Genomic DNA, 142,963 nt, shown 5'->3' on the forward strand with positions numbered 1-142,963 from the left:
TGAGTTCAGAAGCCCCTTTCCCTCCCATGCCTGGAACTCGGGAGCCCCAATTCTCTCTATATGTATACATGTCTGAGAAGCAACATCCGAATGGGGCCCAGGGGAAAGAGGCAGGACTTGAGGTGGCCTGAGTGCCGCAAGGTGATGGGGTGGGGAGGTTTACCCCCCAGAGGCCGCTCCCCACCCAAGCCCTCACTTGGAGCCCAGCTCTCCCCAACCCGGGGATCATGAAGCCTGCCTCACTCTGTCTGCCCCATCCTGGGACAGACCCTGGACCGCAACCTGGGGCTTCTGGGGACCTCCCCACGGAGTTCCCACCCCAAGCCTCTCCCTGCCCAGGTCCGCCCCCCAGATCTTGACCCACGGGCTTCAGCCCCACTTGCCACATGCACCTTCTTTCTGGTCACCCCCTCTACCTCCAGCTGTCGGTGGGCACCCCCTCTCGCCAACATTCCACAGAGCTGCCCCGACCCTGCGCAAGGTGCTGCCCTGAGGTGGAAACCATGGTGTCATGCTGTGGCCTTTGTGTGCAGCCGCCGCCACCGGGCGACCTCCCGGAGATAGGGCCCCCTTCCCAGAAACGTCTGGGCTGCGAGACCACAGGGCCCAGTACTCTCCCCGTGGGCTGCAGGCGAGAGGGGCTCCTGCCTCAGCGTCAAGGCGTCCCTCCTCTCCCTGACCCCTGCGGGTAACAGCACCCCCCAGCAGCATCCCCCCTCCTTTCCTCTGTGCAGGAGCCTGGGCCTCTGGTCTCCAGCCCCTTCCGTCTAAGAGGGTGCAGTGAGGACCTGCTGGTACAAGAAAATGCTTAGAACAACGCCAGCCCTTAGGGAGAGCTCAAAAGACGCGTATTACCATCATCTCCTTTAATTGTCACAACAATCCCGTAAGTGAGCATTATGCTCCTATTTAACAAGTGAGAAAACTGAGGCAGAGAGATGGGCAGCCGCCGGCAGCACGAAGGGGCTGATGAGGGATTTGAATCTAGGTCTTTTGGAAGCTGTGCTCTCAGACCATGCGGAGGGCTTGCCCACCTCTCCTGGTTTAGGGCCAGACTTGGATGCACACATATGCACGCGCGCACACACACACACACACACACACCCCTCAGCTTTGGATGTACATACACTGCACACACATACACACACAGCAGCACACACTGCACACACACAAGCTTTGGATGTACACACATTGCACACGCACGCACGCACACACCTAGTGCCTCTCCCACCCCCACAGAAGGGCTCGATGGGATGCGAGGCTGCACCTCTCTCTACAAAGAAGTTGAAGTGGAGCCGGGGGCGGAGCCTTCCGGCCGCTGGGCCACCTTCTCCCACGCAGGCCTCTCGTTTGAACTCCAAGAGATCACGGCCGCCACCTGGTGGCAATGTGAGGTAAAGGCATAGCTGTCCCAGCCGTGTTCCACTGCGCTCACCGCGCTCCCTGCCGCCTGAAGGAAGCAGGCCAAGCCAGCGGATTACAGGACTGGGCATTCACTCTCCTTTCTGCCTAGTGTTCCTCCAGTACTCTTGCCTGGAAAATCCCATGGATGGAGGAGCCTGGTAGGCTGCAGTCCATGGGGTCGCTAGGAGTAGGACACGACTGAGCGACTTCACTTTGACTTTTCACTTTCATGCATTGGAGAAGGAAATGGCAACCCACTCCAGTATTCTTGCCTGGAGAATCCCAGGGATGGGGGAGCCTGGTGGGCTGCCATCTATGGGGTCGCACAGAGTCGGATACGACTGAAGCGACTTAGCAGCAGCAGCAGCAGCAGCAGTGTTGCTGTGTTTGGGCCACTGGTGGTTTGGGGTAGATATTGTGTCGAGAAGTTTATTTTGCTGAAAATACTTTGTATATTGCAACAAGCTTCCTGTTCTTTTCTTAATTCCTGTATGCAGGTGGCAGGTTATTCCAGAGGTGCTTTTCCTGTTTAGCTTGGCGCTGGCAGCTCAGCTCTTCCCTCCTCCCACCACCTTCTCCCAGAGGCTCAGCTCCTGGGCCTGAGGGTGCTGGCTGCACCTTGTTCCTGGACTTTGCTCCCAGGCTCCTGGCTGGGTCCCCAGCAGCCTGGTGGCCTCTCCACTTGGGCTTGTGGCATTCCCCTCCAAGGAATCTGACCCCAACCCGACTTCCCATCAACCTGCCCTCATCTTGCATTTCTTGTCTGCTTCAGTGAAAGTTGCTCCCTCTCCCCCGCACCCCCAGTGGCCTAAGCCAAAACCTGCCTCACTGTTTATTTCTCTTTCTTTTGTGCCTCATTCAGGTGTTACCAAACCTCACCATCCATGTGACTGTCGAGGGATGGGGGCTACAGGTTTCACTCATTCATTAACACACGTTGTCAAATGCCACCAAACATGGCCCGGAGAAGGCAGGGTGGCCTATGTCCCTGACCTTGAGGACTTTCTAAAGTGGGGTGGGGGAGTGGTTTGGAGGGGATGGGAGGCAGACAATACAGGAAAAAGCAAGAAGCAAACAGGCGCATTCATAATACATCGCAGGCAGTGTGCGCCGTGCAGAAGAAAGCAGACAGGGGCCACCACGGCCAGAACCCCCAGGTGCCCTCCTCGCCCCGCTTGGTCTCCACACCCCACATCAGGAGGCTGCTGCCCTCTCCCCACGAGCTGCCTTCCTCACTGTCCGGGCTACTGGCCCCAGGCAAAGACCTGCCCCCTCTCCCCTTCCCCCGTGCCTCACCCTCAGGCTCTGATACCCCCACCAGGCCACCCTCCTCACCCGGCTGGGACTCCAACATCCACACCTGGCCACCCAGGACAGCTGCTGTGTGGCCTGTTTCCCCCTTCCCGGTGCCTTTTGGACAGAATTCATTAAGAAGAAAGGGAAGGAATGGAAGGAGAGGAGGGAGAGAAAGCCGCCTCTCAACCTGATATTTTGAAAAATTTCAAACTCTCCAAAAGCCTGAAAGAGTAGTACAGCGAGTGCCATACGCCCTAAAGATGCCTAAGATGGGAAGAAAACCAGCCTGGGGGGAAGCAGGTGGAGGGAACGGTCCAGAAGGAAGGACGGCAGTGATGAGGCAGAAGTGGGAGGGGCCGGGCTGGATGGGAGCATGGATGGTCCCGGTGACAGGCAGGTGGGAAGAAGACAGGGGATAGCTGTCCATGGACTGGCAGAGAGGTTGTGGGAATGTAGGGACTTCTGTGTTTTTGTTTTTTTTTTCCTGTTAATTAGGAAGCAAGCTCATCAGCTGAGAGAGAGGAGAGGGGAAGAGGTGCTGAGAATGGAGGTGAGAAGCGAGGGTGTGAAAGTCTGCCTGGGATCCTGTGAAGAGGAGCTCTGGGAGAGGGGTGGCTGTGTGTTCTCCAGATGCTTTGGGCTTTCGTCTGAGTGAATCTGCACCTCTGTCTTCCCTCCCCAGCCCCTGCCCAGCATTGCTCCCTGCCTCACCGTGGAGTTCCCCATCTCTAGGGTTGGGGAGGGGCGGAGAGTGAAGCTCCTGCCTCCCCCTGGCTCGGGTCTCTCTGTTAAAGTTGGTTTGAGCCAGTTTCTCTCACTATATCTCCTTGAACACTTTACTTGAAACTTCTAACTTCAATTTCTCTCCTCTTATCCATCTGCCCTCCTGTCCCAGCCAGACCCTATTTCCAGAAGAGATCGTTGCTCTATAGGCATTAGCTAGGCAAAGACAAAGTTCTGGAACGTTCCAAGGTCCTGAGTGGGAGTGATCACAACCAGTGCTTACCAAGCATCAGGCATTGTTGTAAGCAGTCTTCACCCAGTTAACTCACCCACGTCTCACAGTGGTCCTCCACTCAGCCTCTACTATGATTTCCACAGCACCCAGGAAAGATGGGGGAGCGGGGGTGGGGCTGAGCTGGAATCCATGCCCCTGGGGCCTGCCTTGGTCCGGAAGCTGCCAGGGCCCGTGCAGCTGGATGGTGCAGGAGGTTCTGGTTCAGGGTTCTGGTGGGATCGGTGTGTTGTTGTTGTTGTTCAGTCTCTTAGTCGTGTCTGACCCCATGGACTGCAGCCCACCAGGCTTCCCTGTCCTTCACCATCTCCTGGAGCTTGCTCAAACTGATGTCCATTGAGTCAATGATGCCATCCAACCATCTCATCCTCTGTTGCCCCCTCCTCCTCTTGCCCTCAATCTTTCCCAGCAGCAGGGTCTTTCCCAGTGAGTTGGCCCTTTGCATCAGGTGCGAAAGTATTGGAGAATTGGTATATAACGAGCAAAGGGTAGTTAAAATTTTCCAGATGAAGATTTCCCTGGTGGTCTATGTGATTAAGAATCTACCTTCCAATTAAGGGGACATGGGTTTGATCCCTGGTGGGGAACTAAGATCCCACAAGCTGTGGGGCAAGTAAGCTTGCCTGTGGCAACGAAGATCCAGCACAGCCAAACAAAGAAAAAGAATTTCCAGATGGCTTTTCAAGCAGGTTATTAAACCGAGTGACAGGCCTCTTTGATCACATGGCTCAGACACCCAGAAACTGGGTATGTGGTGGAAAGAGACAGGAGGACAGTGGCTCAGGGCCTCTTAAGGGAGGTCCAGGATGAGTTGTCACATACAAACGTGAGAGTTGGACCATAAAGAAGGCTGAGCGCCAAAGAACTGATGCTTTCGAACTGTGGTGCTTAAGAAGACTCTTGAGATTCCCTCCTAAAAGAAAGTCCATCCTAAAGGAAATCAACCCTGGATACTCATTGGAAAGACTGATGCTGAAGCTGAAGCTCCAATACTTTGGCCACTTGATGTGAAGAGCCGACTCACTGGAAAAGACCCTGACGCTGGGAAAGATTAAAGACAGAAGGAGAAGAGGGGGACAGAGGCTGAGATGGTTGGATGGCATCACCGACTCAGTGGATATGAACTTGGAAAACTCTGGGAGATGGTGAGGGACAGGGAGGCCTGGCGTGCTGCAGCGCATGGGGTTGCAAAGGGTCTGACACAACTTGGCAACTGAACAGCAACAACAGGGTGGGTTGTAGTAGGTGATGCTGGTGCTGCTTTTGCCTTCCCACAAGGGGCCCCCTTCCCAACCTTCCAGGGACCCCTTGTTAACAGTAAAAAGTTCCTCAGGTCCTGAGACCCAGGAAGCAAGGGCAGGGGAACAACCCACATCAGAGGGGGGTGTTAGGTCTTTCCTGCCAAGTTTGACGTGATCCTTCCTCCCTGTCCAGATTCCCTTCTCTGAACTCAGAATCCCCAGAACCCAAAGGGATTCTGCCCTCAGTACTAGCAGCTGCTTCCCATCCCCTTCTTCTCCCCACCTTCTCCCGAGGTCATTGGGGCAGGAACATTTTAAAATGTGTGGGAGATATGTTCTGAGCATTGCTCACATAGAACTCATTCTAACTCATCTTCCATCCAGGGAGCCCAGCACTGCTCACTCTAATGAAACCTGATTCTCAACAGCAGGGTGTTGCTTAGAAAAACTTGTGGCACCAAAGATAAAAAAATGTGCCATCATCAGGATCATGTAGAAGAATATTTAATGAAAAGGGAAAATGCTCAAAAGATGAGACATTTTTTTAGAAAGCTGCCTTAAAGAAACAAAACCAGCATGCCCCAACATCCTCCCAATTTTGCTAAACAAATATGCACATTTTCACTCATTTATTCCTTCAACTGACATCTATCAAAAGAGGAGCCTCCTCAGAGTCAAGCCTCACCCTGCAGGCAGCGGGATAGGAGCCGGGGCTGAGGGGGATGGCTGTGAGGAAGCCCACCTGCTCCAGCCTCTCAGGTGAGCCCAGGCAGTCTAGGCCACGGAGGAAAGTGCCAGGGGCTATGGGAAGCTTTGGAGTCTTCCTGGAGGAAGTGGCACTGGAAAGAAAAATTGCAGGAGTGAGCTACTTGGGCAGAGAGTGAGGGAGACCCAGAGACTTTGGAGACCTCACCAGTTTGGATACTGGCCTGATAAAGCTCAGGCAATGCTCAGGCTGAACTGGAGGAGGGGTGAGGGGCTCCTGACTAAGCCAGATGGGGCCCCGTGAGCCACCAGAACGGGAGCCGCCCAAGAGTCTGAGTTCATCCATCTCCTGTCCCTCACATACAGTCTTACAAAGGAAATAAAAATGGGTGGGAAAAATGGGGGTGGGCAGGGAAGGCTCCTCAGAGGAGATGAGATCTAAGCAGAGACTCTTGGGAAGAGTGTGGAGGGGTCATCCAGGTAGGAAGTGTCACATGTCTGCGGGTGCCAAGGCTTGGAAGTGGGAGGGGGCCTGAGATATTCCAGGAGCTGCAGAAAGATAACTGCTTTGGAGGAGGCTGCTCCGCCACGTGCAGGGATCCTGGAGGGTGTCTGCAGGGCTTATGTGGTGTCTTAGACAATAAAGAATCTGCCAGCAATGCTGGAGACCTGGGTTTGATCCCTGGGTAGGGAAGATCCCCTGGAGAAGGGAATGGCTATCTACTCCTGTATTCTTGCCTGGAGAATGCCATGGACAGAGGAGCCTGGCGAGCTGCAGTCCATGGAGTCACAAAGAGTCAGACACGACTGGATGGCTAACACTTTCACGTTTGTCTGTATAAACAATTCTGAAGAATGCAGAATCAGCTTGGCATCACTGTCTGTGCAGCCCAATCTCATGTGATTCCCCGAAGTAATGCCCTTCTGGCCAGTGGGAGGCACCCCAGGCTCCCTCCTGGGCTGGCTGCATAGGTGTGAGGACTTGAACTTCTCAAAGCATCTGAGTGGTTAAGTGCCCCAGCTAAAAGACAATTCTAGTCTCTGTTGGTCCCAGGCATTGAGAAAGTTGCTCTTTGAGAAAGGTGATCCAAAATGTAGGGGACCCTGAGGTGTGGGGCCTGCAGTTCCTGTACTGTCTTGTCTGGGTCTAAGGGTGGTACTGGGTTGGAGGGTGGGTGGTGAGCCAGGGAGCCAGGGATGAGGGAGGGAGGGGAAGGCAGGGTTGAAGGCGGCGGGGCCCCCAGGGACTTGGCTGGATGCTCAGAACCCAGGGAAGCCAGCACTAAGTGTTGGCAGCACTGGTCTCCTTTGGGTCCCAGGCATTGGGAAGCCATGAACAAGCCCCCTGCCTCCCAGAGCCAGAGGCAAGCCCCTAGTTGCACAGGCAGGACTGGTGAGGGCAATGAAGCTCTGCCTCTAGATTGCTGGGATCCCCAGCACAGCTGTGACCAGCTTGAGGCATGTGGGGTTTTCTCAGTGCAGGGCAGGAGTGGGGAGCCCCTCCCCACCTCTTCCTTCCGTGTACTCCGGGAATTAGATGAGCTGGTCTTTTCCCAAACCTCTCCCTGGTGTGGGCCCTGCTTAAGACAGAGGGCCCAGGTGCCCTCTCTGCAGCCTGGCCTTCCAGTGCGCTCAGCACTCAATTAACAGGTGAGCAAATGTGACCACCATGACCGAGCAACTGCTCTTCCTTCTCGCCCTGGGGTCTTCACAAGCCTGGTAAAATACCATGATGTGGCATCAATGCCCACAGTTTAGGAGACCCAGAGACCTTGTGCACGTTGCCCAAGCCCACCCTGATAATGAGGGACAGAAAGGAGATTTAAGCCCAAGTTTATCAGGTGACACCAAGTAGCAACATCCTCGTGGGTCAGTCCCATGGACCAAGCACTGACTGGTGTCTTACTGGCTGCAAGGCATCTAACCCTCACCACGGCTCTGGAGAATCAGATCCACCGTATCGCAGCCGCAGGGGCATCCAGAGAGCCCCTCATTGTGAAACCCATGAGTCATTCTGCAGCAAAATGTATGGCTTGCATGCAAAGCGTGAGGGGGAAGGGACTGGGTAGATAATTAAGATTGTAGTCTCACCTCAGTGGTCAGAGATTTAGCCAAGCGAGTTTGTGCTAAATTCAAACACATTCTGTTTTCAGAGCTTTGGGGGCTTAGGGATTGACAATAATGGATTGTGAGTCTAGATCGCTCCCATTTTATAGATTACAAAACTGAGGCACAGAAAGGATCCAACTTTACATGGGAATTGGTTGAGTTTGGGATTTACATACTTTTTTTGTTTGATTTTTTTGGCCATGTTGCATGTCCTACAGGATCTTAATTCCCTGATCAGGGATTGAACCTGGGCCCTGGCAGTGAAAGCACCAAATCCTAACCACTGGACTGCCAGAGAATTCCTTGAGTTGAGATTTAAATCAGACCATGTTGTCAGCTTCTGTGCTCCCCTGCCGGCTGTATCCCCAGCCCAGTAACTATGTAATAAGCACCTTTATACTACAGACTCAGTCTTACACCAGCCTCAAGAGATAGAAAACAAGCCCCTAGTTTTTTTCCAGGAGGAAACTGAGTCTCAGGAGGGTAATTTACCGAAGATGAGCAAGCCGGTAACTGACTGGTAGAGGCAGAGTTTCACCCGGTTCTGCCCGCTCCAAGCCCACGTTCTTTCCACTGGACAGCTAGATTGTGTCCTGGGTATACATGTAAAAGTTATAAAAGAAAATACATACAGTGTACAGAAGGGTACCAGAAATCCTGGTGTTTTCACGCCCTCCAGTCCCATTCCGCACCCCACTCCAGTACTCTTGCCTGGAAAATTCCATGGATGGAGAAGCCTGGTGGGCTGCAGTCCATGGGGTCGAAAAGAGTCAGACACGACTGAGCGACTTCACTTTCACTTTTCACTTTCATGCATTGGAGAAGGAAATGGCAATCCACTCCAGTGTTCTTACCTGGAGAATCCTAGGGTCGGGGGAGCCTGGTGGGCTGCTGTCTGTGGAGTTGCACAGAGTTGGACACGACTGAAGCCACCTAGCAGCAGCAGCAGCAGCAGCAGTCCTATTCCGCAGAGGTTATCAGGGCTGACAGTCGGATATGAGTTCCTTCCTGGCAGGAGGGGCTACATAATCACAGGGCCCAGTGCAAAATAAAAATATGGGGCCCTTTGTTCAAAAAAGATGAGGAATTTCAAGATGATGGTAGTAAACCAAGTGGGTCACAGAGACTTTCTGGATGCGGGGGCGGGGTTTGTCTGTGTGCCACTGTCTGGTTCTTACACCCATGAACCCAGCTCTGCTCGCTGACCAGGGATCGAACCCAGGCCCCCTTGCATCGGGAGGGTGGAGTCTTAGCCACTGGACCACCAGGGAAGTCCCCTCTCTCTCTTTTTAAAAGGACCCTAGTCTTGTTGGGCTCAGGACTCCACTTTTACGACCTCATTTAATCCTTTTTTTAAAAAGTTTTAATTTGTTTTAACTGGAGGCTAATTACTTTACAATATTGTAGTGGTTTTTGCCATACATTGACATGAATCAGTCGCGGGTGTACATGTGTCCCCCATCCTGAACCCCCCTCCACCTCCCTCCCCATCCCATCCCTCTGGGTTGTCCTAGCGCACCAGCTTTGAGTGCGCTGATTCATGCATTGGACTTGGACTGGTGATCTATTTCACATATGTAATGTACACGTTTCCGTGTTATTCTCTCAAATCTTCCCACCCTCGCCTTTTCCCACGTAGTCCAAAAGTCTGTTCTTTACATCTGTGTCTCTTTTGCTGTCTTGCATTTAGAGTCATTGTTACCATCTTTTAAATTCCATATATGTATTTATTAATATATAGTATTGGTGTTTTTCTTCCTGACTTACTTCACTCTGAATAACAGGCTCCAGTTTCATCCACTTCATTAGAACTGACCCAAATGCATTCTTTTTGATAGCTGAGTAATATTCTATTGTGTACATGTACCACAAATTTCTTATCCATCTGTCTGCTGATGGATACGTAGGTTGCTTCCATGTCCTATCTGTTGTAAACAGCGCTGCAGTGAACATTGGGATACACGTGTCTCTTTCAATTCTGGTTTCCTCAGTGTGTATGCCCAGCAGTGGGATTGCTGGGTCGTATGGCAATTCTATTCCCAGTTTTTTAAGGAATCTCCATATTGTTCTCCATAGTGGCTGTACTAGTTTGCATTCCCACCAACAGTGTAGGAGTGTTCCCTTTTCTCCACATCCTCTCCAGCATTTATTGCTTGTAGACTTTTGACGGCTGCCATTCTGACTGGCGTGAAATTGTACCTCATTGTGGTTTTGGTTTGCATTTCTCTGATAATGAGTGATGTTGAGCATTTTTTCATGTGTCTGTTAGCCACCTGTATGTCTTCTTAGGAGAAATGTCTGTTTAGTTCTTTGGCCCATTTTTTGATGGATGACCTCATTTAATCGTAATGACCTTAAAGAGTCTGTTTCCAAATACAGTCACATTGAGGGTTAGAGCTCAACATATGAATTTTAGGGGAGTACAGTTCAATCTGTAACATCACCCAGACAGGAAGGCACACGAATCCTAAGTGTACAGCTTGATGAGTTTTCACAAACCATTACCAGCTGCATCTAGCTCAGGACAGAGAACACGATAAGTGCCTAGAAAACCATCTCTCCAGGTTCCCTTCTAGGCACTTTCCATCCCCCCAAAGACTAACTGACACAAATCAGACTTGGCTGTGCTCACCCAACAATGCATAGGAAGCCAGTCTACCTACACTGGGCTGTGGTGAAGGAAAGGACAGTGTTTAGAGCAGGTGCCCAGTATGGGCCAAGCACGGAGAATGCGCAGCTTGTGCTCAGAAGACCTGAACTCCCCAGTGGCTTTCGGGGAAGGCGCCTTGTATTTTTGGCTGCATCGGCTCTTAGCTGCAGCACACAGGATCTTTGTTTCGGCACACCGACTCCCTAGTTGTGGTTCATGGGCTCCAGAATTCAAGGACTCAGTAGTTTGTGGCATGTGGGCTTAGCTGCTTTGCAGTGTGTGGGGTCCTCAGTCCCTGACCAGGAATTGAACCTGTGTCCCCCACATTGCACGGTGGATTCTTAACCACTGGATCACCAGGGAAGCCCCTGGGGAAGAATTTTTAAAGGCAAGGTAAGGGAGAAGGTCTCAGGGTGCCTGATCAGCTTGTGGACAGTCTTCTGATTGGTTGGGAGGTGAGGCAACTGGGTGGTATTTCAGGAGTCAGCATCATCAACCTTCAGGCTCCAGCTGGTCTGGGGTCTAGGTACTGTTGGTCAGCAAGCAGTTAACTTCTTCCACCTGGTGGGGGGTTTAGCATCTGCAAAACAGCTCAAAGATATGGCTCAGTATATTATCTACAGTCCTTTAGGAGGAACTAAAGGTTCTTGACTTTGTTTTATGACTAAACAGTATTTTGTCTTGCTTGACTGTTTTCCTTTGTTTCTGCATTTTCTCACTTCTCTGGTTATGTTTGCTCTTTGAAACTCAGAGAAGACCTAAGAGGTTAAAACTTTGGTACACCTGGAGAAGGCAATGGCAACCCACTCCAGTATTCTTGCCTAGGGAGTCCCATGGATGGAGGAGCCTGGGCTACAGTCTATGGGGTCTCAAAGAGTCGGACACGACTGAGCGACTTCGTTTTCACTTTCACTTTCCTTTCTCTGTAAGTACAGGGAACTACACTCCGTGCTCTGTGGTGACCTGAATGGGAAGGAAATCCAAAAAAGAGGGGAGATATATATATATATATATATGTGTGTGTGTATATATATATATATATATATATATATATAACTGATTCAGCAACTATACTCCAATTAAAAAAAAAAAAAAACTTTGGTACAAATAAGAGGTAGGAGGGGGACACTGGAATCTGTTCCCAGGAAGGCCCCATGAGATCCTTCTTGATTTTACAACCGCTATTATGATTCTAACCTTATAGATTATTGTCTGATTTTAAACTTTTGTTTTAGCAAATGTATTTATTTTTAATTATTATTCTTAAAAACAATTTTTTTTGGTTGTGGTGGGCCTTTGTTGCTGCATGTGGGCTTTATTTATTGCAGTGAGCAGGGGCTACCCTCCTGTTGTGGGGTGCGGGCTTCTCATCACTGTGGCTTCTCCTGTTCAGAGCACAGGTTCTAGGCGCGAGGGCTTCAGTAGCTGTAGTTCCCAGGCTCTAAAGCTCAGGTTCAGTAGTCGTGGCGCACAGGCTTGGAGGCCCATGGGGTCTTCCCGGATCAGGATCAAACCCGTGTCCCCTGCATTTTAAGGAGGACTCTCAACCACTGGACTGCCAGGGAAGCTCTGTTTTAAATTATTTTTTAATGTTTCTTTTTATTTATTCAATGTTTTGGATGCTACTTCCAGCATGTGGGATCTTAGTTTCCTGGACTAGTGACTGAACCCGAGACCCCTGCATTGGCAGGGTGGAGTCTTAACCACGGGACTATTAGAGGAGTCCCTGATTTTGAAATTTTTATATATTCATGTGTTCAGTGCTGTGTTATGAGTTCATCCATTTTTTAAAACATCATTTTATTTATTCAGTTAGTTTTGGGTCGTGCTGGGTCTTTGTTGCTTGTGGGCTTTCTCTACTTGCGGTGAGCGGGGGCTTCTCATTGTGGGGGCTGCTGTTGTTGTGGAGCACAGGCTCGAAAGCGCAGGCGCTTCAGTGGTCGCAGTTCCTGGGCTCTAGGACACAGGCTCAATAGTTGTGGCACAAGGGTTTTGTTGCTCCGAGGTTTGTGGGGTCTTCCAGGATCAGAGATTGAACCCATGTCTCCTGCACTGGCAGGTGGACTCTTTGCCACTGAGTCACCAGGGAAGCCCATGAGTTCATCCATTTTGTTGCACATAGAAAAAATCTGCTCGTTTCATCTCTGCGTCAGTGTCTACATGTGTAAAAGTCCACTTTAACTGTAATTTTTTACCCATTCCATTGTAGATGGACATTTAGTTCGTTTCCTGTTCTGGGTCCTGCAGCAACTGCAGAGAGCAAATAGGGACTGTGAAATGAAGGTCAGTCTCTGAGAATCTAACAGGTGAAGGAATCGGATTCTTTAAAAAAAATATTTATTTCTTTGGCTGCATTGGGTCTTAGTTGTGGCACGTGGGATCTTTCGTTGGCAGCACACAGACTCTCCAGTTCCAGCGTTCAGGCTTACTTGCTCCGCAGTGTGTGGGGGTCTTAGTTCCCCAACTAGGGATCAAACCCAAGTCCCCTGCACTGCAAGGCAGATTCTCAACCACTGGGCCAAAAAGTGCTTTTGTTTGATCTCTTGTGTTTATCTGCATCCATATTTTCCCCCTTCCCCAGCTCATTTAGTTCATCAGGAGCTCTGAGGGTGGGAAGCAGCAACAGTGGTTTTTAAAGTTCCCCCATGCTTCCTGGATGGCTCAGTGGTAAAGAATCTGCCTGCCAGTGCAGGAGATGAGGGTTTGATCCCTGGGTTGGGAAAATCCCCTGGAGGAGGAAATGGCAACCCACTCCAGTATTCTTGTCTGGGAAATCTCATGGACAGAGAAGCCGGGTGGGCTACAGTCCATGGGGTCCCAAAAGAGTTGGGCATGACTTAGTGACTAAATAATACTAGGTGATTCCAGTACCCTGCCAAGGCTGAGAATCAGTGATTCAGGCTTGGAATTTTAGAGCTGTGTGTTAGTGAGACAGGGAGTTCCAGCCAGCCTGTGAGCGTTGCTTGGGTAATCTTGGTGGGCCCTGCATCAGGAACTGGGTTCTAAATGCCAGCCTCGGATCAGAAGGAAGATTGGAGGTGGTGGGGAGCAGGTGCTGCCTCCTGGAAACACCTTCAGGGTCCCTTCATCTGGCAACAGACTGTGAGCACTGTTTCTGTTGCTTGTTAGAAATGCAGATACCTGGGTTCTTCCTCAGATCGACGGTTCAGACTTTTAAGGAGTCCTGTGCACACACAAGTTTGAAAACCACTGATTTTAAAAGTCAGCAAGTTCAGGATCTGGAATCCAGAGCATGCATGAGATTCCTGCTGATGTTGTGTATCATCATGGGGAGAGGCAGTGCCTCAGTTTCCTCATCTGTAAAATATGTCCCGTGGTCTCTCCTGCTGTTTCCAACAAGAGGTTCTGGTCCAGTTTGAACTAAAGTCTGAATTAGTTGCAAGTTGAAAGCTTTTAACTTGCCATCACATACAATGTTCAGTTCAGTTCAGTTCAGTCGCTCAGTCGTGTCCGACTCTTTGCGACTCCATGAATCGCAGCACGCCAGGCCTCCCTGTCCATCACCATCTCCCAGAGTTCACTCAGACTCACGTCCATTGAGTCTGTGATGCCATCCAGCCATCTCATCCTCGGTCGTCCCCTTCTCCTCCTGCCTCCAATCCCTCCCAGCATCAGAGTCTTTTCCAATGAAGTCCATTTTAGCTCTCTGATTCCTAGAATGTCGACGTTCACCCTTGCCATCTCTTGTTTGACCACTTCCAATTTGCCTTGATTCATGGTCCTGACATTCCAGGTTCCTATGCAGTATTGCTCTTTACAGCATTGGATCTTGCTTCTATCACCAGTCACATCCACAACTGGGTATTGTTTTTGCTTTGGCTCCATCCCTTCGTTCTTTCTGGAGTTATTTCTCCACTGATCTGCAGTAGCATATTGGGCACCTAATGACCTGGGGAGTTCCTCTTTTGGTATCCTATCATTTTGCCTTTTCATACTGTTCATGGGGTTCTCAAGGCAAGAATACTGAAGTGGCTTGCCATTCCCTTCTCCAGTGGACCACATTCTGTCAGACCTCTCCACCATGACCCGCCCATCTTGTGTTGCCCTGTAGGCATGGCTTGGTTTCATTGAGTTAGACAAGGCTGTGGTCCTAGTGTGATTAGATTGACTAGTTTTCTGTGAGTATGGCTTCAGTGTGTCTGCCCTCTGATGACCTCTTGCAACACCTACCATCTTACTTGGGTTTCTCTTACCTTGGGCGTGGGGTATCTCTTCACGGCTGCTCCAGCAAAGCACAGCCACTGCTCCTTACCTTGGACGAGGCGGGTATCTCCTTACCGCCACCATTCCTGACCTTCAACGTGGGATAGCTCAAGACACTACAAAAATTTAGCTGGTGTGTTTCTTTATGGTTTCTTTCCTTTTCTTTTTTTTTTTTGGCTTTTACATATTTAATCTTATTTAAAGGTGCAAAAATTCTGACATCTAACAGACACAATGAATGAATGGATAAATGAACAAATAAATATAGTTAACCTCTCCCTTGTTTGAGGATACCTCAGAACATATACTACATGGCTTAGACACTGTGGCAAATGTTACTTGTTGATACTCAGTGTTGTTCTCACCCTTCTGAGCTCTCCCTTGTCTCAGACATTTCTCAGAGCCTGTTGCCAGCAGCACTGCAACCTAAGTTCTACCAATGAGAGGCATTGGTGTAAAACTGAAGGGAAAGGAAGGGGAGAAACCATAGTCTCAGCAGTAGTAACCTCTTCATTCAATTAATGTATCGACTGGTTTTTGGCTGTGCTGAGTCTTTGTTGTAGTGGGTGGGCTTCTCATTGTGATGGCTTCTCTTGTTGCTGAGCACAGGCTCTAGGCTCACAGACTTCAGTAATTGCAGCATCCAGGCTCAGGAATTGTGGCGCTTGGGCTTAGTTGCTTCGGCATGTGGAATTTTCCCAGACCAGGGACTGAATTCATGTCACCTGCATTGGCAGGCAGACTTTTATCCACAAGCCACCCGGGAAGTCCCTGATGTGTTTCTAATAATGAGTTAGGGATCAAGTAGAAGATTAGGGATATTTATTAGGAGGAAAATGCATAAGAAAAATAATTAAAGCAACCGTCCCATTAAGCAGTATTATTGTAATGACCAAGGATCCCCCAAGTTCTGGAAATAAATTTTTTAAAATAAACATTTTACTTTGAAACAATTTTAGATTTACAGAAAATAAGGCACAGAGAATTCCTGTTTACCCTACATCTAGTGTCCACTATTGCTAGCATCTGGTACCGTCTTCGTAATGAATAAACTGATATTACTACTAGAAAAAACTCTCTATATTTTATTTTTAAATAGATTAATATTTTGGAAATCCATAGCAATTCCATGTGTTCTAGTGATTTTTGTGGGGGAAATATACAAGGTCAACAAAATGTGTTGAGAAGGAACTTTAGGCTGGTTACTGCTTGCTCAGCACGGAAGCAGAAAAAGAGACCTGCTGATGTGGCCTCTTCCTATACAGCGTGGCTGTGACAGGGGTCACTTGGGGCCATTTATACCAGCTCTTCTATAAAGTCATCAGCTAATGCAGTTGGTAATTTGGCAGATTGGAGTGAAGGGGCCAAATAAAAATGAAATATTGAACCAACTCTCCTGCCCACTTTGCTGTTTTTAAGGTCAAACTAGAGATCCATGTTCCTTGGGCTCCACTGCAGTGAATTTGGAAGCTGCAAGTTCATGATAAGCTGTTGATGTCTCTGCAAACAGAAAATTGAATCTCCAGACACAATCCCAGCTCAGCAAACTTTTCAGCAGCTGCAGGCAGGCCTCAAGGTCATAAAAGACCCTAACTGGTGATGGATGGCTGCCTGGGACTAGATCTAGTCATCAAGTCAACCCCAGAAAACCACGAGTTTTCCTTTAACCCCCTTATTCTTCCAGCATCATGTCTAAGCAAGTTGAAAGGAGGCAATCACACATCCCCTGGTGGCATCTGGCAATTCTCAGGGAATGTTTTGGCAACTTGGTGGGCAAGCGAGGGCTATGCTACGTGGATTTATGCTGAGACGTGTGATTTAGATGGGTGAACTTGGAAAGGTCCACTGGTGTTAGAGTGGAAGAGCTCAAGTTGCTTAAAGAAATTCTTCCTACAGAAGGCACCGAGCAGCCACAGCAGCGCGCCCTGACGCACAGGCTGCTGACTCTGGCTTAGGTGCCGCAAGCCGTGAAGCCCCTATATATATATTATGAATTGCCGCATTCGATTCAAGCTTGTTGCTGTTGCTGTTCAGTCATTAAGTTGTGTCTGACTCTTTGTGACCTGATAGACTGCAGCAAGCCGGGCCTCCCTGTCCCTCACTGTCTCCAGGAGTGTGCCCAAGTTCATGTCCATTGAGTTGGTGATGTTATTCAAAGCTATGTAGCGAATAATTCAGTGAAGTCAAGGAAAAGACAAAACACAGAAATGCTGCTATGCTCATAAATTTTGGGCTCAGATCTTACTTGGTTCTCCAAAAATTGAACAATTTTTATTTTTTAGAATTTTATTTACTTATTGATTTTTGGCCGTGTTGGATCTTTGTTGCTGCTTCGGCTTTTTCCCCCGTCTAGTTGTGAAGAGCAGGAGGCTACTCTGTAGTTGAGGCGCAAGGGCTTTGAATGGTGGTGGCTTCTCTTGTTGCAGAGCACGGTTTCTAGGGAGCCAGGGCATCCATAGTTGTGGCTCATGGGCTAAACTGCCCCGTGGCATGTGGAGTCTTCACCGACCATGGGGTCGAACCCATGTCCGCTGCTTTGGCAGGCAGATTCTTAGCCACTGGACCATCAGGGAAGTCCAATAAGCCATCTTTTAAAAATGCTCGTTTGCTTCTGTCCCTTCCTTGCTTGCGCTCAACACTGGCTTTCCCTTTGCTCTTAGGATGAAGTCTAAAATTCCTAATGTGCCCTTTGTGGGTGACAAATGACATCCTTTGTGGGTGGCTTCTGCTCTCCTGGGCTCAGCTGGAGCTACTCACACCCTCCATCCCAGGGTTTTTGTCACAGTAACTTTCCAATTCCTTAGGCCACCCTAGGGCCTTTGCATAAGCACTTACTCCTACTTTACAGTGACCCGTCTCATCTTGCCTTAAAGTTTTGTCTCCAACCTCAAGGGACTGTGACCCATGACTTCGAAGCCCTTTCAGGTGTGGTCACTGTGTACTCACTGGGTGCTTACTTAAGCCTGCCCTCCTGCTCTATGTAGCCCCCGGGGAGCAGGGACATCTCTGTTCTGTCCAACATTGTAGCCCCAGTGCCTGGCACAGCCTGGTGCACTCTAGGGACACCACAATGCTTATTGTGAAAATCTAGTTATGGATGAAGAAGACGCACAGGAATCCTGTTTCTCGCCCCTCTTTCACCGTGATCTAGCCCACTCGCTATCACCTGCCAGATGCTTTGAGGGCTGAGAGCAGCTTCCCCCACTTTTACCCTCTGTAACAAAATGCCCTCAGAGCTGCTACCACAAAAAGCATTTTTGCAGGACTTTCCTGGTGGTCCAGTGGTTAAGAATCCGACTGCCAATGCAGGGGACGTGGGTTTGATCCCTGGGAAGATTCCCCATGGCTCCAGGTAACTAAGCCTTCAAGCCCCAACTACTGAGCCTGCACTCTAAAGCCTGTGTTCTGCAAGAGAAACCACCACCATGAGAAGCCCCCACATTGAAACTAGAGAATAGCCCCTGCTCACAACAAGAAAGACCCAGTGCAGCCCCCCTCCCCCGCCAAAAAAAGCATTTTGCAGCAGTGGAGCCACTCCAGACCCCCCAAACATCCTCTGTCGGGGGGCTTCTGTCTCTGATTGCCCCTCAGGAGGGACAGGAGGTCCACTAGGTTCTTCCACTTATGTTGCATGGAGTGGTCCAAGTGTCACACAGCTAGCAGGCAAGGTGGCTGGTATGCTGTCGGTGATTTTTCTTTCTAATCAGCACACCTTTTTTCTGACATACGACCTTATGTGCAGCCCAGACTATGAAAACTGAGCTTTTCTGCTGGACTTGGTGCTGAGCACCTGCTCACCTCCCTTTTCCCTCCACGCACCCCCAAGTCCTCCCTGGGGGCCGAATTGGGGTGGGGACCATCTCTTTACCAACATGACCAGGGAACTTGGATCCTCTGACCATCTTTCTATCCCCCCACATAAGCTGTCTGGGAACCAGGTGCAGGTATCCAAAGCTAAAGTCGGATCAAGGATTTTTGAAGGGAAAAAAACTCCCAAGACAAAAAACCAAACCCTAGATCACCTTCTTCTCCTTTCTAGAATGCAACCAGGCAATGCATATAAGATGCTCTGGGTTCCTGATAAACCTGTGATAGAACAAACCCCAAAACCTATCCTAAGAACAGTCTTTAGGTACAGAAGACACAGGTTCCCACAAGATGCTTACCCCTGTCCCGATGCTAAAAAGCAGGAATCTAGATGCTTGGGAGTAAGGGAAGATCAGATTGCCTGCTTGTGCTCTCCGGGAAGGCACGCTGTAAGAGGGATGAGCAAGCATACTTGATACGGAATAGGCCCGTGATAGTGCAGAGTGAGAAATAAAGTGACAGAATGCAGCAGGCAGAAAGATGCCATTTTCATAAAAGAAAATATGAAGATACGTATGTAGATAAAAAAAGAGTAGACACCAACATTTTAATTGTGAGATTATGGGCCATTTTCTTTTTTGCTCACTTGTATTTGTAGATTTTCTACAATAAACTTATTTCCCTTTCATAAGGAGACAACAGAAGATGACATTAGTGAGGTGATAATAGATACATCTAAATCTTTTTCAGAAACCAGGGTGGTGTCTCCCCACAGCCCTCTCAGCTGGGTCTCCTTGTCCCAGCGCAAGGCTGGGTGGGAGCTCTGAGCAGGGGGGGCGGGTGTGACTTTTGAGGGAGCCTGGGGTTCTTCCTGGGCGTGCACTCGCAGGCTCCCTGGAGGAGAGGGCTGCTAAGAACTGGGCCCTTTGGCCTCCTGAAGTCACAGCCTCAGAGGACATCACAAGACCTCTGAGATCAGTGAACTCGGATGTGTCTGTGGCTCCATCTTCAGGGCTTCCCAGATGGCGCTAGTGGTAAAGAGCCCGCCTGCCAATGCAGGAGATCCCGTGGAGAAGGGCACGGCAACCCGCTGCAGTCTTCTTGCCTGGAGAGTCCTATGGACAGAGGAGCCTGGAGGGCTACGTCCTTAGGGTCACAGTCAGGCACAACTGAAGTGACATTGCACACACACTTGGAGCAGCTTGGCCCTGCTGCCACACACGGTCGGCTGTGATCTGTGCGTGGTCAGAGCGAGTGGCTCGGGCCCATCCCTTCCCATCTGCCCTCAGGGCTGGTGAGACAGCCTGCCCTGCCATCCTCAGGGAGACAAGGACCCACCGACCACCCTCCCTACAGGTGCTAGGCCTGAATGAGTCCTTTGCCATAGTGTGGTGCTTCAGTCATCTCCAGATCAGCCCTGGATGGTGGCCCTGCTTCAGAGTCAAATTGAAGCCCACAGAAATGCAGACTCTGGTCACTGGGTAGCCTGGGCTCAGAACCTGTGCTGGGACACTCAGGAGGCCAGGCCCTGGGGTTCCCACCCAGGCTCCCAGCTCACTGGGGCATCTCCCATTGCTACGTCAGGGCCCAACGGGGCCAGCATGTGGGCTGGGGGTCCACTGGTACACCTGGGGAGGCTGGTGCCAAGTCCACTTGCTGGGAGGATGGCTGGGCCAGTCTAAGTGGGCTTGGGGGGAAAACAAGGTCTCAGTCATGTGGGTGATCCAGGGCCAGATCAGGGGCCACTGGCTGGGAGGGGCAAAGAGCCGGTTGAACCCCTGCTCTCGCTGCTTACCCAGGGCCTCCTATCTCTGCTCCAGTTCACCCTCCTGCCCAGGCCCACCCTCCTGCCCAGGCCCACCCAGGTAGCTGATTGTTGTTCAGTTTCTCAGTTGTGTTCAACTCTTTGCAACCCCATGGACTGCAGCACACCACACTTCCCTGTCCTTTACCATCTGTTTGCTCAAACTCATGTCCATTGTCGATGATACCATCCAGCCATCTCATCCTCTTGTCTACCCCTTCTCCCGCAGACATCTGCCCTCAATCTTCCCCAGCATCAGGGTCTTTCCCAGAGTCAGCTCTTCACATCAAATTGCCAAAGTATTGGAGTTCAGCTTCAGTCCTTCCAATGAATGTTCAGGGTTGATTTCCTTTAGGATTGGCTGGTTTGATCTTCTTACAGTCCAAGGGAGTCTCAAGCCTTCTCTTTCCAACCACAGTTAGAAAGCATCAATCCTTTGGTGCTCAGCCTTCCTAATGGTCCAACTCTCACGTCCATACATGACTACATACTGGAAAGACCACAGCTTTGACTAGATGGACCTTTGTCGGCAAAGTATGTCTCTGCTGATGTCCTGTTCAAATCCCTGAGCCCTTCTGGGAACACAGCCATTGGTACCCACCACTCAACACCAGGAGCCCTGGGCCGCTCACCCTGGGCTCTGTATAGAGTGGATATGCCTCCACCCACCCTCCCCCAACACATACACATAACCCTGTCTGGCGCATGAGCAAAGCAAATGAAGACAAGACAGACTGGGGTGTAGTTCAAAGGTTGGTATCTTTTTTGGTTTCCTTTTCTGCTTTTGTAAAGAAAAATAAGGTTGTGTTTTTATTTGAAAGAAAACATAAGTCAGCCCCCTCCTGGCCCAGCCTCTCCCCTGCCCCTGGGGGGCACTGGGACCACAGGCCCTGGGCAGGAGGGGCCTGGCTGGCCAGGGTGAAAGAGGGCTGGGCACTCGGTTGGAGCTTCCTCAGAGCCAAAGAAGGGCATTCGGGAATGGAGTTTGGTTTGGTTAGGCAAAAAGTAAAATTAAAAAACTCGACACACATGCCCACTGTACAGATGGGGGCCAAGAGGCATCACCTCCGAGTTGGAACCATCTCTGGCAGTTGGAGTCAGGGGCCTGGCGTGGCCCCTGGCCCCCAATTCCCCGTGTTCCGGGGTGGGGGGCAGGGCAGGAAACAGTAGCTCTCAGGAGTGGGGGAAGTCAGAGCAAGCTCCTTCCCCACATGGTAAAAAAAAAAAAAAGATTACTAAAAAAGCACCCGAAGCTTAAAAAAACTAAACCTCCCTGGCAGGGAGGATTGGGGGCATCCTGCTTAGGAGCGGAATGCCTGACCTGGCAAAAATGTGTAGAAAAATAAAATTAAACTTTATCCCTGAATGACAGAGTGAAGACCCTTCCTCTGCCCTCACGACCCTCCCCCTAAGGAGACTCAGAGTTCACCGAGTGGCACAAACGTGCACGGACACACGGAGTGTGCACGCATGCACGCCGCCCCACACCTGCGTCCAGAGCCTGGGGCAGTGGCGTGGGGATCCTGACTCCTGCAGGCAGTCTTCTCATTCCTCACAGCACCGTGAGGGTCCCTGTGCCTGACTTTCCAGGGCAGGATGGGACTCCAGCCCAAGGTCAGGGCGCTGTGTGGGGGACAAACCCACAGTATCAGTTGGAAGGGCAGTGGCAGGACCGAGGGGTTTGGGGTAGGAAGCAGGCAAGCCACGGTGGCCTGGAGACAGAAGTCACACTGAGCCCACTGCGACCGCAGGACGCCTAGGGGAGCCGAATTCACGGCAGGATGGGGGCAGGGGTCCAGGGTCCTCAGAGACCTGCGGGCAGAGGGGCCCAGCAAAGCCCCTGAGGGCAGTGCATGAGGGAGGGGCCTGGAGACGGGGTGGCCCTGGGTAGTGTTCTCAGGGTGGCCGGGCTGCTGCCTGGGAAGGTCACCAGAGGTAATAAAATGGGGGTGCAGCAGGGAGAACAGAGCTTGCAGGGGTGCTTACACTAGTCTAGCTGGGCCCCAGAGACCCAGGAACTCTGAGGAGCCCCGGGCAGGAAACTCACTGCCCACCCGGGAGAGCCAGAGGGCAGGCCTAGCCCACGGCATGGTGCAGGACAAGGGCAGATGGCGCTGGTCCTCATGTGGGTGTCCACGGGGGCTTTACCTTCCACCTGACCAGGTCAGGGAGTACAGTACAAAGAGGTGATCACAACCAGGGGACGCGGGGGTGGGGGGCAGCCCAGCTCCTGCTCCCCTCACAGTAGTAGTGGCATTTCTGCCAGGCAGGGCTGGACGGTAGGGAGGGGACCCCAGAGTCACGCAGCCCCTCCGGGATCTCTGGCTTGGAGATCAGAGTGTCAGCACCAAACGCACAACTGATACCAGCCAAGGAAGAGGGCGGGGAGAAGTGAGCCCCCGAGACCACGCCCAGGCTTGCAGTCTTTTAGGTGGGGGAAGGCGGCGGGGGACAGGACTCTCTTCGGAGGCGAGGTCAAGGGCCCTGGAGAAGAGGGCGGAGGCGGCGGGCCCTCTGGAAGGGCCAAGGCCGGCAGTGGTGGAAGCGGCATGCACCTGGGCGCACCCTCCGAGGTTCTCCGGGTGCCAGGAGGCTGCGGACCACGGGTCAGCGCAGGCTCTGGTACAGGTAGGCCGAGGTGAAGAGTGCGTTGGCGGTCAAGCTCACGGCGAGGAGGCCCCGGATCACGGAGGGGCCAAAACGACCTTCCAAGAGAAAAACCGAGACCAGTGAGCTGAGCGCTGCGGGGTTGAGGCCCCGCCCCCAAAGGGGTGGGCTCCCCTGGGCTAAGGCCCCACCCCCAAGAAACCTTCCTATCTGAAAAGACCCCAGGAATCTGCTGTCATTCTAAGTCTTCACTTTTTTTTTTTTTTTTGCACCCTGCAGCTTGTGGGATCTTCCCTGACCAGGAACCTGGCCCTTGGTAATGAGAGCGCAGAGTCCTAACCACTGGACTGCAGGGGAATTCCCAAGTCCTGACTCCCTGAAGGTGCCTCCCTTCCTGACCCTGCTCCACCAGGCAGGTACCTGGCTAGGGCAGTAACACCTGTACCTTGCCATGGGGACACCAGCTTTACAGTCAGGACAGGAGGAGGCCCCTGCCCAGGCCTCAAGGTAATAAGCTGCTGACTCGGCCCCCCCACCCCAAGTTGATGCTGCTGGGTCATGTCCCAGACTCCACATGATCTGGGGGCAGCCCCCATTTCCGGTCACCCCAAAATGATTGTTTCAGGAAAATCCTTGCTCAATACACAAGGCTTCCACATGCCCCGGGGGAGTGTCAGGACCTGATCACTGGGCTTTACCCAGAACCCCGATTCAGGCTCACAGCCCACCCCGAGCTCGCAAGCTGAGAAGCCTGGATTTGAACCCAGGCAAAATGCTGCCCAGCACGGCCTGCAGCCTCCGCACTGGCCGCCAGCGTGCGCAGGCCAACACCCCCCCGGGGAAGTTTATGGAACGGTGACAGTGTTCTGTACCCGCTGTCCTCCTGAGCAGCTGCGGGCCACACGTGGCCTTGGGACACCTGCTATGTGGCTGGTACAGCTGGGCAGTCAGATTCTTACTCTGATTACACCGTAACTGTTAGACTTAAGCAGCCACCTGAGGCCAGAGGCCCCTGTGACAGCGCAGGTGCAGACCCTTCGTAACTGAGCCATGGGGGGCACAGCAGGTGCGAGGGGCATCAAACCACCCTCTGCCACTCAAGGGCCCTTGAGGGGCTGTTCTCTGACAGACAGGAGGGGACAGTGGCTGCAGACCCATGGCCCTGCCCTCTTCCTGCACACTCCACAGGGCGCAGACCTCGCCAACTGGTGGGCTCCTCGGCGCACCCTCGGGTGGTGGTGTCCACCACACAGGAGGACTGGGATGAGTCGTCCTCTTTCTTGATGGAGCGGCTGCTGCAGCTGCTGCCCCCTTCCGGCACTGACTTCGTGTCTGCAGGGAGAAGGGGCGTTTCAGTGGGAGCTCAGGGCATACCCCCAGGGACAGATGTGGGCAGCTCCACCTCCAATCCCAGGATGGTCCATGAATGCGGCCGGTGGCCATCAGCTTTGCTGGTCCCAACTTGCTTGGCCTGCCCTGGACAGTGGGTGGCCAGCTCCTCATTCAGGTCCTGTCTGCGTAGCTGCCGGGAAGGGAGCTGGCTTTGGGTCAGGAGCTGCAAACTCAAATGCCACTAGGTGTGGAAGACGATGCCACAAGCAGGGCTGTGGAGGGGCAGAGGCTGGGGCGAGGGACCTCAGCCTGCCCTTCTACCTATCCAGCCTGGTATGGCCAGATCTTCTGATGTCATGACAGACACAGGAAATCCACAGGTTCATGGGAAACGTCTAGATGTTAAATGTTGAGGCCTAAGTTAAAACGTTCTAGAATGCTTTGTAGAAAAATAGCATTTGAACAAAATAAAAAACATCTGCAGCCTGATGCACGGGACAGAGGATCCTCCAAGTCAACTGCAAAAGAAGGAAATAAAAGCAGCCAACTAAGGGCAAGGTCCTGAAGGGTTCAAGGTCACCAGAAGCCAGGCCGGAGGGTGTCTGGACTTGGGAGAGCAGCCACAGTCAGGTAAGAGCCAGGACAGGCCCTGAGCAACCTCTTGATGGTGTCCCCACCACTGCACACTGACTGGAGGCCTCCCATGGCCTGCGGGGCTCTCCCACCTCCAGGGTGAGTTCAGAGGGCCGTACCCGCCATGTGCTTTGTGTCCCACGTGGGCTGCTTCTGTGGGGCTGGGGATGACTCGACGGTGTAGAGGCTGCCGTTGTGGGGCGAGTGTTCGTCAGAGCTGCTGGGGGTATGTGGGGTGTCCCCAGGGGGCGACGGGAACAGCAGCAGCTTCTGCCCCTTCAGGTTGAGCCGGGCCGGGCTGATGAGGGGCCGGCGGTGGCGCAGGGAGCCGGCACTGGAGGCCACCGAGCCGGCCACAGAGGGCGCCGGGGAAGGGACCGGGGAGGAGGGGCAGCTGCCTGACAGCAGAGAGAAGTAATCTGGAGGTGGGAGGAAGGCAGAGATGACAACATTGTGAGTGCTCGCTCTGCTTACAGGAGCGCCTATTCTGATCTGTTGCTTTCTCGTCTACCAACTGAGCGAGAAAGGCAAGGCTGGGCCTAGACTGCTGGGCACAGGGGGGCCTGCTGGGAACTGTGGGAGGAGGCACCCAGGGAGGGAAAAAGGATCGCAGAGCCTCAGCGATGCCCCTTCTGCCTCTCTCCAATTTCTGTCCAAATCTCTGCTACCTCCCTCAGCTGAGAACAAGGCCTGGGGAGAAAGAAACCCTGGAGACCCAGGCTCAGCTAACCTGGGCCCTGCTCATTTCCAAGTGCCATCTCCACGTGTCACCACTGTAAGGACGATGGCACCATAGCTAGTCCCAGAAACTGGTGCCCATTTCACAGAAGAGAAAAATGAGGCACGGGGTGTCAGGCACTTGCCCAGGACTGCACGGCTGGGAGGACGGGGGCTGGGATTTGAACAGAATCCCCTCCAGGGGCCTGTCCGCCGCCCCGCCCTGCACACGTGCTCTGGAAACCCCGGCTTGCACACTGCCCGCCTGAGCCACCTTCCCATCACTCCCCTTGGTGCTCGGTCCTTCTTACCTGAAACTGAGGCCTCCCCGGGTCGGGACACCTGAGACGGAGGGCGGCTCCCGCTGAACAGGTACCCTGAGTCTGCAGACAGGAAGGCAACACAGGTCCCTGGGGAGATGGCCCATCTCCAACCCCCTCCCCGAGGCATGGCTCCTCTGCGTCACCCCACATCCTGTGTCCTCAAGGGCAGGTCCCCGCTTCGCAAATAAGGAAACTGGAACCCACGCAGGCCACACGGGAGGCTGGGCCTGGCGCCTGCCCTGTGCCCTTTTCTCCAGCCATCTTGAGTCCCGCCTCCTCCACTAACCTGGCGGGTGCAGGGGAGGGGCCTTCCCGCCTGGCGTGAGCTGCAGGGAGCCGGGGTGAGGCCTGCAGCAGGAGCTGCAGAGGCAGGCAGAGGTGGGCAAGATGGATCCTAGGCTGCCAGGCCGCCTGACATCTGAGCCAAGGGCTGGCCCCAGCGATGGTGACTGGTTCCCAGCCCTCACACGTCATTCTGAGACCAACCTGTGTCCCACAGCACCGCCCTGGGCCCTTGGGGCAGGAGGCCTCCTGAGCCCTCACCTCAGGCCTCCCACGGCAGCAAAGAGACAGCCTGTGGACACAGCAGGCAGGGGCCAGACCCGTGCCGTCCAGCAGCGGCTCCAGAGCGTGGGTCCCTGCCCTGACCCTGGAGGCTCTGCAGAGAACACCGTCTGCGGATGGGCCCAGAGGCTGGGTCCCCAGGTTCCCAGGTCCAGGGTCTTCCTGTCCACTCCACTCCCCTCTGTCCCAGCTCCAGGGACTGTTCACAGAGGGCCCCCAGGGCCCCATCCATCAGCCCCAGGTCTGAGCAGGGCCTGAGCTGCGACTCACCTGCTCAGGGAACTCTGCTGAATAACCATTACCAGATGAAGCCCTTCTCCCAGCAACATGGCTCATGTCAGGTGACATGGAAATGCCTGGAGTCCAGATCTCAGAACTACTCACGGCTCACTCTGACCCCGTCAATCCCACCCTGCAGGCCTCAAGCACTACCCACCGCTTGGCTCACGGTGTGTCCAGCAGGGTGACCCACCCGCTACCTAGGAGGACGCTGGACTGCACACAGGGTGAGAAGACGCCTGGGCTCAAACCCCAGGTCTTGGCAGCTGCAGCTGCTGGACAAGTTATGGGAAGAACAGGCCCAGGGGATGTCGGGCTGGGCAGGGGGAGCCCCCACGTTGGGGAACTGCTGAAGGGCTTCAGAGAGACACTACATGTCCGAAAGCCCAGCTTAACCAAGATGCTGCCCACGTTCCTGGAAGCTGGATCCTGCCACACCGCCCTGCCTGTCAGGTCATCCCCCATAGGATAAAGCAAACCCCGTGGGCACCAGGCAGCCTCCCTAAATGAGGGTCATTAAAGAAGACCCAGCAGGGCCCCTGGAAAGATCCTGCTGGCGAAGAGGGATGAGACAAAGCTTCTTTCGGTGGGGACCACATACTGGTCCCACCAGGGCTCCATGAACACGACAGGCTTGAACCAAATCCCTGGGCACTGGACCACAGAGGCTGGGGGGCAAATTTTCCAGCCCCCAGGGTCTCAGGGGCTTCCCAGGTGGCTCAGTGGTAAACAATTTGTCTGCAAATTGCAGGAGACGCAGGAGACCCTGGGTTCTATTCCTGGATGGGGAAGATCCCCGGGAGGAGGAAGTGGCAACCCAGTACAATATTCCTGCCTGAAAAATTCCATGGACAGAAAAATCTGGCAGGTTACAGTCTACGGGGTCACAAAAGAGTCAGATGTGACAGAGCACACACATACACAGGATCACAAAACAGCAGTAATAGTAAGAGCTGTGACACCTAAGCGCTTTAAATCCGTCACCTGGCTTACCCCTCACACGGGGTCGGTTCCACAACTGGCCTCATTTGCTTTTTGTGGGAAACTGAGGCTCAGAATGGTTAAGCCCCTCGGCTCAGGCAGTTACTGAGTAGACACACCAGGGTTTGAACCCAGTTCCACCAACTCTACAGTAGGACCACCACCCCCACCTCGAGCTCAGCTAGGTGCCCCGAGCCCCGCACTGCCCACCAATGCCTTTTAGTGCCACTTACCTGTTCGTGTCAGAGAGGGGATGGTTCCCAGCGAGAGGGCCCGGCTGAGGCGGCCAGGCAACGAGGAGGGCGAGGCCCGGCGGGGGGACCGGAGCAGCTGTTGGTTGGTGATCGGCAGGAAGCCCGGCGGGGAGGGGATGAACAAAGACGGCGAGGGGCCCGTGATGCTCAGGCTTGGGCAGGGGGCGGTCAGGCTGGGGCCGGTCAGGCTGGGGCCAGTAGGGAAGAGGCCGACGGAGTCTCCTGGGAAGCACCTATGAGAGAGCCCGGGGGGGCGTGGGAGAGAGGAGCAGGTCAGCCCCGGGGGGCTCTGGAGCAGGGCCTCCACCTTGGTTGGCCCCTCCCTTCCCCCACGGTGCAAGGTGGGGCCCGAGTTGGGGTCCCAGAGGAGGCGTGTGTTAGTTGCAGCAGAAAAGCGGTCCGACCACATTCACGCCATTAGGAGCGAGTGGCTGGGAGGTGCTGGCGTGACCCACCCCTCCCTGCATGCCCCCTCCGATCCCCCTCAGCCTCACAGCAAACTAGGTCTACTACGAGTCTCGGTATTAAAGTGACACTGTCGCCCTCGCCAACCTCACGCCAACCCTTCACCTCGAAGCAGAAACGCCCAGTCCTGCGCTGGGCGCTCAACTGGGCCGCTTCCTGCTTGGTGCCCAGAGCCTCCTCGCAGTGGCCGAGCTCGGGGAGCCCCTACTCCCCTGGGCCGGACCCTGGGAGTCCCACTGCTGCTGCTCTCTCGTCTCAGACACCAGACACTCCGCTAAAGCCCCTGGCAGAGCAGAGGGGGAGGCAGCCAGGCTTGGGGATCTCCGGGAAGAGGCTCTGGCAGGACACTTAGAAAGAGCCGTGAGCGATCGCGAGGCTGTCCGCAGTCGGAAGGTGACAGTGTCTCTTTAACTTGAGCGCGGTACAGATCACACCACACGACCCAGTGGCCCCAAGCCAGAATGTCAACCATGCTTCTGATTAAGGCAACTGATTACAGAGGGGGAGGGGGCAGAGGCAGTTAATAAGGGATTAGTCCGCCGTGTGGACGGAGCTGCAGAGGTCCAGCCTTACCTCAGTCCCAAGGGACAACTGAGCCCAAGGACAATGTGCCGACGGACGGGCAGGTTGGCTCAGGCCCTGCAGCAGAGCCGGGGGCTGGCTAAGGCGCCCACCCCAGCTGCACACCTGGGGTGCTGCTGGCCAAGCTTCAGTCTACTGATCTCCCTGGTTTTCTCCCCTTCCCCTCATTTTAAATAACTTCTAAGAGGGTGGGTCAGCTGATGCTGGCCCGGAGAATCACGTGACCTTTTTATTGCCTTTCTAAGTGCCAGGAGGCCACCTGGACTTTGGAACCAAAGGTGGGCCCAGTGTTTGCGGGACATGGGGAAATCAAGGCTGTGGAACCTATCAAGCAAATCTATAAAGGACTCTGGGCACCTGGCTGGCTGGCCCCAGGCTGGATGCACCTACATTCCACCCAAGGACCCGTTCTGCCCAGAGTGACCCCTACCTCCTTTCCCTCAAAATGCCTGGGGAAGGTTCTGACTCTAAACACAAGACACAGGTTGGTACTGTCATTTTAGAACTATGATGCCATGCAGCAGGACAGTGACGACCTTGGGGAGTGGTCGGAGGTGGGGGGGGATGCTCGGCACCGAGGGGCAGCGTGGGTGCACTGGGACCCTTGGCTAACTTGCTCCAGTCCCCTGCACCTATACCCCCAAGACCCCTGGCTGTTGTGTGCAGCGGCAGCCTGAGGGCAGGGTGTGTGGGCCATAGTGGGGGGTGGGGCAGGGGGGAGGGGGAGATGACCACACACACACACACACACACACACACACACACACACACACACACGCCTGAGCCTTTCCGGGGGCGGCAGCATGTCTGCCTGCCCTGGGCTTCCTGTGCTACCTCACTGGGCAGCCCATGGGCTGGGCCAGGCCAGGCACTGGCCAAAGTACACTGCAAGTAATTGGCAAGCTAAAGCCCAGTCAGGCCATGGGTCTTGGAGGTGGCCAGCAGGGCCTGACCAGCTCCTCCCTCCCAGGTCCTGCTCACACCCGGGGCTGCCCATCTGGCACAGGTGCTCTCCCAATCTCTGATGCAAGTGAGCAACGTGGCACTGAGGGGTTGGGGGGGAGGAGGGGACGGTTCTTCAGTCTGACCCTCTTGTTGGGACATGTGATGGCATCACTCAGCTAGCAGATCGTGTGAAGTGTCAGGCATGAGCCCTTGTCCTGGCTCCACAGAAGACAGTCCTCGGGAGCCTGTCAAAGGAGCCCCACCTCCGCCAGGCTCCAGAGCGCTGCACTCAGACCGATGCTTCCTCTTAACAGCCCCCCACCCAGAGACCACCTGCGCCCTCAAACCACATCTCAGAGAGGCGTCCGGCCCCGGAACCCAATCCTGTGTGCCCGCCATGATGGAGGGGGTCTGGGGAAGTGGCGGGCTGCTGGCTGCACTGCACCCCATCTGACACTGAGGGGGGCCTCTTGTTCTCCAACCCCATCCTGGCCCAGGCCGGGAGCAGGAGAGAGAGGACGACACTTAAGGAGCAGCTTAGGGAGACAAGGAAATAAACGCGCCACCCGAGGATGGTGGGCCCTGAGCTGCTCGGGGCCCATGTTGCCAGCTCCCAATCTTGACTCTGGTGGGCGCTCCCGTCCCTCGAAGCCCCCGCCCCTGGCAAAAAAGCCTCTGAAGGAACGAGAAAGAAAAAACAGAAAAGACGTGGTGCCTGATGCCCCCCGGTCAGAGCAGGGCCCCGGAGGCATTTATTGAAAATACAGCATCAAACACACTACATCTAAGGCCAGGAGTTGTGGTTACAGCAATTACAGGGTCACTAGACAGTCATCCACGTCTACACAACAGAAAGGACGGGACTCGGTGACAGTCACAGGCAGAGGGGACACTGGCCTCTCCCGGGGCTCCTGGGTAAGCATTATGAGGGAGCCTACTTGGCCTGGGGTCGGGGGAGAAGACGGTCCCACGCCCCCACCCCTCATTCTGCAGGGTCTGGAGGTGGTCCCCAGTGGAGGGGAGAGGAGGCCAATACACTCCCAGGGAATGAGCCATGGTCCCAGTGGTGCCCGCACTTCCTCAGCTGTCGCCAGTAATGTCGGAAGGTGCTGAAATATGCTCCACATAATGGAATTTGAAGGGATAGATGCGTGGTTTTAAAAATCACACAAACTAAAAATGCCAGGAAGCCTTCCTTCGATGAGGTCCATCTCGCGACACGTGGGTGTCTTTCCGTCCCCGCCCACTAGAGGGCAGGAGAGATGTCTGCTCAGCAGGCTCCTGGCCAGCGTGAGCTGGTTACGGTTATTATAAATAATTTAACTTAAATACACGCGTACACACAGATGTCCTGCTTCTACTCAATGCCAAGAAAAGCGGTAATTAGCACCATGCTGCCAGTTTCCTTGAGAACAGGGGATTCCAGAAACCAGGGGACACACAGCCAACAGACACGGGTTCCCCGCCTGGCTCCCACTGCCCCTCTCCGGGAGACTGGCTCACAGAGGCGAGGGACAGGCCGGCCACCCCACTCCTCCACCTTGTCAGTGCTCTTCCACCTCACCCTCCACCCAGGGCAAGCTGGGCCCAGCTCCTGACTCACCCAGCTCTCCGCCCATGTATCAGGGTGCAGTGCCACCCAATACACAGGTGGGTGGGTGGGCTGGCTTCTCAGGACCCCGAGAACGGAAGGATGGTGGGGATCGGGCCTGAGCTGGGCACTCTTCACTCACCCTGTAGGCTCAGTGAGGTGACAGCCCTTTTCCGAGTGTCACCCTCGCACATGTGGCTGGCACGTGCAGTTCCCCAGGTCCATACCTGGAGCGGGGTTCGTGCTTACCACGATTAGAGTAGGACACGAGGCCCTGCAGGGGTGCGCAGCCTTGCTCTACCCTCTGCCACGGCCCTGGAAGGCAGCCCCCAGGCTGAGAACAGCCTCCAGAGCACGTCCACTCCCATGCCAGCACCCCAGGGCCCTGGAGGGGTCCAGCTCTCATTGTACAGATGGCGCACAGGAAGGGGTGGTGGGGTCTGGCAGGCCAAGGCCCTGTGGACTCTGCAGCTGCCCCACGGGGAGGTGGAAAGCAGGAGCCTCCCCATGGGGCTCCAGAGGCCAGGAGGAAAGTGGTGACAAGCCAAAGAGAGACAAGGGACAAGGACCCAGTGTCACGGGCCTGCGTGTCCCTTGGGCCCCTTACCCAGTGCTAACTTTGGGCAGCTGGAACTTTTTCTGGGCATAATAATGGAGGTGGGGTTTGGGGAGGAAACTGGGGACATCCTGGCACGGAGGGAGGGGGGCAGGGCCCCGCTACCTGCCAATCAGAGCCACCTTGGCCCGGGAAGCCTGAACCCCAGCCCTGCAGGGAGCGAGTGGAGGGCTGGGCTGTAAGGGTTGGGTTCCTGCCTTTCCAGGGCAGAGCCAGGGGCTTCCCAGGAGAGTGGGCAAAGTGTGTGTGCCCCAGTTACACTGTCTGGCTCACAGCGGTGCTGAAAAGATAGGGAAGTAAAGAACGTGTAGCCCTCTCCCCCCACCATCCTGGGCGATCTCCCACCATGGCCTGGCTATTAGGAGAAACCTGCTGGCCACGGGGAGCAGCATGATTTTCTACCCTCCACCTCCACACGGGCCTCGCCCCAAACTCATGGTCAAGGCCAGTCTGGGTCTGAGAACTGCATTCTCCATCCCTGGGGAAGGAGGCTGAGGGATAACGGGCTCTCAGAGCAGGGAACCCAAGGGGTCAGCCCTGCCTCCTCCTGGTTTCATGAGCTCTGGGGGGGCTGTCTGGACAACAGGTAGGACCAAAAAGACAGACCAGAGAAATGAGGGTGGGACGAGGTAGGGGGCTCTGCTTGGCCCTGACTCAGCAGCACCTGCCTACACCTAGCAGCCCGAGTGGCCAGGCCATGCGGCGAGGGCCCAGCCTGTAGCCACCATCGCCAGCCCATGTTGGGGGCTCAGAGACGGGGCAAGGTGAGAGAAGAAGCAGAGAGCAGGCCCGTACCCCTCTTCCGATGGTGTCATCGCCAGGAAAGGGGCCATGGCCAGTGTTGGGGGTGCCTGAGCTGCCGGTGGAAGCCACGGGGCAGAGGCAGGCAGTATGGGTGCTGCCCTGTTCTGGTCTCAGAGCAGTGGCGGTGGGGTCTTTGGCCAGAAAGGTGGCGGCAGTGGTGACCAGCTAGAAAGCACTTGGGGGTGCTGGGTGGGGGGTGGCTTGGTGGAGCCAGAAAGGAATGGGGGGCCTGACTCCTAGGGGAAGTGGAGGGGCTGGGCCAGGACCCTAAGGTGGGGGGTGGGGGGTGGAGAGGGAGTGAGGCAGGTAAGAAAGAAGCAAGACAGAGGTGCCCTGTCCGGGCTGCGGGCAAAGCCCGGGGCCTGTTGGTCCGTCTGTCCTCCCCCCGCAGTCACTGCTGCTTCTCTGACCTTCGGGGCCGGAACCTCCGTGGGCCTGTCGCCTTCCTTGTGGCCACGGCTGCCGTGAAGCCCACCAGGCAGCACAGGGACGTGGTGCTGAACTTGAGCGTGTCCAGCCAGCTGGGTGAGGCGGCCTGCAGGTACTGCTCAGCCAGGTGCAGCCCCAGCAGCAGGGCCCACAGGCCGGTGGAGAAGGCGTCGATCCTCCGGAGCCTGTGGGGAGAGTGGGAGTGAGGGCCCATGATGGGGGTGAGGCCCCTCCTGGCCCCCACCTCCTGCCTCCGCCATTCACCCCGGCCCTGCTCAGAGGAGAGCATTGAGGGCCTGAGCAGAGCGTGGGGCTCTGAATGCCGCTTCCAACACTTCCTCACCCCCTGGCTCTGAGTCAGTGTTTCTGAGCCTCGGTGTTCTAGTCTGTACAATGGGGCAAGGAAACCTCCCTCAGAGCTGCGGTGAGAGGGAGGGGATGCCGTTCGGTACAGGGTCTGCATCTGCACAGGCAAGCATTACACCCTGTGAGCTAGGTCACCATTGCCCAACTGAGGTGAGGAGCCTGGGGTGGGGAGAGGACGAAGTGTGGCCCCCAGGGCCCCTGCCTCCGCTGAGCTTCCTCCCACTGCGTCCCTGCCCCTCACGCACCTGAGGCGGCCGGCCAGCAGCATGGCCAGCAGGCAGGTGAGCAGACCCAGTGCCACGACGCCCATCTGGTGGCTCTGCCCGAAGGCCCAGGCCTCACGCAGCTTCTCGGCCACGTGCTCGGGCAGCAGGCCCAGCAGCTGCCGCCAGCCCTCAGCCCCGGTGGCTGTTCCGTTGTCTGGTGGGGCCGAGCCATTACTACCAGGTGGCAGGGTCGGGGGCAGCGGGGCTCCCGGGGCAAAGGGGTTGCTGGTGCCGTAAAGCGCAGTGGTCAGCAGGAAGGCACAGGCCAGGAAGGCGAGGGCCCGGAGCACAATGACCTGCGCTGGGGCCTTCACCGCAGACGCGCAGAAGCTCTGAGAGAGGGAGAGGCAGGTCAGCGAAGGGGCCAGAGCCACCAACAGCCCTCTGGGTGCCCGCTCTGTGCACGGGGGTCTGGCCAGGGGCCCCCAGCACTCACAGAAGAACCACCAGTGATCAGAGGTGCCCTAAATTCTCACGCACTCTTGGCTTCGTTTCTGGCTCACCCCTGGGTCCCATTAACCTGTCTCGTTTCTGGGCCTTCACTCCACTGCGAGCTACTGTGGGCGGCAGGACTGTGCTGCCACATTCTCTACAGTAATCCTTCTGATCCGATGGTGACCTCTTCTTTCAAACACATTTCCCAATCATTTTCAAGTTATCATAAGAAACTCCTACTGTGTGGTTTAAACTAGAATTTTAATGAATACACACACAACTCTGGTCAAAGTTAGAAAATACCCGTTATTAACTTTGGTAACTTAGGCCCATAACTGTTCCTCTGAAACTATCACTATGTTGTTAATTGGCTATGCTCCAACATAAAATACAAAGTTAAAAAGAAAGAAAAAACAGCAAGTTGTTCAGTCTGAAAAACAGCGGAGGGGAGGAAAGCAAGGGTCAGCACAGCTCTCTGTGCAAACAGGTGTGCAGGCCAGTGGTCAGGGGCCTGGCTGCAGACCGGAAATCTCACACCAGCTGGTTGGCCAGACGGCCACCACCAGCTAGGCACCTCTGGGGACCCTGGGCTTGGGGAGAATGGTTTCTACTTCTAAATCCATCTGCTCCTATATCACATTTTTTTATGCCAGGACACTCTAGCACCTGAGCACAGTGACAGAAACTAATGATGGTTTTAGCCAGCTGGTCCAAGGTTCAAACCCCAGGGATGCTGCACACTAGGCCCTCTCCCTGAGACTCAACCTCCCTGCCTAGTTTCCAGGGTACCTCGGAGAGCACCCACTACAAAGGTGCTAGAGGAATCCCCAGAGGTGCTGGGAGGTGCCCAGGCTCTGGAGGGCAGCCCAGAAATCCTGGCCACGCATGCAAATGACACACATTCTCCTTGGGACCCCCCAACTCTACTCTGGGTTGGGGCACAGGTTGGGAGGCGGCCCTACAGGAAGGTGGCTGCCCCAGGGGAAGGGCCTGGCTCTGAAGAGCTGCCCCCAGTCACTGGCCCGCCCTCTGGGAAGGGGTCTCCGGCACAGACTCGGGGGCTGGGAGGCCCCTCGCACCTGCATGTAGGTCTGGTCTGCCTCCCGGCGCTTGAACTGGTGGCTGAGCAGCAGGGCGCGGAGCTGGCGGTTCTGGTGCTTGATGTAGTGCTCCACGGCCGCCTGGCACGGCCGGCACAGCTTGTACATCTGCTCCAGGTGGTGCCGGTACACCTCGATCTCCTCATCGTACCTGCCCTGTGGAGGGGGCACAGGCTCAGGGCCCCGGGGGCGACCGTGTGCAAGTCATCCCTGTTCTGCGCCTGCTTCCTCGGGGGCTCGACAGGACCAATGGCCTGGGAAGAGGGACCGCCCACAGCCCTGGACACAGCAGGGCCCCTGGGGGACGTTCCAGCTGGCTCTGCGGCTGCCAAGGACACACCTCGAGGCCAGAGCCTGGCATGTGGCCTTGCTCAGGCCCTGCTCCCGGACTCCGGACACCACCTGGGCTTGGACAGATGGGCCACCTGGAGGTAGACCTGCCTCCTCACTGAAGCCCAGCGGCCCAGGAAACACGAGAAAGCCCCTGGCCGGGTCAGGGCCTCGGCAGGAACTGAAGGGCCTCTGCACTTCAGGAACAGCCCAGGAAACGCGAGGCCCACCCTTCCTTCCCCATGAGATGCAGCACACCCCTCCCTGTTTGCAGGGGAGCCAGACATCTCAGTCTGCAGGGGCAGGAGGGTCCTGGTTTGGTTTCTTGCTAGGAGCAAACGTGCCAGAAACCTGCCCTGGATGCCCCGTCACACGTGCCTGCCCTCCTCTTGGCAGCCTTCCCAGCTTTCTCCGCCCAGCCCCAGCTCACCTCTATTTTCTCCCTCCCCACCTCCCTCCCAGACTGGGCCTTGGGGAAAGTCAGGGTCTCTGGGCTTCAGCAAGCATTGTCTCTTGACGTCACAGAACCCCCAGACTAGGAGAGGAGAGATGGGCTAGACGACAAGGCTGCTGGCCTCCATGTGGACCCAGGAGGCAAAGGGCTGACATTCAGCCTCTGGGCAGTACCCGCCTCCCCTCGCCCTCCACGAGCCAGCTGCCCACCAGGCGGTGGGCTAGACGGACTCAGAGGGACACAGACAGGATGGACCCAACAGGGCCCCGAACTGGAGCCCAAGGACCCTGCCTCCCCTTGCCCAGGGACAAATCCCTCTGGACTGGCAGGTACGCCTAGGCCTGGGGCCCCCACAGCAGTGACAACGAGACAGGAAGTGTGAGAAGCGCCTGGCTGAGATCACACACCTGGAATGCAGGCCAGCACAGGGCTCCGGGTGAGGAGGGGGCGCCCCTCAGCGGCTCTACTGCCTCCAGCACCCCCCCCACTCACCTCGTCACGTGGTGAGAAGGCGGCCAGCTGCTTGACCTTGGTGGTCTGGTGGTGGCTGCACCTCCGGCACAGCAGCACCTGGCTGCTCACCCACTGCGGGGGGGCGGGGGCGCGGGGGCCAGGCGAGCCGCTCACCACGTGGTTGAGATGCTCCAGGTACTGTGCGGGGATCGGCTTGTTGTAGTCACCATTCTGAGGGAGGAGGACCTGAGTCAGGGGGAGGCCTCCCCACGGGCAGGAGCCTCCTGCCCCCGCTCAGGCCGGGCGACGGACAGAGGCCCCACATGCAGATACTCCCCCAAGGTGGATCAACACTCCCTCTCTTTACATGCAACACAGAAGCTCTTCTTTCAAAGAACTTCACGGGGAACCCCAGCTCAGGCGAGACGCAGAGTCTGAAAAGGCCTGGGTCTGAACATAAACCCGCCTATGTCAGTGCCGTGACTCTGCCCACGTCACCCTGGCTCCCTGAGCCTGTGCGCTGGTCCTCGGAGGGGCCCTGGATGGTGGCCGGGGCGGGCGGGGGCACACCTCCTGGAAGCCGTTGTACTGCTCACAGTGGGGGCAGTCCCAGCAGTTGCGGTTCCCGTAGGGCACCACCGTGTCTTGGTTGCAGAACCAACAGTTAACGACGGTGTGTGTCGGCTTCATCCTGCGGACGAGCACAGAGTGGAGTCTGCAGGAGGACGAGAGACCAGGGAGGGTGGGCGGCAAGCAGGGCGGGGGACGCCATGAACCCGTCCATGGGACCTGGGCTTATCCTCAGCCAACCAGGCCAAGCCTCCTTGACCCTGGGGTCACCTGGAGAAGCACCAGGAACCCGGGGCCAGCCAGGCTACAGGCCGACAGGGACCTGGCTCCAGGACGGACCTCCCTCCCTCCCTGCAAGGCCCGCAGACCTGGGCCCATTCCCAGGCTGCGGAAACGGTGCTCCCTGGGGAATTTCCAGATGGAAGGGGCCTCGGTGCTCACAGAAGCCCCAGGAGAGCCAGGGCCAAGGAGACCAAGGGTGGAGACTGCAGACAGCTGCTCATCCCGGGGCCGGCCCTCCCTGGCTTGGGGACAGGACAGGCTGGCCACAGTGGCCCTCGCCAGGCACACGCACGGTGACAGGTGGGTGTGCAGGATAATCCCGGCCCAGACACTGAGGGATCTGTGCTCGAGTCCCTTCCATTCATCTCCCTGGCTGTTTGGTGGGTGTGTGTTGGGGGTGGGGGTGGGGGAGGTAAGGACGTGGCAACTGCCAGGGAAACCTCTCCAGTCCCAGAAATCTATGATAACAGGTGGTGGCAGCTCAAGCCTGGGGTCCTGGCCTTGCCACTCCTGTCCCCCTGCTTGCTACTAGAATCCACCTCCAGCTGTGGGGTTGCCGTCTGGGTCTCTGCTGGGATGGGCAGTCATATCACACGTGGATACCCCTGTTGTTCAGAGGATGGCACAGCCCCAAGCTTCTGGGAGCCAGAGTTCCAGCTCTGCCAATCCCTCCTCTCCCAGCCTTGGCAATCACATGTTATCAGGGCCCAAAGACACAAGACACGTAAAGGCGCTCTGTAACATAGGGCGCTGGCTCTGGGGTTGTTGGGGGGCCTGGCCCCCTGGAAAGAGAGCTCCTGATTCTGACACTGAGCTGCCTCTTGGCCTTGCCTGTCCATGGACCATCAGGTCACAAGAGTTCTCCAAGCCTCAGTCTTATTACCTATCATCTGCAGACAAGACAAGTGTGGGAAGTGCTTCCAGAGTCTGGCTGACTGCTCAATAAACTGCAGTTTACATGGGGAGGGCAGGGGAGGGGAGGGGCAGGGGAAGAGAGGCGCAAGCCCAGACAGAGGACATGGAAACAGACCCTGCAGGGGAGGGTCCCAGGGTCCACAGCAGGCACCCTGGCTTGCCCCAGCATCATCGAGCTGGAGGGCAAGATTCAGAAATAGCAGTGCTGGGCAACCTGGCCCCGTGGTCACGGTGTGACCTTCAGGGAAAGTCATTTTTTTATCTGGCTGATGGGGACAGCAACAATCCCTGCTCCAAAAAGGGTGCTGAGGGATCGAGTGAGAGAACTGAGGGAAGCGCTGGGCTGGGCAAGTGGTCAGCAGAGGCATTCTGACAGCCTCACTGGCCTTCAGGCCAAGAGCAGTGGAAGGAGGTGCCTAGTGGTATGGGAATCCTCTCTGCAGAGAAGCCGCACTTGGGCACTTAAGCACTTGGCCTTCTCTCTGTTAATTTGTAACCGCTTTACAGGCTTCTCTGTAATAGTGCACCAAGGGGAGGCGTGTCCAAAGGGGCGATGAGGCAGGCCCAAACACCTCTCTCCCCTGCTCCCCCAGGTCCTGCTGGCCTCATGATGGGCCCCTCTGCCCCCTCCACTCCAGATGCCCACCATACCACACCTGCTACTGGAGAAGCCAGCGGAAGAGCTGGCAGCCCACGAATAAAGACAAACAGGAAGTGAATAAAGATGACCCGTGGTGGGCGACCAGGAACTGAGGCTTTGGGTTTGGGGGGCCAGGCATGAAGCCCCTCCTGCCCAGGAAGTCATCGTTTTTACCCTCAATCACCAGCTTCGTTGGTGGGGAAGTGAGCCCGGACTGGAAAGGGGTGACCGGGAGGGGAGGGGGGATTAGGCCTGGGCCAGCCCTGGTGGTGCTAGTGGTAAAGAACCTGTCAGCCAACGCAGGAGACGTACGAGACGGGGTTCCATCCCTGGGTCGGACGAGGGGCCTGGAGGAGGGCATGATAACCCACTCCATATTCTTGCCTGGAGAATCCCATGGAGAGAGGAGCCTGGTGGGCTACAGTCCCTAGAGACACAGAGTCAGACACGAGTGAAGTGACTCAGCACGCACATGCTGAGCCAGCAGCTCTGGCTTGGTAATCCCTGCTCAGGGTTGTGGGGGTGAGGGTCTTCTCTCATAGAGAAGCTGCCGGCCACCCCGGCCAGATGGGTTCCACCTGGTGGGGTGTCATCCCTCACAGCTCCCCTGGGGAGCGCCCTGAAAGCATGCTAAGGCCTGTGAGCAGCAGATGGACCAGCGATGCCAGGTGGGGATGTCAGTTCTCCAAGGACCAACGACGCTCCCACCTGCCCGGAGCTTCACATGCCAGACACATGGGCGCATGTGACTCACATTCGCGGGCTGCACTTGATGGCTGACCTTGCAGCTCACAGTCTCCACAGCGGCTGGGCGGCCTTGGCCTGTGGGCCTGAACCCACCTCTACCGGGCCTGACGCGGGAGCCAGCTCAGCCCCATCCTGCTCAGGCTAACGCCCCCACCCTGTGCCCCTCCTAACCCCTTGACCTACTTCTCTCCCAAGCCAACCACCTCCGTCCCCAGCGAAGCTCTGGTCAAACCCCTTGTGGTGGACAAGGTTGGAGGGGCCAAGAGAGAGTGACCTCGTGACACAGGCAGGAGCAACTTAGATGGGTCAAGGCCTGGCCACCTCCAGTAGAAGACCAGGCTCCAGAGGATGGGCGGTTGGCTTGGAGGCTCTGGAAGGTGCTTGCCCAGCTCCTGCTGCCTGTGTGCTGAGCTTCTGGGCTCTGCTTGGGTCAGGGGAGGCCTGAGGCAGCCAAGGGTAGGACGGGCCCTGTGGGAGGAACCAGGGGGCAGCTGTGTGTTCCGGAACCATCCCTCCACAGCCCCAAACACACAACGGGAAAAAGATGAACACAGGCCCTAATGATGGTATTGCCTCGTGAGCCCCAAACGTGCACGCTTAGTGATAGCAAAGCGCGTGCCCTGACATCCCACTATGTCCTAAGAGGTCAGGCGGGGGCAGGGGGTCAGTTCCAGCTCACCACTCTGAGGGCTGCAGCTCCATGCCCCTTGGCCCTGGCCCCTGCCGGGGGTGGGCATCAGCGGTGAGCCCAGTGCCGTGTGAGGCGGAGGAGACACTGTGGGCTCAGTCCCTCTTAAGGGTTGGGGGCGGGGATAGGGGGCTCAGAGTCTGGGGGAGGCCGATGTGTCAAGCAGTCTCCACCACATCAGGCTCTGTGAAGTCCCCCAAGGGGAACCGGGCACACAGCCTGTGACCCGTGTGCTGGTCCAGCGGGTCTGGAAGATGGTCTCTGACAGCCAGGCTGGTTCCCTCAGGACTCGGGAGGTCAGCCTCCCAGGTGAGGGGTCCCTGAGGGATCCCACGCACTGCCTTACTTGCTACTCTGTGCCTTGAGTATTGTGCAATCCACCTGCAAGAATCCAAGGGCCTCCTGCAGGGCAGAGGACCAGCACCAACGGGCCTCCGGACTGCCCACTCCAACCTCTAGGCAAAGCACACTTTGGTCCACAGCGGTCCAGCCTACACCAGACAGAAGGCCTGGGTCTGCTCTCAGTGGACAGCCTCCTCAGCATGGCCCGGCTGGAGAGGCACAGGCTGGGCTAGCAAGGCGGCAGAGATGCACGAGGCTCCCCACTCCTGAGCCGGACGCAAGGACAGAACGACGACTGCACAGGGCAGCTGAGACAGACGCCACAGCAGAGAGCCAACGGGCAGAGCGTCAGCCGTCACCCTCAAGGACAGGCCTGCCGGCCAGTAGGGCCCACAGGCAGATGGCCCTCAAATGGCTGGGACTGCCAGGCAAGGGGGCAGGGACCACCCAGTGTAGGTGTGGGGAGCCAGACTGCATGGCTGCAGGAGAGCATGGTGAGAGGTGTGCAGGAGTGTGGCCAAGGCTCCACTCCTTTACCCGGGAGGCTGTGCCCTCTCGTCTCCAAACACCAGACAGTGGACAATCCAATAACCACGTCTGGGGGCTCCAGTAGCCGTGAGCAGGCTGTGCTGGCAGAAGACGAACACGATGCCCAGCAGCAGAGTCTGGGGGTGGGAGTCTGGGTGAAGTGGGCATAGGAAGCCACCAGGACTGCCCGGGTCCAGGGCGAGCAAGCCCAGTGAAGTATAATCTGGGCTTCCACCTAGCCTCCTGGGTGCAGAGCGGCAGCCAAGGTGCTCAGTGAGGACCGAGGGCATGAGGCTTGGTTAGGAGCTGAAGGGTCGTGGTGTCGCTGGGCAGGAAGCCCGAACTCCTCGGCCTCCATTTTCTCACCTGCTGAGTGGGGCCACCAGCAGCACGCACTGCCACCCAGGTCCCAGGCAGTCCAGTCAAGAGGACTCCATGGGCAGGAAGCCAGGCTGGCCCTGCCCGAGGCTCTGGGGACCACAGCACTTCAGAGAAGAAGGCTGCTGCCCCTGCTCCCTGGCCAGTCCTCCGTCCCTGTCCCTCTCTGCTGAGCCTGCAAACACCCACCCGGCCAAGTTCACTTCCAAAAACAACTCTCCTCACATGCCCTTTCCAGGGTCATTTAAAACCCGCACTATGGCCAAAGCCATTCCTCACTGTCACTGACCTCCTCCAGGAGGGAGAGGGGCTCAGTCTGGGGGCTCGTCTTGCTTCTGAATCGTGACCGTGGCCAATTTATGACCCCAGACAAAAGCCAGCACTCAAGGAGAATCCCAGAGTGTCCCGGGAAAGGGCTGTCTTCTCGGCCGATGGGTCCCAGGGCCACATCACGACTCAGGTGTATCACTGGTACCCCCGTGGCTCCCCTCAGAGCAGCTCACAGGACACTGCACGCAGGTCTCAGGCTCTTGCCTCCGGGAAAGGGAAGGCTGTGGCTGGCAGCCCAGGAGGGGAAGAAATAGGCTCCCCACCCCCCCACCCCCGGCACCTCCCCCCTCCACCCTCAGAACAGCTGTAGCGCAAGAGGGAGGCACAGTGGGCATATCCAGCTCAAATCCAGCCACACAATACGGGTGGGGGCCACAAAGCCTGGTGGCAGTGCCTGGCCCAGGCTGTGATCTCTGGGCTGACACTTCTTCATTCCATTTCCTGGGAAGCTAACTGGGCTCTGGACACACCTCTGCTGTGAACATTGCTCTGGGAATCTGAGCAAGTGGCAGGCACCTCTGCACCTCAGTACCTTCGTGTATAAAATGACTGATGTGAACCAGCTGATCCTGCGAGCCCCTCCAGCTTCCAAAAACTGGGCAGAAGCCTGGACACGTTGAGATGTGGGCTGTCAGGGGTCCCTCGAGGCCACCCCCTCCGCAGCCTGCCGTTCTGGCTCATCCTGCAGACACAGCTGATGTCCCTCCCACCCCTTCCTCCCCCGGGGAAGACTGTGACTCAGTCGCTCTCACGTCTTTTCCCCTTGGGTAAGAAGCGGTACATGGTGGTGGCTAAGGAAGAACAGACAAGCCCTCCAGGTTCAAGTCTCAGCTCCCCCGCCTGCTGCTGACTAGCCGTGGGCAAGTTCCTTCGCTTCTCCCACCTAAGAGCTGTGCTTCCAACATCTGCTGCTGAAGCTACAAACCCACCCACCTAGAATGTTCTCACAACCCCACCTTTTTTCCTGTCCCCTGCGAAGGTGGATCAAGTGGGGAGACAGTGGAGATGCCCCTGAGGTCCTCCTGAAGTAAGAGGGCCAGTAAGCTTTTATCCCTGACCACGGAAGCCCATGATAGGCCAGCTCTGCATAGGGGTCAGCAAGGTCTGTGAACCTGGGCCAGGGCAGGGGGCCGCCAATGAACCCACCCAGCAGGAGCCCAGCGCAGTATTTAAACACCCCTAAAGTATGTCATGTCAGGCTTTCCTGCTCTTGGAGCCTCCAGAGTCCAAAGGTTAGGGACGCAGGCTCCACGGTCGGGATGCTTCAGTTCACATCCTGACTCGTCTAATTGATAACAATTTTTGCAGCTCTTTTGTCCCTCCGCTTCTCTAGACATAGCGCGGTTGTGACTGAAATGGGCTTATGTGAGATTACAACAACGCCTGAGGCACCCTATGCCGCCTCAGGAATCACCGGCTAGTACTCAACCTACCCCAACGTGCTCCTGAGGACCAGGGATCAGGGCTCCTGGCGGAAGAGAGCGCGGCCCGACCCCCGCTCGACTCTGCCGCAGGGGTGGGGGGCCCTGCAGATCCTGCGGTTCGGTCTGCACGGGTCTCCGCGGGGGAGGAAGTTCGTACCCCCGACGCGCCCCACATTCCTGGGCTCCCCCAACCCGCTTCTCCGCCGCTTCCCGACAGAGGAGCCCCAGCCCGGTTTTCTTTCCGGGGGCGGGGCGTGCACGGCGGGTCTCGGCGCGGGGGCTAGCGGGCCGGGCCCCACCGCCACGCCGCGGCCTCGAGGCTGACGGACAAGAAGATGCCGGGCGGCCAGGGGGCAGGCGCGGGTGGGGGCAGCCGCGGGCGGAGGGCGGGGGCGCGATACTCGCCGGCTGCGTGGGCCGCGCGCACTCACCTCCGCGCGATCCGGTAGAGCAGCACGCCGGCGGCGGCGCACGCCGTAACCCCCAGGCCGCCGGCCAGGCCGGCCGTGGGGCAGCGGGCCAGCAGCGCGCTCACTCCCTCCATGGTTCCCGGCGCGAGCGGTGGGCGGTGGCAGGCGGCGGCGGCAGCAGGGCCGAGGGCCTCTGGTAGGACTCGGAGCGGCGGCGCGCGCCTCCTCCCGCCGTGACCTTCGTCGCTTTGTAGCCGGCGCGGGCCCGCCCCCTGACTCGGCGCGCTCCCGGCGCGCAGCCAATCGGAGCGCGGGGCGAGCCCGGTGGGCGGGGCGCCGGCGGAAGTCGCGGTATTGGCCCCAGTGCGCCCTCCCGTGGCCGGAGGTGGGAGGTGACGCGGAGCCCGGCCCAGCCCTCTTCTGCTCCCGCCTCTCTCACTGGCGCCTTCCACAAAAGTCCGCCAACTTCAGCATCTCAAACTAGTGTCTTCCCCTGCTTGTCCTCTTTTCCCAATGCCTTGCCAAACCCGGCCCGTGCGCGCGATGCTGTTTTGCGGCAACTTGGAACTTCTTAAGCTGCTTCCACTGAAGCCACTCCAATGGTCAAAAAATTAGTTTGTAGAAACATGACCCCTGCTCCTTGGATCATGGGACAGGCAACGCTTCGGAACGTAATCCAACTATTAGAATGTCAGAGCTATAGGTATTGTCTTAGAGGGATGAAACACTTAAAAAAAAAGCAACATGCACATTAACTTTAATAATTTATGTTTGAATAAACTATCATGTGTTGTTGTTCAGCTGCTCAGTCATGTCTGCCCCTGCGACCCCCTGGACTGCAGCACACCAGGCTTCCCTGTCCATCACCATCTCCTGGAGTTTGCTCAAAATCATGTCCATCGAGTTGGTGGTGCCACACAATCATCTTATCCTGTCGTCCCCTTCTCCTTCTGCCTTCAATCTTTCCCAGCATCAGGGTCTTTTCCAATGAGTCAGTTCTTTGCATCAGGTGGCCAAAGTATTGGAGCTTCAGCTTCAGCATCAGTCCTTCCAATGAATATTCAGGACTGATTTCCTTTAGGATCGACTGGTTTGATCTCCTTGCAGTCCAAGGGACTCTCAAGAGTCTTCACCAACACCACAGTTCAAAAGCATCAGTTCTTCAGTGCTCAGCCTTCTTGATGGTCCAACCCTCACATCCATACCTGACTACTGGAAAAACCATAGCTTTGACTATATAGACCTTTGTTGGCAAAGTAATGTTTCTGCTTTTTAATATGCTGTCTAGGTTTGTCATAGCTTTTCTTCCAAGGAGCAAGCATCTTTTAATTTCATGGCTACAGTCTCCATTTGCAGTGATTTTGGAGCCCAAGAAAATAGTCTCTCACGGTTTCCATTCTTTCCCCATCTATTTGCCATGAAGTGATGCCATGATCTTAGTTTTTTGAATGTTTTGAGTTTTAAGCCAGCTTTTCCCCTCTCCTCTTTTGCCTTCAAGAGGTTCTTCAGTTCCTTTTCAGTTTCTGCCATAAGGGTGGTGTCATCTGCGTATCTGAGATTATTGATATTTCTCCCGGCAATCTTGATTCCAGCTTGTGCTTCATCCTGCCCAGCATTTCAAATGAAGTACTCTGTATACAGGTTAAATAAGCAGGGTGACAGTGTACAGCCTTGACATACTCCTTTCCCAATTTGGAACCAGGCCATTGCTCCATGTCTGGTTCTATATGTTTATAGAAACAGATGATTGTTAATACTGAACTGCAGTTACCTGGGAAGGGCGTGGTAAAGACGATTCACTTCATGCAAGTGTTTTAGTATTGGTTTGCGCTAAATTACTTCTATAACTAAAAAAAAGGAATGCTTGTATTTAATGATGCAATATCTCAGTATCACCACAACTATTTATGTTTTGAGGTTAACATTAGAGTCCTTACTGTCCTGGGCTGTACTGGGTGATTTAGCAGCAGTTACCCTTGACTCCTGTTGCAGGTCAATCTGTCCCACATCCTAGATCTGAGCCTTCACCAGGAGTTGCAAAGAGGCAGGGCAGTGAGGAGTCTGGTGGATGCTCCACTGTCTTGAAAGTCTTTCCCACATTTTTGCTTTCACCATAAATCAGTATCAGTGAAACTTCCCTTCAAAATGTGAGATGCTGCATTTAAGCACCATTCTCTTTCCAAGGAAGACTGCTGGCATGACATTCCCCTCAAAGGAAGGGCTATGTGATGTATGTGGACAGAAAATGCACCCCATTGCTCTGCACTGGGCATGACTAGTACAAGCTCATCTTGAACATCATAATCTTTAAGTGAATGGAATGGAACTATCTGCTGGACCTTGGCCTCAGAGCCAGATCATCGCCCAGGCTCTGCGGCCCCTTCCACCTGACATGCATCTACTCAACAGGCAGCACAAACCACGAGTGGTCGGTTTACTACTTACCTTGGCAAGCCTCAGTGCCTCTCACATCTGTAAGGTGTCAACAGAACTACACGCCTCACAAGGTTGTCAGAATTAAATTAGAAATTAAGTAGCACCTACTGCTTGGCACAAAAACAGGTAAATGATGGGTAAGCCACGGGACTACTGAAAAATGGTGAAATCTCCATGATTAAGCTTGTGGAGAAGAAAGCAATCAATCATGGGATTTCTCCATTAGCAGCTCAGTGATATTTCCCACTTTAAAATCCAATAACCCCTTTATAGAGAAAGCATTGCTTTTTTCCTGCTTCTTCTCTCCCTGCTTGTACTCCTGGTATTCAACATTTCTTTCATTTCAATGCCCTGGTGCAGAAACAAGCAGAGAACTAAAGGATGTCAGCTCAACATCAAATTTACCACTTCAAGAATGTGTAAGAATTACCTCCAAAAATTCTCATACCCATCTAGTGGATATTAAGCAAACTTTTTTCTAAAAAAAACTAATTTTGGCTGTGCTAGCTCTTTGTTGCTGCACGGGCTTTGTCTAATTAGGGTGAGTGGGTGGTGCTCTCTGGTTGAGGTGTTCGGGCTTCTCTTCTTGCAGAACAGGGGCTCCAGAGCGCAGGCTCAGTAGGTGTGGCACCCAGACTTAGTTGACCTAAGGCATGTGGAATCCTCCCGGATTAGGGATCAAACCCTATCTCCTGCATTGGCAGGTAGATTCTTAATCACTGGACCACCAGGGAAGTCTGAAACCTAACTTTTAACCTATTAAACTCTTGAGGAAAAACTCACTTTCATGCATGCAAAGGGTTTCATTCAAGCTGGTTTGGTCATGTCCAACTCTTCTGCAACTTTGCAGACTGTAGCCTGCCAGGTTCCTCTGTCTGTGGGATTCTCCAGGCAAGAATATTGGAGTGGGCTGCCATTTCCTCCTCCAGGGGGTCTTCCCGACCCAAGGATCGAACCTGCGTCTCCTGCATTGTAGGTGGGTTATTTACTACTGAGCCACCAGGGAAGCCCCCTCAGATTTTTCCTATGAATATTAAAATAGGAAGATGTTGCTCAGTTAAAATGAGCTTCTGGAATAGAAATCTCTTTGCTGTCAAGCACTACAGAGCTTGACTAAAGTCATTTATTTTGATTTCCATTTAGTGTTGACAGTTGGAGCAAATTATACTAGAGGGCTCAGAAACACCAACTAACCTACTTTATGACCAAAAGTGAACAAAAGTTAACTCAACTGTATTTCAATTTGAAAATATCCTCCTCTCATCCCTACCAGAACATCTGCCTGAAACTGAAATTACAAGGTATCCATGATTAGAATCAATTATCTTTCTAAATATTCAGGCTGAAAAATAACCTTAATGTATAATAGATACAGACTGCAGTGAACGGGCTAATGGGAAGATTGTACATAGATCTTACCTGCCTTCTATCTTACCTTTTGTTGTTTATTAAAGTTCCTTTATAAATGGGGGTGGAGCGGGGAGTGGTTTAAAACTCTGGTAATTTCTCATTTCCAGGACTTTTAACCTTGTACTAGGGTATTTCAGTATTACCTGTGCCTCCTACCAGGATAAAAGGGGACTCTCTTGGAGGAGCAGGCAGTCAATCCTGCACCCTGCCCCTCTTCTCCAGTGGTGGAGCCCCCACAACAGGGCTGAAGACCCCAGAGGGCAGGTCTGCCGCTTGCTAGCCATGTTCCACACTCACAGCCAACTCGGGAGGTGCCGAAGGCTCTCACAGGGTCCCTGGGCTTGACTAGGCTGAACCTGGGGAAATACACCCAGGGGCAAGGAAGTTGGTAAACTGTTCTTTAAAACTCTTGCCTTTGGCACTTCCCTGGTGGTCCACTGGTTAAGACTCCGAGCTTCCAATGCAAGGGGAATGGGTTTGTTCTCTGGTCAGGGAACTAAGATCCCACATGTTGTGCGGTGTGGCCAAAATAATATAAACTCTTGCCTTTGGTTCAAACGGGATAGTCGTGTCCGACTCTGTGTGATCCTATGGACTGAAGCCCTCCATGCTCCTCTGTCCATGGGATTCTCCCAGTCAAGAATACTGGAGTGGGTTGCCATTTCCTCCTCCAGGGGATCTTCCCGACACAGGGATCAGACCTGAGTCTTCTGTGTCTCCTGCACTGGCAGGTGGATTCTTTACCACTAAGCTACCTGGGAAAAGGTTTATAGTTTAAAATATTTAGTGTCAGGAAGTTGTATTTATTTTTTTTTAACTTGGCAGCTGGAGAGCTCAGATGATCTAGAAATGAAGGGAGACCAGCTGGGAGGTCTGTCCTGGTCTGCCCGATGCCATCAAGCTGTGACACTTATCTTTCCATCAGAGCAGGATATAACATATTAGAAAACAACTGTTCTTTTAGTTTATCTCTGCGTTTCTAAGCTTATGCTTAACTGAAGTCGTTAGCTACAGTTTACCATACGGTGGACAAAAAAGAGGACACAAACCAAATTTATACTTAAATTAAATACCATGATTTAATTTACTGGCTGCTTAATCCTGTATTCTCTTAAGTTAAAAAAACAAACAAACACAAACACCAACCAAAAGTAGTTATAATTAACTGTTAACGTTAATGAATTTACACCTTCCAGAAAGCATGAATCCAAAAGGAAATGTCCAACAGATGATGTGAGCCAAGTATTCTATGGCTTTCCTGTTTCGGTCTCAAACATTCTACATGTCAATGGAAAAAAAAAATTCTTTAGGGTTTCTCAGTTTTATTCTTCTAGAGCACAGTTTTCTGGCCTGTTACTGAGCACGGTCTTCTAACAGATACACAATTAACTCGTAGGTAGACAACACAATGGCAGTGTTTGGTATCTGCCGGATGAGCTGGGCAAAGAGTCCTCTATAAAAGGCCAGGTAGCCTTCTTCCCGGAAGACCAGCCGAGCAGTCTGGACGAAAGACTTGTACTTGCTGCCCTCCTCCCGGAGCCGCGTCCTGATGACTTCTGCAGGAAGAGACATGCATTTCAGGCTATGGGTGAACTGAACTTCCGAAGGTGCATGGAGAGAATGCAAAGCACACAGCTTTACACACATTAATGTGCAACTGTGGCTCTTTGCCACCTCAGCTCCGTTAAGATGGGGCAGCCACACAGACCATGAAGAGTTCTTTTTAGAACATTTTCTAACTCTAGGAATTGGTCAATTGTCCCAAGACTTATTATGTATACTTCTAAGGGGTAAGAGTGCCAAATGACTTCTAAAGGATTAGAAAAATAATAAGTTTCATTTGAATGAGACAATTTTAAGACAGTTTATCATTTTCTACTCTTAAGTAAATGCTGTCACTTCCCTAGAGGCCTAATTTATATTAAATATAGTGAGTGGTATCTCCAACAAGGCTTTCTTCCCATGTACTCCTCAACTTTCCCATCCTACTAGGATCCCTCTCCTCTCCATCCAGCTTAAAAAACCACCTCCTCCTTTCTCAGAGTCTTGCCCACCTGGCCCGGCCTCACCCTGGCCCCTGCGGCATGACACCTGGCACTGCCCGTCAAGTGGACGTCAGGGCATGTGACGTGACACGTGGCAGAGCCCCTCCCTGAGAGCCCGTGGGGCTGCGCAGTGCCCTGGCACATGACGAGGCCTCAATGGCCTGTTGCAAGTTGGCCGTGTGCAATGCCACAGCTGACCGTGCAGCAGGCGTTGGAAAACAAAACCTGTTTTTCATGGCACAATAAACTGAGCTATTTTTTTTTTTTAAAGTAGTTCAGCAGAACATGAGGTCTATTATGAATTCCTTACAAAATAAACTTACCCAACAAAGTAGCTTTCCTCAGCACTCCATTCAAGGTGGAAGCTGAGATAATTTTTTTTTTTTTTAAAAGCTTGGCTCCCGTATCATTTTTTTTTTAATTGAGGAATTTTAAATAAAATCCAGATTTTTTTGTTTCTTTGAAAACATCAGATGTTCCACAACACAGGGCTCACATTCTGCCGAGTGCTGGCCACAATCAGATGGAGCCAAGGAAAGCAGAGCTCCCACCACCCGCGTGACCTGCATGCACGAGATGAAGCCGGCTGTACTGGGACTCAGCTACCTTGCACCACCCACAGGTACCTGTATCTCCATTTGAACCCCAGAGACCTGGAAGTACTGACACACACCAATGGCCACTGCACCGCGCCGGAAGGCCAGGCAGGACCTACCGTGGGGGTACGCGACACAGGAGGCACATCCCTTAGAAAGAGCAGCAGCTGCCATAAGTCCAAAAAAATTTGTGGAATTTTTCTCAGTCCCATTTGTAGAAGAGGCTAACGGAGCTTCTTTCAGATACTTCTTTAAACTTTCATAAATAGCAAAACAGATGATGGTTTCCGAAATCCCAGCATACGAGGCAGTTAATCCCCTGTAGAAGCCGCGGATGCCTTCCGTCTGGTAAACATAGCGGGCACACTGGAGCGTGTTCATCTGCTTGGAGCCTCGCACTCTGCACAAAGGGGACCAATAACAGGTCGTTACGACACATGCTGAGGAGCCTGCCTGCTGCCCCCGAGTCACAAGGATGATAAAGAGAAAGTACATGGGGAGGCACCATAGTCCTCCTTGGTCTGGGGTTGGCTGAGTCCTGTCCACTGTGAGGCCAGGCCCATCAGCTACTTGGGGCCACAGGCGTATAGGATGGCATACGCACCTGTCCCAACTCGCAGACAAGTGCTCAGAGTCTTCGATCTACCTTTGGGAAGAGCTAGATGGAGGGTGTTTACCAAAGAGGAAAATATGACTGTAATAGAATCAAAACCATCCATGTGTCTACACATCTGGATGGATGGTACAAAGACTAGACTGAAAGAGTCGTGAAGGCAGTAAGACATGGGGAAGCGCTTACAGTGGAGAGCAAGACAAAATTCCATGAAAAGTACAATTATAACACAAACACGCTTTAAGGAAACACTGAAGGAAAACCCGCCGAGAATCTCACAGGGTGGTGAGTTTAAGTGCTCTCTGTTACCAATGTAGTCTCCAAATGCTGTTATTTTGACTCTTTCTTTTTCGAGTTTACTTATCTGGCCGCGCCAGGTCTTAGTTGTGGCGTGCAGGATCTTTGGTTGTGGCATGTGGGATCTCAGTTCTGGACCACAGATTGAAACCAGAGCCCCTGCATCAGGATCTTGGAGTCTTAGCCACTGGACCACCAGGGAAGTCCCTCCCACATCTGTAAGATTATAAACATGGGAGAAACTATACAATAACTAAAAGGCCTTCAGCTTGGATGCTCCTGCCCCACGACAGGAAGTTTTCATAAACTGCCTGGATACACACAGAACCTCAGGACTGGATAGCGTTCACACTGGGCACACGTCAGAGACACTCCTGTGGGGGAGCAGATCAATGTACTGGGTTCCCCCACTCCGGCTCCCTACCTGGAATGACCTTTGTAACGCAAATGCAAGCACCCCACTCCCGTGTTTACTGTCCTCTCATATGGGGTGTCTCAGTCTTGGCACTACTGAGATTTCTGGGGCTGGACAGTTCTCTGTTGGGGGTGGTGCTATGTGTTGTAGAGTTCTAGCAGTCTCCCTGGTCTCTACCCACTAGATACCACCTAAGCTGTGAGAAACAAATATCCAGACGCTGCCAAACATCCCCTGGGATAGGGCCCTGGAATCCCTGCTCTAATAGCTCTACACTGCCTCCAAATACAGCCGAGTCCAAGCTCCCGTTCCTCCCCAGGGCTTTTAAGGATGCGGCTTCTCCAGCCTTATCTCCCTGTACCTCTTCCCTTCCCCAGCACATTCACGACACACCCCTTCTGTCTGCTGCTCAGAATGAACAAAGCTTTCCTGTCTCCAAATTGGCTGCACACCTGAGTCTCTGCCTGAGGCACCTTCACTGCCAGTGCCCACTGGGCTCCTGGGCACAGGGAGACATCCCTGCCACAAGAGCCCCTCCCTGGCTGCTTCCCTGCACGTCGCATGCAGACTGCCTCAGGGACTCCTCTCCACCCCCTCAGGGTCCTGGAACACTGCTGGCCCCTTCTCCCACCAGCCTATAATTCTATTTCCTGTGAGGCTGTGGGCTCTGGGAAGGCCAGGCTTGTGTCTTGCTCTCTGCTGCTTCTGCTGCCACTGGTGCACAGGAAAGCATGCAACACACCCTCGCTGAGGGCTCTGTCAACAGAGCCCCCCCAAACGCACAGGAAAGCATGCAACACACCCTCGCTGAGGGCTCTGTCAACAGAGCCCCCCAAACATCGCTTTAAAATGTCCTGAGCATAGGTCATGCCAGGCAGATTGTAACAAATGCACATAAAGAAGGCTCTCAGCTGACCCACGGGTTTACCCCCTGCTAAACAGAAGTGATGTGAGGACACTGTGTGCACACTTGGAGGTAACTGCCTGAGGTTCTAGGAGAGGACTGGTCAGGAGGTCACAGGACAGGAGGTTCTTGAGGGTTCTATTCCTGGTGAGGAAGGCAGATTCAAGGAGACCGAAGCAAGAGACCACGTGACATTTTTTGAAAACTGCCAAGGACCTTTAAGGTTAAGCTGAGGAGTTGGGATTTGACCCTGACAGTAACTGACATTCACTGAAGGCTTCTGAGCAAGATATCTCTTCTAAATGATTAGACCTGGTACATTTTAGAAGGTTCCTTCAGGTAGAACAGACAGGGAATGTCAAAGACCCACTTCAGAGGTTACCCAGGTCATTCAAGAGAAAAATAAGCAACGGCAGAGCCCACCTTCATTTCTAGGTGGAGCTCTCGCTTGTTCTCTCCCCTCCTTTCTCTACAGGTAGCTTAAGGTTAGACTGGACTAGCTGGAAGTTTCCAGAGCCCCACACACATTTCTAGGCAACCTAGTAACAAAAGGGTACTTAGAATCCTGTCAGAAAACGTTGTTTATCATCATCATCACTGACTTGAAATTACAGTAGTTACTGGGATGTTCCTTGATCTTGTTATTTAATATACTAAAGAAGTATACTAACATATTATAACTTTTAAAAACACTGATAATTGTGTTTCAATAACTGGTTTTCATTGCTTTTAAAAATGTCATTCTAGGGCTTTCCTGGTGGTACAGGAGTTAAGAATTTGCCTGCCAATGCAGCGGACATGGGTTCCATCCCTGGTCCACGGAGATTCCACATGCAACTAAGGGGCAACTAAGCCTTCAAGCCACAACTATTGAGTCTGTGTGCCTAGAGCCCATGCTCCGCAACAAGAGGAGCCACTGTAATGAGACGTCCAAGCACCCCTACTCAGTGCAACTAGAGAAAGCCCACTTACAGCAATGAAGACCCAGTGCAAAAAAGAGAGAGAAAAAGAATCATTCCAAAAAGTGCCTGTAGGCTTCACTAGAGACTGCCAAAGGAGCCCAGAGCATAAGAGATGTTAAGAATCCCTGGCTACAGTTTTGGGGGAGAAATCCAGGATAATCGAGGGCCTTGGGAGACTAAAATGCCCCTTCTGAGGCTTTGGGCGCTGCTCTTCTGGCACCTTCCCACAAGGGAGGCCATTTAGAGCACAGTTCACAGCACTCCACCTGGGGGCGGGGTCTCCCAGGACTACCCCGGGGACCAGGGGCCACACCTGAATGAACTCCTGACATCCCCTTGTGTGTTATTTCTGCTGGCCTTTGTCTCCCCGCTGAGGCTTCGCAGTATAAACCTCAACACAAGAGAAGTTTCTACATATGCTTATATGCAGATAGAACAAAGATGAGGATGGTTAAGGATGCTACAGGTCTCACTCTATAACTGGAACTGGCGAAAGAAAAAAAACCCCTAAGAATTCAAGTCTTACATTAGGGAAGTAACAAGTAAAAACTTACTTCCGTTCTAGCTGCATCCGGGTTTTAACCATCCATATAGGGTTCATTAAGGAATTCGTGACAAAAGCTGGAAGAAAAAAAAAAACAAAACAAAAACAAATAGAAAATGTTATCACCGAACAGATCTAATGCTTATTAAAGCCATGTCTTCCATATGATAAACCTTGAAATCAGGCTTTCAATGGGTTAATAATAAAAATGGTTAGAAGCAGTTCCATTTCCACACAACAGATGAAATATATAGTCCTCTGAAATGTAACATCTATTGGTAATGCTGAACTAAAGTAAATCTCAATTTTCTTGAGCCCTGTCCATGGACAGAGGATCCCGCCTGGAGAGTCGAAAAGGTCACAAAGAGGAGGACACAACTGAGCAACTGAGGATGACTACTAGTCCTTCCAGACTCTAGTTGGTGCTGTTGGTATTCCCGTTAATGTGATTCCTATGGTGGTAAATATGAAACTATTCTGAAACTCAAATGAAAGCATCAGGTCCAGAAATAATTTGTTTTAAAGAAATGATGATCTAATCTGAAAGAATATCTTATATTTAACTTAAAATAGAAGAAACTAAATCTCCATTTACCTGAATCCAAACTTAGACATTTTGATATCTGATTGATCATTTTAGGAAATCGACATTTTAAGACTGGTCTGCCTATAGAAACCATCTTTAAGTCTTCTCCATCTTAATGTTGTTAATCACTCTGTTGCTGCTGCTGCTGCTGCTAAGTCATTTCAGTTGTGTCTGACTCTTCGCGGAGTACAGCCTACCAGGCTCCTCTGCCCATGGGAGTTTCCAGGCAAGTGTACTGGAGTGGGTTGCCATTGTCTTCTCCATCAACCAAAAAAGCAGCAGTATCGTGTATCACTGACTTGACACACAGCAAGTCCTCTGGAATATGTCATCCCTTCCACAGTCTAAATAAATTGATTAGATAATATGATTGGTGCTGTTGGTATTTCTGTTAATGTGATTCCTATGGTGGTTAATATGAAACTATTCTAAAACTCAACTGAAAGCATCAGGTCCAAAAATAATTTGTTTTATATTAGATATATAGATTTATATTTTAGATTAGATAATTAGATAATATGATAAACTGATTAGATAATATGACCCTAGACATGCTTTGGTTGTGTCCGACTCTTTCCAACCCTATGGACCCTGTCAGGCTCCTCTGTCCATGGGATTCTCTGGGCAAGGATACTGGAGCGGGTTGCCATACCCTTCTCCAGGGCATCTTCCCGCCCCAGAAATCAAACCTGCATCTCTTACGTCTACCTGTACTGGCAAGCAGGTTCTTAACCACTAGTGCCATGTGGGAAGACCCACACAGAGAGTCCGCAGATCAGCAGGACCTACTGTATAGCATGGGAAACGATACTCAGTATCTTGTAATAGACCATAAGAAACTGAATCACTCTGCTGTATACTTGAAACTAACACAACTTTGTAAATCAACTACACTTGCATTATAAAAAAAGAAAAAAAAAGAATGCTACCAGGAAGGAGGGGCAAAACCAATTATAGCAACATTAGCTCCTTGAACAGCAAATTGAGGATTATTTAAAAAACAAAATTTCCCTTCAGGTCCATTTGATTTACCAACGGTTTCTCTAAGTTAATTTGTCAAAAGTTGTAAAACTGGTACACAGCTTTTAGTTTATGGCTAACTCACTATTGGCTGAGGCAGTGAGGCCCCACACTCCATCCCTTTGACCTCCCTGCCAGCTCCATATCCTGTAAACACCTTTCTTGTGAAGCATCTTTGCTAACGTCATTTTCCATTTGGGATCCAAAAATTATCTGTAACTATTCAGATGGATTCCTAGTACTTTTATTTGGAGGAACAGGAACAAAATGGATACATACAATTTAGAGGTCAGCAGAGGGTGGAAATTTTTCATAAAACGTCAATTTAATTCTCTAAAATACCTATCTATTTAAACAGACATAAAATTTATATTGAAAATGGCATGGCCTTCTCGCAGCAATCTACAACTGACATATTTCTGCCAAGAATTTCCTGGGAGAAAAATCCTGTTGTGAATTTTCTATGGTAGGTGGAATGATTCCCTCAAAAAAGAACAGAAACGACACCTGATCTATCACCAACCCTGCTGAACAAACCCCACTACAAGCCCCAAGCCCTCATCACAGAATCCAGCTGCTAAGGACAACTGTACACAGGGTATGCTAGATACCTGGGAAGTCACAGAAAAAGCAGCTCAAAGTTTAGAAAATAATGTGATAGAAAGACATGAAAACACATTAATATTCCTTTAAAAGACACATCACACTAACCAACAGCATGCATGAGAACCTGTCAATCTTAACATGTCAATCTTAAGGGAGAATAAATGGAAGCAAGATACAAGCTGTTCTCAAATACTCAGATTTTATCAATTCTAACATAGTTTCAGAAAAATAAGTTCAGGTGCAAAAGAAACAGAGAGCTAATTTTTAACTCCTGGAAAGAGACTTTCTGGCACAATGCATGCTTTAGGGAGCTGAGACATGCAGCACTCACTGGTGTAACACACCTGCAGAACCAGCTGAGAATATGTGCACGATGTTGCTGTTTGGCACGAAGACGCCATTGAACTGCTCTTTGGCTTTGGAGTAGCAGGCGAAGTACACAGCCCTGTCAGAGCAAAGAGAGAACACAGTCAGGACATCTTGGGACACTGGCTCCATGCAACCTCTTGATAAATTCAGGAATATGGGGAAGAGGTTAACAGGTAATCGCAAGCTTAACCTCATCTGGGCTCAAACCAAAACCTGCTGCAGGCGCCTTGGGGAAGCTCCCTTGTCCCTCCAGAAAGTGTGATGATGGAAGTGTCCTAAATAACTGAGGAAGACGAGGTTTTGATAGTATACATATGAAGTCCATTTACATTCTTCATTCTGGATAAATGCCAATCCTCTTAAGCACCAACATATATTGTAACTCTTAAAATTTATAATACATTTCCAACGTGTATCACGTGTCCTGCCTTACACCACAAGGAGTGTGTCACATGTAATTTGGACTTTTTTCCTGATAACTCGGAACCACAAAGGAAACATGCAGGCTGGCACATGTTTCCATAAAGGGCTCCCTCCACTGATGCACTCCCTACCCCAGAACGGGACCGCTGGAGGGGTGGCAGCCCCTCCCACCCCGCCCCGGCTCTCCAGTCTCTTCTGCCTGTCTGCTTTCCCCTCGTCTGTCTCCTCTCAGATCAGGGCTGAGAAGCAGAGCCTGCTTGTGGTTTTCCCTGCTCTTCACCAGCAATGCCAGGAAAAATGACATTCTTTTTTTCCAGCTGGCCAATGGATCAATTACAGAATGTATTTTTCAACCTAGGATGCTGACTACTTATCATGGTTGCGTTATGAAACTGTCTTTTTTTTTTTCTAGGTCCTAACTGTTCTAAATGGGTGTGGTAACCAAGACTCTGTATCAGACTGACGGGCATTACCAAGTTAAGCACTGTCCACAAGTAGAATGATTCCAGTTCTTCATCAACTACATATATGCAGCATGTCTGTGTCCTCTTAATAATGTGTGCCCCGTATAATCTCACAGGCTAGTACTTCCTGTATTTTCAATAGATTACACACACACAAGCTACGGAACTTCTAAAGGAACAAAAAGGTTTAATAAGAATCTGCATATTTATGATATCCTCAGGACATCTGTGTATAAACTGGAGCACTGACCTGTAAGAATTCAAGAAGCTTTTAGTCTTCACTTTATATAAAATGACATTCTCATTTTTGTTATAAAGATTCTCCTTAAAGTCTACTGTATATGTCAATTCATATAAGTGTCCTAGCAGTTACACCCAGCTCCCCTTTCCGGAAGGCAACTTCTAGAAGCAGTTTCTTACCTACTTTTCAAAGACACACTGCCCCCACCCCTCCACATGCAGAAACATTCATTCCCTTTCATATCCACATGTGTATCCTCTGCATCAGTCCTGACCAACAGAACTTCCTGCGGAACTGGAAATGCTCTACGCCTATGGTCCCGTAGGCAGGAGCCACTAGCCACATGTGAATGTTAAGTACCTGAAATGTGGCTGGTGAGACCAAGGAACTTAATTTTTAATTTTAATTAATTCAAGTAGCCCCATGTAACCAGTGCCTATTGTATTGGGACAGTGCAGCTCGATGTATTCAAATAAACTTTAAAGAAATTAAACCTTGTAACAAAAATGGGGATTTTAAAAAATACATAAAGTAAAACCTAAAAGCCTTTAAAATTCCTTCAGATGAGTGTTTCCAAATGCAAATTTTGATGTGGGTCTGAGATCCTGTCATATAAATCAGCTCTTCGGTGATGCCACTGCTGCTGACCACATACCACACTTAGGAGGAGCAAACAGAGAGAGTTCTAGGTGATGGGAGCAGAATAATTTTCAACTTAAGAATACAACAACCAACAGCCTCTTTCTAACACACACACATTGAAAGACATACCAACAGCTAACACTATTTCTATACATCAGATCCATTTAGGATTCTTACACAGAAAAAGAAACTAGTCATCTAGCAGTACTGCCCCTCTGGTTAAGAAAGGACTTTATGTTGTGGGCTGGCTCAAAGGTTCAATGCTTACCTTGATGGTGCAACTCCAACCAAATTTGGACCCAAGCCTCTAAAAAGTGACTTTGGTCCCTCCTTCTCCAAGATTGACCTGAATAATAAGAAAAGGTGTATCTTTAAAATCCTTAGGCAAGGGCTATGCAAAATGATAAGGGGTAAATCTTCACATTAGCTCCTTGAATAAAGAACAGAATGTTTACAAACCCCCTGAGGTCTTATCTGATTATATTACAATACAGAATACTGCCTTCATTACTACAGTGAAAAAACATGCTTCAAAAGCTCTCTTGTCCACACAGGAGTAAAGTTCAAGGTTTGCACAACATATGGGCATTCTTGTAAGGCAAAAAGAGCACCTGACAGGTATCACAGAATCTTTTCCTTACTAGCTGGTATCAAGTCCAAGCCTTGTAAGTGACCCCAAGGTGCACTCTTGTCTGCAAGGCCCAGACTCACTCTCTGGTCACGCTGAGGGTCACTAACTCTGCTCACCACACTAGACACCTCACTAAAGTATAATGCACATTTCTTTCTTCATGGCATCTGGGGAAGGTCAAAGCACTGTGTTTCAAATGAAACCTGGCCACACAATGGAGTATCATTTGGTAATAAAAAGGAGAAGACTCTTGAGAGTCCCTTGGACAGCAAAGAGATGAAATCAGTCAATCCTAAAGGAAATCAACCCTGAATATTCATTGGAAGGACTGATGCTGAAGCTCCAATACTTTGGCCACCTGATATGAAGAGCTGACTCATTGGAAAAGACCCTGATGCTGGGAAAGGTTGAGGGTAGGAGGAGAAGGGGTTGACAAGAGGATGAGATGGTTGTAGCGTCATCAACTCAATGGACATGAGTTTGAGTAAACTCTGGGAGATAGTGAAGGGCAGGGAAGCCTGGCATGCTGCAGTCTATGGGGTTACAAAGAGTTGGACATGACTGATCGACTGAACAGCAACAAAAAGGAAGTACTGATGACTCATACAAGGATGAAGCCTCAAAAAACATTAGGTTATGTAAAAGCAGACACAAAAGGCCATATGTTGTATGATTTCATTTAGATGAAATAATCAGGAGACAAGTGTATCGATAGAATAGTGGTTGGTTGTCTAGGGCTGTGAGTCTGGGGACGGGGAGTGACTGCAAACAGTGAGGGGATTCTTGTAGTGGGAAGGAAAACATTCTAAAATCAAACTGTTGTCAAGGTTGTACAGAACTCTGTGAACATATTAAAACAGGTGAACTGTGTGCATTTAGTGGGCAATTGTATGGTACGTGAATTACATCTTAAGTACATTTTGAAAAAATTTTTAATTGACTCTATTTTTTCATTTGGCCACACCATTTGGCATGTGGGATCCTAGTTACCGATCAGGGATCAAACTGGTGCCTGCTGCAGTGGAAACACTGGACTGCCAGGGAAGCACTCTGAATTACATCTTACTAAAGCAGTTAAACCAAGAAACCCAGAGACTCACTGAAGAAGTTCTAAAAGATGAAAGAAATATTGGCAGTAACAGTTTTCATGGTTTTGCTCTTGTGCTAAATCAATCACTTAACAAGATAAACGATATAACTGGAATACAGACTGTGGATTAGTTATATCAATATTAAATTTCCTAAATTTGAAAACCGAACATTTTCAGATGGTTCAGGGGATAAAAAAAAGTATGTATATAGAAAACAAACAAATAAATAAATGTGGCAAAATGCTAAACACAAGAGACCTGAGGTAGAGTATAAGCAAGGTATGTGCCCTGTTCCTGTCACTTTTCTTTAAGTTGGAAATCATTTCACAATAAAAAACTTAAAAATGAAAAAGCTATAGGTCATAGGTTATAAAAATACTGAACTCATCCTAACACTCTAAAGGAACTACATGTTTTACTGCATTTTCACACTGGCCAGAACCAAGCCACTTGGTCCTTAACAGAGACATCAGAATTTGGTGTTTTCAACTTTAAATTCTTTACTGTTAACTCTTTCTCAAAAGAGGATTCAGTTAGAAAAAAAACAAAACAAAACCATGCTCTCTGGGAAAAAAAACTTCTCTCAAATAACCACACCTTGAAGTGACCTACATCTCATAGTATAGTATGTGAAAGCTTTCAAATGGTCAATACATTTAGAATTTCTTCAAGTTTAGGCTCTGTCTGTGGTCCCCACAACTGTTCACTGTACTGCCAGCCCTAGGAGACACTTAAACACAATTAAGGGCGTCTCTGGCTCCAGGAAGCTGGGAGCCACGCATCAATAATGCAGTGAGGAACTGGTGTCCTCAAGTGACTCAGGCCTTTTAAGAGCTGCAAAAAGGCTGTCTCCATAGTGACGCACATTAACAGTGGGCAAAAAGTCAAATCTGTTATATAATTCAAACTTCCAACCTATCTGGATGTTTACAAAACTTTTCTGGAACAATCAAGTGCCTACTATAAATGGTACTCCTCAGCTTCAAAATAAAGCATGTTTAGGACCCAGACTAAGTTTCCCACAGTCCTATAAGCTTTCATTTAGGAAAGAAATGCAGAAGGAAACTAGGGTCTTGTCTGGAGTGTTTTGTTCTCTTGCCTCTTTTAGATCAGGCTATGCATACCACAGATCAAGTTTCAAGACAAAGTTCTGAGCTGAAGCCATCAGCTTTTAAAATAAAAACTACCTCACTAACATATTACTTTTCACGTTAAAAGGTACTTGAAAAAACCCTGAAATAGTTTAAAGAACAAGAGTTTTGATTGGAACAATTTTTTTTTTAAAGATTATGTCCTAAGACTTTTTAAGGCAGATATTTGAATAAACTGATTATGACCCTTTGGAAAATTTAATAGAGAGAGCCTAATTGTGTTAACATCTTGTCTTCAAATAACTATATTCAAAATATAAAGGTAATCAGTGCTCCAATGGAGAATACCTTTTCTCTAATAAATTAACCTGAGATATAAGCATACACTGATTTGTATTTTGAAAAATAAAATTCCTGTAAACAAATTCTGTTGTCTGTTAAGTCTTTAAATGTAGCACTTCCTGGAAGAATAAGATTAAAAATAAGCAGCTTAGTTTTAAATGAATAACCATCTGACTATAGGCCACCAGGCTCCTCTGTCCATGAAATTCTCCAGCAAAGAATACTGGAGTGGGTTGCCATTCCCTTCTCCAGGGGATCCTCCCAACCCAGGGATCGAACCTGGGTCTTCTACACTGCAGGTGGATTCTTCATTGTCTAAGCCACCAGGGAAACCGCCTGATAAACCCAATGGCTTCTAATTGTGAGCAGATGACCTTGGTGGGCTTTGTGGGACAGAGAAAAGGCCTGGATCTCTGCTCTCAGTTCACCACTTCCTAGAAAAAGGGCCTGCTCAGTAGCCCCTCACCACTGCTCTAGCCTAGGGGTGATTAGTAGAAGAATCAGAAAGCACAGTCCAGTAATCCAGGCGGGTGAGGAAGGTGTAGCAGTCATCTTCTATTAAACTATCCTAAACAACAATGCTGCTTACACTGGTACACTGTCTGATGCAAGTACTGGGTAACATTCTGCTTTCAGAACTTAGTGACAAGAAAGATACGCCTACCCCGAGGAGCATGTGTGCTTTCTCCAGATGAGAGCTATGTAGGGTGACAGCCCCCCTTTTGCCTTCATTACCAGGAAACTCAGCTATAAATCTTATGTTTAAAAAGTACAGGAAGTAGGTATTATGACAGCAGCTAATACTGGTTATTTGCACAGCAGGGGGAGGAGTGGGTGTCAAGCTCTTCATATTCAACATCTTACTGATGCGTCACGTTCTCTTTGTCCTGCATTCTTGCCGTGAGGCAGGCGTCATTCTCAGAGATTGGGGACACCTTAGTTGTCAGAACAAATCGAAGTCCCTACCTTTGGGGAACTTCTGTTCTGGGGGGAAGCCCCCGCAGGGAGAGAAAATAAACAATATAAATCAGTACATTACAGTGCACGATGGACAGAGATAAATGCTGTGGATAAAAACAGAGCAGGACGGACAGAATGTGAAGGAAGGGCCTGGTTTTCAATAGCATGGTCACTGCAAGGCCTTCCTGCAAAGGGGACAGCTGAGAGGCAGCCACGCAGATAATGTCCAGCAGAGAGGCCTGTTGTGGAATGTTCCAACGTTCTGGTCTTTTAAAGGGCCAGTAAGGAGGCCAGTATAGCCAAAACGGTTTAGGAGGGAGAAATTCAAGGGGACGAAGTCAAGGAGGTAATAGGAGGGGTCCAGGAGGCCCCATAGGCAGCCTCAGCTTTTACTCGGAGCGAGGGCAAAAGGATCTCCTCTGCTTTGCTGAGAACAGCCTGGGGATGGAGCAGGGCGCAAGGTCTTCCGCCAGGCTAGTTAGGAAGGTGGTTGTCTTGCATGTGGTGTGGGCGCTGTTCATGTGTTTGAAAAGATGGAGAGGTTGTTGGTTTTTTTTTTTTGGTTTACATTTTAGTAGAAGATGTGTCCTAACACACTTGAACTAGAGAAACATTCCCATTTATCTTAGGGGCTTGGCCCCAGTGACACCCTCGACTTCCGGGTAAGAGGTCCCCAGTTATGGTAAACAAATACATCTACCAGCCACGCAAGATTGGCAAGTATGTAAGAGGAAGTTCACCTTGGATGTTAGCAAAGCTGGCAAATAACCTCTGTTTGACTATGTCCAAAGCCCTTCAAGTTCCTCAGGAGCAAGGCGTCACTGGAGACACTGCTAGTGACTAGACAAACGGGGACGGGTGTCTTCAGAGCCAGTCTCTCTCCTTACTGACAGCAAAGCGCGCCTCCCATCTCAGTGCCCCACCTTTCCTGGCCTGCCCCTGACCTTCTGCATTTTGTGACTCCACAATCCTTCTCAGCATTCAATTAAAAAAAAAAAGATTTGCCTCGAGTCTTGGCTATCAGCGACCTCTTTCTCTAGTTGGGACCTTGCCCTCAGCAGCTGGTGCTATTGCCCAATTTGGCCCGAGCTTGGATGTACCCTGGTACATGTGTTTGGTGTGGGTGCCTGAATTACCCAGAAGTTGGCTTTACAAACAAAACGTACCTAAAAATAAATTAAGCACTTTCAAATCCATTCTACCTTATCTAAACTGTAACTGAACTCTGCTCCAAATTCAAAGTGTTGTCGTTAAGAAGACAGAGAATCTCCATTTTATTGCATCTTTTTCTAACGCTTCCCCACTAAACATCCACACTGGTACACGGCTGTGTCTCTCTTGAACCCGCGTTCTCCCAAAGATCAGCTTTAGAGCTCTGAGTGACTCGTGGAGTCAAAGTCAGTCATCATTTTAAAGTTCTCCTTTAAAAGCACAGGGTCCCCAAGCTAAAATGCAGACATTGCCAAGTGCTCTTCTGAATTTCTCATTTTGCCTTAAGCCAAATTCAACTTAAGAATATTCGGCGACTTGGTAAGCAAATGAAATATTTTAATACAGTAAAAACAGATAAACTAGGTGGGTAGGCTAGGTATGAAACAAAAATTATAAAGATCAGCTTATTAAACATATATTGTAGTTTTCCTATAAATGTAAAATTATTTTCAAATAAAAAGTAAAAAATTACAACATTTTGTTTCCATATTACTTCCTCTTAAAATATTCACAATACTTCTCTTGTGCAATTTTAAAATTCATTCTACAAGCCTCAGAGCTTCTCATTAGCACTCAAAAGACTTGGGGCAAGAGCAACACTCTGATGTAACAATTTAAACATGGATTGTTTTGAGTTTGCTCTGTTAGGTTTACTTTAACTGGCCCTGGATGGTGATCACTTGCGTGCCAGGAGCCCTGAGGCCAAGAGAGCAAAGTCAGAGCTAAAGACATTGGTATAGATACCTAGTTCTTAAATTTGGTCACAGCCTCTACAAACAGAATATCCCATCCAATGGGCCGGATAAACATTCTGTGTTGACATTGCAGGGTGCGGGGCGAGGAGGGGAGGTGCGGGTGGCATGAGGCCAGAACCGGGACTGCACTTACTTCAGAACCTGTAAGAGTCCAGGCGTCACTGACGTTTGTCTCACCACCCCAGCTCCACTGATGGTCCCCAGATGAACCTGAGGATAATAGACTGTCCGAAGAGCTAATCTTGAAGACTGCAACCTTGTCTTAATGACTTCTAGTGGACAAGTGAAAATAGCACCAACCGTGCCCCCACACCTGTAAGAAAGGAAACCACAACAGGCTCAGAAAAGCTATACTGAGCTGTGCATACATGAAATGGGAAATGGAGTTTTTCTCTATTAAAAAAAGAAAAAAAAAGGTACCTATGTTCATTTCACAATTAGAGCATACCAACAGGGTGGGGCAAATGGAAAGAGCAGCATGGAAACATTAATACGCTAACATATGTAAAACAGATAGCCAGTGGGAATTTGCTGTATGACTCAGGGAATGCAAACCAGGGCTCTGTGACAACCGAGAGGGGTGAGATGGAAAGGCTCAAAAGGGGAGACATATGTATACATATGACTGATTCATGTTGATGTATGGCAGAAACCAACACAATACAGTAATTATCCTTCAATTAAAAATAAATTAAAAAAAAAAAAACTGGTTGAAATCCCAGTAGCTAAACAGATAACCACCGCCAACATGTTAGTACATCCTTCAGGGCTTTTCATTACTGGCTTTTTAACCTCACATCTTTTTCTTCTTATCTAGATATTATGAATGTCTTTCCATGTCAATATATATACACCTACATCACCATCATTTGCAATGGTTGCATCCTATTCCTATCTATCAGTGTGTAATATTAGATGTTCACGTCATTTCCAATTTCACTCTCATGCTGCAATGAATATTCTAGAAAACGTATCTTTTCACAGTGAAATAAAAATTATTCAGGTAGTGCTACTATTTTGAAAATCAGTGTTTACTACAAGCCAGATTTTTATTAAAATCTGACTAATTTGGACTCCACTGAAAATCAAACTAAAGCTTACCTTTTAATAATGAAGTCTGTGTGTTTCACTCAGAACTAATCAATTCATCCTCCAGAATTTCATGCACTGGCTCTGTGGGTCAGAGTTCCCTTAATGATCCTTCACAATTGGTTCATATAAAAATATTACCTGAACTTAAAATTTAAATATTTTCACCTATTTATCCTAATATACAGCACGTCAAGGCTATGTATTGTCACCCTGCTTATTTAACCCATATGCAAAGTACATCATGTGAAATGCCAGGCTGGGTGAATCACAGGTTGGAATCAAGACTGATGAGAGAAATAACGACAGCCTCAGATATGCAGATGATACTGCTCTAATGGCAGAAAGTGAAAAGGAACTAAGGGCCTCTTGATGAAAGTGAAAGAGGAGAGTGAAAAAGCTGGCTTAAAACTCAGAATTCTGAAAACTAAGAGCATGGCATCTGGTCCCATTACTTCATGGCAAATAGAAGGGGGAAAAGTGGAAACAGCGGCAGACTTTATTTTCTTGGGCTCCAAAATCACTGCAGGGTGACTGCAGCCATGAAATTAAGACACTTGCTCCTTGGAAGAGAGCTATGATGAACCTAGACAGCATATTAAAAAGCAGAGACCTTACTTTACCAACAAAGGTCCATCTAGTCAAAGCTATGGTTTTTCCAGTTGTTGTGTGTGGATGTGAGGGTTGGGCCATAAAGAAGGCTGAGAGCAGAATTGATGCTTTTGAACTGTGGTGTTGGAGAAGACTCTTGAGAGTCCCTTGAATAGTCAAGGAGATCCAACTAGTCAACCCTAAAGGAAATCAACCCTAAATATTCATTGGAAGGACTGATGCTGAAGTTCCAATACTTTGGCCACCTGATGTGAAGAGGTGACTCACTGGAAAAGACGCTGATGCTGGGAAAGATTGAGGGCAGGAGGAGCAGGGGGTGACAGAGGATGAGCTGGTTGGATGGCATCACTGACTCCATGGACGTGAGTTTCAGCAAAGTCCGGGAGACAGTGAAGGACAAGGAGGCCTGGCGTGCTCTAGTCCATGGATTCGCAGAGTCAGACACGACTTAGCAACTGAACAACAATCATGAAATAGCTATTTCTGTCTTTTCTTAAAGAATAATATCCATGAAACTGCATGTCTGGTGGGCTGGTTCCAGATAACAATGTCCTAGTACCACCTGAAGCCACTCCTAGACCACCAGTCACAAAGGTTCTTCTCTTTGGAGAAGATAGAACACTGACGATCAGAACCTGCATCGTATTCATCTTTGTATCCCTGGCATTAAGATTCACAGGTTCACAAACAATATGTGTTCGTCAGAAGAGGAATTACTAAATTGCCCTATAAGGGAGCTAAATGTTTGAAAATAGCACTTACTGTCTACCTTCTATCACAGGCCGGAAGGCAGGAGCTGTGTACTGTACATTCTTGCACTTGGTTAGAGCACAGTACTAGCCAAACAGGCGGTTCAATAAAAATGAAACAGCAGAAGCATCTATGATTGGGAAGAACAACAAGAAAGAGGAGGGACAGGCCTTGGCAAACACAGAATCTGAAAGTGAGCTTTCTGACTCAATGCAGGTGTTAAAAATCTGGAAGCGAACCCAGCCCCTCAGCCCCCAGGACAGGCCCTGAGGTAAGGGGTGAAGTCAAGTTCCCAGGAAGCATTTTAAAACCAGGAGCCTATAGTTACATATAGCAAGTAAAATCCTGATAACTACAAGCTAGATAGATGCTATCAACTTAAACTGCACTGCTGCCACTGATGAATGATTATTTTATGACAAGAATTCAACCCTCCAACAATCCTAGTAAGGTAGGATTGTTTAGCTTCAATTTACCACAAAGAACCTGAATGTCAGAAAAAAAAGAATGACATACAGACTAGAGAAGCAGGGAGGAGAGGAAAATAGCCATTTGGAACTACGTAGGTAAGTTCAGTTCAGTTCAGTCGCTCAGTCGCGTCCAACTCTTTGCGACCCCATGAATCGCAGCATGCCAGGCCTCCCTGTTCATCACCATCTCCTGGAGTTCACTCAGACTCATGTCCATCGAGTCAGTGATGCCATCCAGCCATCTCATCCTCGGTCGTCCCCTTCTCCTCCTGCCCCCAATCCCTCCCAGCATCAGGGTCTTTTCCAATGAGTCAACTCTTCCCATGAGGTGGCCATGTACTGGAGTTTCCGCTTCACCATCATTCCTTCCAAAGAAATCCCAGGGTTGATCTCCTTCAGAATGGACTGGTTGGATCTCCTTGCAGTCCAAGGGACTCTCAAGAGTCTTCTCTAACACTACAGTTCAAAAGCATCAATTCTTCGGCGCTCAGCCTTCTTCACAGTCTGACTCTGACATCCATACATGACCACAGGAAAAACCATAGCCTTGACTGGATGGACTTTAGTCAGCAAAGTAATGTCTCTGCTTTTGAATATGCTGTCTTGGTTGGTCATAACTTTTCTTCCAAGGAGTAAGCGTCTTTTAATTTCATGGCTGCAATCACCATCTGCAGTGATTTTGGAGCCCCCCAAAATAAAGTCTGACACTGTTTCCACATCTGTTTCCCATGAAGTGATGGGACCAGATGCCATGATCTTCATTTTCTGAATGTTGAGCTTTAAGCCAACATTTTCACTCTCCTCTTTCACTTTCATCAAGAGGCTTTTTAGTTCCTCTTTACTTTCTGCCATAAGGGTGGTGTCATCTGCATATCTGAGGTTATTGATATTTCTCCCGGCAATCTTGATTCCAGCTTGTGCTTCTTCCAGCCCAGCGTTTCTCATGATGTACTCTGCATAGAAGTTAAATAAGCAGGGTGACAATATACAGCCTTGACGTACTCCTTTTCCTATTTGGAACCAGTCTGTTGTTCCATGTCCAGTTCTAACTGTTGCTTCCTGACCTGCATACAGATTTCTCAAGAGGCAGGTCAGGTGGTCTGGTACTCCCATCTCTTTCAGAATTTCCCACAGTTTATTGTGATCCACACAGTCAAAGGCTTTGGCATAGTCAATAAAGCAGAAATAGATGTGTCAGAAGAAATGGAGTAGCCATCATGGTCAACAAAAGAGTCCGAAATGCAGTACTTGGATGCAATCTCAAAAACAACAGAACGATCTCCGTTCGTCTCCAAGGCAAACCACTCAATATCACAGTTATCCAAGTCTATGCCCCAACCAGTAACGCTGAAGAAGCTGAAGTTGAACGGTTTTATGAAGACCTACAAGACCTTTTAGAATTAACACCCAAAAAGATGTCCTTTTCATTATAGGGGACTGGAATGCAAAAGTAGGAAGTCAAGAAACACCTGGAGTAACAGGCAAATTTGGCCTTGGAATGCGGAATGAAGCAGGGCAAAGACTGATAGAGTTTTGCCAAGATAATGCACTGCTCATAGCAAACACCCTCTTCCAACAACACAAGAGAAGACTCTACACATGGACATCACCAGATGGTCAACACTGAAATCAGATTGATTATATTCTATGCAGCCAAAGATGGAGAAGCTCTATACAGTCAACAAAAACAAGACCAGGAGCTGACTGTGGCTCAGATCATGAACTCCTTATTGCCAAATTCAGACTTAAATTGAAGAAAGTAGGGAAAACCGCTAGACCATTCAGGTATGACTTAAATAAAATCCCTTATGATTATACAGTGGAAGTGAAAAATAGATTTAAGGGCCTAGATCTGATAGATAGAGTGCCTGATGTAGGTAAATTTGCCTTTAAATCATGATGGTAATACCACCCTAAACTGAGCTTTCACTGCCAAGTGCCTGGATTCAATCCCTGGTTGGGGAACTAAGCTCTCACAAACTGTGGCAAAAAAAACAAATGTAACAAAAAAAAACAACAGAGCTGTCTCTTTACCCAGTGTTTGCTGAACTGTGGCCAAAACCCACTGAACACAAAGCAACCTAGAGGATATCTCAACCAGAACAGGAAGGGAGGATAGCAGGAAGGACTTGACCTGTGCCTGGGACAACTATCATGTAAGCTCCCGATTTTGCAGGGTGGTACCATCCTGACCTCACAGGGAACCTGGGTCTTGATGAGGTTTATATACTTTCTCAAAGCCACAAGTGCCTAAGTGTCTCAACTGAAAACCAAATCCAGACCCTTTGTCTGCAGAGCCTGTGCTTCCCTCTATACTAAGGTATCCTCTCTGGGAGTATTACAGAAGGACAGGTATTTATATATAGTTTGTTAAAAGCTAGTTCACACTATTTGCAATTCACAGTTAACATGGTAAATTGTCAATTAAGACAACTAGGACTTATAACTTTAATGTGTCTTTCAGTATGAAGAAAATATCCTGAGCCCAACTGAATGTTGGTTGATATAACGTGCTCCGAGCAGAAAAACATATCTAAAGAAAATGGGATATAATAGCATTTTAAAAAGGGAAAAACAAAACAAAACAAAAACAAAAAACCCGTCCAAACCTGTATTGATTCACATAAAATAAATTGCTCTTAATCTATTACAATAAAAACTAGGTGATGATTCCATGTCACTGAAAAACAAACAAACAAACAAACCAGAGCTTGCAGTAAATTCTTGCATCAGAAAGTCAACAAGTTCCGATAAGACACTGGTCAACCACCTCTGCCTTGTCCCCAGGTCAGCTGTGTTTCTTACCTCAGCCAATTGTGGTCTACAGGGATGCCACCGGTCAGAGGACGGCCTGCAGAAGTGCTAAGCAAACACCTGCTGACAGTGAGCTGGTCACCTCCTGGGTGGGGGTGGCAGGCCACACTCGCTCTACAGCCTGTATGTTACACACCCACGTGCCCAGGGCAGAGGGCCGGGTGGTAAAAAGAGCCCAGGCTCCTCCAGGGGCAAACAGAGGGTCTCCACGTGCCTCTACTACAAGAGGGGTGGTACCGCCCGCCCCACGGCATCCCAGGAAACATACATGGTGCTGGGAAAGCACTGCAAACTGTAAAGCGAGTGCGGCAAGAAGTACCTGCTCAGCAGCCAAGTCCCTTCTCATCTAGCAGGAAACACTTAAATGAAAACTACCCAAAGGATATTTAATTAGAAGACAAAGGTTCTAACATTACACTAAATTGTCCAAAAGAAGATTCTTCCCGAAATTTAAGACATTCCATAGCAGAATTTTAAAAGCTAATCTTTCTGGGACTTCCCTGGTGGTCCAGTGGTTAAGAATCTGCCTTGCAGTGCAGGGGGCATGGTCAGGGAACTAAGATTCCCACATGCCTCAGGGCAACTAAAAACTCAAGTTCTGCAACTACTGCGCGCCACAAAAAAAAAAAAAAAAAGTTAATCTTTTGGTTCAACTGCTTTTTCTTTCTTTATGAACCAAACACGCAGGACATTCACCAGTCTGAGGAAGACAGTAGACAAAAGGAATCAAAATACTGACTTCTCTGAGATCAGCTTTCCAAATTCTCTAGATATTTAATGAGGTTGGGTCCAAAGCACTTAAGAATACAACAAATTATATTCTTTGTAGAAAAAAAGGCCCTGTCAATTCTCAATGCTTCAGTGCAAAGACCTTCCAAGTTAGCCCAGCTCCTCACCATGATCAATTACCCAGGATGAAGCCCCATCGACAACAACTCTGCTGAAGGTATTAATATTAACCGAGCTTTTCAGGAATCTCCAGTCAGAAAGGGTGGAGACATCAGCTCTGTCTGCCAGTCCTCCCCAGTCCTTGCCAGTACTTTTCAGCTGTTCTCCACCGAATCCCGCCTCTCCTGTCCTTTCAGCTTTTCAAATTTAGTCCCCTAGAACTTCAATCTCAAATCTGATTCACAATTTGCCTCTGCCACTGCCAGCTAGACTGAGGGGACTTGGTCTGCTCTTTCACCTTTTCCCCATTCCCATCCTTTTAGGGCTCTCTGGGCACAGGTCTAGGTCTAGCTGTGGGTCCACCGGGCTACGTGTTACGTGTTTATGTATTGGTGGCCTCATCAAATGTCATGAGTCAGTGTAAATGGTGTGCAGGCCTCCTCGGGGCGCTGCTCAATTCCCCCAAGAGCCCCGTCACTGAGAAGCCCTGTATTCAGACCCCCAGCAGTCCACCCCCTCATCTCCTTTTGGCCTGAGAACCTTGCTGGCAGCACTAGGTGTGTCTCCCCTTCCTCTGGTCCTCATTCCTTGACATTAAGCCAACGGGGCCCACTAGTGTCCTTCCACGCCCACCACGAGGCAACAAGACGGACACTCAGTAGGAAGTCACCCCAAGCCCTCTCCGAGCATACCACACCGGTCCCTTCTCATCCTGCTGGCGGTGGCTGATAAGGCAGCAGCCTTCCCCCTGCAGGACGCCTCTGGACACAGAACAAGGTATCCACATCTCAGCCTCTCAAGGGGCTGGTGACAGGGATGGGAACAGTGACGGGCACAGCCTCTCTCAACACTCCACAGGCCACAACGCTGACAACTATAATCTATAGCCTTTCTGCCCTGCATATGCAGCCTCAGATGCAGTGGCCGATGGCTGTCCTCCTTCTAAGTCTCAGAGTAGGTTCAGCTGAGGGCCCGGGTAGCCGATGCTCAGACAGCAGGGAAAGTCACACTGGATCTGGAGTTTCATGGTGACATAGTGCTGGCCCTACACAGTTGGGCAACTGACTAATTCTGATCGGACACCTGTATTTTAGGCCACTAACCTCCACAGTGGGAGAATGCTCTAAAAGGCACGTACAAAGATCCACGGCCTATAGAAAAAAAGTATTACAGTCAAAAATAAAATTTCATTGTATTTAGAATCACCACCATTTAACTTCTATTTCCTGTGTATGTTTTATAACAGGTATAGAATTGATAGGTTAATATAAATATACATGGGGATATGCACAAACATTTTAATCACAGGCTTGTGTGATCAGTCTGAAGACCAGTGGTCTCAGCCAGGATGCTGCTGCCCTGGCTCCAGTGACATCCTGCAATGCCTGGAGACACTTTTGGTTGCCAAAATTGGGCGAGGGGTTACTAGCACCTAGGAGCTGGAGGCCAGGGATGCTGCTAACATTCTACAATGCACAGGACAAGCCTGACCTCTAAATAGTTGTTTGGCCGAGCTTGAGAAACCTGGCTCCAGATCGGTAAAATGGGCAGCGTGTGTATTTGAAGGTGGTATAACCACGGCGGAGTACTGTTCCCAGCATCCATTCCTGCTTTCTCTGTCCCAGATTTCTTAAGTCATACAGTTTGGACAGGCTTCCCTGGTGGCTCAGCTGTAAAGAACCAACCTGCGATGCAGGAGACGCAGCAGGAGACAGGGGTTTGATCTCTGCGTCGGGAAGATCCCCTGGGGAAGGAAATGGCAACCCACTCCACTGTTCTTGCCTGGAAAATGCCAGGGACAGCTCATGGAGTCACAAAGAGTCGGACACGACTTAGCCACTAAACAACAAATAGTCTGAATGGGATTAAACCCATTTCTAGTTTAGTCCTACGGAGAAGGCAATGGCACCCCACTCCAGTACTCTTGCCTGGAAAATCCCATGGATGGAGGAGCCTGGTAGGCTGCAGTTCATGGGGTCGCTAAGAGTCGGACATGACTTAGTGACTTCACTTTCACTTTTCACTTTCATGCATTGGAGAAGGAAATGGCAACCCACTCCAGTGTTCTTGCCTGGAGAATCCTAGGGATGGAGCCTGATGGGCTGCCGTCTATGGGGTTGCACAGAGTTGGACACGACTGAAGTGACTTAACAGCAGCAGCAGTGTAGTCTTAACTCACTTAATCAACATAAAGCCATGTCATCTGTTCAGAGATGGCACATGATTCAGCCCAAGATAAGTGGCATAATTCCCTGGGGAGCAATACTGCTTTAGAGCTGGATGCACGTCCAAGTTGGTCCAGTCAGAGTTAAGCTCAAGGCTTGTTCAGTGGAGGAGAACAAGCTGAGAGGTGCTGGAAGCCATTCTGTGTTCATGCAGGGACCAACCTTGGAATCAAGCAGATATTTCTGGAAAGCAGAGCAGCCATCGAGGGGTCCCACAGTGACACTGTTGAGCTGTTTAGGTAAGCCCTCTCTGAAGCCTGTGCCCGCTCTAAAATTTGGGTATACATGCCAATAATCAAGGCAGCTGTAAGTGAATTTGATTTACTACTTATAACTGAAAGTCTCCCAAATGAGCCTAGTCAATTAAAAGAAAAATTATACCCAAGCTTCTCAAGAAAATACTTAAAGGGATTAACTATTATCAGTAATCTTTTAAAACACACTGAGGACTTGTGTTTCCAGTGGACTATGTTTCTAATGGCTATGAGGAAATTCCCTGGATATTAATTTAATTTCATTCCTAAAATCCTGCTCTAGTCATGGATGCCAAAGCCAGAGACCACTGGACTATTCCATACCCAATACCCAATACCTCTGGGATAGTCTATTCAGTGAAACCATCCCAAGGGCTTGAACAGGGCAACAGAAAGGCCATGAATAGCAGTTAAATCATACATGTCTCAGAGTAGCAACAAGAGGCTCTCTGAAATCTATCTGCCTGATTTTCTAAAATAAAACAAAACTTATGACCTGTATTTTTCTGTACCTTTTTCTTCTTTTACTACTTGTCCTTCGCCTTACCCTCATTCTCTACCTTTCATTCTTCCTGCTCAGAACTGAAGTCTCCTGTTTATTACATAAAGATGTATTTAACTGTTTATCTTTACCTATGTAGGCCTTGCTTGTTATTCTTCTAAAGGCTGTGGATTAGGCTCCTCCCCTCTACTTTACAGCAGAACAAAGCTAAGCTGGACCATTACTACTACAATATATACACTAGAATTTCTTCTATAGTCCTTATGTGATCAAAGATGAATTTTTACCTTTTAATACATTTTTACCTTTTAACTCTGAGTTGCAAGTAACAAAGAGAATTTTAAAACCTAGACGTTTTCAACAAGAAGCTGTTTTCTATACATAGACTCACTCAATTTAGACACTAAAGCCAAGACCAAAACATTCTTTATTATCATTGCTACCCAACTGACAGTAAACTGGTTTCTAGACTCACAGCTTACACATAACTACAATATGGATTCTACTGACTAATAATATGGCCAGACACCCTGTGGTCCCTAAATTCAGAGCCTTTGATAATTTCTCCCTTTCATCTGCTATCCCTATAGTCACTATCTGAAAAAAAAAAGGAATGAATGCCTCTTTACACATAATTTTCTGGAATGTTTTATTTGAATACTTAGCACAAGGCTTAGAAGATTTTGATTATACAAATTCTGTGTTCACTCAGTAAAGCAAAATGCTTCCTTTTTGATGCAGCTAACTATCCTTTAGATGCTATTTTCTATATCCTACTTCATTTAGGAAAAAAAAATGAAGTAGCACCTGAACCAAAAACTCTACTGTGGACTTCCATGGTGGTACAGTGGATAAGAATTCGCCTGCTAATGCAGGGGACAGGAGTTCGATCTCTGGCCCAGTTAGATTCCACATGCTGTGGGGCAACTAAGCTGGTGCGTGTGCCACAACTGCAGAGATGTTTCTCTGGCTCTAGAGAACTCCTGAGCTCCCTTGCTCTAGGGCCCATGCTCCACAACAAGAGAAACTCTCTGCTCAGTGCAACTAGATAAAAGTCTGTGCACAGCAACAAAGACCCAGCGCAGACAAAGATAAATAAATAAGGACCTAAAAAACAACTTTACAGTACTTTCTGAAATGGAAGAGAATCAGTATCTTTTACAAACACACAAATCCAAAATGTTACCTTATACTAATGTAGTTTCAGCAAATTTTACTACAGAGCCATGTTTATAATTACAAATACAGTAGAGCTTTTATTTGGGACAATTTAACAGGCTACACACCTCCAGGTTAGATGCACGATACTTTTTACTCATCTAGTTACTCGTTAAACAAGTAGCAATGATGTTATCTCTAACACATGGGGGTTACTGTATTTGGGATGGATCAGTGAAGAAAACAGACACGGCTGCTACCTGTAAGGCTTAAACTTACATGACGCATAAATTTTAACAGGAATCTTTCATCCAAATATAATACATTAAAAAAAAAAGTTGCATGTATGAAATACACTGGAGAAAATCAATTTACAGCCTTAGTATACTTATATAAGCCTCATATAAAACACATGGGCATACTATATTTGTCTTATCAAAGCTTCTTTAATCATTGCAAATAAATCATGCATCTTCTCTATAAGGTTCCTGAACAAAAATATTAACGTATGCCTAATGAAAGTGAAAGTTGCTCGGTTGTGTCCGACTCTGTGACCCTATGGACTATACAGTCTGTGGAATTCTCCGGGCAGGAATACTGGAGTGGTAGCTGTTTCCTTCTCCAGGGGATCTTCCCAACCCAGGGATCAAACCCAGGTCTCCCACATTGCAGGTGGATTCTTTACTGTCTGAGCCACAAGGGAAGCCTAAGAAAACTGGAGTGAGTAGCCTATCCCTTCTCCAGTGGATCTTTCCAACCCAGGAATTGAACCGGGGTCTCTGCATTACAGGCGGACTCTTTACCAACTGAGCTATCAGGTATACCTAATACTTCAAAGCTAACACTTAGCTGATACAGATTAAACCTGCAGGGACAGGGACAGTACAGAGTACAACAGGTGACAGCTGTCTGCAATGAGGGGAAAGACTGAACTGTGAACATAACTTAGATTATATTATTTTTAAAACCTTAAAGACATACATATCCCCATTAAAGTACAGTTTAAAGGTCCTGTAAATACATTTAGTGACAAGAGAAAACACCATGCCATAAAAATAAGACCTAAAGTGTATAATCCAGGCCATCAAGCTCTAATCTAAAGACAGCTTAGTAGAGCTATTTCAGGTGCTAAGTACTCTCCTGAATGCTGCTTGTTCACAACCAGAACTGCCAAGTCATTCCACGTATGTGTGCTCAGTTGCTTGGGCATGTCTGACTCTTTGCAGCCCTATGGACTGCAGCACTCCAGGCTTCTCTGTCCAAGGGATTTTCCAGGGAAGAAGACTGGAGTGGGTTGCCACGCCCTCCTCCAGGGATCTTCCCGACCCTGGGACTGAACCCGAGTCTCCCATGTCCCCTGCACTGGCAGGCAGATTCTTTACCTCTAGCACCATCTGGGAAACCCGTCATTCCATAGGGAAAGTTTAAAAGATTGTTCTCTGTCATGAGGTCTACACATGGAAGGGCTACTTTGGAGGATTTCTGAGCTTCTCTTAATGGGTTGGGTTTAAACAGTAGAAAGGTTTTGATAGGTTTTGTCAGGGAGTAACAGTAAAATTGGTTTAGGTTTTTCTCATTGCCACCCAGATTTGGGGATAGGAGAGAAGAAAGCAGAAAACAGCAGAATCCCTAAAGATACTAAAGTGAAAGTGTTAGTCGCTCAGTTGTGTCTGACTCTTTGCAACCCCTCGGACTGTAGCTCACCAGGCTCCTCTGTCCATGGGATTCTCCAGGCAAGAATGCTGGAGTGGGTTGTCATTCCCTTCTCTAGGGGATCTTCCTGACCCAGTGATCGAACTCAGGTGTCCTGAATTGCAGATTCTTTGGCGTCTGAGCCACCAGGGTGGCCAGAGACACTAAAAACCAACATAAATGAATAAGGTTTGCTCACACAAAGAACCCACCCTAGGAGATGGCTAATGAAAGTGCTGATAGCGATCAAAAGTCTTAAAATTGTGTTTTGACTCAGCAATTTTACATACCATTAACACAGTTTACCCTCAGGAAATAATCAGATGACTACACAGGTACACATAAAGATGTCCAGTTTTATAATGGCAAAAATTAGCAATGAGGACTTCCCTGGTCATACAGTGGGTAGCAATCTGCCTGTCTATGAACGGGGCAGGGGTTTGATCCCAGGTCTGGGAAGATTCCTCATGCTGCAGGCAACTAAACCCCTAGGACCACAACTACGGATCCCAAGATTTAGAGCCTGCCCTTGAGCAGAAGCCACCACAATGAGAAGCCTACATATCACAGCTAGAGAGTAGCCCCCACTTGCTGCAACTAGAGAAAGTACTCGCAGCAATGAAGGCCCGGCAGAGCCAAATATAAAAAGAATTTCAAAAAAATAAGCAATGAGAGGTCAGAAAGAAATTATGTAATCAGAATAAATTAGGTAGCCCTGTCATAAATGATGGTAACAGCCTCACTGAACTGCCACTGGGCTTGGAAATGTTTACATTCCTCACTGCAACCACAGAACAGTGAGGATTGATTAGAAGCCTATTCAGAGAATTCATTACCATGCTGCCATCAAGACTCAACATATTTCTAAGGAGGAAGCAACACATAAAGAAAGGGAGCCTATTTTAAAATTAACTATGAAATTACCTTTGCTGCATATATATATGCACACAGACCTGATTCTGAAGTGCTTATTTCTAGGTATTGGTTTGTGGGTGGTTTCCTCTTCAGTTCTCCTCTTTCTTAAAGGGCAATGCTATACTAAAAAGATGACTATTAATAAAAACCTGACTATTACAGGTTAATTTAGGAGCATTTTTGCCTCTGCAAAGAACCCCTGCTTTTAATAATGTAGGAAATTTAAAAGACTATATGAGTTGTTTTGGGTGAGGTTTTTATTTTCTAGGATCTAAAATTGATTTTCAACTATTCATAAGTCTGTTAGACCTGGTAAAAATATTAACTCAGTATCATCAATTAGTGATAGCATTAAACTTGTTTGATGTTAGTTTCCAACAGCTATTCAATAAATAGGAGAAATGTGACTGTCTAAAAAGTAGGGTCTCTGACTTCTTTTCAAAAGCAGTAAACTCAGTTCTCTGGAAAGAGGGCAGCTTAACAATGGAAGCTAGTTACTTTGAGCAAAGCAACACAGCCTTCCAACAGACAGGATGGGACCACTGCACTGCCTGATTTTAACTGCAGGATACACCCACCCATTTGATATTTTAGCTCCTTTAATGTTCTTCCCTAAAAGAACTGGAGGCACTGTATTCTAGGCTGGTGGGAATGAGTCAAAATCCAATTAGCTACTCTGAAAGCATCCTTTTCAAACACTTATTTTCTTGCAGATCAGCAAGGAATCTTGAACTGCTAATGAAGGAATAGAAACCTGTTAAATACAATGGCCCCAGGCACCACCCTAATAACCTCCCCCGTTTTAATAAGTTCGGAGCTGTGCTGGCTAATGCAGTTTTCCTCCATCACAAGAGGCTGGTGCTCCAGCAGGAGAATCAGCAGCCAGAGGGCACTGTGAAGGGCGCGCTGGCAGAGTCAAGTCGACAGGGGAATCGATCACGCAGCGAGCCTCACAGAGGCTGCTCCAGAGCAAGGAACTCTCTGGGTTCAGAATACAAGCATTAAAAAAAAAGACCACCTCACTAGAAACAGTAAATCAAAATCACTGAGAATAAAATAATTTTTTTAAAAAAATCCCTGTTAGCTTAAGAAATTACTTTAATAACATGGCCAACTTGTTTAAAATCCTCCAGAATGACAAATCAATATTTTGTCTTAATTTAGGAACGCGGCCCCCTCCCTAAACCTTGTGTTACTCTCAAAATAAATCTCAATGGAAAGATGAAGCAAAATGAGAGGGAAGGGCAGAAAAGAGATGAATGAGAAATCATGCCTATGTCTGAAGAACAATCAAATTTTCTGACCGGACAAACAGAGTACCTAGGTAAACAACTACAATAAAAAGTACAAAAAAACTCAGGAACACTCTCATCAAGGGTATTTTTGCAGACAAATTCTTAAGCACTGCTTGTTTGTAATAAGGAACATATCTGGGTAGCAACTAAAACACAAAACTGCAACTAAAATACTCAAATCAGAACAACAGGATAAGTGCTACTTTCTGTAGAATTGTCTTACACTTAAAAATGGCTGTGCCAGGGCTATGAGGTCCTTAAACAAGACTCCAAACATCTAGAAGACTCCAAAAGGACCCAAAGGCTGTATTGAAAGAAAACAAATCACTAATACAAAATATTTTAACTTCTATCTACCGAAAAACAAAAACACCAGCTCCCTTCCTAACCTCCCTAAAAATACGTTGCCGCCACTGAAACATAAGATGCCATGACGATCCGCCAAATGATGCTTTCAAAACAGGGCACATCTTAGAATTACCTTGTTTCTGACGCTCCAACCAGCAGGTAAGAAGCATTTCAACACACCTTCCCGTTCTCACTTGATCCTGCGGTCCCCCATCAGCCCTCACACCGGTTGCTGACCCCAGCATCACGGTTCACCAGCACTTCCCAGGCCCCTGCTGATGCCCAATACCGGCATCTCTACCTTATCAACTCGTCCCTGCGCTACACTGAGGAACTCCTGGGCCACACTTAGCATCTCCAAGCCCGCCTAGGGCCTTCGGGAAAAGGCCTTGGGGGAGAACTCTGAGGTCGCTAAGTGCAGCGTGGCCAGACAGGACCGCCGAGTGACACTCGTCAGACCAGCCACTAATTGTTTAAGAGAAGAAAAAGGAGGAGACGCCGCGGGGATGGGGATGGGCGTGGGCGCCGCGTAAAACCACCGTCGGGGGATGTGGTCTGGAGGGGGACAGGCCTCGCGCCCCTCAGGCCTCCCCGCTGCCCCATCGCCCGGACTTCCTCCTTCGAGAGCCCGCATTTCAGCCCAGGAAGGGCTGGTAACCGGCCCCGGTGCACCGAGGGTGCGCGGCGCGGCAGAAGGGCGGGGGCGCGGGGTCGGGCCGGTAACTCACCCGCCGGCGAAGAGGTGAAGCAACGTGTTCTCCTTCTGCTGAGTCCCCGTCGCCATGGCCGCGCCGGCTCCGCGGCCCGCAGCCGCTGGGTGCCGCGGGCTCGAGGCGGCTCGACGGGGTAGCGAGGTAGTCGCTCCGCTCTCCCGGCTGCCCTCAGGCGGCCTCCGGTGCCGCCTCCATGCGCGCGCAACCCCGCGACCGGCTCCCTCAGCTCGCGCCCTCGGCCGCGTGGCTGAAGGCGCCTCACCGGCCACTGCAGCGCGAGCGCGGCAGCCAGAGGGAACCAGGCGCGCGGCTGTCACGTGCGGGGGCCGGGTCGTGACGTCACTCGGCGGCGCGGGCTCGGGGCGGTGCGCGACGGGGGTGTGGGCCCGGATTCCGCTCGCCTATTGGTCAGAGGGCGCACCTGGGCGGAGCCACTGCGCAGCCCTGTAGGGAGAGACGGGTGGGAGCCGCGGGAGCCAATGCGCTTGGAGTGAGAACCGGCTAAAGCTGCCCGGTCCCTGATCCGGGAGGCTTAGAAACCGGGATTGGTGGAGCCTAGCGAGACCGTGCGCCTGGCCTTTATTCATTTTTATAGTCGTTTACTTTGTGATACTTAAAGTGTGTAAAAAAGTATATAAATTACGTATGACAACTCAAGCTCTGTGCTTATCACCCAGTTTAGGGCAAAAACAAGATCCAAACAGTTTTAACTCCCAGTGGTATCATTTTGTGTTTCTTTGATTTTTCCAGAAATAGCTTTTTGGTCTCTTTCCTGATCATCTCCAGCCCAGACGTCTGAGCTTCAAGTTTCTGTATCCGAGCTGTTTCTCTACTTGTGTGTCTTTGGGTCATCGTCAAGCTTAACCTGGGAACTTAACTCCAAGTCTCCACGCTCACGCAGGCCTTCCTTTGCCCCCATTTGCTGTACATTCTACCACGTGACTCTTATCTAATTTCCTCACATAGGCTGCTGCAGGTTTTTTGTTGTTTTATTTGTGTAAATTGTCCTTCCGCCCCTGGAGTGTAAGCTTCAAGAGTGCAGGGACTTTGTTCCTTTCTTTCAGGGTTTTCCCTGAGAAGGTGTCTGCCCCTTAGCAGATACCAAGGTATAGGCCCAAGAAAATAATGAATGAATGCCCTGAATAGGACTCCTCACTGCATTCTTCCCCTCCCCCAAACCTGTCTGCCTCTTGTATTTCCTGTCCTGGAAGAAGATGATGCCACCATCTGCACAGCCACCAACGCCAATAACTTTCCTATTACTTTCGACTCCTCTCTCTCTTTCTCTCTCTCCTCAGCCCACCAGGCACTTCTGTCCTTGGAATTCTCCCGGAGTCATCCCCCTCTCTGTGTTCCTTCCACTGCGGCTGCTGGTTTCAAGTCTTCCTGTCTTTTGCAGCAAAAATCTTCCACCTGTCACAAGCCACCCTTTCATCCCTTTAGTTGGTTGCCCTCCACTCTCATCCCCCTCCAGAGGCACCAGGTACAGACTATACCAACACTTTGTTTTCAATCTCTGCTAAAAGCAGTACCTCAACCAGACCAGGCTGCTAGCTGTCCTGTGTGTAAACACAGTGAGAGCTTAGGCAGAAGGGAAATTGTGTGCAAACACAGGAGCGAGGTATTTGATTGCTGGGGCTCTTTAAAAACAAGTCTTCAGAGCAGTCATCCAAAATACAAATATGGTGACTACTGTATATTAAAGCCATTACTCCCCCTAGGAGCAGGAAAAGTCATATCAGTGCTCCATATATGGGGAGAAATAAGGGAAGAAGGAAATGAGGCGGCCAGGAAAAAAAGAAAGCTGTTTCTTCCTGCTTCCTGGATCTCTCAAATCCCTTGATTCAGTTGCTCAGAAAGTCAGTGTTTGTTTTAGCTGAAGATGGTTTATGAGGCATGAGTAGAAAACAGGAGAGAGTAATGCAATCATGTTAACCAGGAGAAAGCTGTTCCCATCGGGTGAGATTCCAAACCCAAGGAGATTCACTCTTGGAGCACAACCCTCCATCTTGGCTGCTTTTTCACACAGGTGTCTGAGGCTGGAACCCAGGCTTCTCACCCACGCAGCAGCCCCCCTCCTCCTCTTTCCCTAAGCATTGTCAGTCTAGTCTGTGCCGGACACATAAGTGTGTGTGTGTGTGTGTGTGCCAAGTCGCTTTAGTTGTGTCTGACTGTTTGCGATCCTATGGACTGTAGCCCACCAGGCTCTTCTGTCCAGGGAATGCTCCAGGCAAGAATATTGGAATGGATTGCCATGCCCTTCTCCAGGGGATCTTCCCGGCCCAGGAATCAAACTCACGTTTCTTATGTCTCCTGCATTGGAGACAGATTCTTTACCACTAGCAACACATAAGCAGTCTCCCCCATCCCCTTGTTAATAGTAATGCTGCCTTCATGTTAGAGTTTTTCCAAGGTCTTTCTGTATTAATCTCATTGGATACTCACACTGTTTGGCAGCCCTCTTGTTTTCCTTCCTTTTTATGGATAAGCAGGGTAGATTTGGCCAAGGTCACTCAACTAGTTAGTGGATGATGCAACAACCTTTCATGCCTCCTTGACTTGGGCCATGCTGTTGCTTACGATGTCCTCTTCCTCAATTGGCCAGACTCCTTCTGGACCTTCTCTGAAACCAGCTCAGAAATCACCTTCTTTGTGAAGTCACCCCATGGAGTGCTTCTTTCTCCTGGCCTTCACTGCTCAGCCTAGAATGCTGACAAAGGTACCTATGGTCAAAGCTATGGTTTTTCCAGTAGTCATGTATAGATGTGACAGTTGGGTCAAAAAGAAGGGTAAGCGCCAAAGAGTTGATTCTTTCCAATTGTGGTGCTGGAAAAGACTCTTAAGAGTCCCGTGGACTGCGAGAAGATCAAACCAGTCAATCCTAAAGGAAATCAACCCTGAATATTCATCTGAAGGACTGATGCTGAAGCTGAAGCTCCAATACTTTGGCCTGATGCAAAGAGCTGACTCACTGGAAAAGACTTTCATGCTGGGAAAGATGAAGGCAAAAGGAGAAGGGGGCAGCAGAGGATGAGATGGTTGGACAGCATCCGTAACTCAGTGGACATGAATTTGAGCAAACTCCGGGAGATAGTGAAGGACAGGGGAGGCAGGGGTGTGACAGTCCATGGGGTTGCAAAGAGTAGGACATGACTGAACAACAACACACCAGCATTCATTCCCTGGTGTATGTGTTGGTGGGAGTGAAGACTGGGACATTTTCAGAGAGAAATGAATTTCTGATAATATGTTGAAATGCATGTATGCATACATTGTTTGATCCCCATGTCAAGGAAAGGAAGCTATCTGGTTCATTTTTTCAATACATTTTTATTGAGCATTGACTCTGTTCAGAAAAAGCACTTGAGGGACTTCCCTGGCAGTCCAGTGATTAAGACCCTGCTTTCCAATGCAGAGGGTATGGATTCAATCCCTGGTTGGAGAGGTAAGGCCCCACATGCCTCCGAGTGTAGCCAAAAATTTAGGAAAAAAAAAAAAAGACATTTGATAACACAGAATACCCATTCCTGAAAAAAGTTCTTAGCAAACTGGAGCAAGGAATGAAAGGTGTCACAATAAACCTACAGCTGACATCATAATTTTTGGCATAAATCTGCATGTCTGTCCTTCTAAGGTGGGCAACAAGGAAAGATATTTACTCTTATCATTTATTCAAAGTGGTACCTGAGGTCACAGTGCAGTAAGACAAGAAAAAGAAGGAAAAGGCTTAAAGATTGAAAAGGAAGATGTATAACTAACTGTCTTTAGTCATAGATGATGTAATAGTTTACTAGGAAATCCTAAAGAATCTATATAACATCTGCTAGAACTAATCAGTAAATTTAGCAAGATCAAAGGAGACAAGGTCAATATACAAAAAAAGAAATACGTCTTTTGCTAGCTACAAACAATCTGAATATGAAATTAAAAAATTATTTATAATAGTATCAGAAAACCCCAACAACAATAAAGGAGCCAGACATAAAGGAGTACATGATTCTATGAAAAGTGTGAAAGTGTTAGTCTCTCAGTGTCCAATTCTTTGCAACCCCATGGACTGTAGCCCACCAGGCTCCTCTGTCCAAGGAGTTTTCCAGGCAAGAATAGCAGAGTGGGTAGCCATTCCCTTCTCCAGGAGATCTTCCCAACCCAGGCATCGAACCCTAGTCTCCTGCAATGCACTCAGATTCTTTACCATCTGAGCCACAGGATTCTTTACCATCTGAGCCACAGGCCAGGGAAGGCCACAGGATTCTATATTTATGAGAAATTCTAGAAAAATCTAACCTTTAGTGACAGAGAACAGATCAGTAGATGCCTGGGGCTGGGGCTGAACTGGGGGTTGGGAAGGGGATTAATGACAAAGAGGCCAGAGGAACTTCTTGGGGTGATGAAAATGTTCTGTATTCTGGTCAGGGTATATACACTTGTCAAAACTCAATAAAACTTCTACTTAAAATGGGTGCATTTTATTGTGTGTAAATTATATGTGAATAATATTAATCAAAAAGAAAAACAAAGTAAGGCAGGCTACATATATGCATATGTGAACATCATATCAAGTTTAGACATGAGAAAGGGCTGACGGATGTTTACACTGAGAGATCCACTTAGACACTGCTGAATTTCAGAAGACGTGAACTACTCCCAGACTTGGCTGGGTCTGGAGGAGAGGCTTGTTTGGGGTTTTGGTAACCAAACCTGAGGTTTTTGGCGTTAAAGGGCCTGAAACTTCCTGCTGACTTATGAACCTGTTTTGTTTTTGCTTTCTTCCTCTGACTGTCAAACCTCTAATTGCTTCTTTAATCCTTGTTTTTCTGCAAAAGGGATAGCATTAGAAAAACATTCCACCACTCACCCTACCCTCCAGGGGCTGGGATTTCATTTTTACTTATTTACTTATGTATGGCTGTGCTGAGTCTTCGCTGTTGCGCAGGCTTTTCTCTAGTTGCGGTGGGAGGGCTTCTCATTGCCGTGGCTTCTCTTATTGCAGAGCGCAGGCTCTCGGCGCAAGGGCTTCAGTAGTTGCACCAACCCCAGTTGGACTTGATGACTGTGGCTGGGATTTCATTTCTTTGCAGGAAATTGTAAGGAGCATTTTCGTTTTGCAGAGCCTAAGGCTGGGATAGACCCCGTGCATGCATGCTAAGTCGCTTCAGTCGTATCTGACTCTGTGCCACCCCATGGACTATGGCCCGTCAGACTCTTCTCTCCATGGGATTCTCCAGGCAAGAATACTGGAGGCCCCAAATCACCACAAATGCTGAAAGGCCTGTGCCTGCCTGGTGGCTGGAAGGAAACAGGGGCAGGTGATGAGACTGGGGGCAAAGGACACACGCCCAGCAGGCCTCTCTCCCTCCTTTCTCTTTACTAGACCCGGCCTGAGCCGGTTTCCGGTTACAGTCCTAATGAGGCTCTGCAAAGCCAAGCCTTCTTGTTGATGAAAGGCTGTGTTGTTCTGGCTCTGGCAAGAATAAACCACTGCCAGCGGGTCTCTCTCTCCTAGTCCACCAGTCTGGAACCTGTTTTTTCAAACGTTTGTAAGCTTTGTCCCTACCCCCACGTTTTCCTGACAGTTCCTTAGAAGGCAAGCACCTTAGGTAAAAGGTCAGTTCTGGGAGGCCCAGACTCGTGTTCCCGATATGTTTGGAATAAAACTTGGAAACTGACTGGACGGTCTGTCCGGCTGGGCAGGCACTGCTGGGGTGGATAATGCCCATTTTCTTCACTCCTCCCCCTCTCCCACTCTTTCCTTTGTCCCAAATTCTGAGAGGCAGTGGAGCATAGGGCTGTGTTGCCCAACTGCCAAGTTACTTAATCTCCCCATGTCACCCCACCTATTCAACAAGGCTAGTTAAGGGACATACTTCAGAGTGAGGGTTCACAATAATTCTGAGGGTTTCTCTGGTGGCCCAGTGGTTGAAAATCTGCCTTCCAACGCAGGAGACTCGGGTTCCATCTCTGGTCTGGAAACTAAGATCCCACATATTGTAACTACTGAGCCTGTGCCACAATTAGAGAAGCTCACGTGCTGCAACAAAGATGTCGAGTGCAGAAACTGAGACCCGACGTGGTCAGATAAATAAATATTAAAGTAATAATGATAGTAATAATAATTCTGCTAACACTTATTATGTGCCAGACATTGTCCTGTGCCGGGGTCCAGCCCCGGTGGATCCAGGGTGATTCGACGGTGGGGACGGAGTCGGCATCTCTGGAAATAACTTATTTAATTACAGATAGAAAGGGATTAGAAGATTAGCGGAGAAAAAGAGGCTGAATAACTTGGTTTACGTGGGATACCAATAAAATTCCACGACAAGGAATTTGCACCATCTACGTTGGGCCACCGGTGCCACTTGAATATCAGAAGGTGCCCCTCCTTGGGCTCCTTCTCGCGTGGTCTTGAAAACCGGGGCGAATAAGTAGACTTGGAGGGCACCCACGCTCCAGATGGGAATTCAGCCCGAAAAATGGGGAGCAGAAAAGAACGACATGAGGGAATCAGTCTTTCCAGAAACTGATCCGATTTCTTTATTTTTGGGTTTGCTTATATACCTTTTGTTACACATAGGGATGAATACAGAGTCACGCAGGGGTCAGCAGTCCTGACCTTTATCAAAATCAGGTGCTTCACATAAATGTATATAAAAAAGGTACATCATCTTCTGGCCATGAGTGAGACCTGCTGACATTTTATGATCCTTTCTTTCTGATAACCAAAAAACTTATTTCTTCCAAGGGTGTTTTTTCTTAAACCAGGCACCACCCTCCAAATAAAGTTACATTCCTATAGGGTGAGGGTGTAGTGAGTTACAATCAAGAAAGGAATTTATTTAACCCAAGGTTAACATGATTAATCTTAAAGGTTAATACTTATTTCTCCTATATGCTTAAAGGTTAATACTTATTTCTCCTATATGTTTAAAGGTTAATACTTATTTCTCCTATATGTTTAAAGGTTAATACTTATTTCTCCTATATGTTTAAAGGTTAATACTTATTTCTCCTATATGTTAGTTATATTCATTATAAGGGTAGGGAACATGGAGATTTAGCAGCAAACATCAGCCCAACAAATGAAAATCCTTTCACCAATGCTCCCCTTAAGATCTATTTAGTCTTAAGATATGATAAAGTTACAGTCTTACATAGCAAGGACACAGTGATTTATAACAAAGTACAGTGATATATTACAAAAGAGAAAATCCATTAACTCAAAAGGTCTAGTATTGCTAACATCAATAACTACTATATTTCCTTTGCTATATTCCAAATACATTGATTAATATATTCCCAGGTGCCTAAGGATATAGAGGCCTGGTGGTGCTCATTGACTCAACAAGAAGAAAAAGTCCTATGCTAATTAAGACTCTCAAAATACTCCAAAACTCTCTGTGCTGCTTATGGTTGAGAGGTAGTAAACAATCATGTGCCTAGTGGCAGCAGTAAGGATAATCCTGTCACACAAGCTAGTCTGTCAGCAGAGAGGTTTGACCTGAGACATCCTGTCACACCCAGAGCAGGGAATTAGCAGCAATTATTGACACAACAAATGAAGAGACCCTTCACCAATATAATTCCTAACCAACTATACTAATAATTTCTAACTCCCCAAAAGAATTTGCCTTTAGTAAGTCTAAAACATCTCGTGCCTCTCAGGTTGGGAGGCTGTAAGCAATCACATGTGGCCGGACAAACCTATACAAGTGGGCTAGATAACCTTCAGAGGAGTCCGTAAGCTGAAACACTCTTGTCACGCCCAAGAGTTTTTATTGTCTTGGAGCTGCGCGTTTACTCCTTCTCCGAGAGAAACGGTTATGGGGGAGAGCCCCCCGTAAAGTCAGAGGTGTAGGTGAGAGCATAAAACAGACTCTGGTTTTGGGGTTAGATGCTCGGGAACAGGGGGTTTCCTGAGGCTTGATCACGCCTTTGCGTATGCCAAGCCTCCTTCCTCATGACCTTTGCCATGGGCAGAATTCCTCACGCTGGCCCCCAGCAGTCCTGAGTCTTTCTGGGACCCTTTCGGTTGGAGCTATGATTTGTATCCCCATTTAACTGTGTCATGGGGTAGAGCGGTCACACAGCATGCCTTGCTAGTAACTGACCGAGCTGGAATTCGAACAAAGAGAATGCGCTTAATCACCCAGTTGCATGGTCAGAGGTAGAACACATGATGGGCTTAGAGCCCTACCCATGATCAGCACTGAAAACATGGTAGTTTTTACCAGAATTTGCACCACTATCTATTTGCATCCATTGAAAGCCACAAGAACTCTTGTTTCTGATTTAGAAGAGTAAAGTGGGCTGGAAAGAGGGGTTAAGGACATGAAAAAGAGAGGAGGGTTATTTGTTGATCACCTGCTATATGCCAGCCTTGTGCAAAGGATGCTATAAACACAGCTCCTTATCTAAAATCTCAGGTGTGTTTCACAAGTCTGAGTTATTCTGACGATTTTAGAGACATCGGACAGTCCATAAACTGCATGCTAGATGACACTCCAGGCCCAGGGCAGCAGTCCATCAGCAGCCACACTGTGTGGGATTAAAAAACACTGTGTAAATGGAACTTTTTAAGAGGGCAGAGGGACTTCCCTGGAGGTCCAGTGGGTAAGACTCCATGCTCCCAATACAGGGGTCCCAGGTTCCATTCCCGGTCAGGGAACTAGATCTCACATTCCCCAACTAAAGATCCCTCATGCCACAGCTAAGATCCTGCACAGTCAAATAAATAAATATTAAAACAAATAAGATGACTGAAATGCCCTCTATTGTGAATGTATGGTGATTATATTGGTATATGCTTTGATTAAATCTTATCAAAGTATACACTTTAGATATATACATTTTATTTTAAATTATATTTTAATAAAGTTTACTAAAAAAAAGAAAAAAAAAACAAACATTGTGTAAATAGTCTTGTGATCCAGCAAGGTCAGATTCTGCTACCAAATGAGGCAGATCCAAATCCAGGTCAGGTTCTGCTGCCAAGGGAGTTCACCTCCGATTTTCAGGGCATTTTGGAATTTAGAATGGTGGTTAAGGGATAGTGGAGTAGTGTTTCACTTCATCCTTCCATCAGGGGTGGGAGGTGGGTATTCTTCCACCCGAGTGGCCAGGCTGAGTGAGGACTTTGCCTGAAGTTACAGAGTCTTGAGTGTAACAATGGCAAGATCATTTACACCAGCCAGTTGACAGTCCAGCTTTCTTTATAGTCCAACTCTCACATCCATACATGACTACTGGAAAAACCATAGCTTTGACTAGACGGACCTTTGTCAGCAAATGTCTCTGCTTTTTAATATGCTGTCTAGGTTGGTCATAGCTTTTCTTCCAAGGAGCAAGCATCTTAATTTCATGGCGGCAGTCACCTTCTGCAGTGATTTTGGAGCCCAAGAAATTCCATTGTTTTCCCATCTATTTGCCATGAAGTGATGGGTCTGGATGCCATAATCTTAGTTTTTTGAACGTTGAGTTTTAAGCCAGCTTTTTCACTCCCTTCTTTCACTTTCATGAAGAGGCCCTTTAGTTCCTCTTTGTTTTCTGCCATAAGTGTGGTGTCATCTGCATATCTGAAGTTGTTGATATTTCTCCCAGCAATCTTGATTCTGGCTTGTGCTTCTTCCAGTCCAGCGTTTCTCATGATGTACTCTGCATATAAGTTAAATAAGCAGGGTGACAATATACAGTCTTGACATACTCCTTTCCAATTTGGAACCAATCTGTTGTTCCATATCCAGTTCTAACTGTTGCTCCTGACCTGCATACAGATTTCCCAGGAGGCAGATAAGGTGGTCTGGTATTCCCATCTCGTTAATAATTTTCCAGTTGGTTGTGATCCACACAGTCAAAGGCTTTGGCCTAGTCAATAAAACAGAAGTAGATGTTTTTCTGGAATTCTCTTCCTTTTTCTATGATCCAACAGATGTTGGCAATTTGATCTCTAGTTTCTTTGTCTTCTCTAAATCTAGCTTGAACATCTGGAAGTTCTCAGTTCATGTACTGTTGAAGTCTGACCTGGAGAATTTTGAGTGTTAGTTTGCTAGCATGTGAGATGAGTGCAATTGTGTGGTAGTTTGAACATTGTTTGGCATTGCCTTTCTTTGGGATTGGAATGAAAACTGATCTTTTCCAGTCCTATGGCCACTGCTGAGTTTTCCAAATTTGCTGGCATATTGAGTGCAGCACTTTCACAGCATCATCTTTTAGGATTTGAAATAGCTCAACTGGAATTCCGTTACCTCCACTAGCTTTGTTAATAGTGATGCTTTCTAAGACCCGCTTGACTTTGCATTCCAGGATGTCTAGCTCTAGGTGAGTGATCACACCATCATGTTATCTGGGTCTTGAAGATCTTTTTTGTATAGTTCTTCTGTATATTCTTGCCACCTCTTCTTAATATCTTCTGCTTCTGTTAGGTCCATACCATTTCTGTCCTTTATTGAGCCCATCTTTGCATGAAATGTTCCCTTGGTATCTCTAATTTTCTTGGGCTTCCCTGATAGTTCAGAGGTTAAAGCATCTGCCTGAAATGTGGGAGACCTGGGTTTGATCCCTGGGTAGGGAAGATTCCCCTGGAGAAGGAAATGGCAACCCACTCTGTATTCTTGCCTGGAGAATCCCATGGATGGAGAAGCCTGGTGGGCTACAGTCCACGGGATCACAGTCGGACATGACTGAGCGACTTCACTTTCACTTTCTTTTGCATGAAATGTTCCCTTGGTATCTCTAATTTTCTTGAGATCTCTAGTCTTTCCCATTCTATTGTTTTCCTTTATTTCTTTGCATTGATCACTGAGAAAAGCTTTCTTCCTCTCCTTGCTATTCTTTGGAATGCCAGTCAGGTCCAGTGCTACCTAATTTAATCATCCCATCAAGCCATGTCTTCTTACTATACCATTTTATAGCTGAGCACACTGAATTTAGGAGAGGTTAAGTAAGCTACCCTGCCTGCAGAATGGGAATGCTTTATCACCAAGAGGGGGCAGAAGATAACTGTACTTACCCTGGAGTCAGGCCATGTGGGTTCAAAGGCAAGTCACTTAACCTCTCTGAGCATCTGTTTCTCAACTATAAAGAGGAGCTGGACAATATAATAGTGCCTGCTGGGAATTCCCTGGCAGTCCAGTGGTTAAGACTCCGTGCTTGCACTTCAGGGGACACAGGTTCGATTCCTGGTAAGGAAACTAAGATTCCACATGGCAAGCGGTGCAGCCAAAAAGAAAATGAACAAATAAAAAATAATGATAGTGCTTGCCTTTCAGGGTTGTGGTGAGGATTACATAAGATAATTGTCCCTTGATCATAGAAGCTGCCAGTAAACATGCATGCATACATGCTAAGTCGCTTCAGTCACGTCCGACTCTGCAAACTCCTGCCAGGCTCCTCTGTCCGTGGGATTTTCCAGGTAGGAATACTGGAGTGGGCTGCCATTTCCTTCTCCAGGGGATCTTCCCAACCCAGGGATCAAACCTGGGTCTCTTGCATTGCAGGCAGACTCTAAGCCACCAGGGAAACCCCTGAAAGTGAAGTGGCTCAGCTGTGTTCAACTCTGCAAACTCCTGGACTGTAGCCCACCAGGCTCCTCTGTCCATGGGACTTTCCAGGCAAATACTCGAGTGGGTTGCCATTTCCTTCTCCAGGGGATCTTCCCGACCCAGGGATCAAACTTGGGTCTCCCACATTGCAGGCAGACTCTTTACCGTCTGAGCCACCAGTAAGACTATAAACCCATAAAGATTTAAGCTACACTGATTGGTGGGGTCGGCTGGCATTTGCCAAGGCTATTAGGCGAGAGAGAGACTTTGAGAAGTGGGGTCTGGGTCCTTGCCCACAAGTTGGGGCTCTGAACTGGGGAGAGGCCCTTGTTCTCCTCAACCTGGTACCTGAGGCTGACTGTGCTGACCTCTATGGGATGCTGGGCCAGGAGTATCAACATAGATGCAGCTATCCCAGGGAGACACAACTGTGTCTAGACACAAAGCAACCTCTAACCACTGAAGAGTTGGGCTGTCACAGGAAGGAGAGACAAGGCAGACACTAATTCATTCATTCACGCAACTAATACTGATTTGCCCCCTACTCTGTTGCAGAGCTGAGCATAGCAGAAGGCATCTTTAGGGGCTAAACTTTAGAGGGTCATGCATGCCTGGGACTTCAGTCTCTTGGAGACCTGACGATTAATGGGTAACGAACTAAGTCGGGGGACTAAAATCCCACAAACTGTGTGACATGGCCAAAAAAAAGTGTAGACCCAACGTAGATGACGCAGAGCCTGGGTGCTCATCTCAATATCAACACTGATGACCACAAATGTCAGAGCCCAGTGGGAACCCCCGTCATCCTTTTGTGAAATCCTTCACCCATGTTAGCAAACAGGGAGAAATGCGTTGAGAACTCGCCTTGGGGAAGCTGAGAGAAGAGCTCTTTATCTCAGGGCAGTTTCAGCTCAGTTGTAGTTGACAAAATCGGGGGGAAAATTGCTCTCTCTGGCCTCCTGTGGGACCTCAGGTAGTTGGTAGCTGGGGGATATGGGAGCAGGGCTGGGAGTCCCAGCAGATCCCTGCAGACGTGCAGAGGGGCACAGGTGCCTGCGTATCCTTGGATTATCCTTCAGGCTCTGATGGTCACTTCTCAATGGGCTTTTGTCCTGGGCCTACTCACCCAGGGAGGCGGAACCAAGGCATGCTTCAGAGGGCCGAAGGGGTGATGTGCCAGCAATTCCAGGGTTTGAAGGATTCATTAGCTCCTGGAAATTATCCCATGTTTGCATTCCTCCCAGGGAGCTGGCTCTGGTTGCAAGCCTGGCAGTCTCACAGTCTAAGCAGGGGCTGAGCTAGGCTACTGCCCTGGGCCCAGGTCAAGGGGAGGTGGCTGTTCTAAAAGAGCGACCCAGGATCCTAGCTAACCTTTTTTTTTTTTTTCAATATGTATTTAAAATTTTTATTTGGCTATGCTGGGTCTTAGTTGTGGCATGTGGGATCTTAAATTGTAGCATGAAAGTCTCAGTTGCGGCGTGTGGGATCTAGTTCCCCGACCACAGGTCGAACCTAGGCCCCATGCATTGGGAGTATAGAGTCTTTACCACTGGACCTCCAGGGAAGTCCTCTAGCTAACCTTTATAGAGCACCTGTACCTGTGTGAACTCATTCAACTGTTTCTAGATCCTGTGAGGTGAAGACTGCTATTCTTGTCCCCATTTTACAGAGGAAGAGACCAAGGCACAGAGTTTTCGAACCATGTTCCAACCCTCCCAGCGCTGGATTAGGGACTCTCAGCAGAATACATTCCCATTCTTTCTCCCTGACCTGTAAGGCACCTTCCCACTGATCACTCCTCTTTGTGCTGACTGGTAAATCTGTTACCAGTGAAGGGGGAGGAACACAAGGGTAGGGAAGGAAGACAGACTGGGTTCTTACCAGAAGGACTTTGGCTGCTATGGCTATGACCATCCAAGTTAATAACAGCTGAGCACATCACTATGTGTTGCGCTACTTAATGGGGCTATATAACTTGGGTTGAGTTACCTGACTTTCCTCTTTTATGAAAAGATGCTTATAGTGCTTACTTCACCAGGTTGTTCAGAATCTCCCCCACACATACTGTCTCTCATAGGTGGCTCAGTGGTTAGAAAGTCTGCCTGTCCATGCAGGAGATACAGGTTCAATCCCTGATTTGGGAAGATCCCACAGGCCGCAGAGCAACAAAGCCTGTGGGCTACGATTACTGAGCCTGTGCTCTAGAGCCTGGGAGCCACGATTACCGAGCCCACAGATCCTAGAGCCTGTGCTCCGCACCCAGAGAAGCCACTGCAATGAGAAGCCTGAGCACCGCAACGAAGAGTAGTCCCTGCTCCCTACCGCTAGAGAAAGCCCGCATCCGGCAACGGAGACCCAGCGTAGCCTCACCCACAGGTTGTCTTCTAGGTCTAAGCTCGGTTCAAGGGCTTAATGGAGTCATTGTGATTTGTTTTTGTTTTTGTTTTTACACAACTTCTACCTGAATTCCTTCTGATCTGGGCACTAGGAACTCAAGTAAGAAAAATAAGTGGTCCCCGCCCATCACAGAGCTCAAATTCCAGCAGAGGTGACTGTCAATAAACAAAGGAACAAATGGTCTGTGAAGTTAAATTATTACCTCATGTGCCACTCCATGAAGGAAGTAAGTAGGGTGCTGTGATGGTAAATTGTTTTAAAGTACCTGACATTCATTTCAGAGAGGATGGTCAGGGAAGGCCTGTCTGCAGAAGTGGTATTAGGCTAGATGTGGAGCATGCAAAGGAGCTAGATGTGTAAGAGCCTGGGGAGAGTGTCCCCACAAGCGACACAGCAGGTGCAAAGGCCCTGAGGTGGGAGTGAGCTTGGATTTGTGAGAAACTGGAAGAAGGAGGCCTGGGTGGCTGGAGCCTTGTCAGAGAGGGAGGGGAGATGCCAGGTCAGCACCAGGCCAGACAGGCTGTGTGCACAGACATGGACTTCAGGATCTGGTTTTACCCCACCCACACCCCTAGCCTGGGGATTGTCTTGCAGCAACCTACACTCTGAATACATCCTAGAACTTCACTAATTCAAGCCTCATGAATCTGTAGCAGTGCAGACATGGCTGAACCACACACTCAGGGAGAAGCAGGCTCTCTGATGGCATTTACAAGACTGTGAAGGGGATGCTGATGGGGACGCTGAGGGATCTTGCAGGCCCTTCATGCTTTGGTACCAGAGCCTGTGTTTCTGGAAATACAACTGATTTGAGATCCTGAAAAGCACCCTTGCTGCAAAACTCCTCCACATCAAGATGGGACACAAAGGAGAACTTTTAAAACACAAAATCAGTTTTTCTCTGATTTATTTATTAAAAAATTTTTAATATACCCTTAAAAATTATTTATATTTTTGTATATGGTCTTTTTAACAAATACTTTTACAATTTCACATTATTACTTTATTTATTTATTTTTGACTGCACTGGATCTTCATTGCTGTGCATGGGCTTTCTCTAGTTGCAGTGAGGTGGTTCAGCTACTCTTTGTTGCGGTACGTGGGCTTCTCATTGCAGTGGTTTCTCTTGTTGCAGAGCACAGGCTATTAGGCACTTGGGCTTCAGTAGTTGCGGCTCACAGGCTTAGTTGCTTCGTGGCATGTGAGAACTTCCCAGACCAGGGATTGAATCCATGTCCCCTGCATTAACAGGTGGGTTATTAACCACTGGACCACCAGGGAAAGTGAAAGCGAAAGTCACTCAGTAGTGTCTGACTCTTTGTGACCCCTTGGACTACAAAGTCCATGGAATTCTCCAGGCCAGAATACTGGAGTGGCTGGCCTTTCCCTCGCCAAGGGATCTTCCCAACCCAGGGATTGAACTTGCATCTCTTATATCTCCCGCATTGGCAGGCAGGTTCTTTACCACTAGAGCCACCTGGGAAGCCTGGATTTTAACATAACTGCCCGTAAAGTCAGGGGACGAAACTTGTCTGTTCATCTGGACACAAGGAGGAAGAACAAAAGAGCTCCTCTGAAAACTTGTGACCACAGGCCTGCCTTCATGTGTTTGGAGTTTGAATTTATACCACCTTTGTGATCCAGAAAGAGCCAAAGGGGAGGGACTTCCCTGGTGGTCCAGTGTTTGAGACTCCGTGATCCCAACGCATGTGGTCTTAGATTCAATCCCTGGTCAGGGACCTAGATCCCACATGCCACAACCAAGACCTGGCACAGCCAAAAAAAAAAAAAAAGAAAGAAAGAAAAGAAAAAAAAAAACACTAAAGGGGAAATTTACGTTTGCCTTTATTTTTGTTTAGTTCAGTTGCTCAGTCATGTCTGACTCTTTGTGACCCTATGGACTGCAGCACGCCAGGCCTCCCTGTCCATCACCAGCTCCCGGAGTTTACTCAAACTCCTGTCCATTGAGGCCATGATGCCATCCAACCATCTCATCCTCTGTCATCCCCTTCTCCTGCCTTCAATCTTTCCCAGCATCAGGGTCTTTTCAAATGAGTCAGCGCTCTGTATCAGGTGGCCAAAGTATTGGAGTTTCAGCTTCAGCATCAATCCTTCCAATGAATATTCAGGACTGATTTCTTTAGCATTGACTGGTTTGATCTCCTTGCAGTCCAAGGGACTCTCAAGAGTCTTCTCCAACACCACAGTTCAAAAGCATCAATTCTTCGTCCCTCAGCTTTCTTTATAGTTTAATTCTCACATCCATACATGTTTGCCTTTGCTTTTCCTCAAAGTAGGGCCTGTGAGAAGGCCCTGGGTTGGGCCAGTCTGTGTGGGAGGTGTTCATAGGTGGGGCAGGGAGGTGAGTAGGGAGAAGAAGGATAATGGGGTGCCAATGAGCTGTTACTCATGTGGGGATGTGGGGCCAGACCCTGAAGGGACCCCAGGGAGACTGAGTGGAATGAAGCTCAGAATGTCCCTGCGGGGGGTGGGGGCTGGGCATCTCTCCATCAAAGTGACTTTCAGGGGACCAGCTCCTGGTTCACTCTGAACATATGTCCCCACAGCCTGGAAATGTTCTTGTCCTCACAGAGGATTCCAGAAGCCATGGGGGCCTACTGGGAAGTGTCCACCATGACGTGGGGCTGGTTGAGGAGAAGCGGTGTATCCCGGACAATGTTTTAATCCATTAAGTTCAGTCTTCCTGGGAGCAGTGTTGGAGGGTCTGGCAGAGGCCTCATACCCTCAACTCTGACTCTGCAGAATTCCCATCCTAAGGTGCCCAGCTGAATGCGAGCCCAAATTCACCGGGGCCTCCCAGGCAGTCCAGTGGTTAAGACCCCACGCTCCCACTGCAGGGGACACGAGGCTCAGTTTCTCGCGGGGGAACTAAGATCACACGTGCAGTGTGTGTGTGTGTGCTCAGTCGTGTCCAACTCTTTCGTGACCCCATGGACTGTAGCCTGCCAGCCTCCTCTGTCCACGAGATTTCCCAAGCAAGAATACTGGAGTGGGTTGCCATTTCCCCCTCCAAGGGATCTTCCTGACCCAGGGATCAAATCCATGTCTCCCGTGCCTCCTGCATCGGCAGGTGGGTTCTTTATCACTTGAGCCACCTGGGAAGCCCTCCCACATGCTTCGCAGTGTGGTGGAAAAAAAAAAGCAGAATCTTCCCTGAGACTATCACCAGTCCTTCCTCTATGTGACACTTTCATGTCCCCTTGCTTTTGTACATGCCATGCCCTCTCCCTGGGGTTCTTTCCCCTTTTGCTGATGTAAAGTAACCTTAAACGTCACCTCCTCTCCTGGGGGAGCCCTGCTGCTGTCCTCCCCCACCCCCACTCAGCATTCCTTCCTCTGCACCCCCAGGGACTCCCTAGGACATTTCAGCCGGATGTCCCAGGGAGAAGCATTTGTTTACAGTTGTCTTTCCTGCTACAGTGTTTACAGCTCACCCTGTGCCCAGCCCAGGAAGTACAAGTAAAATGAGTAGATAACAGAGTTGTGAAAGATACTGACCTGCTTCGACCTCCTTCTCATCCATCACCTCAGCAAGGGTGAGCCTTGCTATGGAAAAGTTGGTCCACTTAGTTTCAGTAAGTAACTCTGTACCCATGAAAATAATAACACTTACTTCTTTAAAACAGTCCATGAATTTTATGGGACTTCCCCAGTTTGATCCCTGGTCAGGGAACTAAGATCCCACGTGCTGTTCTGTGCTGCCATAAGATTAAAAAAAAAAAGTCTATGAATTTTAGACCAGATCTCCTTTTAAAGTGTTTTGGTTTTGGCTTTAAATTGAGGTGAAATTCACCTCCCATTTAGTGTAGAGTGAGGTTTTTGCTTTTTAATTTATTTTATTGACGTATAGTTGATTTACAATGTTGTGTTGATTTCTGCTGTACGGCAAAGTGATTCAGTTATGTTCATTACATACATAGTCAACACATATATATTCAATACATACACAGACTTGTTTTTCATATTCTCTTCTACTATGGTTTATCACTGGGTATTGAATATAGTTCCCTGTGCCATACTGTAGGATCTTGCTGTTTATCCATGTGCTCAGTCACTCAGTTGTATCCGACTCTCTGCGACACAATGGCCTGTAGCCCCCCAGGCTCCTCTGTCCATGGAATTCTCCAAGCAAGAATCCTGGAGTGGGTTGCTATTTCCTTCTACATGGGACCTTCCTCACTCAAGGATTGAACCCGCATCTCTTGTGTCTCCTGCATTGGCAGGTGGGTTCTTTACCTATCTGGGAAGCCCCTGTTTATCCATAGAGAGAGGTTTTAAACACACTTCTTGGTTTGGGGCATGCACCGGCCGACTTGATGCCGCTTCCCTGCTTTCTCTGTTTGTGCATCCCTGGGAGACTGGCTGGTCCTGGCAGTGGTCCCAGGTACTTGCTGTACTGTGAGGTTGGAGATGTTTCCTTCCTCTAGATCTGCCCTCTCACTCCTAGGGCTTTCCTTGGGGGAGCACAGAGGAACTTGGCTGATGCTCTAGGATAAGCCTGGGGTTGCCAGCACTACTTTAGCAACCACAGGGATGAGCCAGGCTTCCAATGGAGGAGCAGAGCTGGCACTTCACGCCTGCTTGTTAGGGACATCACGCTGGGACGTGGCTCCCGTCTGTGCCCTTATAGGCAGCCCGTGCAGTCACGGATCAGATTTCCATTCCCAGAACTTTAGAAGCAGATTGGGTCACACAAGTCACAAGTCTTGAGTGATGAGTAAACTGGGAAAGTGAATATAAGTGAATATTTCCATTCCAGAATCAACTTTCCAGGGTGGAGGTGGAGATACCCATCCTGCATAAATAGCCCATCTTACGTTTTCTTTCTTTTTTGGCCATGCTGGGCAGCGTGCAGGATCCTAGTTCCCTGACCACAGATTGAACCTGCATCTCCTGCAGTGGAAATGCAGAGCCCTAACCATTAGACCACTAGGGAAGTTCTGTCATCATTAAAAAAAAAATTGACATGAAGTTGATTTTAGGCTTCCCTGGTGGCTCAGTTGGTAACGAATCTGCCTTCAATGCAGGAGACCCAACTTTGATCCCTGGGTCAGGAAGATCCCCTGGAGAAGGAAATGGCAATCCACTCCAGTATTCTCAGCTGGGAAATCCCATGGATAGAGGAGCCTGGAGGGCTACAGTCCGTGAGGTTGCAAAGAGTTGGGCATGACTTAACGACTAAACCACCAACCACCACAGCTGATTTACAACGTGTGTTTGTTTCTTTTTTTGGTTTGTTTTGCTTTTGTTTGTGGCTGTGCTGGGTCTTCATTGCAGGAAGCAGGCTTCTGTAGTGTCTAGCTGTGGCAAGTGGGCTTAGTTGCCCTGTAGCATGTGGAACCTGAGTTCCCCAACCAGGGATCAAACGCAAGTCCCCTGCATTGGAAGGTGGATTCTTAACCACTGGAACAGCAGAGATGTTCCTGTTGTGTTAGTTTCTGCGGTGTATTCTTTTTTAAAATATTCTGTCCCATTATGGTTTATTGGAGGATATTGAATATAGCTCCTTATGCTATAGAGCAAGACCTTGTTGTTTGTCCATCCTATATATAACAGTTCAGATCTGTTAATCCTGGACTCCCAGTCCATTCCTCCCACCCTCTCCCTCCCCCTTGACAACAAGAGTACAGCAAGTCTGTGCTCTAAGTCTGTGAGTCTGCTTCTGTTTCTCATTTGTGTCATATTTTAGATTCCACTTCTAAGTGATATCATATAGTATTTGTTTTCCTCTTTCTGATTTACTTCCCTTAGTATGATAATCTCTAGGATAATCTCCATCTGTGTTGCTGCAAGTGGCATTGGTTCATTCTTTTTCATGGCTGAGTCGTTTTCCATTGCATCCGTCTGCCACATTTTCTTTATCCATTCATCTGTTAGTGGACATTTAGGTTGTTTGCATATCTTGGCTATTGCAAATATTGGGAGGAACCCATCTCAACTTCGATTTTGTAGCTCAGATATGACATCAAGGATCATATCCATCTGGCTTCCCTGGTGGTCCTGTGGTTAAGAATCTGCTTGCCAATGCAGGCGACATGGGTTTGACCCTTGCTCCAGCAAGATTCCCACATGCCACTTGGCAACTAAGCCCGTGTCCACTGCTACTGAATCCCGGGTGCCTGGAGCCCATGCTCCACAGCAAGAGAAGCTACTGCAAAGAGAACCCTGAGGACCGTAACAAAGAGTAGCCCCTGATCACCACAACCAGAGAAAGCCCTAGTGCAGCAAGGAAGACCCAGGAAGCCCAGCCAAAAATAAAGAAAGAAACATGTAATTAAATAAATCTTTAAAAAAAAAAAAGACTCATATCCATCAAGAAGGCATTGAAACAGAGGAACCCTGATGAATCTGTTAGACTCTGGGTCATTTTATTACATATTTGGCTTGATGAATTTTTTGAAAAAATAGAATAAGGGTCATCAAACTGTAACCTTAAGGTCTGTTTTTGTATAGCCCAGAAGCTAAAAATTCTTTTTATACTCTTAATTTTGGGCGCTGTGCTGAGTCTTTGTTGCTGTGAGAGGACTTTCTCTAGTTGCAGTGCTTGAGCTTCTCACTGTGGAGGCCTTTCTTGTTGCTGAGCGTGGACTTTTGGTGCCCAGGCTTTAGTAGTTGTGGTACATGGGCTTAGTCACCCCCTGGCATGTGGAAACTTCCCAGACCAGAGATTGAATCCATGTCCCCTGCATTGGCAGGCGGATTCTTAACCCCTGGACTACCAGGGAAGTTTTATTTTTACTTTTTTGATTTTTTTTTTAAGTTGTATTTTTTTCTTGGCCACATCATGTGGTTTGCTGGATCTCAAGTTCCCTAGGATTCTCTGGGAATCCCTAGTTCCCCGACTACGGACTGAACCCATGTCCCCTGCATAGGGAGCACAGAGTCTTAACCACTAGACCATCAGGAAGTCCTGGTTTTTACATTTTTAAAGGATTGGGAAAGAATCACCAGGATAATAATATTTCATGACAGGTGAAAACTACAGAAATTTAAATTTCTGTGTCCTTCAAGTTTTGTTGGGACACAGCCCTGCCCATTCATTTACGTAGTGCTCATGGCTGCTGCTTTCCCTATGTAGGCAGAACTGTGTAGTAGAGACATAAATGTGGTGGCTGTAAAGCTGAAAATAGTTACTATTTGGTGCGGAAAGTTCACTGAGCCTCGGGTTGTGATATTGGAAATAAAGGAGTTAATGATACTGCCACACCCGGTACAATGCCCCTTACACTAAGCATAACTTACACTGAAGGAAGGAAGGAATGGATGCTGGGAATGAGCAAGATCACTTGGTCTCACATGGAGGCTTCAAAGTTCTTGTTACCAGATCCAGGTTCCCCCCACCCCCCACTCCCCAGCTGGCTCAGTGATAGAGAATCCACCTGCTAATGCAGAAGACACAGGAGACATGGGTTCAAACCCTGGTTCGGGAAGATCCCCTGGAGTAGGAAATGGCAACCTATTCCAGTATTCTTGCCTGGAAAGTTCCATGGACAGAGGACCCTGGTGGGCTGCAGTCCATAGGGTCACAGAGTCGGACACGACTGAGTCGGACCCACTCACCTCAGATCCAGGCTGCACCAGCATCAAACCCTGAAGGGAGATGTGGTGGTCATGGCCTCCAGAAGCCCACACACTTCTGGACAACGAGGATGAGATTCTCCGCGTCAGGAAACTGCGCCCTGGCCAGTCACCCAGGAACCCGCCCACCCTTCTCAGGAATTCACCCTCCCTGCCTGGTGGGTGTCAATGCCACTCCTTATTCTCAAATGCCAGATTACCTAATGTCTCAATCTGCTTGGGTTCCCTGCACAAAGTACCAGACTGGGCGGCTGCAGCCACAGAGAGGGATTTCCTCATAGCTCTGCAGGCCAAGACTCCGCGATCGAGGTGCTGAAGGTTTGGTCTCTCCTGGGGCTTCTCTCTAGGCCTGCAGACACTACCGTCTCCCTGTGTCCTCAGCCGGCCTTCCCTCCCTGGCGTCTCTCTCTCTTAGCTTTGAGCCTATCTGTATGACCTCATTCAACCTCAGTCACGTCTTTTAAGGCCCTGACTGCAAATACAGTCACGTGCTGAGGTCCTACCAGTTATGGCTTCTGAAACTGAGTCTACCTCAAAACTGAAAGAACTGAAACCGAGTATTCCTGCCGAGTTTATGATTAACCTCTCTTTCCAAAACTTTATTCTCTTTCTTGTCTGTTCTCCATTCCCCTCAGGATTGAGGAGTATCTAAGAAAAGCGGGGAATTGGAACTAAGCAGGACTCTCCGGTGTCCCCCCGGGAACAACAGTACCTCCACTGTCTCTTGTTTCTTGTTTGTAGAAAAAGACTTTAGTCTCCTAGGCTTTCCCCAAGTTCCAAAGAGCAGATCCAGCAGTTAATGATTAGGACAATAAAGTCCCAGGACTCCTAGTTCCTCCTGAAGGGACAGAGATAACTATCTGATCTAACTCTTTGAGTTGTTCTGCATAAACTTAGACCCCACCTAGTGGAGGATGGTGGTGACATGCTGACCACAAGCACCAGACCCCAGGCTGGTTGGAAGCAGAAGGTTAAAGCCTGAGATTCCCATTCATCACTCTATTGTCACACCACCAACCAATCAGAAGAAGGTCCATGATCAGCCATCCTACCCCCTAAACACTGTCTTTAGTATCACACATTCAAAAAACTAAGATCATGATATTCAGTCCCATCACTTCACGGCAAATAGAAGGGGAAAAATTGGAAACAGTGACAGATTTTATTTTCCTGGGCTCCAAAATCACTGTGGATGGTGATTGCAGCCATTAAGTTAAAAGATGTTTGCTTCTTGGAAGAAAGCCATGACAAACCTAGGCAGTGTATTAAGGAGCAGAGACAAAACTTTGCCGACAAAGATCCATGTAGTCAAAGCTGTGGTTTTTCCAGTGGTTGTGTACAGATGTGAGAGTTGGACCATAAAGAAGGTTGAGCACCAAGGAACTGATGCCTTTGAATTGTGGTACTGGAGAAGACTCTTGAGGCTCCCTTGGACTGCAAGGAGGTCCATCCTAAAAGAAGTCAACCCTGAATATTCTTTGGAAGGACTGATGCTGAACCTGAAGTTCCAGTACTTTGGCCACCTGATGGGAAGAGCTAACTCACTAGAAATGACCCTGATGCTAGGAACAGTTGAGGGCAGGAGGAGAAGGGCATGGCAGAGGGTGAGATGTTTGGATGGTATCGCCGACTCAATGAACATGAGTTTGGGCAAACTCTGGGAGATAGTGAAGGACAGGGAAGCCCGGTGCACTGCAGTCTGTGGGGTTGCAAGAAGTCGGAGGTGACTTAGCGACTGAACACCACCACCACCACTGTCTTTAAAAATCCTTGCCATCAGAGAGTTTGAGTCTTTTAATCACGAGCTGCCCATTCTCCTTGGTGCTCTGCAAATAAATCTTTCTTTCTCCAGAAACTCGGTGTTTTGTTTTGTTTGGCCTCACTGTGCAGCACTGATACTGCAGCTGAAACTGCAATACTTTGACTACCTCAGGCAAAGAACTGACTCACTGGAAAAGACCTTGATGCTGGGAAAGATTAAAGGCAGGAGGAGAAGGGGATGACAGAGAATGAGATGGTTGGATGGCATCACTGACTTGACGGACATGAGTTTGAACAAGCTCCGGGAGTTGGTGACGGATAGGGAAGCCTAGCCTGCTGCAGTCCATGGGGTTGCAAAGAGTCAGACATGACTGAGCGACTGAAATGAACTATGCAGCAAGCACACGGACATGGGTTTGACAATTTCAGCATGAGTTTTGGGGGAGATGTGATTCAACCCATGTCACTTAATTTTCTTAATTTCGTTTAAATCAGAGTGTATCTGGGGACTTCCCGGGTAGTCCCATGGTTAAGAATCTACCTTGCAATTCAGGGGACACAAGTTAAATCCCTGGTTGGGGAAATGAGATCCTACTTGCCTGGGAACAAATAAGCCTGGGCACCATAACTAGAGAGTCCATGTGCTGCAATGAAAGATTCTGCAAGGGCTTTCCTGGTGGCTCAGTGGTAAAGGATCTGCCTGCCAGTGCAGGAGACATGGGTTCGGTCCCTGATCCAGAAAGACTGCACATGCCTCAGAGCAACTAAGCTTGTGCACCACCTCTATTGAGCCCGTGCTCTAGAGCCTGAGAGCCGTAACTATTGAAGCCTGTGTGCTGTAGAGTCTGTGCTCTGCAACGAGAGAAGCCACAGCAATGAGAAGCCAGTGCATCGCAGCTAGCAAGTAGCCCCCACTCTTCGAAACTAGAGAAACGTTTGCAGGACAGCCAAAAATTAAAAATAAATAAATATTTTAAAAAAAAGATTCTGCCAGACCCAATTAAGTCTTGACACCAGCAAATAAATTATTTTATTTTTAAAAATTATATTTTTAAAAAGTGTAACTGTTCTGGAACCCTGTCAGGCAGCATGGAAGGGAAATTCACTCTCAGGAAGGCAGCTCTGGCTTCCTGCCTTCCCACCTGCAGAGATGCTGAGGGTCTCTGGAGGCCATTGAGACCCTAGGGGGCAAGACCCTTGGAACTTCCCTCCTCATTGGTCGGTGCTGATATGCCCTCGTCCTAGCTGCCCACTTCCAGATGAAACTGGGAGCCCCACTCCTACCTGCCCCCACATCCTCCAGGTGCTTGTTCCCCCAGAGCCCCCCAAGGATACAGACCAGCCCTCAGTTTGCTCCTTCTCTGCCAGCCCCTCCCTCAGCCCCCAGCCGCAGGCAATTCAATTCTTTTCTGAGTCTAAGAAGACTCCGAATTTGGCCTCAGAGCAGAGAATTCTAAGTGTCCAGCCTCAAAACCCAGTTGGTATGTCTTAAGGAGGAAGGGAGGGAGTAACAAATAGCTGGGTTCTTTTTTCCAAGAGTAGGGAAACCAAATGCTCACATTCCATAGTTTAGTAGATGATGCTGGCACATTCAAGCTTTCTGTCCTCCATTGTGCTCTCTCTCAGCAGTGGCTTCTGCAAATCTCTATTCTGCTTGGAACCACCCTCTGCCACCCTCCTCCATGCCCCCCCCACCCCCACCCCCGGCTGACCTTAAATGATGCCAGCTTGTCTGCCTCCTTGAACTCCTGTGACTTCCTGCCAGCAATCTTTGCACACGGCACCATCTCTTCTCCTCTGCTTCCCTGGGAGGTGGAAAGTTCCTGCCCCAGGCCAAGTGCTCCCCACTCTCCTCCAGCTCCATCAGTGGCCCCTCTTTTAGATTTTTTTTTTTTAAATAAAGTTTTATGTTTGGTGGTGGTTTAGTTGCTAAATCCTGTCTGACTCTTGAGACCTCACCATGGACTGTAGCCTGCCAGGCTCCTCTGTCCATGGGATTCTCCAGGCAAGAATGCTGGAAGTTGGTTGCCATTTCCTTCTTCCTGACCCAGGGATTGAACCCTGGTCTCCTCTACTGTTTATGTTTAGAAACATTGATGATTTACAGAAAAGTATACAGAGACTTCTCATATACAACCCTCTCACCCAGTTGTACACTACTATTAACTAAGTTCACGCTTCACTCAAATTCCCTTAGTTTTTACCTAATGTCCTTCTGCTGTTTCAGGGCGCCACCCAAGATGTCTCGTGACATTCTGTTGTCATGCCTCCTTGGGCTACTCTTGGCTGGGACAGTTTCTCAGACTTTCCTTGTCTTTGAGAATCTTGATGGTTTGGGGAAGTATGGTTGTCAGTAGACTGTCCCTCATTTGGGGTTCTTGTGGTGGTTTGTTTGTTTTTCTCATGACTAGACTGGTGTTTAAGGGCTCTTGGGAGGAAGACCACAGAAACGAAATGTCATCCTCATCACAACGTTTCAAGGCTGCCTGATGTCAACATGCTCACTGCCGTGGGTGTTGACTTTGATCACCTGGCTGAGGTGGTGTCTGTAAAGGTCTTCTTTGTCTCTCATTCCATACTGTGCTCCCTGGAAGAAGTCAGTAGGTGTAGCCCCTGCTTAGTGGGTGGGGAGTCAAGCTTCATTTCCTTGAGGGGTCAATATTTACATCAATTATTGACAATTTTCCCATACAGAGACCTCTCTCCCTCTTTTATTTGCTTATTCAATCATTTATTTGCATCAATACAGACTCACAGATATTTATTTTATCCTTTGAGTTGTTATCAAATATGTTATTTCTTTTTTGTTCACATTGTTCCTACCTTTGACTTTGGGTTGAGTCAATTTTAGTAGCTTCTGTGGTCCTTTGATGTGGCCCCATCCCTTTGTTTTGGAAGCATTTCCTTCCTTCCTTCCCAGCTTCCAAGATGCTCCAGGCTCCTCCCCCAGGCTAGAATCAGACACTTCTTCCAGGAGCCCTGGTGTCTGTTATTAAGGAGAACAGGCTAAGGAACCTAGGTCTGGGTGCTGTGTGCCCTCTAAAGGAACAAAATTGGAAATTTACGTGGAAATATAGATAACCTGTGTATAATACACATGACTAGGATGCTGGGAGAAATATCAACAACCTCATATATGCAGATGATACCACTCTGATGGCAGAGAGTGAAGAAGAACTAAAGAGTTTCTTGATGAAAGTGAAAGAGGAGAGTGAAAAAGCTGAGTTGAAAGTCAACATTAAAAAAAACTAAGGTCATGGCATCCAGTCCCTTCACTTCATGGCAAATAGAAGGGGAAAAAGTTAAAGCAGTGACAGATTTTATTTTCTTGGGTTCCAAAATTAGTGCAAATGGTGACTGAAACTGTGAAATTAAAAGATGCTTGCTCCCTGTAAGGAAAGGTATGACAAACCTAGACAGCATATTAAAAAGCAGAGATACCACTTTGCTGACAAATGTCCATCTAGTCAAAGCTAAGGTTTTTCCAGTAGTCATGTATGGATGTAAGAGTTGGATAGTAAAGAAGACTCAGCACCAAAGAATTGATTCTTTCGGATTGTGGTGCTGGAGAAGATTCTTGAGAGTCCCTTGGACTGCAAGGAGATCAAACCAGTCAATCCTATAGGAAATCAATCCTGAATATTCATTGGAAAGACTAATGCTAAAGCTGAAGCTCCAATATTTTGACCACCTGATGCAAAGAGCTAATTCATTGGAAAAGACCCTGATGCTGGGAAAGACCGGGGGCAAGAGGAGAAGGGGGTGGCAGAGGATGAGATGGTTAGATAGCATCCCTGACTCAATGGATATGAATTTGAGCAAACTCCGGGAGATAATGGAGGACAGGAGAGACGGGCATGCTGCTTTCCATGGGGTCACAAAGACTTGGACATGACTTAGTGACTGACCAACAACAACAGCATTTCTGTATTTACCCATTTATATTTTTATAAGATAAATGAGTTGCTGCTTATATCTCCAACTTTAAACCAGTACCACGTGGTTCATTCCAGCCTTTCCCTTGCTCATCTATAACTTCCCTCTGCAAATGGGAGAGACTCAGCTCCCACCACCCGTCATCCCTTTACTTATTTATTTGTCCATGTGATTCAGCAGTGTTAGCTTGCTCACCATGAGCAATGAATTTATCAGCAAGAGAACAGCGCTATATGCTGCTCCCTTTGTCAACAGACTTTGGCAGGACGAGAAAGGGGAAACAGAGAATGAGATAATTGGATGGCATCATTGACTCAGTGGACATGAGTTTGCGCAGGCTCCAGGAGATAGTGAAGGACAGGGGAACCTGGCGTGCTGCAGTCCATGGGGTCACAAAGAGTTGGATACGACTGAGTGACGGAACAGCAACAACAAAGTCTTATGGCCACCAGTCATTCCCACAGTTGCTTAAGAAACTTCAGATCAGCACCTCTTCTCCCCCATCTCCTTCAGGGAGGTTATGCGACTTTTCTAATACAGTTACATTCTTTGTTCACAGTCTGCACTCTATCCTGGGATTCCCCCACTATCTCCTAAATGAATTTTTTAAAAAAATGTGTCTCCATTAAGGTTTGCTCTGTGCTGTAAAGCTCTGGGGATTTGACAGTGGACAATGTCGTGCATCCATCATCACAGTGTTATATAGAACCATTTCATTCCACCCCCCTAATTCTCCTGTGCCTTCCTTCCAACCCTTGGCAACCACTGATCTGTTTTCAATTTCTATCTCCTGCATTTTATTTATTATTTTATTTTTGTCTTTTCATGGCTTTACGGCTCATTTCCTTTTTAAAAAATTCTTTTTGGAGTGTAGTTGGTTTAGTGTTGTGTTAATTTCAGGTGCACAGTAAAGTGAATCAGTCACACACACACACATTAATATATGTGCTGTGCCATGCTCAGTCGTTCAGTCATGTCTGACTCTGCAACCCCATGGACTGTAGCCCCCCTGACTCCTTTGTCCATGGGATTTCTCAGGGAAGAATACTGGAGTGGGTTGTCATTTTGTCCAGGGGATCTTCTCGGCCCAGGGATTGAACCTGCATCTCTGATATCTCCTGCATTGGCAGGAGGAGTCTTTACCACTGAGCCACCCGAGTAGCTATATGTAATATATATATGCACATACCCCTTTTTAGATTCGTTTTTCCCGACAGATCATTACAGAATGTTGGGTAGAGCCCCCAGTGCTCTACAGTGGTTATTAGTTATCTCTGTCTTATATATATATATGTGTGTGTGAGTTGCTCAGTCGTGTCTGACTCCTTGTGACCCCATGAGTTGCACCCACCAGGCTCCCATGACTTGGTGCCCACCAGGCTCCTTCATCCATGAGATTCTCCAGGCAAGAACATGGGAGTGGGTTGCATTCCCTTCTCCATATCTTATACAAAGTAGTGTGTATATGTCAGTTCCAATCTCCCAGTTTATCCATTCCCCCACTTCTCCCTAGTGACCATACTTTTTTTCTACATCTGTAACTCTATTTCCATTTTGTAGATAAGTTCATTTGTATCCTCTTTTCAGATTCCACCTATGAGTGATATCATATGTTACTTGTTTTTCTCTGTGTGACTTACTTCTCTTGGAATGATAATCTCTAGGTCCATCTCTGTTACTGCAAATGCATTTTAACTGTACTCGACTTTCTCCATGGACTCCTGCCCACCAGCATTTATCATCCTTGAAAATCCTTCTCTCTAATCACTTTGGGTACCTCCTACTATGACATCACCTGTTGTCTCTCAGACACAAACTCCACATTTGCCCTGAATTTGAATGAACTTTTTGGCCAGCTAGACGGTACATGTGGTTCCCTTAAGGACATTTGTACATCTGCTGGCTGGTGATGCCAAAAAGAAAGCAATCTGAAAACTTGCTTACTCGAATATTCATAGCAGCATATCCTTGAGAACTAATTAGCATAAAAATCCAAATGTCCATCAATTGATGGGTGGATAAACAAAATGTGGTCTGTGCTCATAATGGAATATTACTCAGCAGAAACAGGAAAGAAGCGCTGATACAGGCTACGGCGCAGATGAACCTTGAAAACATTGCACTATGGGAACGAAACCAGAGACAAAAGGCCCTGTCTTATGTTACTATGATTCCATTTATATGGGATGTCCAGAACAGCCAAATCCATAGACAGAAAGAAAAGAAGACTGGCAGTTGCGAGGGGCTGAGGGGAGGGAGAATTAGCGGGCAATGGCTAAGGGGTGATCAACATGTTTTAAAATTGATTGTGCTGATGACTGCACAAGACTGTGACTATACTCAGTCAGTTCAGTTCAGTTGCTCAGTCATGTCTGACTCTTTGCGACCCCATGAATCGCAGCACGCCAGGCCTCCCTGTCCATCACCAACTTCTGGAGTCCACTCAGACTCACGTCCATCGAGTCAGTGATGCCATCCAGCCATCTCATCCTGTGTCATCCCCTTCTCCTCCTGCCCCCTATCCCTCCCAGCATCAGTCTTTTCCAATGAGTCAACTCTTCCCATGAGGTGGCCAAAGTACTGTAGATTCAGCTTCAGCATCATTCCCTCCAAAGAAATCCCAGGGCTGATCTCCTTCAGAATGGACTGGTTGGATCTCCTTGCAGTCCAAGGGACTCTCAAGAGTCTTCTCCAACACCACAGTTCAAAAGCATCAATTCTTCGGCGCTCAGCCTTCTTCACAGTCCAACTCTCACATCCATACATGACCACTGGAAAAACCATAGCCTTGATTAGACGGACCTTTGTTGGCAAAGAAATGTATCTGCTTTTGAATATGCTGTCTTGGTTGGTCATAACTTTTCTTCCAAGGAGTAAGCATCTTTTAATTTCATGGCTGCAGTCACCATCTGTGGTGATTTTGGAGCCCCCCAAAATAAAGTCTGACACTATTTCCACTGTTTCCCTATCTATTTCCCATGAAGTGATGGGACCAGATGCCATGATCTACATTTTCTGAATGTTGAGTTAACCCAACTTTTTCACTCTCCACTTTCACTTTCATCAAGAGGCTTTTTAGTTCCTCTTCACTTTCTACCATAAGGGTGGTGTCATCTGCATACCATCAAATTGTACACTTTAGATAGGTGGATTGTATGGTATGTGAATTACAGCTTCATAAAGTTGTTACAAAACAACACAAAACAATTCCCTCACTGATTTGTGCTAAGGCGATATCCATTGAAATGAGTCATACTCACTCTGTGAATTCTCAGGATGACTCAGGGTTACAGGGTTATTTTCATGACAGCCCCAAGTTGGGCTTCAGGTCGACCCAGGACCAGCCAGGGAGGTTTATTCAAAGGTGCTCAGAACTGCTTTATGCAGGAGCTGGCCATGCACACCTGTGAAGCCTCTTTGGCTATGCGGTCCCAGAGATGGAGCAGGCCGTGAACAAAAACACTGTCAGGGTCATTTCAGCTCTGGACCCTCCTTTCCCTCCATTCTAGGGCTTGAATTGGGATTGGAACCTGGGACAGTTCTGCAAGTGACAGAATTTGAGCCCTGTCTGTAGGACTGTGGCCCACACCTCCAGGGTGGGGGTGGGGTGGGGGGGGGACCACTTTCTGAGGCCAGATCAAACGTGGACGTGATTACAGCAGTAGGGTTAGGTTGGTTTAAGTTGCTCAGTCATGTCCGAGTCTTTGTAATCCCAGGGACTGTAACACGCTAGGCTTCCCTGTCCTTCACTGCCTCCTGGAGCTTGCTCACACAGCAACAAAGCAGCCAAAGAAATTGGTGCCAGAATCTAATCTGAGAGGGAGTGTCACACATAGAGTCATACGCATTTGTTCTCAATGGGAGTGACCTGTCACGGGGGACGGAGATCAGGTGGATTGTCAGAGCAATTACGTAGAATTCGCTCTCCCTCCAGTTCCAGCTCTACTTGCTGACCTGTTGGTCTCGCTCAAAACCTCCCAGCATGTTCGTCAGTAGGAAATCTGGACACTCTGTATTTCCTGCTGATCGGTCTCCCTGTCCACAACCAGAGGGCAGGCAATGAAGGAGCTGGTTTGTCTTCCTTTTCACCACTAACTCACCTGGTCTTACCCTCTGTGGTGGGTTGAATGGTCCCCAACCCCCTGCCCCCATGGATCTACCTAGAACCTGTGAACATGACCTTATCTGGAAAAAAGGGTCTTTGCAAATGTAATTAGATATTTATTTATGTATTTGACTGCACTAGGTCTTAGTTGCAACACTTGGGAGCTTTAGATCCAGCAGGGTAACTCTTAGTTCTGGTAAGTGGAATCTAATTCCCTGACCAGGGATCGAACCCCGGCCCCCTGCACTGGGAGCCCAGAGTCTTAGCCACCAGACCACCCGGGAAGTCCTCTGCAGATGTAATTAAGTCAAGAATCTCTACTTGAGATCATCCTGGATTATCTGTCATTGGCCCTAAATCTAATGACTGATACTCTCATGAAGGACAGAATAGGAGAAGCCACACAGAGGGGAAGGCTGTGAGAAATGAAGGCAGAGATCCAGGCAGTGCACCTCAAGGCGAGGAAGGCCTGGAGCTGCTGGAAGCTGCTAGAAGCCAGGAAGCCTCCTCCCTGAAAGTCTTTGGAGGGAGTTGGGTCCTGCTGACCCCTTGATTTCGGACTTCTGGCCCCTGAAATTCTAGAGAATACATTTCTGTTGTTTTAGGTCACCAAGTTGGTGGGGATTTGTTATGGCTGCCTGAGGAAATGAATACATCCCTGAGTCTCTGAACTTCATCTATAAGATGTATTAAAACAAAACAGCATGGACCATGTGCCAGGGATTACGTAGGCTAAGCCTTAACCTACTTATGCCATCTAATTCCTGGTATTCCCATTTTGCCACGTTGGAAGGAGGTGAAACAGGAGGCTGTGACTGTGCCGTGGACAGGCAGGACCTGCTGTGTGGTCACCTCCCCCAGGGCTTTTTCCTTGGCTTCCTAACACTCAAGCACTGGGAGTCTAACTCATAGCCTCTGGCCTGGCCTGTTCCTGAGATCTTCCATTCTGTGCACCAGCAAGCACTGCAGGGACTTGAGGGGCCACCGGGGGATTAAAGGGTTAAACCCAAACCTCAGTGGCCAGGCCTCTGATGTGGTCCTATTGCTGTTGTTCAGTCACTAAGTCATGTCCAACTCTTTGTGACCCCATGGACTGTAGCACACCAGGCTTCCCCGTGCTTCACTATCTCCCGGAGCCTGCTCAGACTCATGTCCATTGAGTCAGTGATGCCATCCAACCATCTCATCCTCTGTCCATTTCTCCAAACTACAGGGAGGGAGCACAGCCCCATCTATCAGCAGAAAATTGGATTATTGGATTAAAGATTTACTGAACATGGTCCTGATCACCAGAGCAAGACCCAGTTTTCCCCACAGCCAGTCCCGCTGTCAGGAAGCTTACACAATCTTCTTATCCTCATCCATCAGAGAGCAGACAGAATGAAAACCACAATCACAGAAAACTAACCAAATGGGTCACATAGATCACAGCCTTGTGTAACTCAGTGAAACCATGAGCTGTGACGTGTAGGGCCACCCAAGACAGACGGGTCATGGTGGAGAGTTCTGACAAAACGTGGTCCTCTGGAGAAGGGAATGGCAAACCACTTCAACATTCTTGCCTCAAGAACTCCATGAATAGCATGAAAAGGTAAAAAGTGGTTCTGGGGTTCTCCTATTGCTCTGCCCAGAAGGTCCTCTCAGCAGCTCTTCCCATCCCTGCCGAGCCCTAATGTACCCTGATTTGGAGAGGAATGCTTATGCTGGGAAACAGAGTAGACCCAGAAGTCCTCCCAAAGAGCATCCTCTCCTCTTCCAGAGAGACATTGAGTCCAACCTGGGTGGTGACAGGCAGGTTGGCCTGTTGCTTCATTTTGGTGCTAGTGTGGACCGTGACTGCAGCCATGAAATGAAAAGATGCCTGCTAGCTAGAAGAAACGTTATGAAAAGCCTAGACAGCAAAGCAGAGACATCACTTTTTAAAGCTATGATTTTTCCAGTAGTCGTGTACAGATGTGAGAGTTGGACCATAAAGAAGGCTGGGCGCCAAAGAATGGATGTTTTTAAATTGTGCTGGAGAAAACTCTTGATAGTCCCTCAGACTGCAAGGAGATCAAACCAGTCAATCCTAAACGAAATCAACCCTGAGTATTTCTTGGAAGGACTGATGCTGAAGCTCCCATACTTTGGGCACCTGATGTGAAGAGCTGACTCATTGAAAAGACCTTGATGCTGGGCAAGATTGAAGGCAAGAGGAGAAAGGCGTAGGACAGGGTAAGATGGTTAGCTAGTATCATGGACTCAGTGAACAAGAATTTGAGTAAACTCGGGGAGACACTGAAGGACAGGGAAGCCTGGCATGCTGCAGTCCACGGGATCACAGAGAGCTGGACACAACTTGGCAACTGAACAACAACAACAACAAGTAGGAGTCATGGCAAGATGTTGACGGCTTGGCAGGACAGAGACAGGGCCTGTGAGAAGAGTCATGGTCACAGTGCACAGGGCAAGTGGGCTCACTGGGAGCCCCCCACCCTCAAGGGTGGGGACCCCTTGTCCCTTCCTAGGGCCACAGCTTCTAAGCACGATGGCTCCTAGGAGGCTGCCCGCAGGCACCCCTCATCTGTCATCCTTTAGCCTCAGAAGAAAGCAGCGTGGTTTGTTAAAACACATTTCATAATAAAGTAAACAAGTTTGGGTCCCAGGCTGCAGGACACGTGTTCAAGGCAAGTAACATGAGCCCTGTGACCTTTCCCACGCTGGCCGGCTGGGAGCTCGTCCACCTCTTGGGCCAGAACAAGTGCACCTGTGAAAGTCACCCAAGCTGCCTCCTGCTGTTCCCTCTTCCTCCAGCAGCAAATAGCAGCTTGCAGATGCCTTAGGTGCCAGCTGAGGCCCAGGCGGGACGGGCTGTACGCAATGGCTCCTCTGGGGCTGGGGCCACGGTGCAGTTATTTATAAGCTCTGGCTGCTGCCAGCCGTCCTGGATCAGGCTGGTTTGTTTGAGTCTCTGGTGCCAAGTGTTTTCCTTTTTTTTCTTTTCCCAGTGAGCATCTGAATCTGAACATTGCCGGAGAAACCCAGAATAAATCACTGGATCAATACTTGCTCAACACCCACTGTCAAGGCCTCAAAGTTACAAATGTATGGTTTATCACCCACTCTCCCCTGGAATGATGGTGGGGCTGCTGGGTGTGTGTGTTGGGGGGTACTTCCAAGAGCACCTGCCTAGAATTTGTCCTTGAGTATGACTCCCAATGCGGGACACCCAGCTTCAATCCCTGGGTTGGGAAAATCCTCTGGAGAAGGAAATGGCAACCCATTCCAGTATTCTTGCCTGAAGAATCTCATGGACAGAGGAGCCTGGCGGCCTACAGTTCATGGGGTCACAGAGTCAGACACGACTTAGCAACTAAACTGCAGTGTCCTTTTTAGAGAGGGCTATGTCAGAGATTTGTTGTTATTTACCAAGTAGATTGATGTCCCTGAAGAAAGGATATTCAGAGTATTTATTTGCATAATGTAGGGCTCAGGGCTGCACTGTGACTTCCACAGGCCCTGAGCACTTCTGTTTTTTTTTTTTTTTTTGGTCTCATCCTTCATTAAAAAAATAATGATAAAATTTTTTTAATTAAAAATTGGTATTGGGTTGGCCAAAAAGTTCATTTGGGTATTTTAATATCATTTTTCAGAAAAACCTGAATGAACATTTTGGCCAACCTATCACTTCATGGGAAATAGATGGGGAAACAGTGGAAATAGTGTCAGACTTTATTTTTTTGGGCTCCAAAATCACCACAGATGGTGACTGCAGCCATGAAATTAAAAGACGCAAGAAGAAAAGTTATGACCAACCTAGATAGCATATTCAAAAGCAGAGACATTACTTTGCCAACAAAGGTCTGGCCAGTCAAGGCTATGGTTTTTCCAGTGGTCATGTATGGATGTGAGAGTTGGACTGCGAAGAAAGCTGAGCGCTGAAGAACTGATGCTTTTGAACTGTGGTGTTGGAGAAGACTCTTGAGAGTTCCTTGGACTGCAAGGAGATCCAACCAGGCCATTCTGAAGGAGATCAACCCTGGGATTTCTTCAGAAGGAAAGATGCTAAAGCTGAAACTCCAGTACTTTGGCCACCTCATGTGAAGAGCTGACTCATTGGAAAAGATTCTGATGCTGGGAGGGATTGGCGGCAGGAGGAGAAGGGGACGACAGAGGATGAGATGGCTGGATGGCATCACTGACTTGATGGACATGAGTCTGAGTGAAGTCCCGGAGTTGGTGATGGACAGGGAGGCCTGGCATGCGATTCATGGGGTCGCAAAGAGTTGGACACGACTGAGCGACTGAACTGAACACAAAGCAGACATGATTCAGGATGGATTTGCTGCTATATATTCATTATTAATGTATTCACTTTTTCCTTTTGATTTTGTAAATTGTGTGTGTGCCATGCTCTCAGTCGTGTCTAGTTCTTTGTGGCCCCAGGGGCTGTAGCCCACCAGGCTCCTCTGTCCATGGGATTTTCTGGGCAAGAATACTGGAGTGGGCTACCATTTCCTCCTCCAAGGGATCATCTCCACCCATGGAGTGACCCTGAGTCTCTTGTGTCTCCTGCTCTTGGCAGGAGAGTTCTTTGCCACTGTGCCCACTGGGGAAGTAATTAAAACCTTTTTGAGGGCTCTTAAAGTGCCACGGTCCAGTGAGTGCCTCCTGCTGGGCCTCCCTCCCAGAGCTGTTTTATTCTCTGATGGTCACCCACATTCAGATTTACTGTGCTAAGTGATTTACATGCAAAGTCCCATTTCTTCTCTGCAAAGTCCATGGGGAAGGTAGCCTCCCTACCCCACATCCACAGATGGGGAAGCTGAGAAGTGAGATCACTTGTCCAAGGTCACGCACAGCTGGGGCTGCACCCACTGCCTCATCCTCAACTTCCACGCTAGATGCCTCTTCACCCACATTTGACTTCAAAAAGCTTTCATGCCCACAGTTCATGCTTCCTGGAGGCCACTTGGCAATAGCCACTTGCTTCTGGCCCAGTGAGATGCTACCAGGAATAGAAGGTCCAGGCAGAGGGAACCACAGGGGTGTGGCTGTGTCTGGAGCCAAGCTGTCCCTTCCCCACCTCCCTGGACATCCCTGGGCCCAGTGGCCTCGGTGTTGTTCAGTACCCGAGGCAGTTGGCTCTGTCTGGCCTTGACTGCCTCAGACCCAGGGCCACTGCCCTGTGAAAATTAGTAAAAGGCGTCCCTTCCTCAAGACCCTTGATTGCCAGGAAACTGGTGCATTAAACACCCAGATCTATGATGTGCAACATGTTTGTTATGTGAATGGGGCCCCTTGTAATGTGTGACGTGTGCATCCTGCCCAACCAGACAGGGTGGCCCTGGCCAAGCTCCCAGAGCCCTGGTGCCAAAACCCGCTTTCAAGGATGCTTTAAGTGATAATAGGCCAGTGTTGGGAGAAGGCTGGAAATGAAAGCATTTGCACCAGAGAGGTGGGGGGGCGGGGGGGGAGGGGGGGCGGGGCAGGGGAAAGGTCTCAGGCTGGCTCCACAAGAAGGGGTTGGGGGCTGCAGTTGGAGTTGAAAGCAGAAATCTTGGCTGCCTGATGGTCACATGGGGAGTTGTACTTGAGGTCAGGAACATCTAGCCCTGCATGAACCAAAGGCGGGCCTTGGAGCATGCACCGAGTTCTACAAAGGCAAAGACTAAGGGACAATTACGTCTGCCGGGGCAGAAAGGACAACCAAGAAACGCTTCATGAAAGACGAAACATCTGAGCTGGGCTTTGGCGGGATAAATAGGAGTTCACTGTGCCAAGAATCCAGGAAGAACATTTTAAAAAGTGTGTAGGGCTTCCTGGGTGGCTCAGTGGTAAAGAATCCACTTGCCAAATCAGGAGACATAGATTTGATCCTTGGGACAGGAAGATTCCCACATTGTTGTAAAGCAACCAAGCCCATGGGCCATGACTACTGAGCCTGTGCTCTAGAAGCTGGGAGCTGCAAGTACTGAACCCAGGTGCCCTAGAGCCCATGCTCCGCAACAAGAGGAGCCACCACAATGAGAAGCCTGCACTCCACAACTAGAGAGTAGCCCCCGCTCACCGTGGGTAGCGAGAAGTCCATGTAGCAGTGAAGACTTAGCGGAGCCAAAAATAAAGAAATAAAATTATTATGTTTTAAACAAGGTGTGTGGAAGAGAAGGAACAGAGAGGCAGGAGACTACAGGATTTCAAAAGACCCCTGGGTCACCCCTGTCTGGCACTGACCCACTCTGTGTTACAGGAGTGGTTTGCCACATCGCTTTCCCACTGCACTGCAGGCTCTTGTGGGCAGGGACTGAGTCTAGTTTGCTCGTATCTCAGAACAGGTTATGGCGTGGCATAAACAGGCTCTTGGTAAATATGTGCAGGAAGAATGTACCCCCTGTTGTTTGACTAGCTGTTGCAGCCAGAGTTTAAGGGGTTGGGAATTGGGATGGGGAGGTGGGAGGAAACAAGGCAGAGAAGACCAGCTGGAGACACTGTGTGGTCCTGGGGGCTCTGCCATGGAGCCCATGTTTCACTGTGTTGGGGATGTGGGGTCAACAGAAGGGTGATCCAGACCTGCCTAGGTCACCAGATCTGTTGCCAAAGGTTTGAGGTGGCCTCCAGTTCAAGGGTGGCTCAGTGGTAAAGAATCCGCCTGCTAATGCAGAAGTTGCAGGAGACTGGGTTTGATCCCTGGCTCAGGAAAATCCCTTGGAGGAGAAAATGGCAACCCACTCCAGTATTCTTGCCTGGAGAGTCCCATGGACAAAGGAGCCTGTATAGGGTTGCAGAGTTGAATATGACTGAGTACGTATGCACCAGGCCAAGTGGGCAGAGCCTTGAGATAACGGAGGAGAGAGGAGGAAAGTGTTGGGGCTGTGGGCTCCCGGCCATATCTACTTGCTCTAAAATGATGAAAACTGGGGAATTCCCTGATGGTCCAGTGGTTAGGGTCTCCCACTGTCACTGCCAAGGCCCTGGGGTTCAATCCCAATGTGGGGAACTGAGATCCTACAAGCCATGTGGCATGGTCAAAAGGAGGAAAAAGATGGAGACAGTCCCACTGAGGGAAAGAGAGAGTTCTCCAGTTTAGAGGCATGAGTCAAGAAGAGCACCATAGTCTCCTGGGTCAACTTGGGTGTGGTAACATTTGGAAAACATAACCTGTCACAGGGCTAGCATATAAAACTATTCACTCAGCACCATGACCAAGTGGGATTTATGCCAAGTGTGTAAGGCTGGTTCAACATTTAAATACTAATGAATGTAATCTATTGTATCAACAGACTAAAGAAGAAAAAGAACCACATGATCATATCAACAGATGCAAAAAAATCATTTGACAAAATCCAACACTCACTCAAGATTAAAGCTTCCAGCAAATCATTAAGAGGGGTACTTCCTCAATTTAAAAAACATTTACAAAAAAACTACAGCTAACATCATACTTAACGGTGATAAACTTGAAGCTTTCCTGCTAAGATCAAGAACAAGGCAAGGATCTCCCCTCTCACTGCTCCTTTTCAACATTTCGCTGCAAGTCCTGGCTAACGCAATAAGACAAGAAATGGAAGTAAAAGTTATACAGATTGGGAAGGAAGAAATAAAACTGTATTCACACATGACACAATTTTCTCTGTAGAAAATCTGAAAGGACCAACAACAACAACAAAAGCTCTTGGAATTAATAGGCAATTTTAGAAAAGCTGTAGGATACAAAGTTAATACGTAAAATCCAGTAGCTTTCCTGTACCAGCAACAAATGAGTGGAATTGAAGTTAAAAACATATCATCATTTACATTAGCACCCCCCCATATCTATATGAGGAAAACTACAAAATTCAGGTGAAAGAAATCAAAGAACCAAATACATAGGAAGGTGTCCATGTATCAAGATGTTGTGTGTGCTAAGTCACCCAGTCATGATCAACTCTTTGTGACCCTATGAACTGTAGCCTGCCAGGCTCCCCTGTCCATGGGATTCTCCAGGCAAGAATATTGGAGTGGATTGCCATGCCCTCCTCCAGGGGATCTTCTCTACCCAGGGATTGAACCGGCACCTCTTATGTCTCCTGCATTGACTGGTGGATTCTTTTACCACTAGCGTCATCTGGGAAGCCCAAGAAGATGTCAGTTCTTAACTTGATCTGCAGATTAATGTGATCCAAATCAAAATGGCAGCAAATTATTTTATGGATATTGATAAGCTGATTCTAAAGTTTATTTAGAGAGGCAAAAGACCCAGAATAGCCAACTCCATATTGAAGGGGAAGAACAAAATCAGAGGAGTGACTTGACCCAATTTCAAGTCTTATTATAAAGCTATAGTAATTAAGACAGTATATTAATAGCAAAAGAACAGACAAATAGATCAACGGAACAGAATAGAAAGCTCAGAAATATACTCACATAAATACAGTTAACTGATCTTTAACAAAAGAGCAAAGGTAATACAAAGGAACAAAGAGAATCTTTTCAACAGATGGTGCTGGAACAGCTGGGCAACTATATGCAGAAGAAGCATTCAGACATAAATCGTACATTCTGAAAAATTAACTCACAATGGATGACAGACCTAAACATAAAGAGCAAAACTGTAAAGATTCTTGAAGATGATATCAGAGAAAATCTAGATGGCCTTGGGTATGGCGATGACATTTTAGATATTACACCAAAGGCAAAATCCATGAAAGGCAGAACTGATAAGCTGAACCTCATTGAAATAAAAACTGCTCTGTGAAAAAAAATGTCAAGTGCATGAGAAGACAAGCTACAAACTTGGAGGAAATATTTGCAGAAGACATATCTGATAAAGGATTGTTATCCAAAATACACAACAAAGTCTTAAAACTCAACAAGACATCAAACAACTTAATTATAACATGGCAAAAGAAAAAAATAAAATGGCGAAAGATTTGAACAGACACCCTACCAAAGAAGATATACCGATGGCAAAATGCATATGAAAAGATATTCAACATCATATGTCATTAGAGAAATGCAAGTTAAAACAATGAGATACCACTAGACTCTTAACAGAATGGCCAAAATCCAGAGCACTGACAACACCAAATGTTGATGAGGGTGTGGAGCAGCAGGAACTCTCATTCATTGCTGGTGGGAATGGAACATGATTCAGCCACTTTGGAAGACAGTTTGGCAGCTTCTTATGAAACTGAACATACTCTTACCAATGTAATCCAGCAATCTCAGTACCTGGTATTTACCCAAATGAACTGAAAACTTATGTCTACACAAAAGCCTGCACTTGGATATCCAGAGCAGCTTTATTCATAATCTCCAAAACTCGAAAGCAAACAAGAGGTCCTTCGGAAGGTGAATGGATAAATGAACTGTGGAACATTCACCCAATAGGATATTATTTACGAGAATTCCCTGGTGGTCCAGTGGTTACAACTGCACTCTCTCACTGATGTGAACCTGAGTTCAATACCTGGCCCAGGATCTAAGACCCTCACAAGCTGTGCTGCCAAAAAATAAAATAAATAACCCTGAAGCTTGTTAAAAGACGCTTATTCCTTGGAAGGAAAGTTATGGCTAACCTAGATAGCATATTGAAAAGCAGAGACATTACTTTGCCAACAAAGGTCCGTCCAGTCAAGGCTATAGTTTTTCCAGTGGTCACGTATGGATGTGAGAGTTGGTCTGCGAAGAAAGCTGAGCGCCGAAGAATTGATGCTTTTGAACTGTGGTGTTGGAGAAGACTCTTGAGAGTCCCTTGGACTGCAAGGAGATCCAACCAATCCATTCTAAAGGACATCAGTCCTGGGTGTTCTTTGGAAGGAATGATGCTAAAGCTGAAACTCCAGTACTTAGGCCACCTCATGCGAAGAGTTGGCTCATTGGAAAAGACTCTGATGCTGGGAGGGATTGGGGGGCAGAAGAAGAAGGGGACGACAGAGGATGAGATGGCTGGATGGCATCACCAACTCGATGGACAAGAGTTTGGGTGAATTCTGGGAGTTGGTGATGGACAGGGAGGCCTGGCGTGCTGCAATTTACGGGGTTGCAAAGAGTTGGACATGACTGAGAGACTGAACTGAACTGAAATGAACTGAAGCTTGTTTTTTTAAAAAAGAATATTATTCAAGATTAAAAAGAAATGAGCTCTCAAGCCATGAAAAGATGTAGGGAATACAAATGTATGTTACTAAGTGGCAGACACCAATCTGAAATGGCTACACACTTTATAATTCCAGCCACATATATGACATTCTGGAAAAGGCAAAACTGAAGATGGGAAAGGATCAGTGGTTGCCAGGGGAGAGAGCGGGATCAACAGGAGACACACAGAGGCTTTTTAGGCCGTGACGTTTTACTCTGTAAGATACTAGTTATACAATAGCGGATTCGTGTCCTGATACATTAGTCAAAACCCACAGAATGCACAACGCCAAGAATGAACCCACCTGGAGCATGAACTTTGGGCGATGATGTGTCAGCATAGGCTCATTGATTGTAGTGAAAGTGTCACTCTGTGGGGCAGGGTGAGGGAGGCTATGGTGTGAGACTTGTAGCTTAGTCTCTGGGTCATGTCCGATTCTTTTGCAACCCCATGGACTGTAGCCCACCAGGCTTCTCTGTCCATGGGATTTCCATGGCAAGAATACTGGAGTGGGTTGCCATTTCTTTCTCCAGGGGATCTTTCCGACCCAGGGATCAAACCCACATCTCCTGCGTTGGCAGGCGGATTCTTTACTGCCAGGGAAGCCCGTGAGTGTGAAGTGACAGGAGGTAAAAGGGAATTCTCTGAAATTTCTGCTCAGTTTTGCTGTGAACCTAAACCTGCTCTAAAAGATAAAGTCCATTACAAATTACTGAGTCGATCTCCCTTCCTACTCCTGTCATCAGTCCCTGAGATGGGGGAGGAAGGAGAGAAGGGAGCTCACAGGAGAGGGGCTCCAGAAGAAGCAAAGGACCCCAGCAGTCCCACATCCAGGCCTGCTCAGGTCATCCCTACCTTCCCAGGCCTCAACAGCCTAGGAGGGGACACTTGAGGGGGTTGATGGTGACTGTAAAACATGGGCTGAGTGGGGACTTCCCTGGCGGTCCTGTGGTTAAAACTCTGTGCTTCTACTTCAGGGGACACTGGTTCAATCCCTGGTTGGGGAACTAAGATCCCATATGACCAAAACAACAAAAACCAACTCCCACCCCCAAATCCAAGGGTTGGGTAGTCACCTCTGGGCAAACTGCCTCTGGACTCTGGCTCCAGAGGTCCTGGCTCCACCACTTTTCAGCTGGGAAACTTGCCAAGTGGACGCCTGTCTGTAAAATGGGCGTAGTGCATTCACAATAGTGCATCTACTGTGGGTGCCGATGAAAATTACCGGAGTAACCCAGGCTGATGGCCTAGAGCGGACAGCTGGACAGCAGTACCAGCCAGGAGGCAATCGTAAGATCTCCGCGTTCCTGCACGCGCCGCTGCGCCCCCTGGTGGCCGCATAGGGAGCGGCAGCACTGGCCGGCGGCCTGGGGCAGAGCCACGCTCCCTCCTGCGGCTGTGCGTGGCTTGCTTTGCCAGCAGTGAGCATTGCGTGCCTGCGTGCCCTGTCGCTTCAGGAGTGTCCGACTCTTTCCGACCCTATGGACTGTGGCCCACCAGATTCCTTCTGTCCATGGAGTTCTCCCTGCGCGAATTCTGGAGTGGGTTAGTATGCCTTCATTAATCAAGCGTCCCTAGAGGTAGCCATGCTGTTTTCTCCCAGTTTCCTCTTTCTCGGGTCCTGGGGTCGCCATCCCCAGGACAGGTTTGGTGGATGCTCGTAGAAGTGTGCTCTAAAGGCTTTCACCCACCGATAACCGATAACCAACTCTATCCAGGATGAAGCCCCTACCCCTTGTCCTGTGTCTCCCCCTTGGGCTCTCCCAGAACACAACCCCAGAGGTGGAGGAGCCAACCCCTTCCTCTCTGGAAACCATGTACCAGCCCCAGGCAGCCCACCCTACTAAGCTGGACTGGTAGGGATGGATGTACCAACAGGTCCTCTCCAGGGACTGTCTGTCAAGGAGCAGGAAATCCAGGGAAGGGCCCTGCTCCCTGGTTTTTAAGGGACGCTGAGTGCTACCACTTGGAGGGGCTTTAGACACTCCTGTCTCCCCTGTGCATGCCTGCTGGGTGTGCGCTCAGTCGCTCAGTCGTGTCTGACTCTTTGCGACCTCGTGGACTGTAGCCTGCCAGGCTCCTCTGTCCATGGAATTTCCCAGGCAAGAATACTGGAGCGGGCTACCATTCCCTTTCTCCAGGATGTCTTCCTGACCCAAGGATGAAACCCGTGTCTCCCAAGTCTCCTGGATTGGCAGGCAGATTCTTTACCACTGAGCCATCTGGGAACCCCATCTCCCCCAGCAACCACAAATAAGGAAAAAAAAAATTGGCAAAATATGTGTTTCAAATTCCCAAGTTGATGGGACTACTGTTTAATTCATCAGAGGAAGAAATTAAGAGAAAACAATAATGTACTGGTGAAGTAATTGATTGGTCATTAGGGGAAAATTCTAGATTCTACTTTAAAAAACTCTATTAGGTAACTTATTTGTAAGGATAAAGTTTTTTTTTTTTTTAAGTGTACCTAAATTTATTTATTTATTTTTTGACTGCACCATGTGGAGTGCAGGGATCTTATTTCCTTGGGATTGAACCTGTGCCTCCTGACTTGGGAGTTCGGAGTCTTAACTACCAGGGAAGACTCAGGGATAAAATATTTATTAATAACATCTTTCTGGATTATTTTCTGGTGCTGTCCTCAGTTGGCACCTCAGATGACATCTTTCATGTCAGTGTGCCCTCAGTCCCCGGCTAGAGCCCTCGAAGAGTCACCCTCGAGCCCTCTGATGAGAGTGGACCCCCACCAGCCTGACTGTTGGTATCTAGGTGCCCATCCTAGGACAGCCTGAGTATTATTAGATTCTAGAGGAAACTGGCCAAGGGCACAATTCTGCAGGCCAGAAGCTGAGTGGAGCCCCCGCCCCCCGCCCCTGCCCAGCTGGGATAGCAGAGTGGGAACCGTGGGGGAGGGAGTAGAGAACTCTGTGTCCGTGCGTCCGTGTTTGGGGTTTTAGTCTAGACCTGAGCAGGTTGTGAAATAAGGGCATTTGAGCCATGTTTTTTGAAATTTCTAAGGGCCAGTTTGGCCCAAAGTGACACATTTAGTTTAATATCACTGATGTTGCCTTGGATGTAAGAATGCTGCCAGGAAAAGGCTCTGTGATCAGGCTGCCAGGGCTGGAGGGTGGCTGACAGTTCTGCAAGGAGAAGAGAAGGGCCTCTGAGCTCAGGGAAGAAGGAGGGGTCTGAGGCTCCCATGTGGACTGTGGCCAGGCTAGGAACTAGGTGAGGGCCTCGCCTGTCCCCACCTGCACTCAGGGTTTCACAGATCCCAGTGTTTCTTACCACCTCTTTCACAGGCTCAGAAATCTCAAAAGGACGTGGAAAAATTTGAGGTTCTGGTCATTTGAAAGACATCAATTGTGCAGCATTTTTCATTTTTCTCTGACAGAGTTTCATGTGCGTTTTCTGTTTTAAACTTCATTTTTCTGTGATCAAACTAGTAGAGCCACAGAGAGCTGGGGAAACCGGGAATGAAAAGCAAGTAAAACCCCTGTAGCTCTATCATAAAACACGGTTGGCACATGGTTCCATTCCCTCTGTTCATGAACATGGCTACAATCCCAGATCACTTGAAAATCTAAGTTATGTGTTAAGATAGCAAAACATGGAGAGAGTAGGTCTTAAGTGTTCTTAATACACACACACACACACATACACACACACACAGACAGGCAATTATGTGAAGATATGGGTGTGTTAATTAGCTCGATTATGGCAATCATTTCATAGTGTATACCTGTATCAAATCTTTTCTTTGTATACTTAATGTATATGATTGCTGTCAATTAAATATAAAGTTGGAAAAATTTAAAAGCAGATTTCTTCAACAAATAAATTGCAAGATGATCAGGGAACCTATAGATAAAAAAAAATTTAAATGTCAAGTTAACCAATCAGTGGATCCTGATTCAAACAGACTGTTTTTTTTTTAAAAAAAGTATTTTTGGCATCAAGGAGACTATTCATAATACAGCACTGATGATTTAATTATGTTGAAGTTTATTTTTAGGTGTGGTGAGATTAAAAAGATTCTGTACTTTTTGTGCATTTAGAAATATTTACAGATGGAATAATATACTCTCTGGGATTTGCTTTAAAATAATAACAGTTGGAAGGAGAGGGTAGAGGTCAAGATGAAATGAGGATAAATTTGACAACATGTTGATGGCATGTGAGATCTTAGTCCCCCTACTAGCGACTGAACCAGTGCCCCCTGCACTGGAAGCATGGAGTCCTAACCACCGGAATGTCAGGGAATTCCCTATTTCTCTATTTTTCAAAAAATATGTTTGCAAAAAAAATGTTTACATCCTCATAATGAATGCCCCATAATAAAAAAGTAAAAAAAAATTTTTTTTTTTAAAAAGGACACACAGGGACTAGGATTGACCTTTTGTTGCAAAGGGACTCAGCCACTGAGAGGTACCCCATGGGCTTTGTTGTTTTTTAGTTACTAAGTCATGTCGGACTCTTTTCGACCCCATGAAGTGCAGCACACCAGGTTTCCCTGTTCTTCACTAACTCTCAAAGTTAGCTCAAACTCCTATTCATTGAGTTGATGATGCCATCCAGCCATCTTGTCCTCTGCCACCCCTTTTTCCTGCCCTCAATCTTTCTCAGCATCAGGGTCTTTTTCAATGAGTCAGCTCTTTGCATTAGGTGGCCAAAGTATTGGAGCTTCAGCTTCAGCATCAGTCCTTCCAATGAATATTTGCTGGGAAGAGGCTATTCAGACTGGTCCAGCCACCAACTCCCTCCAGATGCCCCTTCCTAAGGCTCAGTAGGGCTTTCCAGGTGGCTCAGTGGTAAAAAATTCTGCTGTCAATGTAGGAGACATGGGAAGCTCAGGTTTGATCCCAGGAAAGATCCCCTGGAGGAGGAAATGGCAACCAACCCCAGTATTCTTGACTGGAGAATTCCGTGGACAGAGGATCTTGGCAGGCTGAGGTCCATGGGATTGCAGAGTCAGACATGACTGAGCAAGTGAGCATGTATGAAGGCTAAGTATCCAGTGTCCGCCAGGGGGCGACTGAGACCATGTTTAACTGACCCAGAGCCGAGGGGCTGGACTGCTATTTTCTGGACCCCCTTTGAAATGTGCTGAAATTTCAGACTCCTTGGGGAAAGTTTGGACACATACCTAAAGATGTGCAGAGGGTCAAGGCAAGGGCTGAGATAGCAGAAATGTTGCTGAAAACCTGTGGATGAAAATTGGGCTTTCCTGCTGATTTCTCGAGAGAATTTTATTTCTTTGGCTTCTATCCCTGAGTTTCTCTAGTCTCCATTGTGGGTTTTTTATTTTTTTAATTGTTCGAGGGGGACATACAATTCATATATCATAGTGTTTACCCATTTAAAGTGTACAGAGTAATCATTTCTAGAATATTCGCAGATATGTGAAACTACCACCTCCTTCAATGTTAGTTTTTTGTTTGTTTGTGTTTTAAATCCCCTCAAAAGGAAACTGCTGGACTTCCCTGGTGGTGAAGTAGGTGGGACTCCGCCTGCCAACGCAAGGGATACAGATCCGATCTCTGGTCCAGGAAGATTCCACATGCCGCCGAGCAACTAAGCCCGTGCGTCACAACTCCTGAGCCTTTCCTCTGCAACGAGTGAAAACGAAAGTCGCTCAGTCGTGTCCAACTCTTTGCGACCCCATGGACTATACAGCCCCTGGAATTCTCCAGGCCAGAATACTGGAGTGAGTAGCCTTTCCCTTCTCCAGGGGATCTGCTCAACCCAGGGGTTGAACCCAGGCCTCCTGCACTGCAGGCGGATTCTTTACCAGCTGAGCCACAAGGGAAGCCTACAACAAGAGAAGCCATCACATTGAGCAGCCCTTGCACAGCAACAAGTAGACCCCGCTCACTGCAGCTAGAGAAAGCCTGCACGAAGCAGCGCAGGCCCAACACGGCCAACAACAGAAAAGAAGGAAACTGCGGGCCATCTGGCTGTCTCCTGACTACCTTCCTGACCCCTGCCCCTAGCTCTAAGCCACCACTGATCTACTTTCTGTCTGTAGATTTCCCCACACTGGATATTCCCTTGTGGTTTTGATGAGTGAGGAGGCTTTTTTCTCTCTCATCCTGGAAGTGAGAGCATTATGGGGACCCCCTCCCCGAGGGCCTCCTGTCCCTCCCTCTCGGTAAGCTTGGTCCAGAAGTTGCAGGTTGCCGTGACACCTCTAGACTGCTCAATGAAACTGGCTTCTCCAAAATTAGACTCTGAGGAGGCTGGGGTCCACTGGATCACAGACCCCAGTACACACGTGTGCACACGGGAGGAATTCCAGTGGGCTAAAGAGCAATTTCAGTTCAGAGAGACTCCGAATGCCCTCATAGCTGGCCAGGGAGATTGTATAGCCCCTGTGGAAGTGAGTTGGCGGTTCCTCAAAAACTCAAAGTCACCACATGGCCCAGTAATTCCACAACTAGGTTTACATCCAAGAGAATTGAAACTGTACATCTCTGCAACAGACTTGTACACAAATGCTCTTAGAAGCATTATTCACAATGGCAAAAAAGCCCAGAAGCCACCCGATGTTTATCAACAAAGAAATAGATAAAATTAGCATATGTGTACAACAGAATACTATTCAGTCATAAAAAAACAATGAAGTACTGATACACGAATGAACCTTGAAAACATGAAGGTCAATGCGTGAAACCAGACACAAAAGGTCACATATTACATGATTCCATTTGCAGGAAAGGAAATAAACAAATCCATGTAGACAGAAAGTAGATAAGTGGCTGCCTGGGGTTGGGGGAAGAGGGAACTGGGAATGACTGCTAATGGGGATGGGTTTTGGGGGGGAGATGAAAATGTTCTGGGGTCAGATAGTGGCGATGGTTGAATGACCCTGTAAATAGTTACAGTGAATTTCACACTTTAGAATGGTTAAAATGGTGAGCGGAGAAAAAAAGACTGAACCCGAGGGGCCGTCTTTCATTCAGGGAGATGGGCAGTAGGTCTGAAGACTCCTTCTAGAACTGCAGTGCAGAGCGAAATCTGAAATGTTCCAGATCATGGGCTGCGATTGCCCTCACCGCTCCCCTGAAATGGCTCTTGTCTGGGTCACGGATGATATGCTCCTGGTTTTCTCCTGCTTCTCTCAGGGCTGATCTTCAGCCTCCTCTGCTGGTCCCTACTTTTCTGCCTCCCAAGTGTCTCCAGACATCAGTGCAGCCTGAACTGTCCCTGCCTCCAGCCTCCCTCGTCCACCTGCCTCTCCATCTTGCTGAGATGCCCAACAGGAAGTTCAAAGCTAACTTCTGCACAACCGCTTCCGCCCTCCCCATCCCAGTCTGCTCCTGACCCCTGTGATCTGTACTCCATCTTTCCAGTGGCCCAGGCAGAAGACGCTGGGGTCATCCCTGGCTCTTTTTCTCACACTCGACATCCAGTCTCTCGGAAAAATTCTTTCAGTTTGGTGACGTGAGAAGATGCTCTGGATTTGACTGTTCTCACCACCTGTCCTGCTTCCTCTCTCGACCAATTACTGTAATAACCCCCTGGGGAGTCTCCCTTTTGCTCTTCCAGAATCTTCTCAATATAGCAGCCACACTGATCATTTTAAAAAATAATAATAATTAATTTTATTTTGGACTGCATCGGGTCTTAGTTGTGGGATGTGGGATCTTAGTTCCCAGATGAGGGATTGGATCCAGGGAAGCCTCACACTGATCCTTTTAATCATGAATCAGATCATGTCACTCTTCTGCTCGAAACCTCCCAAGGCCCCCATTTCACTGAGGGGGGAAAAAGCTGAAGTTTGTTCTGTTACCGAGTCTAAGCTTGTACTGCTCGCCTGACAGGACAATAATTGAGACATGAGTTGTTGGGGCAAGGGATCACTTTATTCAGAAAGCAAGCAAACTGAGAAGATGGTGGACTCACGCTGCCAAGAACCATCTTGCCCGAGTTAGAATTCTGGCTCTTTCTATACTAAAAGGGGAGGGAGCAAACTCAAACAATCTGCTTCCACTCAGACTCTGGAGGGGACATGTTCATTTCTGTGCATCACCTTACGGTCAGCATCACCGACTCAATGGACGTGAATCTGAGCAAACTCTGGGAGATGGTGAAGGACAGGGGAGCCTGGCATGCTGCAGTCCATGGGGTCGCAAAGAGTTGGACACGACTTGGTTACTGAACAACAACAAGGCTGCAGTCATTGACTGATGGACCTGCTCAGGATGTTCCCTGTGAGCTAACAAAGGTGTTTTAGCTTAATGCTCATTACCTGGGAAGTAGGGTTCCCAGAGCTGGGCTATTATGTATAATTTAAGCTTATGGGCACCATCTATACAGTGATTAACTTCCAGCCACTTTACCCAGGGAAGGATGATTGAGCTGTGTGTCAGCAAAGAGGAGTCTGCAATGCCAGACTGCAGCCCCATTTAATTTTTTTATTGTGGTAAAATACACATAAGTTTTCCAGGTGGCCCTAGTGGTAAAGCATCTACCCGCTAATGCAGGAGACTCAGGTTTGATCCTTGAGTCTGGAAGATCCCTTGGAGAAGAAAACGGCAACCCACTCCAGTATTCTTGCCTGGAAAATCTCATGGACAGAGGAGCCTGGTGGGCTACAGCCCATGAAGTTGCAAAGAGTCAGACATGACTGACTGAGCGTGCATGCATGCAAAATACATGTAACATGAATGTTGCCGTTTAAAACCATTTTAGAGTATGTACTTCAGTGGCATTAAAGGCATTCACCATGCCGGGCAACCACCATTATTGTTTGGTTCCAGAACTTTTTCATCACCCCAAAAAAAGACCCCACACCAATTAAGCAGCTGCTTTCAGTTCTTTCAGACTTCCCTGGTGGCTCAGACAGTAAAGCGTCTGCCTACAATGCGGGAGACCCGGGTCCAATCCCTGGGTCGGGAAGATCTCCTGGAGAAGGAAATGGTAACCCACTCCAGTATTCTTGCCTGGAAAATCCCATGGACCTCGAAGCCTGGTAGGCTACAGGCCATGGGGTCGCAAAGGGTCAAACACGACTGAGCGGCTTCACTTTCTTTTCAGTTCTTTCTTCCCTCCAGCCCCTAGAAATCACTTGTCTGCTTTCTGCCTCTATAGATATACCTATTCTGGATTTTCTCTTTTTTTTAATTAAAAAAAACTCAACTCTTAGTTGAGTCATGTGGAATTTACTTCCCCGACTTAGGATCAAACCTGAACTTCCTGCATCGGGGATCTGGAGTCTTAGCCACTGGACCACCAGGGAAGTTCCTCTCTATGGGCATTTGCAGGGACCTGGGATGCTGGAATGACCAGGGGAGGGGGTCGGGATGGTCCCAGAGCTCCAGGATTACCCGCTAAGTCACATGGCTTTGCTTCTCAGGTTGAATGTGCTTTAGGCAGAAACATCACGACACAAAGCAGTTTCCTCTTACAGCCTGATAAAGAGGATCCAAGGAGGGCAGAAAAGCAGGCCAGGAACAGGAAGAAAACTCACGCTCAGATAGAACATGTGATTCCATGAGTATCTCAAATATGCTCAATCCAGCCAAGATCGTGTCTGCAATCAGGCCGATGAGAAGTCCTTGCACAAAAATAGCACCCTTGGAGATAAGAAGATGTTTCTTACCAGGAGAATTTTCTTTTGGGTCTTCACATAGTTCACCAGTGACTCTGGAGGGAATTTTGAGGAACGAAGGCAATAAATGTGATGAAGAGGTTGGAGGGCCTGATTATGAGTGAAGATGAAACGACAGCTTGGCCATAGCATGGGTTTCGGGGAGTTATGGCCTCCATTTGGCAGATGCGAAGGGTCCCAGATGGAAGGAGAGGTTGGAGGAGTCTGGGAGGGTATAAGTAGGAGTAATGGTGTGATATTATGAAAAGAAAGCGATAGGCTGTGGATAAGATGGTTTCTGGGCAAAGAGCCTGTTTAAGAAACAAATAGCCTCCGAAGGGCGGTGGACGTGCCTCATGGCTCGTTAAGGCAAACGTTTGGCAAGATCAAAGTCTTAGAAGCTGCTCTGTTGGGAGTGACCACCTCCTCCCCAACTCAGATGCTTCATCTCCACGCCCCTTGTCTCTTTCACAAGTTTGGAAGTGCCGTGTGGGTTTGCAACCCAGGTCTTCAGGGTGGTGGATGGAGTTCTGGGCCGTGAGCACAGGCTCAGAGGAGAGCTTAGCAAGGAGGAGCAGATAGATGAGCTGGCTGGAGAGCATCTTTGTCTACCCAGGGAGAAGAGGATGGAGGGTGCTGTTGGAATCCTGGGGTAAACAACACATGTGCTTCTGGCCTCTGGCCTGAGCCAAGCAGATATTGGAACGGTCCTACCCGGGCCAGTTTCTTTGATTTCTATGGTTCCTCTGCCCACTGGGTTGTGATGCCTCAACGTTTCTGGTTGACAAGGCAGTTTCATGTCCATTACCTCCTTGATCGTCCTTACTATTTGAAGCTGACCCTTCGAGTGGCAGAAGGATTTGCATCATCTTGTCTGTTCCCCTGATTTGCTGTTGAGAATATTGGGGCCCCCAAAGAGCAAGTGACTTGATCTGAGGTAGCTGGTGATTCCAGACCTTGCGTGTGGAACACTGGAACCACGCGTGTGACACGTATGAGAAGAGAGCTTTGGTGAACTCCAGAAGGTTGCCTCTGGGAAGAGAAATGGGTGGCTGAGGGTGGACAGGGGCTGGAGAGAGACTTACTGTGTTTGCCCATGTACACTGAAGATTTAAAAATATATGTTTATTTAATTTTCTGATCCAGAAGTTGCCCCTTTCTTTCTTTTTATTTATTTGGCTGCGCTGGGTCTTAGTTACAGCATGTACATCTAGTTCCATGACCAGGGATTGAACCTGGGCCCCCTGAGTTGGGAGCACGGAGTCTTAGCCACTGGACCACCAGAAGTTGCCCCTTTCTGACAGCAAAGACCATTTGGAATGTGGTCCACTCCTGTGTCTAGAATTCTGCCTGCTCTTTTTCCCAGGAGCCAGTCGGCTCTCACTAGGGAGGCAGCAAACTCTGAGCTGGTGGTGTGGCCACAGGGGCCTCAGGACAGCTCCCTTTGGCTGGTGTCCGCACTGCAGTCAGTGGTCTGCATGGAAGGGGCAGCGCGGGCCCTGGAGCCGCCATCCCCTCTCACTGGCAGGACTGGACGCTCTTCACCCAGTATCTGGTTTCCTCGTGCTGCTTTTCCTTCAGGAACAAACAGTTCATCAAGAGCGAGTGTAAAACTTTGTTTTGTGGGTCGGGAAGGCCACCTCTCACTGCTCCATTGGAGGAACCCATTTGGCTCCTGGAGTCACCCCTGATGGCTAGTGGACAGAGACGAAGCTGTCCATCCTGGGAGCCCCACAACCCTGCACAGAGCCCTTGGATTGGCTGACCTCTGACCTCTGACCTCTGAGTTGGCTTGTTGGCAGATGGGCTGGCTAAGGGTAGGACCACAGCCAGACTGCTGCGATACAAACGTCACCCTGCCACTTAGCAGCTGTATGACTTTGGGCAACTTACTCAACCTCTCTGTGCACTGTGCCCCCAGCTTCCATAACATGTAATAATAACACCAACTCCACCAAGCTCTTATGAGAATGAAATGGTTTGGTAGCTGCTCTTAGGACAATGACTGGCACAAAAGGTTCTGTAAGTTCTTGTCACATAAACTGAAGCAAAGAGGGTGATCCTCAGCAGGATTCTGGCTCTCTCTCAGGTTCCAGGGTACTTTGTCACTGTGCTCTTCTGGTGCTTAGCAATTTTTTCTTTCTTTGGCAGCGCTGCCTGTCTTTGTGGGATCTATGTTCCCTGACCAGGGATTGAACCCAGGCCCTTACAGTGAAAGCACCAAGTCCTAACCACTGGACTGTCAGGGAATCCTCTGGCACTTAGCTATTTTTTAAAAGAGAAGATTTGTTAATTTTATTGATTCTTTTGGGTGGTGGGGAGGAATCAGTTTCTTCCATTGAATTTCTCTACTGTTTTCCTATTTTCGGTGTAATTGAGTTCTGCTATTTATTAGTTCCTTATTTATTTACTTATTTGGCTGCACTGGGTCTTAGTTGCAGTATTTGGGATCATCAATCTTCCTTGCAGCTGTGGGATCTTTAGTTGTGGCATGTCGGATTTAGTTTCCTGACCAAGGATCAAACTCAGACGCCTTGCATTGAGAGTCTGGAGTCTTAGCCAATGGACCACCAGGGAATACCCTGGTACTTGGCTATTTGTAACTTATATTATTGTTATTGGACCCAGGGTGGACATTGCCTTAAATATCTGGGCTCCACACACTATCTGGTGCAGCATCTGGGTCACAGCAGCTCTGGATGAGCATTAATGAATGAATAAGCAAATGGAACATCCCCCTTCTTCCACATTAATAGACTGTTCCTGAAACAATGAATCACCAGGAAACAACCTTTGACTTGTCTGCTGGGGCATCTGGGTCTGGTTGGGAACTTGTAGGGTCACTGTATGACCTCAGTGGGAGTGCATGAGCCACTCAGGTGCTTCAAATCCAGGCAGGTGCCAGGTGAGTGGCTTGGCTTCTCAGAGTGACATGGAGCAGGACGTTATGGTCCTGTCCCCTACGCCCTCTGCCTGTCTTTTGTCTGTGGACAAACTTTAGTCAAAGAATAAGTTTAATCAGAGAAGTGAGAAACACAACAAAGGAAAATAGTCACAGGAGACCAAATGATGATAGGGTAGTCACTAAGCATCATCAAGGACCTTCAGCTCCTTCTCAAAGACTACAGCTAATATTCTGGGCCATATCCTGTCAGCTGTCTTACAGAGACTGAAACAACACGTGGAGAAAACTGCATGATGAGCAGACTGCACCCAGGACATGAGCTGCCACACTTCCGAGAACCAGCCACAAGGAAATGGAAACAGACTGACCCTGGAACTGAAGACTGACTGTACCTAAAACAACCAGGATGACGTTGCTCAGACACTGATGACCAATTTGAAGATGACTGTCAGAGCTGACTGTGCTGCTTCTGCATGTAGCACTCCCCCTACTTCTCTCTATAAAAGCTCTTGCCCCGCTGGTTGCCAGTGTGGGGTGGGGAGTCAGCCTTTGGGCAGGTGTCCACCACCCTCCCCTAACAGTTGCTGGCATCTGAAAGTAAGCAAACTTTCCTTTCCACCAACCTGGCCTGTCTATTGGCTTCTGAATGGTGAGGAGCCAGATCCCACACACTCTTTTGGTAACGAGAGGAGGAGGCTTCCAGCCTGCCAGGCCCTAAGCTGCTGACCCCAGGAGAGAATTCAACAACAGGCTCTCCCCATACTGCCAGGAACAGTGGGGTCGATTCTGCCTGATCAAGTCCTAGGATGGGCCAGGTTATTAGAATGCTAGAGTCCTGGTGAGCGGTCTATCTGCGGAAGTCAGACCAGCAGCTCCAAGAGGCACCAAGTGTCCGGAGAGAAGACTTTTGCTCCCTGACAGGCAACTGGAGAGACTAGGGAAGAAGAACCCTGGGAACAAACTAATGTTGCTTATCATTAGGGCAAAGGCACATGCACACCTTCATCCTTTGACTCAGGACAGTGGGGCTTCCCTGGTAGCTCAGAGGGTAAAGGATCCACTTGCAAAGCAGGAGACCCTGGTTTAAGTCCTGGTTCAGGAAGATGCCTTGGAGAAGGGATAGGTTACCCACTCCAGTATTCTTGGGCTTCCCTGGTGGCTCAGATGTTAAAGAATGTGCCTGCAATGCAAGAGACCTGGGTTCGATCCCTGGATTGGGAAGATCCCCTGGAAGAGTGCATGGCAACCCACTCCAGTATTCTTGCCTGGAGAATCACCACGGACAGAGGAGTCTGGCAGGCTACAGTCCATGGGGTCGCAGAGAGTTGGACACGACTGAGCAACTAAGCCCCCACAGCACAATCAGTCCCTGGTACCCAGGGAAGTCCCACCCCATCTGTTCACATCTTAACTGGCATCCAGAGGGGTGATCCCTTCTGGGACACCCAGAAACAAGGAAAGATATGCCTGGGAGGCTCCTGGCTCCATCACACCAATGTCAGCTCCCGAGCCCTTCTCTGCTCATGGGAGACCCAGACGCTGCCTCTGAGCGCATGGAGCCAGCTGACCAGAGGCAGGAGAAACCTGACATCACTGCCTTGGCTGCAAGTCGGAATCATCAGTGAGGGAGGGCAACAGCAGACGACCCCCTCTGGCAGCCTCCAGGCTCTCACATTTAAAGTCATGAATGTGGTCACTATGAGAAGCATTAGACAGGCTTTGGGTGCTGTCCCATGCTGGGGGAGAGACCTCGGTGCTCCCCACATCAACAGTGGGAGTCGGAGGCCTTCCTTCGAGCAGGTCACATCTCTCTGAGTGCCCACTCCCCTTACCCAACCACGAGCGGGATTGGGGTGGGGCTGTAGGGAGGGAAGGGCCCCAGAGTCCAACTTCAGTCAAAGCAAAGATCAATCATTGAAATATTAGACATTGCATCCTTGTACAGGACAAAATGCTTGTCTGGATGAAGGCTGCTGGATAAATTTAAACTATCTTTGGGGAAAATCTTGGGAAATAAGCTCTCTTTTCAAGCGGTTCACTTCATTCAGTCAATAGACTTGAATGACATTCAAGTGACATTTAAATATGTCTTGAAGCCTCACCGTGGCCTGAGCACCTTACTGTCAGCAGGGAGCCAGGTGCATATTCGGCCCTGAGGATTCATGTTTGAGATGTGGGCAGATAATTAACAATGTGCAGGCAAGTGCTGTGACTGAACCACCTGCAGAGTTGTGGGGAGCCTGAGGGACGTGGCTCTTTGCAGGATGAGAGGCGGGGCACTGAGTCAGGGAAGGCTTTTCAGAGAAGGTAATGCCTGAACTGAGTGATAAAGAATAAGTAAGCATTTGGGGGTCGGGGGTGGGGGTGTGATGAGAGCATTCTGGGCAGAGATCCTAAGGAAGGAAAACATCATGTATGTGTGTGTCTGTGTGTGTATGAACTGTGTGGCTGGCATAGTAAACAAGATGGGGGGCAGTGGTACAAGGGATGAAGGAGGAGGGAGACAGGGCTGGATCAGGGAGGCTGTATGTTCCTTGCTAAGGAGCTGTATTTTACTTTATTAGGGATGGAGGTATGCAAAGGCAAGTGAGTGAAATGCCACATGTATTGTTTGGGTCTCTTTTAGTCCCATATTACAGAAACCCAGTTGCAATCAGCTTGAGCACAAATGAACCTGATGGCCTTTCAAAAGTGAAATGTCTTGGGGACAGTTCTGCCTTCAGGCAGAGTTGGATCCAGGTGCTCACACAATGTTGACAAGAATCAGCCTCCTGCTGAAACTTCCTGCTGAGTCTTCTGGCTAATTTATAATTAAAATAATATCTGGGTTTCTGTTCTTTTAAAAAAATTTATTTATTTATTTTTGGCTGTGCTGGGTCTTCATTGCTGCCAGGACTTTCTTCTAGCTGTGGTGAGCAGGGGCTACTTACTCTCTAGTTGCTGTGCACAGGCTTCTCATTGCAGTGGCTTCTCTTGTTGTGGAACACCAGCTCTAGGGCACCCAGGCTTCAGTAGTTGCGGCTCCTGGCTTGGTTGTTGTGGTGCATGGGCTTAGTTACTTCTCAGCATGTGGGATCTTCCTGGATCAGGGATCAAATCGATGTCTCCTGCATGGGCAGGCAGATTCTTTACCACTGAGCCAGCAGGGTAGCCCCCGGTTTCTGTTCTTGATCTTCCTACTCCTCTTTGTCCTAGCCCAAATCTGTTTGCAGAATTTGTTGGCTGAATCAATAAAAAGTAGTGAACATCAGGTGCTGTGAGCCACAGTTTTCCAATAAGCATCACAGTTGATGTGATGTTCTAGGTTATCTTCCAGGTCAAGATGACCTGTGCGCGCTATGTTGGCTTCACAGACCATGGGTTCAAAGACACATATACCACAGACGATTCAGAAGATTAACCCCAGCACCTATGTTCCCCTTGAGAAATCTCTAACTCAGAGACCAAGTTCAAGTGGATCTGAGACTTGTTTCCCATCCCCTTGCTTGGAGACCTGCAGCAAAATCCTTGCTTTGTTGCAAATCCCCACTCTCAAGAGTTTGCCTTTCTTTGCATTGGGCACAAGAGCCCTTTGCTTAGATGCAGCCCTTTGCTTAGATGCACCCTCTGGGTGGGTATCTTTCCCAGATGGGCACTCCTTCCATGATGGCAAAGGTGGCTGCCAGTAACCCCAGCCTCCCATTTTGCTGATTCAGCAAGCCAAGCAGAGAGCACCTTACTCCAGAAGTCCTGTGACTGCTCTCATTGCCTGGGATTGAGTCACAAGCCCATCCCTGAGCCAGTCAGGGTGGCTGATTTGCCAGACTTGGGTCATGTGCATGCCCCTGCACACAGTGGGTAGGGCATTCAAGTGGACTGAAGGGAAGGGTGGGATGGCCTCCCAAAGTAAAATGTGGGTGCTATGGTCAGCAGAAGGGGAAATGGTGTTCTGGGCAGCTAAAAACAACCGATGTCTGGTTCCATATTGTGTGACTCCATTTATATGAAATGTCTAGAGGAGATAAATCCAGAGGCTGAAGGTGCATTGGTGGTTGCCAGGGGCTGGATAGAGTGTGAACAGGAGTGATGGTGGTTTAACGGGTAGGGGGTTTCCTTTTGGCATGATAAAAATGTTTTAGAACCAAACAGAGGTGGCATTTGCACAACACTGTGAATGTACTACTAAATGCCATTGAGATGTTAACCACTTTACAGTGGTTAATGTATTATTATTCTTATTATTTGGCCATGGGTTACCCTGGCCATGGATTGAACCCTGTGCCCCTGCAGTGGGAGTACAGAGTCTTAACCACTGCACTGCCAGGGAAGTCCCAACAAAGGTTAATTTTATGGTATGTGAATCTGGTTGGATAGCATCACTGATTCAGTAGACACGAACTTGGGCAAACTCCAGGAGATGGTGAGGGACAGGGAGGCTTCATATGCTGCAGTCCATGGGATCGAAAAGAGTTGGACACGACTTAGTGATGAACAACAACAACAAATGTGAATCCTACCTCGGTAAAAAATTAAAAAACAAAACAGAAAAATGGCACACCCATATTATGAGAATTCCTTTGAAGAGGCATTAGATAAAGGAAACATGATTATTACATTGGTTCCAGTTAGTGAGAGAATCAATGTGGATCTGCTGAGTACAAGTGATCAAGTTCATCCTCCTTAAACAAATGAACAGTTCGAAGCTTGCCCCAAATCTAGTTGCAGTAAACCAATTTCTCTTTGCTGACCATGATGCCTCCAATTGATAAGGTTCGTCAGGACACTTTGCAGAACTGGTGCCAACAACTTGAGTGCCAGTGGCCAGAAAATAGAGATTATTTGAGACTCCAGAAACTTGCTTATCCTGAAAAAGATGAGTAAATTCCTGAGTCATCTCAGGAGGCCAGATTGCAGTCATGTTGAAGGAAACACAAGATGGTGACCAAGAGCGCAAGCTTTCGGAAAAGTAGGATAAGTGAGAGCAAGGAAGGAACTAATATGGTTGAAGCGATAACTTCAGCTCAGGAAGCCATGCTGGTAGCATGGTCAGAATTGCTGAGGGACTTCCCTGATGGTCCAGTGGTTAAGACTCTGCACTTCTAGTGCAGGGGCCACCGGTTTATCCCTAGTTAGGGAACTAAGATCCCACATGCCCCATGGCCTGGCCAAAATAAATGCATAAAAAGATGTTTAAAAAAAAATTGCTGCAAGCCATTCAACCTAAGGCTGTGAATTCATGGCCCCTTCCTATCTCTGTTTAGCCCATTCTGCCACAAGGTTCAGGTGCCCAGCAGTGTGTGGTCCGTGGTAGACTGTTCCCAGCAGACACAGAAGGTTGGGTTCACCTGCAGTTCCATGCAGGTCAGGCCTGAGTCCCTGACACTCCCAGGAGATGTTCTCTCTCTTCCTGCTACCTGCCTGCACTTTCCCATCCTCAGACCTAGAAGATAATATGGTATGCCCTGAATATGCTAAAAGAAATAAGAAAATTATGAAAAGATTAATTGCAATGGGGAAGAGGAAGAAACTTGGTTTGGACACACAATCAATGCTTTTTTAAAATAAAAAATTAGTAATTTATTTTTGGTTGTGCTAGGTCTTCTTTGCTGCTCTCAGGCTTTCTCTAGTTACTGTGAGCGGGGGCTACTCTTCTCTGTGGTGCACAGGCTTCACATTTCGATGGCTTGCACAGGCTCTAGGGGCATGCGCTTCAGTAACTGCAGCAGGCGGGCTCAGTAGCTGTGGCGTTCAAGCTTAGTTGCTCTGCTGAACAGGGAATCTTCCCAGACCAGGGATCAAACCTATGTTCCCTGCCTTGGCAGACAGATTCTTATACACTGCACAACCAAGGAAGTCCCATCACTGCTTTTAGATGGTTTATATCAGGAATTCCCTGGTGGTCCAGTGGTTAGGACTCAGTGCTTTCACTACTCAGCCAAAGGGGGAGGGGTAAAAAAGGAATATAGATGGTCAGTGTCTTAATACAAAATAAATGGTTATCAGAAGGGAATGGGTTTGGGATGCGTGAGATGGGAGAAGGCGGGGGTAATTGTATGGTAATAATGGTAGCTAGACTATCATGGTCTACTATTTTGCAGTGTACACAAATAATTAATTACTATGTTGTACATCTGTAACATAATGTTATATACCCATTTTACCTCAATTAAAAGATCTGTTAGAAAAAAAGAAACCCAGAACACCATGATATCAACTCCCAGGCATCCTGGGACACCTCTTTATTTCACAGGGCCGCCTGGATGGCATGAGTAGGAAGGCTTTCCCGTCCTTCTCTTTTCCGTTTTAAACCTCAGAGAGTTGGGGCTTGCAGTGTAGTTGAAGCCAGAGGTGATTTTGGGTGTGGCCGCTGGCAGAGCCACTGCCCACCACCGCGGCCGTGGAGACCTGGATGCTTGGTCCAGAAACTGAGCTCATAGCTTATCATGAGACCTGGTAGAGCGGGCTCCAGTGAGATGCCAAGGACGTCTTGTTCACTAGCTGTACCTGTTTTCCTCCCGGCTTTGGGTGGTGGACGGGAGCTGCACTCCACAGAACTTAACGCTGCAGCTCCAGCTGGCCAGGAGGACTTGGAACGCCGGATTTCCATCATCTCTTGGCACTGAGCATGCGCAGATGACGTCACTGCGAAAGGGCGGGTCTCGGGGAAAAGCTATTGGCGCTTGGAATTGTAAAGGGGAAAGAGGGTTTTGGCTCATTCTCTGGGCCTTTCCAGATCCTCTGTGCTAGGGTTTGGGCAGAGCCCAGAGCCGCCCTGGGGCTCTCCCAGAATGAGCTTGCATTTGCTTCTTCAGGAATGGAAGTTTGAATCCAAAAACTCCTCCTTGGGTTGCTGGGCACCAGCTGGCTGCGCCAGGGTGAGGCCCTCTGGTCCCAGCAGGCCCGGCCCGCTGGACTCATCTGGCCTGGACTCTGGCTGAGCTGTGCTGCCTGTTCCTGCCTTGAGCTGGCGACACCGGCTGAACTTAACCCCAGAGTCTGATCTCAGTGATGCTTCAGGGCTTCTCAGGACATGGTTCTCAGTCAGCCTCCTGCACTTAGTCACCTGGGGTTCAGGGTCCTGTTTTCAAAGCCGACCCTGGTTCCCCTCCCCCACCAGCCTACTGGGTCAGAACCTCTGAGAGGGATTTTTTACAGACTTCTTTCAGGGATTCATACACCAACTGAAGTTAGAGAGTGTCTAGAGGATGGGACCACGTTTTGCTCTGGAAAGCTGAGGATTTCCTACTTGCTTTCCCTCCTGCCTGGGAGTGCAGGGTAGGAATTCTCCCAGATATTGGGCTCAGGCAGAAACCTTAGAGAGGATCCCAGGACTGGGGGACCTTGGTTTGAATCCTGACTCCACCACTTGCCAGCTGGGGACTTCTGGACTAACTGCTTGCTTCCCTGCTCCCCAGTTTCCTCATCTCTAAACAGGGGTCCCCCCCTGGGAATTCCTTCGTGGTCCAGTGGTGGTGGTGGTTATTTAGTCGCTAAATTGTGTCTGACTCTTTGCGACCCCACGGACAGTAGCCCACCAGGTTCCTCTGTCCATGGGATTTCCCCACCAAGAATACGGTAGTGGGTTGCCATTTCCTTCTCCAGGAGATCTTCCTGACCCAGGGCTCAAACTCATGTCTCCTGCATTGGCAGGCAGATTCTTTATCACTGAGCCACCAGTGGTTAGGACTTCGCATTCTCACTGCCAAGGGCCCGGGGTTTGATCTCTGGCCTGAACAACAACAACCATTACACTGTGCTGTCTTTCGCAAGAGGGAGCAGAAGGAGAACCTGATCATCTCTCAGCAGTCAGCCTGTAGCTCTGGAGAGGACCAATCTGCCAAGAAGAGCATCCCAATGAGTCCAGGGGGCACCCGCCCTGCTGATGTATTGCCTCACTCCACGCCCTCCTGGCTTCCAGAGGCTGGAGCCCCGGGAGGCCCCTGGGAGGGAGTGGGAGCGAGGAGCAGGCTGGGCAGGGCAGCGGCCGACTCAGGGTGAAGAATGCAGGCTGCTGTGAGGAATCATGGCACGTGGGCCAGCGGCTGCCTGCTGACACATCACACCCCAGAGGCAGGACAGCGGTGACCTCATGCTGGTGTCAAACATTTGGGGCCCCTCCCAGCACTGCTGATGCCTCAGCATTGCCCAGAGGGAGCCGACCCCACCCCACCCTGCCCAAGTTTGTGTGCTCGTCCCTCCCCTGCACACACAGCAGGACAAGCACACCGACCGAGCCAAGGCTTCAGTGGAGGTTTATAATTTGGATGCTCCGGGACAGGCGAGGCCAGCAGTTTCCACTTCCCCGAGGGCAGCCACATCGTAAATCCTGGAATACGCACCCGCACATCTGCCACAGCTGCTGGGGGAGGGTGTGATGGGTTTCACGGGGACCGTTCCCAGCGTTCCCAGGGCTGGAGTCCGGGCCTCTCCTGCCTCCATCTATATAAACAATGGCTCACAGTTGGGGAAACTGAGGCCCAGAGCTGCTAAGGACCTGCTACACACCTCCAAGTCAAAGCTTCTTGGCCACAGAGTTGGGACTGGAATGGAGAATTTATCTTGGACCAAGTTCTTGTCTATCTCCTGGACCAGGGTTGTCGTCTTCTCAGCCACTGCTGCAAATCTCAGCTCCCCTGAT

At 49.0% G+C, this 142,963-nt stretch overlaps 2 protein-coding genes and 1 pseudogene across 4 annotated transcripts; 1 reads left to right on the forward strand and 2 right to left on the reverse strand.

Annotated features, from left to right (window-relative positions):
- Positions 1–20,995: 20,995 nt before the first annotated feature.
- TMEM201 (transmembrane protein 201) lies at positions 20,996–44,308 on the reverse strand. 3 transcript variants are annotated; one of them, XM_069544772.1, is made up of 11 exons: positions 44,057–44,308; positions 37,352–37,472; positions 36,821–37,012; positions 35,524–35,700; positions 33,989–34,341; positions 33,359–33,562; positions 27,925–28,178; positions 25,856–25,927; positions 24,947–25,246; positions 24,060–24,194; positions 20,996–22,960 (listed from the first exon to the last, which is right to left on the reverse strand). In XM_069544772.1, the coding sequence occupies exons 1-11, from the start codon at positions 44,167–44,169 to the stop codon at positions 22,863–22,865; spliced, it is 2,019 nt and encodes a 672-aa protein (XP_069400873.1). In that variant the 5' UTR covers positions 44,170–44,308; the 3' UTR covers positions 20,996–22,862. The 3 variants fall into 3 exon arrangements, with proteins under 3 accessions (XP_069400873.1, XP_069400872.1, XP_069400874.1); XM_069544771.1 differs by having other exon boundaries at positions 37,352–37,496; XM_069544773.1 differs by lacking the exons at positions 20,996–22,960; positions 24,060–24,194 and adding an exon at positions 24,502–24,712 and having other exon boundaries at positions 37,352–37,496; positions 44,057–44,268.
- A 4,626-nt stretch (positions 44,309–48,934) lies between these two features.
- Positions 48,935–80,762, reverse strand: SLC25A33 (solute carrier family 25 member 33). Its single transcript, XM_069545765.1, has 7 exons — positions 80,431–80,762; positions 64,824–65,003; positions 58,877–58,954; positions 56,814–56,914; positions 54,268–54,334; positions 50,642–50,922; positions 48,935–49,437 (listed from the first exon to the last, which is right to left on the reverse strand). Exons 1-7 carry the CDS (start codon positions 80,484–80,486, stop codon positions 49,235–49,237), a joined length of 966 nt encoding a protein of 321 aa, XP_069401866.1. The 5' UTR covers positions 80,487–80,762; the 3' UTR covers positions 48,935–49,234.
- A 58,112-nt stretch (positions 80,763–138,874) lies between these two features.
- LOC138415831 (developmental pluripotency-associated protein 2 pseudogene) overlaps positions 138,875–142,963 on the forward strand; it is a 6,049-nt pseudogene continuing 1,960 nt past the window's right edge.

This window comes from Ovis canadensis, chromosome 12, assembly GCF_042477335.2.
Source record: "Ovis canadensis isolate MfBH-ARS-UI-01 breed Bighorn chromosome 12, ARS-UI_OviCan_v2, whole genome shotgun sequence".
NCBI classification, from domain to species: domain Eukaryota; kingdom Metazoa; phylum Chordata; class Mammalia; order Artiodactyla; family Bovidae; genus Ovis; species Ovis canadensis.

Excerpts from the sequence above, each read along its gene's own strand:
- TMEM201 (XM_069544771.1), bottom strand. The coding sequence starts at position 44,169 with ATGGAGGGAGTGAGCGCGCTGCTGGCCCGCTGCCCCACGGCCGGCCTG. Across the intron at positions 37,497-44,056 it reads CTCTACCGGATCGCGCGGAG|ACTCCACTCTGTGCTCGTCC; the intron begins GTGAGTGCGCGC and ends GTCCTCCTGCAG. Across the intron at positions 25,247-25,855 it reads CGGGGAGGCCTCAGTTTCAG|ATTACTTCTCTCTGCTGTCA; the intron begins GTAAGAAGGACC and ends TCCCACCTCCAG.
- SLC25A33 (XM_069545765.1), bottom strand. The coding sequence starts at position 80,486 with ATGGCGACGGGGACTCAGCAGAAGGAGAACACGTTGCTTCACCTCTTC. Across the intron at positions 65,004-80,430 it reads CTTCACCTCTTCGCCGGCGG|GTGTGGGGGCACGGTTGGTG; the intron begins GTGAGTTACCGG and ends CCTTTCTTACAG. Across the intron at positions 49,438-50,641 it reads CTGTGTCGCGTACCCCCACG|AAGTCATCAGGACGCGGCTC; the intron begins GTAGGTCCTGCC and ends CTCTTCCTGCAG.